Source organism: Microtus pennsylvanicus, chromosome 18 (genome assembly GCF_037038515.1).
Source record: "Microtus pennsylvanicus isolate mMicPen1 chromosome 18, mMicPen1.hap1, whole genome shotgun sequence".
Classification (NCBI taxonomy): Eukaryota; Metazoa; Chordata; class Mammalia; order Rodentia; family Cricetidae; genus Microtus; species Microtus pennsylvanicus.
This window is the reverse complement of record NC_134596.1, coordinates 5052917-5195715: the sequence shown is the minus strand read 5'-3', so window position 1 is coordinate 5195715 and position 142799 is coordinate 5052917. Positions and strand designations below refer to the sequence as shown.

At 48.0% G+C, this 142799-nt stretch overlaps 4 protein-coding genes across 10 annotated transcripts; 3 read left to right on the top strand and 1 right to left on the bottom strand.

Moving 5' to 3' along the window:
- The first annotated feature begins 9828 nt into the window (after positions 1-9828).
- LOC142837438 (mas-related G-protein coupled receptor member A) lies at positions 9829-30063 on the top strand. The gene is made up of 2 exons (XM_075952519.1): positions 9829-9909; positions 27752-30063. Exons 1-2 carry the CDS (start codon positions 9899-9901, stop codon positions 28752-28754), a joined length of 1014 nt encoding a protein of 337 aa, XP_075808634.1. The 5' UTR covers positions 9829-9898; the 3' UTR covers positions 28755-30063.
- A 26411-nt stretch (positions 30064-56474) lies between these two features.
- Ptpn5 (protein tyrosine phosphatase non-receptor type 5) lies at positions 56475-115020 on the top strand. 6 transcript variants are annotated; one of them, XM_075952248.1, is made up of 15 exons: positions 56585-57394; positions 73993-74088; positions 77840-77916; positions 101127-101320; positions 101875-101982; positions 102211-102294; positions 102693-102934; positions 104114-104303; positions 106580-106664; positions 109510-109589; positions 109776-109913; positions 110687-110797; positions 113188-113348; positions 113430-113543; positions 113868-115020. In XM_075952248.1, exons 2-15 carry the CDS (start codon positions 74069-74071, stop codon positions 113959-113961), a joined length of 1698 nt encoding a protein of 565 aa, XP_075808363.1. In that variant the 5' UTR covers positions 56585-57394; positions 73993-74068; the 3' UTR covers positions 113962-115020. The 6 variants fall into 6 exon arrangements, with proteins under 6 accessions (XP_075808365.1, XP_075808363.1, XP_075808362.1 ...); XM_075952247.1 differs by lacking the exon at positions 56585-57394 and adding an exon at positions 57811-58390; XM_075952250.1 differs by lacking the exon at positions 73993-74088 and having other exon boundaries at positions 56475-57394.
- Positions 115021-116411: 1391 nt separating this feature from the next.
- Igsf22 (immunoglobulin superfamily member 22) lies at positions 116412-133621 on the top strand. Its single transcript, XM_075953210.1, is given in 31 exon segments — positions 116412-116416; positions 117557-117585; positions 117654-117735; positions 120117-120213; positions 120215-120295; positions 122077-122217; positions 122788-122815; positions 122928-123040; positions 123868-123916; positions 123919-123972; positions 125818-125858; positions 125861-125990; positions 126444-126563; positions 126566-126647; positions 126649-126704; positions 126707-126730; positions 127754-127835; positions 128618-128718; positions 128721-128802; positions 128991-129103; positions 129905-129985; positions 129988-130160; positions 130947-130958; positions 130960-131040; positions 131042-131107; positions 132083-132264; positions 132266-132308; positions 132310-132407; positions 133170-133356; positions 133359-133401; positions 133404-133621. Coding segments are annotated over 31 exon segments (2694 nt in total).
- Positions 133622-136008: 2387 nt separating this feature from the next.
- Tmem86a (transmembrane protein 86A) lies at positions 136009-141824 on the bottom strand. Of its 2 annotated transcripts, none has more exons than XM_075952713.1 (3): positions 141620-141824; positions 137646-137910; positions 136009-137325 (listed from the first exon to the last, which is right to left on the bottom strand). In XM_075952713.1, exons 1-3 carry the CDS (start codon positions 141638-141640, stop codon positions 136889-136891), a joined length of 723 nt encoding a protein of 240 aa, XP_075808828.1. In that variant the 5' UTR covers positions 141641-141824; the 3' UTR covers positions 136009-136888. The 2 variants fall into 2 exon arrangements, with proteins under 2 accessions (XP_075808828.1, XP_075808827.1); XM_075952712.1 differs by lacking the exon at positions 141620-141824 and adding an exon at positions 139954-140466.
- Positions 141825-142799: the final 975 nt, after the last annotated feature.

The window sequence follows — 142799 nt, the reverse complement described above, 5'->3', positions numbered from 1 at the left end:
TAATAATATTGCCCAATTTAAAAAATTGAAAATCATATGCATTTTTTCTACAGAAAAAAAATGGAACCAATCATGTGTGTGTGTGTGTGTGTGTGTGTGTGTGTGTGTGTGTGAGAGAGAGAGAGAGAGAGAGAGAGAGAGAGAGAGAGAGAGAGAGAGAGAGAATCTTTTTAAGCCTTTATTTATTGAATGAGGCTCACCCATGTTGGAAGGGTAATCTATATTCACTCAAAGTCCACTGATTTCAAATGTTAATCACTTCTAGAAGTCAGCACAACAAAACTGCACAACATAACCTAACCAAGTAGACACATCAAGTCAACCAACATAGCACCTTTCTTACCGTCTATATCCAGAACACATGAAGACCATTCAAATCTCAATTTAAAAAATAAACATTTTTTGAAATGAACAAATATTTTAATGCTTTATCAATAAATATACACACATAAGATAAATCAGCACATGAAAAATGTTCAAGAATGGCACTATTTGAGAAAGAGTAGGGGTGTGACCTCAATGTAGTAGTCATGACCTTGTTGGAGGAAGTGTGTCATAAGGTAGGCTTTGAGGTTTTAAAAGCCCATGCCAGGCCCACGCTCTTTTTCCCTCTTCTGGCCTATGGAATAGAATGTGGTTCCCAGCTATTTCTTCAGCTTTATGTGAGCTGCCATGCTCCCCACCATGATGAAAATTAACTCAGCCTCTGAAACTGTAAGCAAGCCCCCAATTAAATGCTTTCTTTTACAAACTGAAAAAAAAGAAATAAAAATGTTCATTATCAAAGATTATTTTTATGATGTAAATTATCTCACAAAAGATGTTCCATATCATTAAGATACAGAAAGTAGGGTTAAGGGTGTGTCTTGGTGGCACAGTGCTTGCCTAATACCATAAGGCCTGGATTTGATTCCCACAACTACAAAGAGGAAAAGGAGGGAAGGGAAGAAGGAAGGTGGAGGGGAAAAGTAGAAGAGGTAAAAGAGGAAGAAACAAAAGAGGAAAAGAAATGGAGGAGGAGGAAGAGGAGAGGAGGACAACAAGAACTAAAGTCAAGACAAGACACCACTGCGTACCTTTATAACAAGCTAAATGAAAACATTAACACCACCAAAGGCTCCTGGAAATGCAGAATGGGTTTTTATAAAGTTTTTTCATGTGTTATTGGCAATGATGTCAAATTGTACAGCAACTATGAAAAATATCATATCCATAAAAGTCAAACATAAAGGAGCTGGAGAGATGGCTCAGTGGTTAAGAGAGTATGCCACTCTTGCAGAGGGCTCCAACACCCATGTCATGAAGCTCACAACTGACTGTAACTCCAATTTCAGGGGTATGCAATGCTTCTGGCCTCTTCGGGAACCTGCTCATATGTGTGCATACCCATATACATAATTTTAAAAATAAAAGTAATTTTAAGCTAAACATATACTCACCATATAACCTAATACTCGTAAAGTTGAGAAATTAAAGTTTATATTGGCACAATCATTGGACTAGAATGTTTAGAGTAGATTTCCTCATGAAAACTCAAAAATTCAACTTTCTCACACAGAACCAATAAAAATAGACACAAAAGATGGACTAGAACATTAGGCAGTGATTAGTATAACAAAGAGAAATAGCAAGAACAGTAAGTATGGGGCCAGCAAGTGGCAATTGCAGTAAAATCTGAGACTGAGTAGGGCAAACACAGAAAAGACATCTATTCCTCAAAGGTACTCAGAGGGTGTGAAGAGTACCCGGGAGGTCATTGTGGCTGCAGTGGTTGAGCAAGGGGACAGTGAGAAAGGACATCAGGAAGATGGTGGCACCTGACAAATGAGACCTCTCAAGATATTCTGGCTACAGGAAGTCCAGACACATTCAACTGTTGTCTTTAAGGAGCAAGGGGCCATGTTGTGAAGAGGACTGGGTTCTGAAGACAGCCAGTAAACTAAGACTAAGACCCTAAGACTAAGATGGGACACACAGCATCAGGAAATTCCTTGTCTATAGCCTTGTAAGTCCCTCGGCAGAGGTGTAGTTGGTTGGTTTGGGGGTTTTTGTTTTTGTTTTTGTTTTAACTCTTTGGCTCTTTTGTTCTTTGCTCTTTGGGGGACCTGCCACCCAGCTCCGAAATAAATCACATGGAGTCTTATGAATGCCTGGTCTTAGCTAGGCTTGTTTCTAGCCAGCTTTTCCAGACATAAATTATTCCATTTATCTTTTGCCTCTGGGCTCCATTTCTGTATATCTTTTCTTTCTTTCCTGTTGCCTGGTGTGCATCTGGGTGGCTGCCCCTTTTCTCTTTCCTTGATTCTCCTCTCCCAGATTTCTCATTCTATTTATTCTCTCTGCCTGCCAGCCCCACCTATCCTTTCTCCTGCCTTGCTATTGGTTGTTCAATTTGTTTATTAGACCATCAGGTGTTTTAGACAGGCAAAGATCACAGCTTCACAGAGTTAAACAAACGCAACATAAAGGAATTCAACACATTTTTGTATCATTCAAACAAATGTTCCACGGCATAAACAAATGTAACACATCTTAAATTAATCTTTTACAAAACAGAAGACCCAGTTAAGCTAGAGCCTGACACCTGACATGATGTAGGTGGGTCTTCTGTCTATGTGTTACTTTCATTGGTCAAATAAAGAGACTGCCGTGACCTTTGATAGGACAGCAGCTTAGATAGGTGGAGTAGACAGAACAGAATACTGGGAAGAAGGGAAGAGAGTCAGACGCCATAATTCTCCTCTCCGAGATGGACGCAGGTTAGAATCTTCCCAGTAAGCCACCACCTCATAGTGCTACACACATTAGTAGAAATGGGTTAATCAAGATGTGAGAGTTAGCCAGTAAGAGGCTAGAGCTAATGGGCCAAGCAGTGTTTAAATGAATACAGTTTGTGTGTTGCTATTTCAGGTGTAAAGCTAGCCGTGAGGGAGCTAGGTGGCAGGACGCAGCCCACCGCTCATTCTACATTGACACGTGGAAACTACAAGACAGTAACTGTGTTGTCTGAGCCTCTACATTCCTAGTAACTAACTAGTCATGAAAAAAATTGAACAGCCGGCATAACGAGGTGTCAACAAACGAGTCTGGGGCTAAAGGGTTCTGCTAGAGATATAAATTTGGAAATCATCATTATGAGTTGTCTTTGTGTTAATCATTGTCCGTTTTCTCCAATCTCACCAATATATACCCATTTCTGTCTCTCTGTGTGTCCCGGAAACTGTCATCTCCTGACCACATCCATAAACCTTCTTAGATCAGAAAATAGAAGGTAACAGCAGAAGCTGGGAAGTGAGAAGACAGATCAAATCCTAATTCTCCCACTCATCGAAGCTTCAGGTAGTATATAGCTCTTTAGTGGGGTAACAGTGACCTGTGCCAAACCAGTGATAGCCTCGCGATGAGGTTCCAGGCTCCAACGCCCTACCTTCTGACGCTATAAGACTGCCTGTAATGGAAGCAGTGATACTCCAGTTAGAGCAGCAGAAGCAAAGGCAGAAGACATAGTAAAAGATGCTACAGGAGGCTAGGGAGAGGGGTGGAGCTGGGAGAAATTTGTCTTCTCCTGACCGCTGTCTTGTCTTACTGAAGATAGCCAGTTGCAAATAGACTGATGGAAATTGGGTTGGAGATGTAAAAACAAGGTAATCATGGCGACCTGTTCAGAGGCAGGGCTGCATCCTGAGCTCTGGAGTCTGCCTCTGTTGTCTGCACCCAACCATTTGTTTCAGTTTCCTGCACTAACGTTCCTGATGGGTTCCAAATGGACCTGCTGTGTTTTAATATACACGAACTGCAATTTCTAAATCGCCAAGTGTAAAGATCTCATCATCTTCCTCTCCTGTGTCCTGTGTGGCAGACACCACCCTGGCAGACTGGCTCCAGCAATTGTGAAGCATAAGAATCCTGATGCAGACTCACAGGTTGGATCCAGACAATACCACTTGTGAGGTGAGACCGCGAACAACTTCTGAACTGTCCTGCCTCTCTACTTTCCTATACGTGAGACGGGAGCAACAGTAATAGCACTCGACTAATTACAATTAAAAGGGATCCCAAGTAGTCACTGAATCAGCAGAGATGGAGCCCCTGACCTGGGCTTGCTGAGCATCATTGCCTGGGGTGGGCTAACAGGAGCCAAAGCTGTGCTCTGGCTGCAGGGCTTCTGAAAACTCAGAAACGCCTTTTCCATCTGCACTCTGGTCTTGGCCAGGGCTGACTTCTTAACCTTGTGATTTCAAAGCATAAACTTCCTGGAGACACTTTTCAACTTCTATCGCATCCGCGTTCTGTCATTTCCACACCCATCCTCAGCACCATTCTCAGTTCTCCCTCCGCCCAGCACGAGAGCCGTGGCACTGGACACACTTCAGCAGGAGTGCCCCGCTCTGCCCCTCATCCCTGTCGCTAAACATCTTGTAGGGTAACTGTTGTGGCTTCCTACTTGAGTGCTGTGAGTTTGTTTGGTATTAACTACTTCGTTTCTTTGCAGTGGCAAGGGTGAGAATTTCATATATGTGCACACTGTGTTTTCAGTATTAAATACCTCCCTCCACTACTCCAGCTCATTATGTGTCACACACACACACACACACACACACACACACACATTCCCCCCCATTAATTCATGTCATCTTCTGTATGTGATGGTTTGAATAAGAATGGTCACTATGGACTCATATATTTTAATGCCTAGTCAATAGGGAGTGGAACTATCTGGGAGGGATCAGAAAATGTGATCTTTTGGGTGGAAGTATGTTACTTGTGAGATTTTGACATTTCAAAAGCCCTTATCCAAGTTGTGTGTGTGTGTGTGTTTGTGTGTGTGTGTGTGTGTATCTTTGTCTCTGTCTCTGTCTGACTGCCTCTCTGTGTCTGTGTTAGGTCTGTCTGTCTCTGTTTCTGTGTATGTCTGTCTCTGTGTCTCTGTCTGTCTATATGTGTATCTCTCTGTGTGTTTGTGTGTCTGTCTGTCTCTGTCTATGTATGGCTTTCTCAGTCTCTGTGTCTGTCTGTCTATCTGTCTGTCTCTCCCTCCCTACAGATCAGGACTGTAAAGCTCTCAGTTACTGCTCCAGCACCATACCTGTCTGCTTCCCATATTATAATCATGGATGAACCCTGTAATCAAGTCCCTGAGGCACACACTTTTTATTGTATTTTTTACATAAATAACCTACTGAGCCCATTAAGTGTTACTCATGTGTATTTAGGTATAAGGCTGACCACTTGAACATGTGCAATGTGTCAGGGATCCCTGTGGAAAACCTACCCCCATAACCTAGCATCATTGACTGCCTGTAGTTCTTCAACTAGGGGGTGGGTGTACCTTCCCTTACTCCTGCTGGAGCGTTGACTGGTGAAGTCTTGGGCAAGTCTTGAAGCTCTTTATTTCAGTATCAGCACATTGCTAACATTCTTACTTGAGGTTTTCCGTAGATCCAGATCTGACTGTGTTCCAAAGCATGCAACTGGCAAGGATCCATGTGACCATAATAATGTCTCTGCTCCTCATATTCCTGTAGCTCACAAAATGGTATCTAAGGCTCTAACTTACAGTTCAAACTTATTATAGCTCACCCCTCTGTAAGCTCATTGTATGTTTTTCCTGCCCTGGTGACCACTATACAGACACCACAGCTAATTTTACTGGCACTAAAATCTGAATCTGAATCGGTAGATCCTCAGCCTGTTCCCCAAAGTGCTCTGCAGGACATTCCTGGGGTGATGAACGTGGAGGAAGTCTTCCTTGGGGAATTCTGGAGATGCCAGGCTGTAGAGCAGGGCAATGACAAAGACCCTTGGCCTAGCTCTGAAGTGGGCACTGCTCTGCCACACGAGACAGGTATCTGCTGTTCTTTTGGCCTCATGTAAAATGCCTCAGGATTCCTCAACCTGGGTTTATTTTATTCTGGCTTCCCAAGATTTTCCTTGAGAAAGCATTAGTCTAAAAGTAGAACGCTTGGGTTGCTCTATTCAAAAAGAGGAAGGACCTTATGTTACGCTTTCTTTCTTTTTTTCTTTTTTTCTTTTTTTTTTTTTTTTTTGGTTTTTCGAGACAGGGTTTCTCTGTTGTTTTGGAGCCTGTCCTGGAACTAGCTCTTGTAGACCAGGCTGGTCTCAAACTCACAGAGATCCGCCTGCCTCTGCCTCCTGAGTGCTGGGATTAAAGGCGTGTGCCACCACCGCCCGGCACGTTACGCTTTCTAAACTGTTCCTTTTTCAGCACTTTTTCCATTCAACTCAATAAAAATTCCCTTACCAAACCCCAAAAGTTCTGTTTGTAGTTGTTGTATGTAGTTAGAAACTACAATTCCTTATTTTTCTCTCAGACTCTGTTTTCAGGGCAACAATCTTGGCTGTGATTGGGCGCTGCTGCAGGTAGATAGCCTGGTTCTGAGCGAATGAGTTCAGGGTCTCATTTTATCACCGCATCTTCAGAATACAGCCTACAGCATGAGTGCCCAGGAAGCTTTCGAAGGGCCTGTAGAGACTGTTCCTGCAGCCTTGAAAATTGGTATTTATTTAGTTTTCACCCAGACCAATGTGAATTCTAGAAATACTTGAGGCTAATCTCAATTTAACATTGTAATCTCAGTGTTTATTTCAAATAAAACATATCCTGGAAGCCATATTCACAGTTCGCAGATTTATTACATGGTTGAAAAAAAGATATTTCAAGACTTCATACCAATTGCCCTATGACTTTTGTTCGGTCAGCATGGTCAGTCCTCTTGAGGAATGAATTTCAAAGTAACCAATCCTTCCACAGTTGTGTTAATTATATTGCTAAAACAAAATTAGTGTCAAGAGTTCAGGACTACTTGGTTCCAGTTGTTATTCATCCCAAAAAGAACCCATGCCCACTGAAGGGGCCACTGTGAGATGCTCAAACCACACAGAATCTCTGTGGCCAGTTGTCTACATGTTAGTCTTTGGGGAGGTTAACAAGTAGACTGAATATTCAGAACACAGTTTTTTAATAGCTATGAGGATCTGGAAAGTGGTTCTGTAGTGAAGAATGCTTGGTGCCTGTCCAAAGAATTTAGTTCTCAGCACCCACATCAGGCAGCTCACAACTGCCTATAACTCCAGCTTTTGGGGGTGCGGTGCCCTGTTCTGGCCTCCACAGGTACCTGAACACATGTGCACATCCACAGACACAAGCACACACAACTACGTATAAGTAAAAATAAAAATAAAGTTTTTCTAAAATAGTTATGAAATTATACCATCCAGTTTTCAAATTTCCCAACAAAATATATTTATGGCTTTTTAATCGGTATATACTCATTAGACAGCGTAACAGATATCATAAAGACACTCAAGTACATCATATATTAAAAAATCCATATAGCCTATATATTCACCACACACACACACACACACAACACACACACACACACACACACACACCTCTGCCAGCCCCCTAATTTGATGACTCTTATAACATGGTTCAATGTTATAAATTCAGGTTCATGCAAATTCATGCAAATTCAGGTTCCTTGGCTCCAGATTCCTAGCTCTCCTCAGTACAGCGCTCTGCTGATTCCAAATCCTCTGTGATTCTATCCTGGTCTGCCTGTCTGCTGCTATGATGAAGCACTGACCAAAACAAACTTGGGAAGGCAAAGGTTTATTTGGCTTACAGTTTCTAGGGGAAGCCAAGGCAGGAACCTGGTGCCAGGAACTGTAGCGAAGACCTTGAGGAACACTCCTTATGGCTTGTTCTGCATGGCCTGCTCAGCTTGCTCTCTTATACAGCCCAGGCCCACCCAGGATTGGTACCACCCACGGTGGACTAGGCCTTCACATGTTATCACTGTTTATTAAGAGAATTCCCCATAAATGTGCCCACGGGACATTCTGATGAAGGCCCGTGCTCAGTTGAGAGTCCCTCTTCCCAGATATGTGTAGGTTTTGTGTCGAGTTAACAAGAACTAGCCAGCATATGTGTCTAGCTGCTATAGAAGAGCTTGCCCTTTAGGGCACCGCCAGCTATGAAGAAATGTTACGCAGTGCTATAAGCCAGGCCCAGGCAGGGAGTCATGATGTGATGTCATCGGCTTAGCTGATTGCAAAACTTAGGTGTTTGTGATTCTGTCAGTTACACAGCTTTTTCTAAACTTTCTCCTACCTGCAGAGACCTGATGAGTAAGCCCAAAAGGAAAGGGGTGGATGGTTCATCTTTAAGTCAAATCACATAAAATTACATGCTGAATCATCTTATATTTGAATGTTGAAGGTGTCTTAATGGCTGTGAAGGAGTCATTAACAACTTGGTTATTAAATGCTGTAAGGCATATTAAAATTCATTTCCAGTGTGTTTAATAACATCTTGCTTTTTTGATAAAGCTTGTTTTTCTAACATACTGTAACACACACTATGAATGAGGCACACCAATTTCAACATCTGAACTATCACAGAGAGAAAGATGATGTACAGTTTGGCTATTGCTTAACAACGTGGTCTTTTTTAAAAAGAAATCTGTAGAGAATAGAAAAAAATATTACATTCTTAATATCACTAGTGGGTGTATCCGTGTTTACTATCGCATCTTACGGCCTGTCTGGTTTACAGACTCAGTGAGCACCAGCCCTGCCTCACTTGCAGGCACTGCCATATCCATCTAGATGGTCAATCCTCACTTCTCTATATTCAAACCTCCTTTCACCTTGTCCTTCCCTCCACAGCACCCCCAGTTCTGCATCTAGTCATCCCCCACAACTGTAGGACGCCAAAGTCTCCACTTCCACATCATCTTCCCGATCCTCCCCTCCTCCATTAAACTGTTTTCCCAAGATCCTCTGCTCCAAATTCAATCTGGTCCCTTGCCAGCATATCAGGCTGACCATCACACCCATGCTTGCTACACTCAGGTTTCACAATGTGTTGTTATAGTCACAACCTTGCACACATTCTTGGAGCCCTTTGTTCCCGTCACGGCGGCTTACTAACCAGACACAGACTATCTGTTCAGATCTCTCACTCCGGGGCTGGGGATGAGCCATGGGTCTCTCTGGAAAGCTCTTCCCTAGCATGCACAAGTCCCTGGTTGATCCCCAGCACCACATAAAATTAGCTGAGGTGGCACTGCCTATAACCCCCATGTTGGAAGAAAAAGACAAAAAAAAAATCAGAAGTCCAAGGTCATTCTCAGGTATATAGCAAATTGAAGACCATCTTGGAATACATGAGATCCCATCCTAAAGAAAGAAAGAAGGAATCTCGGTCACTCCTCAGTATGTAACGATATTTTCACGTCTCATGGAAGGAGTTGGATTATACAGTAACTAGCGGGACAAATTCTAAAAAGTAAAAATGAATGTTTGTTAATCGAAACTATAATCTAACTAACGAAACATTCAAAATTAAACACTTTAACAAGCAATTGCTCCCAAAGAGCAATGTTTTGTAAGACATTCGCCTTTTGTTTGAGACATTTCTGTGCAGGTTGCAAGAAACTGGCAATGTGCTGACATCACTGCTTTAGCTGAGAAAAGGAGACGCTGCCTGGAGTGTGGAGCAGCTGGAGAGACTTGGCTCTGTCCTTACAGCGCGCTTGCCAGCACAGCTCACCTGGCTTGGCTTTAGGAAGCCCCAAAGCAACAATCACAAAGAAGGACACAGTGGGATTGTGATGAGTACAAGCTGAGAGATAAAAGCGTAGCAAAACCAGAGATTGAGAAACGTCTCGGGAGGAACATGACGTAACAGACCCTACACTCCCATTTGTCAATATGACTCTGAGCAGGAAACCACAGGGCTGTCTGGTGTATTGATAAACTTTAAACTTCCTTCCAGTTTGTAAATGCACTTCTCCAGAGCAGAGAAGTATCTGCTAGTGACTGTATCTTCCCCTCTACATAAGCCAGCTTGCCACATCCAGCAAGAAGAATGGGGGAAAGGTAAGATTCTACCTATAACTTATTTCCAAATCTATTGCTATATCTTTTTCTGTGTATATAGCCATATAACGCCATACGGGGGCAGAATATTCAAGTAGCCATGAGGACCATGGCAGGAAAAGATGAGAAACCTGCAACTCCCTTTTGGTGAGTTTGGCACTGGCGGGCTGGACAGTGAGGGTTAGAAGCTGCTAATTAATACTCATTGGGTTTCATCCTGATCTCCTTGCCACTAAAACTTCTGCTGCTAATCTGCTCAACAGATGAGCTCAAATCACAGAACCTGTGGCCAGATGCCACACTCAGAGCTCCCACAGACCTGAGGCAACTCTGGCACACATCCTCTTGCTCAGCCTAGTTGCGGATGCCAGCCGGGGGTCTTACCAAAGAGCAGAGCCCCGGTCAGCTGCCCCACCCACATTCAGAGCACAGGGAACTGCCCCGCCATCTAGAGAAACTGAAAGCGCGCTCCTGCAGCTTGGGGGCCAGCAGCAAGGGCCCATTCAGCACCACAGATGAGACACCTGGGGGAGGGGTCCCTGCCAGAGAACACCATGAGAGGTGATACACGACTGTCTGCACAAATGCTCAACACTAGAAAAAAAGACATAGCTTTATAAATCTCAAGAAATTATGAGCCTTCCAAAGACACAATGCTACAACAACAGATATTAAGCAAAGAGAGAAATGACAGAAAACCCAGACCAGCCCAATCCTCTTGAAAACTGTCAGCGAAGTTTAAGGATATGAAGACAAGACGTTAATTAAGGAAGGGGAGCAACACAGCAGCCAAATAAGCAATCATCTCCCCCATTCAGACACCATTTGAACCATCTTTCTCGTCATATAGTAATCATGCACGCTAATCGGTTTGTTACGACATTCCATGCAAACAGTACCTGAAGGCATTCATGCTCCCATCGCCTCAGTTTCCTTCATCTCGCTGTTCTCCACCATCCCCCAAACAGTCCCCATTCTGCTTTCTGTGCTGTTCCCTCCATTTTCCTCAATCTGATAAATTCATTGCACACACACATCATGTATACAGACACAGACACACATACACACACCACATACACACAGACACACACACCACACAAACACCACACTCACGGCACACACACGTATACACAGAGATATATACACTACACACGTATACACACACAGACACAAACACACATACACATACAGATCACACACATATACACAAGCAGACACAGACACATACCACACACCATATGCTCGATACACACCACACACAGATACATACACCACACACCACAAACACACACATACACACACCACACATACCACACACACCACACACAGACACACATCATACACACAGACACAGACACACACACACCACTCACACAGACACATACCCCACAGACATAGACACACACTACACACATCCATATACAGACACACCACACCAACACCACACACACACTAATACACATACAAACACACACCACACAGACACACATCACATACAGGTGTGTACATTAGAAGCAGAAACAAAATGTCTTAATTGATCACCTCATACTTTATTGAGTTGGGTCTTTCACTAAATCCAGAGTAAGCTAACTCCAGCCTGGATTTCAAGCTTGCTCTGGGGCTCCCCTGTATCTTAGTCAGAGCTACCATTGCTGGGATGAAATACCATGACCAAAAGCAACTTGGGGAGGACAGGGTTCATTCCACTCACAGTTCCATAGAACAACAGCTCATCCTCAAAAATAGTGAGGGCATGAACTCAAGAAGGCCAGAAACTCAAGCAAAGAAGGAACCTGGAGGCAGGAACGGATGCAGAAGCCATGGAGGGGTGCTGCTTGTTGAATTGCTTGCCACAGCTTGCTCAGCCTGCTTTCTTAGAGCACCCAGGCCCACCAGGTCAGGGATGGTACTCCTATAATGGGCTGGAACCTCCACGGTCAATCATTAATTAAGAAGATGCCCTACAACTGGATCTTATGGAGGCATTTTTAAGGTTCCTCCCTTTCAGATAACACTAGATTGTGCCAAGTTGACAGAAAATGGCCATCGTACCATTTCTGCCTCCTAAGTGCTTGGATTATAGGTGGCTACCACACCTACCCAGCTTTGAAGTGGGTTCTGGAGACCTGAACTCCAGTCCTCATGTTTGCATGACAAGGGCATTATCTCCTGAATCATCTTCCCAGCCTCAGCCTCATATTTTGAGACAGTATCTCACAGAGAATATGAAAGTCACAGATTAGCCAGACTGGCTCACCAGCAAGTCCCCGGGGGGTTGCCTGTCTTCACCTCCCAGCTCTGAGATTACAGGCACTCACAACCATGCATGAGACTGAACCCAAGCCCTTGACCCACTGAGCCATATCTCCAGCACAATTGTTTTCTCTGTAGCTGAATAAAGCTAGTGTGTATGTATGTGTATGTATGTGTGTGTGTGTATGCACATGTGTATATGGGGGATATGTTTTCTTTATCCATCCATCCATCCTTTTATGTACATATAGATTGGTTCCATAACTTGACTATTGTAAATGAAACCATGATAAACACAGATATATAATTATCTCTATTGTGTACCGACTTTGATTTCTTGGGCTAGATGCCCAAAAAAAGCAGCCTACATGGACAGAGCCTGTGGCAGTTTTAGCTCTCATCTTTTAACATCTCTACTGATGTCCTTACTGGCCGCAATCACTTCCATTCCCTCGGATAGCCAAGGGACCCCTTTCCGCCGTGTCCGCCCCAGCGTCTGTCACTGTTTACTGCCTTTCGTCCGGGGTGATCATCAGGACTGACTTTGTACAGCATGAGAGATGGGGTAGTTTCCGTCTTCTGCCTGTGGTTTCCTGTGTAACAGCGTTATTCCCTGAAGGGGCTCTCTTACCGTTGTTGAGGAGCAGACGGAGGTAGATGTGTGGGTTTTCTCTCTCTAGTCTACTACACTGGTCTCCATTACCTTTTCCCTGTTCCAGTATCACTCTTTTTTATTGTACAGGTCAGCACATCATTTGAAATCTGAGGTTGTGATGCTTCTGGCATTGCTCTTGCTCAGGAGCTCTGTCATCATTTATGGTCTTTTGTGCTTCTGTGTGAATTTGGGGCTTTTTCTATTTGTGTGAGAAGGTAATTGGAATTTTATGGGGAGGCCACTGAATCCACAGGTGACCTGGATTGACATAGCCATTTTCCTTTTTATTTTTTTCTTTGTGTCTTTCACATCTGCTATGCTACTGACGCTGGGCCCTCACTGGAGCTCCTCTTGGTTGCCCTGTGTCATGGGGATCCTGCAGCTTTGGGTCTGTAGGACCAGTCCCTTCACGCGCTCCAGCAGATCACAGATAGGCGCATGTTGGGGTGGGCCAACTCATGACCCTGGTTCTGGGCCCTGCCCAGTTGCAGGGTTGGTCAGTCCGCCAGCTCTCCTCTGTCCTCACTGCAGGGTGAGGTCTCTTGAATTGCCCTGGCTGGTTCACCCCTTGCCGAGATGAGCAAGAGTCAGGGCCAGTTCTCCTGCTTTCAGGTCCTCAGATTTGGTTCTCTTAGCTCACAACCACACCATCAGGGCCAGCTCTACTATGCTGCCCACGCATGGGTGCAGGGGCCACTCTCCTGAGTGCTGCAGCCGATGAGGAACAGGGACAGCTCTCCCACTCCTATGGCCTCAGGGCCAGCTCTTCCACCTGCCTCAGGCACTGAGAGGGGGGAGTCTTTCCCAGCTCATGCTGCCACATGACAGATGAGTCATGGGGACAGCTCTCCAGTGTTCACAGCTTCAGGGCTGGCTCGCCCACACCTCTGTCAACAGGATTGGTTCTATCGAGCTGCCTAGGAGAGGAGCAGGACCTGCTCTCCCAACTTGTGCAGCCGATGGAGGGCAGGGGCAGCTGTCCCACCGGCCTCAGGCATTTATGGGAGGGTATGGGGGCAAGGGTATCTCTCCCCTGCCCATGGACATCACTTGGCGGGTGGCTCGCCCATACCTTCACTGATGGGGTTGGCTCTACCATGTTGCCCAGGCAAGGTGCAGGGCCTGGACACAACCATTTTCATATATTATATTCAATATTCATATATTAAAGTATGGGCAATAAATAGACAAGAGTCTTTCCAAATCTTTGGGGTTTTTTTGTTTTTTGTTTGTTTGGGTTTTGGGGGGATTTTTGTTGTTTTTGTTTGTTTGTCTGTTTTTTGTTTTTGTTTTTGGCTTTTTAGGTATATCCCTGGCTGTCCTGGGACTCACTTTGTAGGCATGGCTGTCCTCAAACTCAGAGCAATCACCTGCTGTAGGTGGAGTTTTCCTGTTCCAACTGCCCATTCTCAAATAACCAGCAGCTGCTTCCCAAATAACTGACTTGGAGATTTAAAATAAATCATAAATTCTCAGCCAATAGCTCAGGCTTATTACTAACTAGCTTAACTTAACTATTTCTATTGATCTACTCATGGCTTTTACCTCTATCCCATTTTGAGTGTCTGAATCATTCTCCATCTGGCTGGTGACTCCTCTAACTTTGCCCTTCCTCATCCCATCATCTTCTGTTTGACTTTTCCACCTAACTTTATCCTGTTCAGCCATTAGCCAGCCAGCTTGTTTATTAAATCAATCATGGCTACTTATAGTCGCATACTGTACAGAAGGATTATTCTACAGCAACCTGCCTCTGCCTCCCAAGCGCTGGATTAAAGACATGCACCACCACAACCAGCTTTAGTCTTTCCAAATATTTAACTGTCTTCTTTGACTTATTTCTTTTTTTTATTAATTTATTTATTTATTAAAGATTTCTGTCTCTTCCCCGCCACTGCCTCCCATTTCCCTCCCCCTCCCCCAATTAAGTCTCCCCCCAGCCCGAAAAGCAATCAGGGTTCCCTGTCCTGTGGGAAGTCCAAGGAACCCCCACCTCCATCCAGGTCTAGTAAGTTGAGCATCCAAACTGCCTAGGCTCCCACAAAGCCAGTGCGTGCAGTAGGATCAGAAACCCATTGCCATTGTTCTTGAGTTCTCAGTAGTCCTCATTGTCCGCTATGTTCAGAGAGTCTGGTTTTATCCCAGGCTTTTCCAGACCCAGGCCAGCTGGCCTTGGTGAGTTCCCAATAGAACATCCCCTTTGTCTCAGTGTGTGGGTGCACCCCTCGCAGTCCTGAGTTCCATGCTCCTGCTCTCTCTCCTTCTGCTCCTGATTTGGACCTTGAGATTTCAGTCCTGTGCTCCAATTTGGGTCTCTGTCTCTGTCTCCTTTCATCGCTTGCTGAAGGTTAATATTCAGGAGGATGTCTATATGTTTTTCTTTGGGTTCTCCTTATTTAGCTTCTCTAGGATCACTAATTATAAGCTCAATGTCCTTGGTTTATGGCTAGAAACCAAATATGAGTGAGTACATCCCATGTTCCTCTTTTTGGGTCTGGCTTACCTCACTCAGGATAGTGTTTTCTATTTCCATCCATTTGTATGCAAAATTCAAGAAGTCCTTGTTTTTTATTGCTGAGTAGTACTCTAATATGTATAAATTCCATACTTTCTTCATCCATTCTTCCATTGAAGGGCATCTAGGTTGTTTCCAGGTTCTGGCTATCACAAACAATGCTGCTATGAACATTGTAGAGCATATACTTTTGTTGTATGATAAGGCCTCTCTTGGGTATATTCCCAAGAGTGATATTGCTGGGTCCAGGGGTAAGTTGATCCCGAATTTCCTGAGAAACCGCCATACTGCCTTCCAAAGTGGTTGCACAAGTTTGCATTCCCACCAGCAATGGATGAGTGTACCCCTTTCTCCACAACCTCTCCAACAAAGGCTATCATTGGTGTTTTTAATTTTAGCCATTCTGACCAGTGTAAGATGGTATCTTAAAGTTGTCTTGATTTGTATTTCCCTGATCGCTAAGGAAGCTGAACATGACCTTAAGTGTCTTTTGGCCATTTGAAGTTCTTCTGTTGAGAATTCTCTGTTCAGCTCAATGCCCCATTTTATAATTGGGTTGATTGGCCTTTTACGGTCTAGTTTCTTGAGTTCTTTATATATTTTGGAGATCAGACCTTTGTCAGTTGCGGGGTTGGTGAAGATCTTCTCCCAGTTGGTGGGTTGCCTTTGTGTCTTAGCAACAGTGTCCTTTGCTTTACAGAAGCTTCTCAGTCTCAGGAGGTCCCATTTATTCAATGAGGTCCTTAATGTCTGTGGTCGGAGACTTAACAGCACACCTGAAAGCTTTAGAAAAAAAAGAAGCAGACGCGCCCAGGAGGAGTAGAAGACTGGAAATAATCAAACTGAGGGCAGAAATCAACAAAATAGAAACGCAGAAAACAGTCCAAAGAATCAATGAAACGAAAAGTTGGTTCTTGGAGAAAATCAACAAGATCGACAAACCCCTGTCCAAACTAATTAAACGACAGAGAGAGAACACGCAAATAAATAAGATCAGAAATGAAAAGGGGGAAATAACCACAGACACAGAGGAAATTCAGAGACTCATTAGATCTTACTACAAAAGCCTGTATGCCACAAAACTAGAAAATGCAAAAGAAATGGACATTTTTTTAGATAAGTACCACATACCAAAGCTAAACCAAGACTTATTTCTTTTGAGCCTTACTACTTCCACTGTTCCAAGAATTTCTCAGGACTGTAACTCCTATAAAGGAAAGCAGTCGGGACTGGTGTACCGCTTCAGAGGTTTAGTCCACGATCATTATGGTGGAAAGCATGGTGGCGTACGGGCAGATGTGGTACCAGAGCAGGAGCTGAGAGTTCTACGTCTGGATCCACAGGTAGCAGGAAAAGCACTGTGTGCCACTGAGCCTGGGCTAAAGCATCTGTGACCTCAAAGCCTGTGCCCACAGTGACCCACTTCCTATAGACCAAACATTCACACACGTGCATCTACGGGAGCCATTCCTGTTCAAACCACCACAGCCACGGACGTTTTAATTCCCCTGATTTCTTTTCAGTATATTTCTTATTACATATAAGGAAACAACCACATCTTCAATATTGAATTTGTGCTACAGTGAGTCATATCTGCCTGGAAATGTATCAATTTCCTCTAGATTTCTCTAATTTATTAGATAATAACTTTTCAAAATATACCCTAGTAGTCCTCTGTCATAAAGCCCCATTTTTAATCTCTGATTTTATTTGGTCTTCTCTCTGTCACTGTTTATTAACACTGGTTAGCTTTTCGGAGAACCAGTTCGCTTTATTGGCTCAGTGCTTTGTTCCCTTTGCATCCATTTCATCGGCCCCGCCCTGATTTTCATTGCAGCCTGTAAGCTGGTCTCCTTTGACCGCACCCCTACTCCGGTCCCACTTCTGGACTCTCTCGTTTCTCATCCTGTGTTAGGGTCTATTCTTTCTTCCATAAGTCTAAAGTCCAGTATTTCCAGGTGCCTCTTTGTCTTGGTCTACTGCTTAGTGTTGTCCTTCCTGCGTCTCCATACAACCCGCTTCTCCTGGCAGCCATGTGCTTGGTCAGTGGAATGCAGGAGTGAGTATCTCTGATTCACCATCTTCCCCCATCTGCCCGCGTTCTGGAACACCTATTCATTCAGCACAGCGTCTTCACGAGAGTTGAGGAGATTGGACGGAGACTAGAGGGCCTGGCTATCTCCCAACCTCAGGTAGCATACCACTGATTAAAATTCTAGCCGCTGGAGCTAAGACGCAGAGTGTTGCGAGGCATAAAACCTGGTGCTGACCTGAGCCATACAGAGTTCCGTTCCCAGGAGAGTGACCATCGTGAAGTGGTCCCGGTTGGTAGAGTTCTATCCTGGCCTGTATCTGAGCATGCTGTTTTTAAACAGGAATTTACCACAGCAAAAGGAAGCCTGCAACAATAAAAAGCTTCTTCCTTCCAAGTGCTACGTTGGTCTCTGTGGGCTTAGGGATCTCAGTGTTTCTTACCACAATGCCCACTACGCCCTCTCCCAATCCCAGGTAGTACAAAATAGAGAGGAACTGACTGAGGAAGGAAGAATGAAATAGACGTCAAACCATTGCGTGAGAGCTAGTTACTCCGCGAGGACACGGAGCTAGAACGGCGGCCACAGTGCCTGAGCACATGGTGGAGACCAGATGAGGTGCCTGCGTCTGAGGGCGCTGTAAACAAAAGTCCCCTGTTTAGACACCCCTCTAGTTCCTTTCGCGGAATAATGTAAGCTGCGAATCTGTACAAACTTGGGCTTGGAACACCCTCTAGTGGTCAAACAGTGACAACACCCCAAGAGCTAGATACCCGCAAACCTCAGGTTTGGGAGCTCACAGTGAAGGAGCAAGCTGCTTAGAATCTCTGGGTGCACAAGGTCAGAATGTGAACACTAAACACTACGCAGATGGTGTGCTTCGCCAATTGGCCGAAGGTTTCAAGGAGGCCTGAGGGTAGCATGTGCATTTAGCATTCACAAGCCTCAGCTTCAGTTCCCAGCACCAAAAAAATAAGAGATCATGACCTTCCCTAAAGAACAAAATAAAGGAAGAGAGGTTCTGGGAAGATTGCTCAGTTGGTAATGTGCTTTCTGAATAAGTATGAGGCCCTGGATTTAAATACCGGGCAATCGCCCATAAAAGCCAGGTGTGGCACATTCCAGTAATGCTAGTACCAAGAAAGCGGAACAGGAGGGTCCTTGGGGATTGCTGAGACGCTCTGTCTTAAAAACGAATACTATTAAGCAATTGAGAAAATAGACATCAATCTCTACCCCACCTACATGCACACGTGCGTGTAAGCACACACACACACACACACAGCTGCACTCAAATTGCCACACGTACACACAAAAAGCCAAGTACAGTCATCCAAATAGATTCAGAAGTGGAATTTCTTTTTTATCTCTCATATATGGATCTTAGCTCTTAAATTTTTTTTAGTTTATTTTTTAAAAAAGAAAACAAACTACGTTTTCATTATACATACCAATCCAAGTTCCCTCCCTGCACCTTATTTCCTCCACTTACCCCACCACCACCCCACCCCCATCTACTCCTCAGAGAGGTTAAGGCACATTGCTTGGGAAAGGTCCAAGACCCTCCCTACTATATCTAGACTGAGCAAGATATCCATCTAAAGAGAATAGGATCCCAAAAAGCCAATACAAACAGTAGAGATAAATCCTGGTGCCACTGCCAGTGGCCCCTCAGTCTGCCCCAGGCATGCAACTGTCAATCACATTCAGTTTGGTGCTATGCTTGTGCCTTCCCAGTCTTGCTGGAGTTGATGAGCTCCCATTAGCTCAGGTGGACTATTTCAGTGGGTGTCCCCATCATGGTCTTGACCTCTTTGTTCATATTCTCACTCCTCCCACTCTTCAACTGGACTTTGGGAGCTCAGTTCCGATGTGGGTCTCTGCCTGTTTCCATCAGTTGCAGGAGGATGGTTCAATGTGATATTTATCAGTCTGACTACAAGGGCAAGGCCAGTTTAGGCACCCTCTCCTCTATTGCTTAGGGTCTTAGCTGGGGTCATCCTTATGGATTCCTGGGAATTTCTCTAGAGCCAGGATTCTTGCTAGCCCCCTAATGGTTCCCTCAATCAAGGTATCTCTTTCCTTGCTCTCATCTCTGTCCTTCCTCCATCTCAACTAAAATTTATTCTTTTCAAAACAAAAAAAATGAAACTCTGAAAAGATAGGTGCAGAAGGCACATGTCTCGACATAATAAATACCATACATAATAAGCCCCAGCTAACAACACAGGAAAACTTAGAAGCCTTCTCTCTGAGGTCTCAATAAAATAGAAAAAGTCAAGGATGCTCACTTTCACCATTTTACTCAACATGGTACTGAAAGTCCATGCTGGTGAATTTGGACAAGATAAAAGATTTAGAAGGAGAAAGCCAAATCCTGATTTCTGCAGGTGACAAGGTCTTATACCAACAGCTCTAACAGTCCCACCTAGAGTCACTAGAACTCATAAACAAACTCAGCAAAGCACAAAATCAAACCCCAAATTAGCAAATCAGTAGTACTGCTACAAGCCGCACTGTGTAGAAAAGACGAGATCAGTCCTCTGCCATATCCACCAGGAACACATAGGAACGTATTCAACCACAGGTGGAAGGTCTTTAAAATGGAAGATCTGACTAAATAAATTCAAAGTGACATTAAAAAAATAGAAAGGCCGGGGCTGGAGAGATGGCTCAGAGGTGAAGAGCACTGACTGCTCTTCCAAAGGTCCTGAGTTCAATTCCCAGCAACCACATGGTGGCTCACAACCATCTGTAATGAGATCTGGTGCCCTCTTCTGGCCTACAGGCATACATGGAAGGAATGTTGTATACATGATAAATAAATAAATATTTAAAAAAATAGAAAGGCCACCTGGAATAGAAAAATCAGTATTGTTTAAATGTCCATGCTAAGGACTGCATGCAGCTCAGCATTAGGGTACAAACCAAAATACCCATACTACCCAAAACGTCTGAAAATTCAGTGCAATCTTTACTAGGGTGTAGGGAATTGCAAATTATCATCAAGATACCTACTGAACACGGGGGTACAACACACAAGAGGGGCTCAGCTGCTGAGAACGCATCCTGTTCTTGCAGAGAACCCAAGTACAGTTTCTAGCACTAAAGGCAGACTGTTGAAAAGTGGCTATAACTCCAGGGTCAGGTGGTCCAGCACCACCACCTGACCTCAGTAGGCAACTGCACTCATATGCATATACCCCACACAGACACACAACATACACAGAATTAAAAACAAACATAAAATGTTAAAAAGAAGACAAGGTGTAGAGACACATAATATAATCACAATATAGAAGGCTGGGACAGAAAGATTATGGGCTCAAGGCCAATCTGGGCTACACAGTGAGTCGGCCTCAAAAAAGAAGCCAGAGGGGCTGGAGAGATGGCTCAGTAGTTAAGAGCACTATCTGCTCTTCCAGAGGTCCTGAATTCAATTCCCGGCAACCACATGGTGGCTCATAACTATCTGTAATGAGATCTGTCACCCTCTTCTGGCATGCAGGCATACATGGAGGCAGAATGTTGTATACATAATAAATAAATCTGAAGAAGAAGAAGAAGAAGAAGAAGAAGAAGAAGAAGAAGAAGAAGAAGAAGAAGAAGAAGAAGAAGAAGAAGAAGAAGAAGAAGCCAGAAAGCAAATTTAAAGAAATAATGGATTAAAAACTCCCCTGGTCAGCCAGGTGGTGGTGGCACATTCCTTTAATCCCAGCACACGGGAAGCAGAGGCAGGTGAATCTCTGTGAGTTCAGGGCCAGCCTGGTCTACAAGAGCTGGTTCCAGGACAGGCTCCAAAACTACAGAGAAACCCAGTCTTGAAAAAAACAAAAACCTCCCTTGGTCAAGTAAAATAAGAGATCGCAATGTACAGAAAGTAGAGAGGTCTCCAGTGAATTGCAACACAAAGAGGGGATTACCAAAGCATGCCCACTAGCAATCAAAGAAAAACTTCTGAGAGCATCAAAATTCTTTTAATGTATTACAGATGAAGAAATCCCAATAAAACCATCTATGGACTCCTTGGCAGAAACCCTACAGATCAGAACACAGAATAAAATACTTAAATTACTGTAGTTGAAGAATAACTGTGGAGCAAGAACACCATAGCAAGCATGTCTGTCACCCAGAAGGGCTGTAGAAACAGCAAACTTTCCTGCATAAACAAGGCAAAGTGCTAAACCTCTTGACATTTACAGGAAATGTGAGAGGATGTTTTTGAAACTGGAAAACATGGGCCATTATTAATAACATAAGACTTATTAATGACAGACTATAAACCCAACTATTGAAATAATACAGGTTGCCGCAGGGTGTTGCTCTTCATTGGCGGCTTGGCTGAATTTACAGAAGCCTAGGAGATGCATCTCTGGCTGTGTCTGTGGAGATATTTCCAGGACAGTTTAATTACGGAGGGAAGAGTCACCCCGAATGTGGTGACATCACCCCATAGTTTGGATCTTTCTCTACTTTCTGATTTAAGACACCCGTAATGAGCCACCTCATGGTCCTTCCCTGCCATGATGGGTCCTCTGAAACAATGAACCCAAATAGACCCTTCCTTTTTCGAACAGCTTTCATGAAGTGCTTTTATCACAGCTCTAAAAATATTCTATAACTAAAATGTTTGTGTTCAATGGTTTTTGTAATGATGTGCAGGGTGAGAGGGAACTACAGATCCCATGGCGGGGAACAAACAGGCCATCACACAGAGCTTACACTGGAAGGGAGGGGAGAGAGAAGAGAGAGAGACAGACAGAGACAGAGAGACAGAGACAGAGAGACAGAGTCAGAGAGACAGAGGGAGACAGAGATGGGCCTCCTCAGAGAAGCAGCAGAAAAAGAGCAGGAGTGGGCAGAGCTCGTCTCTTAAAGGGACCTTTGCACCTGCATTTAGAGTCAGGGTACTACCTGTCATGCATGCAAGGGTAGCCACTCTGTCTCTCGCAGGTCCCCAGGTCAGGTTTGCGTTTGCCTGGATGATAACAGTTTTAAGCCTAATGCAAAAGTGAAAAGACAAAATCATTGATAATGGCCACACCCGTTACTTTTCCTTGCTGTGGCTAGTACCTGACATAATGTAAGTGGAAGATTTATGTATTTTGGCTCATAATTTCAGAGGATTCAGTCCCTTTGTTTCTGGGCCCACTGTGAGCAGAACCAGCAACATAGTGGTGAAAGTTTATGGATAAAGAGATTCAAACTTTGGTGTGTGGGAAACAAAAGGAGGGACATAGAGAGAGGATGCCAGAGAAAGCTGTGACCCTAAGGAACACACTGTCACTATTTTATCCAACTATGCCCTACCTCCCACCAGCACAATCTTCATATTGAGTCCATCAATGGTTTAATAATATTTATTGTGTCAATTCTCATGAGCTCACGTCTGGAGGTGACCTCGCACCCATATTGAGAGATATGCTTCAGGAAGTTCCTAGGTGTTTCCCAACCTACTCAAGTTTACAGCCAAGATTAATAACAAAGTCCACCCCTTCCAAGCTTGGCACCCCAAAACATCACTTTAAAGCCACACTATTCCACCTCTGAGCCTTGTGTCTCTTTCATAATGAAAAAATCCAGTTGTCCACCCAACCCAATCCAACTGCAAAAGTCCCAAAGCCTTAGCAGTTCCAACATTATAAATTCAGACTCCTCTGAGACGCAAGACAAACTTTCAGCTGTGAACACCTATGAGAATATAAAAAGTGCATGAGAATGGGGGAGCTTGGTCCTGCCCCTCACTGGCTGCAGCACTCAGGAGAGCAGGCCCTGTACCTCATCCTGGGCAACACAGTCTAATGACCCTGTTTGCAGAGGCTTAGGTGAGCCAGCCCTGAGAGTGTGACAGCAGGAAAGTTGACCACTCCCCTGTCTACCTGTCGTGCGGTACCCTCCCACACCCACCCCTTGCCACTTGCAGCAGATGGAAGAGATGACCATGGAGTCAAGAAAGAAGGAAAGCTGGCCCTGCTCCTCACTAACTGCAGCAATTGGGAGAGCAAGCCCTAACCCTTGCCTGGGCAAAACAGTAGAGCTGGTGTTGTTGGTGTGGTGGAACCAGCCCCAGGGGCAGGATAGCAGGAGAACTAGCCCTGCTCCTAGGTGCCTACTGCAGTGGGTGAGCTAGCTGGGGCAGTGCTGGAGAGCCTCCCCTGGCGCTGATGTTGAGGAAAAGCTGGCAGGCTGCCCAATCCAGCTACCATCCCAGCCCAGAACCAAGGCTATGATTTGGTCCACCCCAACATCTACCTCATCTATGAACCTGCTAGAGTACTGAAGTGGCTGGACCTGCAGATCTAAAGCAGCAGGAAGTCTATGACATGGGGCAAGGACAGGATATCCAAGCGGAGTCCCAGTGAGGCTCAGTATAAATGGTGTAGTAGAAGCCAGAGCCCTCAAACCAGATCTATAACTCATTGCAATGAACACTTGCAAGTAAAGATGTACAGACTAAAGGGTGTTTTGTGTGACTCACTAGGTCTCACTACAGCTTCCATGCTGAGACTTTAGTTTGCTCGGTTTTGTTGTTATTGCTGGTTTTTGTTTATCTTTCAAATTTTATTTTATTTTGCTGGGGGAGGTTGCAAAGGCAGAGAGCAGATATGAAGGGATGGGGAAATGAATATATATATATATATATATATATATATATATATATATATATATATATTACCATTCTATAAAACTGTGACACAGAGTAATCATTTCCATACCAGCAGCAATAAATGGGGGAACAGAGAAAAAGGATCAGATCACAGGAAAAAAAAAAACTCAGCAGGTAGCGTCTTTCAAATTAGAGTATTAGTTTGCACCCTTGAACCTACAATGCAAAGAGGTGAGTCTGGCCAGTGAATAGAATCTTGAAATGCCCTCAGGAAACTTTCTATTTGTTGGGCACAGTAATTTTCTGTTGGTTTGGTTTGGTTTGGTTTTTCTCAACTTGTCTGCCTCCATCAGACTGGCCAGTAGGCAAGTCTGTAGGCATTTTCTTCATTAATGATTGATGCAACCCCTGAGGTTGAAAAATCCTTGAGTCACAAACTAGTTAACAATGGTCTCCATGGCTTGTACTTCAGTTCCTGTCTCCACATGCCTGTCTTGAGTTTCTGCCCTGACTTCCCTCAGTGATCAGTGATAAAGCTTGAGATGAGAGTTGTAAACTCGAAGCAAATCCTTTCCTCCCCAGTTACTTTTGGCCATGGGGTTTTGTCATAATAGAAACACTAACTAAGACACTATTATCCTAGTGCAGGGCTTGGCTTCTTCTTAATGGTGTTACTCTCTTTAACAACCACGCACTCACTGATCACAAATTATAACTTGACTCTATTCTAGTCAAACAACACATCTTTCGTGATGGGGTGTGTAGTGATGTAGGGCATCATGGTGGGGTGTGTAGTGATGTAGATCATCATGGTGGGGTAGGGCATCATGGTGGGGTGTGTAGTGACGTAGATCATCATGGTGGGGTATGTAGTGATATAGGGCATCATGGTGGGGTGTGTAGTGATGTAGATCATCATGGTGGGGTGTGTAGTGATGTAGGGCATCATGGTGGGGTGTGTAGTGATGTAGAACATCATGGTGGGGTGTGTAGTGATGTAGGGCATCATGGTGGGGTGTGTAGTGATGTAGATCATCATGGTGGGGTGTGTAGTGAGGTAGGGCATCATGGTGGGGTGTGTAGTGATGTAGGGCATCATGGTGGGGTGTGTAGTGATGTAGATCATCATGGTGGGGTGTATAGTGATGTAGATCATCATGGTGGGGTGTATAGTGATGTAGATCATCATGGTGGGGTATGTAGTGATGTAGATCATCATGGTGGGGTGTGTAGTGATGTAGGGCATCATGGTGGGGTGTATAGTGATGTAGATCATCATGGTGGGGTAGGGCATCATGGTGGGGTGTGTAGTGACGTAGATCATCATGGTGGGGTATGTAGTGATGTAGGGCATCATGGTGGGGTGTGTAGTGATGTAGATCATCATGGTGGGGTGTGTAGTGATGTAGGGCATCATGGTGGGGTGTGTAGTGATGTAGAACATCATGGTGGGGTGTGTAGTGATGTAGGGCATCATGGTGGGGTGTGTAGTGATGTAGATCATCATGGTGGGGTGTGTAGTGATGTAGGGCATCATGGTGGGGTGTGTAGTGATGTAGAACATCATGGTGGGGTGTGTAGTGATGTAGGGCATCATGGTGGGGTGTGTAGTGATGTAGGGCATCATGGTGGGGTGTGTAGTGATGTAGGGCATCATGGTGGGGTGTGTAGTGATGTAGAACATCATGGTGGGGTGTGTAGTGATGTAGGGCATCATGGTGGGGTGTGTAGTGATGTAGATCATCATGGTGGGGTGTGTAGTGATGTAGGGCATCATGGTGGGGTGTGTAGTGATGTAGGGCATCATGGTGGGGTGTGTAGTGATGTAGGGCATCATGGTGGGGTGTATAGTGATGTAGATCATCATGGTGGGGTGTATAGTGATGTAGATCATCATGGTGGGGTGTGTAGTGATGTAGATCATCATGGTGGGGTGTGTAGTGACGTAGGGCATCATGGTGGGGTGTGTAGTGACGTAGATCATCATGGTGGGGTGTGTAGTGATGTAGATCATCATGGTGGGGTGTGTAGTGATGTAGATCATCATGGTGGGGTGTGTAGTGATGTAGAACATCATGGTGGGGTGTGTAGTGATGTAGGGCATCATGGTGGGGTGTGTAGTGATGTAGATCATCATGGTGGGGTGTGTAGTGACGTAGATCATCATGGTGGGGTGTGTAGTGACGTAGATCATCATGGTGGGGTGTATAGTGATGTAGAACATCATGGTGGGGTGTATAGTGATGTAGATCATCATGGTGGGGTGTGTAGTGATGTAGATCATCATGGTGGGGTGTGTAGTGACGTAGATCATCATGGTGGGGTGTATAGTGATGTAGAACATCATGGTGGGGTGTATAGTGATGTAGATCATCATGGTGGGGTGTGTAGTGATGTAGGGCATCATGGTGGGGTGTGTAGTGACGTAGATCATCATGGTGGGGTGTGTAGTGATGTAGATCATCATGGTGGGGTGTGTAGTGACGTAGATCATCATGGTGGGGTGTGTAGTGATGTAGGGCATCATGGTGGGGTGTGTAGTGATGTAGATCATCATGGTGGGGTGTGTAGTGACGTAGATCATCATGGTGGGGTGTGTAGTGATGTAGGGCATCATGGTGGGGTGTGTAGTGATGTAGATCATCATGGTGGGGTGTGTAGTGACGTAGATCATCATGGTGGGGTGTGTAGTGATGTAGGGCATCATGGTGGGGTGTGTAGTGATGTAGATCATCATGGTGGGGTGTGTAGTGATGTAGGGCATCATGGTGGGGTGTGTAGTGACGTAGATCATCATGGTGGGGTGTGTAGAGACGCAGTACATCATGGTGTGTATTTGTGTGTGTGGTGATGCAGACCATCATGGTGAGAGGGCGCAGTGATGTGAGGAGAGAAAGCCTTAAGCAGCACTGCAATTCATCAGGGATGAGTAATAAAATGACTTGCATGGTATCATCAGAGGAGTATTTAGTTCTCTTCTCCCCGTCCCCCGTGTTAAATGAGGATTCTACAAACCCAAGTAGGTTAGTCAACAAACTAAGTATAAATAACTTGTTGCTATGGATTTCCTGGTTTCATGAAAAAGAAAATGCATCAGACCCTAAAACTAGCTGTGCAAACTTTTAAACTCCCTAAATGGAAATAGGGACCAAGGCAGCCAGTGTCTCTTAGACAGGGCATCGAGAATGGGGTGCATTCAGTTCCAGATGTCTGTCTGCCTCTCCAAAGAACAATGCCTCCTCCTGCCTCTGTGAATTCCTGAAATCATGACTGCTTTTGTAAGGTGGGGAAAGGGGATAAGCAAGCTTCCAGGTTCTGATTTTTCCTCTAGGTGACTATTTCATTCCATGGTGTTGGATTCTTTTCCTCACTCCTTCTGTATTTCATTTAAGCCTGGTGGTTTCTTAATCTACAATATTCACCTCCATCTTGAAACTAATTTGAACATTTTCCGGCTTGAATCCCATCTACATATAATTAATGCGCTGTGGTGATAATTCTAAAGGACTGCTCAAAGGGGACCTGGCAGGTTCCAGGGCTTTGGGGTTTTAGTAAGTTGCCTGACCTCTGCTAGCCTGTACCACCTCCCCTGAAACACAAGATGCTAAAATAGGCCTGGAAATTAGTTAGGGATCATAAAAAATTACATTATAAACATGTCTGGAAATCTCATAGTAAAACACATCATCTTATACAGTTAATATGTGCCAATAAAAATACGTCTTTAATAAAAGGTGTATACATACAGCAGGCTCACGTCTTCTCTGTGTTCCCAGCAGCACCGTGGCAGGGTTTCTGAGCCTCAACACCTCCGCCTCGGGAATGGCAGTCACAACAAATTCAATGGACAAAACCGTGCCTGGGAGTTTCAACAGCAGGACCCTGGTCCCAAACTTGATGATCGTCGTCTCAGGACTGGTTGGACTGACAGGAAACGCTATTGTGTTCTGGTTCCTGGGCTTCCGCTTGCGTAGGAACGCCTTCTCCGTCTACATCCTCAACCTGGCGGTGGCTGACTTCCTATTCCTCCTCTGTCACATCATAGACTCCACGCTGCTTCTCCTAAAGTTTTCTTATCCCAACATTATCTTCCTCCCGGCCTTTAACACCGTCATGATGGTTCCCTACATAGCAGGCCTGAGCATGCTCAGTGCCATCAGCACCGAGCGCTGCCTGTCCGTCCTGTGCCCGATCTGGTATCGCTGCCGCCGCCCGAAACACACATCAACTGTCGTGTGCGCTGCGATCTGGGTCCTGTCCATGTTGATCAGCATTCTGAACCGGTATTTCTGTGGCTTCTTAGATGCCAAATTCGAAAATGACAACCGGTGTCTGGTATCTAACTTCTTCACTGCCGCGTGCCTGATATTTTTGTTTGTGGTCCTCTTTCTGTCCAGCCTGGCGCTGCTGGCCAGGTTGTTCTGTGGTGCTGGTCGGATAAAGCTCACCAGACTGTACGCCACCATCATGCTCACGGTGCTGGTTTTTCTCCTCTGCGGCTTACCCTTTGGCATCCACTGGTTCCTGTTAATCTGGATTAAGACTGATTATGGCGTATTTGCCTATGGCCTTTATCTCACATCTCTTGTTCTGACTGCCATTAACAGCTGTGCCAACCCCGTCATTTACTTCTTCGTGGGCTCCTTCAGGCATCAGCTGAAGCATCAGACCCTCAAGATGGTTCTCCAGAGGGCTCTACAGGACGCCCCTGAGACGGGCGAAAATGGAAGCAGTGTCCCTCAGGACACCACGGAGATGTCAAACAGCAGAGTGGAGCAGTGAGGAAGAGTACTGCCTGGACCTCAGAGGTGACTTTGGAGCGATCACGGCTCTGTGCCCTTGATGGCTGGCTGCTCTCCTCTCAGCCTTGTGACCTGACATGCCTCAGTGGCTCACCAACATCTTCAACAGATCACCGTTGACTTGGTTTTTTTCTACCTTTCCTGAGTAAAACTATTTATCTGAAAGTATCGTGTCTTCATCCTCCTTGACATAAATAGAATTCTCAAGCTAACTTCTGAGGCTTTCTTGCTGTTTCTTTGCAACTTTTGTTGCCATGGAAATAGCCCCTGTCCAAAACCATCACTCTCTTGTTTGCGATTGTTCTGTACCGGACAGTAAAGACGAAGGAGCCCCATGGTTTCCTGGGAACCACGCTCACGAGACAACACCTTCAGCAACAGCAAAAGTGTTTGCGATCATAATGCTCATGGTGCTGATAGTCGCCCTCCGTCGTGAGACTACTGTACAGTTTACAGAGACAGATGCCAAGGCCCAGGCGCTGCACTGCCTTGCACACTCCCACAGCCCTGTGAGGCAGCAGAAGAATCCCGGGGCTCCAGTCAGCTGACCCCAGCAGTCACAGATCTTGAAATAACTGGGATGTGTACGCTATGAGTTCTAGATTAGGAAGAACGGTTAGGCTATGTTCTCAAGCTGGTTCCATGACCGCCTTAGAGCTTGTGTCTACCCACAGAAACACAAACAGGTAACAAAGTTAGGAAATGTCACTGGTCTGATTGATCTTATTCCCTAAGAAATCTGGGACCTGTTTTCTAAACAAGGTTGTGGGATTTGACCTTCCTGTAATCACGGCCTGAATATAAGAACCATACTGATTAAGAAAGACCCAGAAATGTATCCTCTCCACCATGCCTGTAATCAAAATGAGCAGATTCTCCTTTACATGACTGACTGCTGCCGGGATTTGGAGAGGCTGCTGTGACATGTTCTTTCTGGATGTGGAGATGGTGGGAGTCAGGCGTCAGTATTACTATGTCTCTGTTGGTCATAAAAAATAGATGTGATTGTGTGCCTAGTCTCAGTCCCTGCTCCCAGCGGTATACAAGAGGTCTCCTTGCACAGAGCTATCAAGCAGATGCAACTGCCTCTGGACCTATTCCGAATAAAACACAGATATGTCAAGAGGAGAATACCTCATCTGTAACTATGCAATTAAAGTGCGTAAATTGGAAATTTCCTGGGATGCTTGAAATCTAAACTGATGATTCTACAATTTCAACCACCGCTTAAAATTTTTGTGGCAGGGTGGGAAAATAATAAAATGGGACAGGGAGGTATTAATTGTGGCATTGTTAATAAAATAATAATAAATCTTAAGATTGTTAAAGGAATTGTTATCAGTGGAGGGCATGCACACACACACACACACACACACACACACAATCTTTACTATCCTGGCCTTTGCTGGAAAAGCTGGAGTACCGTGAGCTCTGAGCAATGTCTGCAGTAGCCCTGACAGACAACTGGCACAGACATACAAAAGCAGCCAGAGCCAGCTCCAAAACAATGTCAGCTCAGACAGAGTCCCTGCACTAGTCAAAACACAGCATCCTTTAGTCCTCCCAAGGATATCTCCACCCCTGCTGGTTCACAGGTTGTAGATTTAAAGAGACAGATAAAAATAGAATTGGGGGATTTAGGAAACAGGGGTAACAAGCAGAATGTACCCCTTGCCCACTGCAGTCTCTCCTGAGAATAGAGGAAAGAGCTCCGACCTCAGAGTAAATTTAGCCTTTCGTTCCCTGAGTAACCCTTAACTCTAAATGTTGTCATGGCTTCAGAGTTGAGAAGAAGACATCTGAAGGTCTTTGGATCTGCAGGCTAGAGACTGCTTTTTCTTTGGCACTGTAGTGAAGTGAGAACTCTGCTGCCGAGCTCTGTCCCCAGCCTTCCACTCCCTGGACATCCAGGTTGAACTCTGTAACTCCCTGCTACGGGTGTGAGCCGAACAGAGCATATGGGCTTCAGAAGCTCTGAGGACAGTGGAGAAAGATGTGCTGTGACAATGCTTCTGCTCTCCCTTTACCTTGTCCTTTACTCCTTCCCAAAAGCCACCGGAAGAAAAGATAAAAATTTAAATAGTGCTTCACTCCCATACATGCTTGGGCCATTTCCTTCCTGCCTAGGTGTCTGGGTTACAATACCTCTCCAGAAGACCAGTATCCTCATTAGCGGTGATGGACACCAATGTACTCGTGTGGGTCATCCATCTACAAACTGCCCTGCCGAATACATTGTATTCTGGTTTAATTGTAGGTGTGTGTGTGGTGTGCATGTGTGTGCACATGTGTGTGCATCCATGTGCGTGCAATCATGTAGCTTGTGTATGCACGCATGTGTGTATGTGCGTGCGTGTGTGCACATGTATGTGCTCTCACGTGTGCATGTGTATACCTGTGTGTGCGTGCGCGTGCAAGCGTGTGTGTGTGTGTGGTGCTTTTCACCTGTTGTTTGAGACACCCCACCCCCATTAGCCTTGACGTCACCACGTAGGCCAGGAGAGTTAGCCTTCAAGCTTCCAGGGATCCTATCTCCCATCCTGTCCCCCGCCTTGCGGCACTGATAACAGGTGTGTACCACCACACCCTGCTTTTCACATGGTGTGTTAGTTACTTATCCTGTTATTGCAACAAAATATCTGAACAAAGCAACTTGAGGAAGGAAGGGTCTCTTTTGAGTTATGGTTCAAGGTGAGGGCTGTCAAGACAAGACTGCCACAGCAGCCAGAGCCTGAGACTACTGCCTATATCACAGCCCTTGTCAGGAAGCAGAATAACGAATGCTCCATGCCCATCCGGTTCTCTCCTTCTTATTCCATCCTGGACCGCAGTCCATGGACTGGAGACACCCACATTCAGGATGGGACTTCCCACTTCACTTAACGTAATCTAGATAATCCCCCCACAGAGGTTCTCAGAGACTAGCCTAACCCAGATCACCCTTGTCTTCTAGGTGGCTCTAGATCCTCTCAGACAGACAATAAACATTAAGCATCACACGTGATCTTCAGACTTGGACACAAGGGCTTTCCTGGCTGAGCTATCTCCACAGAACCACTTGAGAATTCATTAGCTCAGAAGTGTTATGTGAGTGGACTCACATACTAACTTTGCTTTGTCTTTTTCTTCTCAGTATACTGTCCTTAGGAGCCATCCAAGGTGTAGTGTGCACCAATAGTCCATTGCTGACTCGCTTTAATGACAGAGCAGGATTCTAAGATAAGATCATACACGTCTTTCCACATGTCACAAGTGAGAGGGTGTTGGGATTGTTTCCAGACTAGCTATTATAAATAAAGATGAGTTCAGAGTGCCTGTACAGATTTTTAAGTGAACATCGTTTTCCATTTCCTGGGATATGTGCCACAGTGGAGCATTGGGTAGAATACGAAGTACATGTCTAATTTTCCAGGAAATGCAAAAGTACTTTCCATAATGCTAAGCTGGGCTGCTTTCCTATTGGCAGTGTGAGAAAACACAGCTTTCTCCAAACCCTTGCCAGAGTAATTTAGCCATTCTGTGAGGAACACAGCAAGCTCATCCAGTTTCTTAGGAGCCTTCTCTCTGTGGCTTGTAAATGGGACCTTCTTCACATGGACCAACTTCTGTCTCTTTGGACTAATCACGTCTTCTTTTTATTGTGCTTCTTATTTTATTCTTCCACAACTGTTGTATAGCATTTTCCTAGAGATTCAAACACTCCATCCTTCACGGAAGCTCATTAAGAAATGAAGTAGGCCAGCCTGGCGGCATAAGCCTTTAATTAATCCCAGCGCTTGGGAGATAGAAGTAGATAGATCACTGTGAGTTCAAGGCCTCCCTGGTTTCCATAACAAGTTCTAGGGCAGCCATAAAGAGGTCTTAAATCTCTGTCTCAAATCTTACTCCTAAAATAACAAACAGGTGTATGGATAAATAAATATTTTGTAAAAAGAAAGAAAGAAAGCAAAAGTTTCAAAATAGATTCAGGAAGTCCGGGAAGCTGATCAGATTCACTAGGCCCCTTGCTCCCCAAGAAGATATAAACAGTGAGGACTGCTGAGAACTACTGTCCGGCAAGCCAAGAAACAAAGAAGTCTCTGAGGCCTGACCACCTGCCTGGAAGAGGCTCAGACCACCTGGGGCACCTGGACAGGACACTCCCACCTGTGGAGCTGACTGCAGTTGTGCAGTGCATTCCAGCGCCCCAGGTTTTGTAAGCTGTCACCCATACTAGGGAGGGTTTTGGAGATGCAGCTGTCCTTGAGTCCTTTCTGCTTCTGTAAGTGACCCTTCATCCATACTCTCGTAGGGAACCCCAACAAAAGTCGCTGGTTCACCAAGCTGGACTTTGGTACTTCAGTGGTGACTGTACTTTGTTCTGCCATCTGCTCCCTACCTGGAGAGAGTAGATGTGGGTGGTTCAACTCCTCGGGAAGGATCTGTCACGCAACAACAATTTCATGCATACATTGGACTTCAATTGTATCCACTTCCCATCACCCGCTCTTATCCCCATCCCACCCTGGATACAACTCTTACTGGTTATGACCTACCCTAAGTGGTCACAGTCTGAGATCAGGGGGACTGAGATTTCCACATACAACTCCTGAAGGGACACAGTTAAGTCCATAGCAAGGTTTTTATTGTGTGTTTGCTGAATTTGTTCACTGAAGAAATCTTCTGAGTGTGGTTATTTATTTGTCAGATTTTTATTGCTTGACATGGTCTCCTGAATGAAAGAGAGATCTTAATTTAGATCACAGTTCTGGAACCTACAAGTTCAAGCATCAGTCAGGCTCTGGGATGAGCCTCACAGTGGATGATTGGGGTGCATGTGGAGGAAGGATCCCTTATCCAGCCAGAAATCCCTAAGACATGGGTGGGGCCGGGCTTCATGCTTCTGTAACTATGCTTCAAGAACTTCAGGGACTTCCTGAGAATGGGATTCCCAGAGCACCTAACAATGTCCCATTGGGCCACACTTTGTAAAGTTCCACAGAGCCTATCACCATGGGAACCAAGTGCCAGTCACATGATCTCTCAGAGGGGTAGGAGGATACAATTAAACATTAGTGTCCAAAACTAGCAATAATATTAGACTGCTTGTAGCAGGAAGAACAGAATCAAAGACTTAAAACTTTATGTATCTACACTACGTGAAAATAAATGAATTACAAATTCTCTCAAGTGGAAGAAGGAGAAAGAAGAATATGCTCTGTGTGCCTAACCCTTTATATTTCATAAGGGAAGCAAACTGATCTTCTTATTCATAGTAATAAATTAAGAACAAATAAAAGGGACTAGTTAGACATTTATGTCACACATGTGGGGTCCTAGGTTCAATCCCTACTACCACAGAAATAAGTGAATAATAAAATAAGTTTGCTATTTGGTGTTAATAAGAAGAAGAAGAATAAGAATAGATTAGAACTAGGCATGGTGGTACCTTGTCTTTAATCCCAGCACTCAGGCGGCAAAGGCAAGTGAATGTCGGAGTTCAAGGCCAGTCTGGCCTACACAACAAATTCCAGGTCAGTGAAGAATAAACAGTAAGACCCTGTCTCAAAAAAATAAAATTGGTGATGTGGAAAAGGGTAGGAAGTAACGGTCTCTAGAGTGTGGGACTCGGGGATCTCAGTCTGCACACATTTCCCTGTCATTTAGGACAAAGGTGAACGCATTCCTGCCAGGACAAGGTAAGTCTTTTTCTAGTAAGCCTTGGGTGGCTCAGTTCTTCATTCATCACTTATAAACCTCCATAGTGCAAGCTCACCTCACTTGGCACTGAGCTGAGTTGGCGATCAAAGGGAAGAATCACAGTAACTTTTGAGAAATGGAGAAAAAGCAAGAGGCTTGTGTGCAAGTGGAATTGAGGCAGATGCCAAAAAACATCTCTGTGATGCATCGTGGCTCAGTTGACTCTGCTCTCTGATTTGCTCCCACCCCTTTGCACAAGAAATCGCAAGATCCATCCAGAGTACTGATAAGCTTCAGCTAGCATCCATATCTATTCCAGGCTCAGCAGGCGTCTCACGATTTACAAAACCATGCACTCTGCTGTCACTCAGGCTGAGAGACGATCTTCCCTTTCAGTGAGGGTCAGCTCCCCACCCTTGACCGCAGAATGAGAAAAAGGTAAGGGCATCAAAAGTAAAGAATTCTTGTGACAGGCTCATCGGTAGATTCGACACACTGCAAGGAAGAAGCAGTCCGCTTTAAGACAGAGCAATAGAATCTATCCAAAAATAGCACTAAAAGATTGACGAATTAAAAAAAAAAACAGGCCACGTAAGAGCTGAGAGATAAACTTACATGAACCTGAAGTCCCATAGAAAGCAAAGGAGAATAGCCAAAATAAATAAGAATGTTCCAAAATTGGTTGAGATATCAGAGAAAATGTCTAAGAACATCAAAACCACCCCAGATCCAAATCAGAATAAACATTTTAAAATGTCTACAGATTTCATGTAGTCTTAGTCAACGAGACTGCCAAACAAATTATCACAGATTGAGTAACTTTGACAGGAGCCATTTCTTCCTCATACTTCTGGGGGCTGGGGAGTCCATGGTCACCGTGCCCGCTGTGGAGAGAAGGCTTGATGTCGCCTTCCTTTCTTTGTACACAAATCAGACTCTCCCTTAGCGACACCAATCCTACCCTTACGGCACCGTTCATCCTGAAGGACCACCCGAAAACTTTATTTCCAAAAGCGTTCGCAATTGAGGATTAAGGCCTCAACGCGTACATTCGGGGGACATGCGTCTCTCTCCTCTGCGTATGCTCTCCTGAAGGATCGAAGAGAAAGCCTGAAGGCGGCCAGAGAATCCGCAGTGATTGTGCAGAGAAACAAAAGCGAAAACACTGTGGAGATAAGAGAAATGGGGTATATTTTAAAAAGAAGAAAGGAAAAGGCCAACCCAGCTCTACAGTCTGAGACTATCATTCAAAGAAGATGACGATTCACTGCATCAAAGTCAAGTCTGAGATGTTCACTGCCCACAGATTATCTCCGCGAGAAAAGATTTGTGAAGGATATCACGGTGGCAAGCTGAAACTGTGTCCGGGTTAAGTGGGGCAACACATATCTATACATGAGATCCAACTGCACAGAGAGTTTTTCACATGCACAAGTGTGTGTAAAAGTAGTAAACGCTGAAGAACACTATTAACGCCAATTCCTGCTTTGCATATCGTACTGAATGTGTGTAAAATGTCATTGTAATAAACCGGATGACGAATGCATGGGTCATTTTTAAATGTCTGGCCGCTTCCTGTGGATCTACAATTATACAGCATTAAGAGGACTTTTGTACCATGCACAATAGTTTCAAAATCCTGAAATCAAGATAAATTTAACTAAATATGACTAATATCTGCAAGACATTAATAAGATAAAAAAAGATCGCCATAGCTGGGGAGATGTGTTTCTTTGGGATTCAAAGACTCCTTATCTTTAAAGAGTCTGTGGCCCCAAACTACATCTAAAGACTCTATGAAATAAGAAACACAAACCCCAATTCACGTTTTGCTTTGTTTTGTTTGAGGCAAGGTGTAACTGGAGGTTTTTCTTCTGCCTGCCAGCTCCCAAATTCTGAAGCTTAATATTAATTAGTACAAACTGTTTGGCCAATGACTCAAGCTTCTTACTGGCTAGCTCTGCATATAAATTAACCCACTTCTGTATATTGCCACCTGCCCCATGGCTTACGGGTAATGCTCTGACATCTTAGTCCTTTGGCAACTGCTGGCACCTCCCAGGCTCTGCCTTCTTTTTCCCTGTATCTTTGCTTGGATTTCCCACCTGGTTCTATTCTGCCTGGCTACTGGCCAAATCACCTTCTCTATTAACCAATGGTAATAAAACATATTCATAGCATACAGAAGGGCATCCCACATCAGCAAGGTTTCTCTGTTCAACCTTGGCTGTCCTGGAACTTACTCTGTAGACCAGGCTAGTCTCTAACTCACAGAGATCCACCTGCCTCTGCCTCCCAAGTGCTGGGATTAATGGCGTGCACCACCACTGCCCAGCCCAATTTATGCTTTTGTAGAACAATAGGGAGTCTAAAAATTTACATGGAAATTTAGGGGAGAAGGGAATTATTTTAAGAGTAAGTTCAGCTTTCTCTTTCTCTTCCGGTCGCAGGCGCTTCGGGAGCCGCCGATTACCGTCCAGGCATGGCGAAGTCCAAGAACCACACCACACACAACCAGTCCCGGAAATGGCACAGAAACGGCATCAAGAAACCCCGGTCACAAAGATACGAATCTCTCAAGGCGGTTGACCCCAAGTTCCTGAGGAACATGCGCTTTGCCAAGAAGCACAACAAGAAAGGCCTGAAGAAGATGCAGGCAAATAATGCAAAGGCCATGAGCACACGTGCGGAGGCCATCAAGGCCCTGGTGAAGCCCCAGGTGGTGAAGCCCAAGGTGCCAAAGGGCCCCACCCGCAAACTCACCCGTCTGGCTTTCATTGCTCACCCCAAGCTTGGGAAGCGGATTAGAAGCTACATGGCCAGGGGTCGTAGGCTCCAAAAAGCAAAGCCCAAGGTTCAAGCCAAGGCAGAGGCTTCAGCTGCAGCTCAGGCTCCCAAAGGTGCCCAGACCCCTGTGAAGGCCCCATAAAAAAGGTCGCAGTCTGCCAGTGTGAAGACAGATGGACTGGTGTGAACACCTACACAGTATTTGCAGATGTTCAGGACCTTCTGCTGTTTTTACAAATAAACTTGAGGCAAGTTCTGTTAAAAAAAAAAAAGAGTAAGTTCAAAACTATGGAATCGGCTATAAGAATAGACATATGGAACAAGACACAGCCTAGAATAAGCTCATTCATTATTCATAAACAGATAAGCAACAAAGTGTCAAAGTAAGTCAAGTAAGAACTATATAACTATATTTATATAATGGAGACTTGCATTCATTTCCCAGCTGCCCAGACCTGAAAATTTACACAGAAACTATATTAATTCTGACACTGCTTGGCCCATGATTCAGGTGTATTCCTAACTAGCTTAATCTTAAATTTGCCCATCTCTATTAATCTGTGTATCACCAGGAGACTGTGGCATACCGGTGTGGCGCACTTTCACGATGCAGGGAGCCCATAGGCAGTTCTAGATGGGGGCTGCCACCCTATTCTTCTCCTTTATCGGAGGTTAAATAAAGGATGATGTGGGGTGACATGGCATGAGCGTTACTGTAGGAAGGAATCCTGAATCTTGAAACAACCGTGGCGGCCATCTTCTCCTCTCCCATGATATACGCTGGGCCTGGAGAAGCTGTGGCATTCAGAGAAAGGTCAGTGGCAGGAGCCAAATTCTAACATTGTTGGGTGAGACCCCGAGAGTGTGCCTTGTGCAGAAACAAACATTTCTGTGAGTCAGTCCACGGCACCAAAGTGATGACGCTGCAATCACCTTGCAGTCAGTTCCCTTTCGCATTGTAGCAAACAAGGAGAGGAACATGTGGGCAGCTGTGACCCCGAGCACTGTGGAGACTTTAAACTGACTCCAGACAGTCGAATATACAAACGAGCTTGTGGAAGGCGAGCAGCTCTCTAAGGGCTCCACAGCTCCCACCAGACTGCACTAAGGGAGTGTTCCTGGTCCTTCGAGAAAGCTCCTGACATGCCACTGGGTAGCAGTCCCTTAGGCTTTTTGGAGGGGTAAGGGCTATGCCTGTCATACACCCTTCCTGCTTTGGTCAGTGTGGGCCTGTTTTGAAACAATGTAACAAACAACTGGTTTGGTTGCTTGTTTTCCCATTACTATCCTCATAGTATGGGGGTGGGGCATTGAGTTGCAGAGACAGCTCAGCAAATAAAGGTATTGGCTGCTCTTCCAGAGGACCCTGGTTTGGTTCCCAGCACCCACATAATGGCCCACAACTGTCTGTAACTCCAGTCTACTGGGATCTGACACCTTCTTCTGGCCTCTACTGGCATTACACACACATGGTGCCCAGACACACATTCAAACACTGGTACACATAACATAAAAATAAGTAAAATTTCCAAAAGTTTTCAATATTCTTATTATTTAAAAGTCCTGTCTTTTATACTATAATTCTGGTTCTATATATCATTTTATATCAGTTGTGACCAGTAATATAGACATTAGATTTTACTTTTAATCCACACGAGAAAAAAATTACTAAAAAAAAATTGGCTAGACCTTATTTTATGAATTTTAGAACATGTTTGTAGCAACAAAGATGTTTCTTTTTTCACTGAAAATGTAAATTACTTCCTCCCTTCCAACCAGCTATTAAGATTACATTTCTCTTAATCTGGTGTCGTCTTATGTTCTGTGTAAGCACTGAATGAACTTCTTGGCTTCTTTTTGAAAAAGTGACAAACAGTGCTCTGCTTTCATTTTTGTTGCTGACATAAAATATCCTGACAAAAAGCAACTTAGGAGAGAAAGGGTCTATTCAGTTGAACATTCTAGGTTCGCGGTCATCACTGCAGAGAAGTCATGAGAGCAGGAGCTTGAGACGTCACATCCACAGTCCTAAGCAGAGAGAAAAGAACGCACGCCTGCGGGCCGCCCACCCAATTGCCTAGTGGCCTGCTTGCCAGCCCGCCCACTCACCTGCCTGTGGGCTCTCCTGGCGGCTCGACTGCAGCCCGCCCACCCGCTCCCCTGCCTTCCTCCCTCCTCGTGCTCAGCTGAATTTCTGCACTCCTACACAGTTCAGGACCCCTTACTGTGTGAGTGGTGCTGCCCACAGTGGGCTGGATCGCTTAAATTAGCTAAGACTATCTATCTCCAACAGACAATCCATCACTGAGACTCTCTCCCCGGGTGATGCTGGATTGTATCAAGCTGACAGTTAAAGCTATCCATTATACATGGTTTCCTTCGGATTTAATTTTTGAAAAAGTTCTAAAATTAGATTACGGGCTAGGGAAATGGCTCGGTTGTCAAAGCGCTTGCCCCACACACTAAACAAAACCCAGGCTCAGTGGCACACGTGTGTAACTCCATCATTGGGGAGGCGGTGACAGACAGGTTGCTAAAGCTCACACTCGCCAGACAACTCAGACAAATTGAGACCCTGTCTCAAAAGGTGAAGTGATCAAGTAAAACACCCAGAGTTGACTAGGCCTACATACACACACATGTGTACACATTCGCACACGTACACACATGTGCATACACCCACATGAACATACATACACCACACAAAAGTTTAGAAATTAAATAATTAGTGTAATTAGATTGTTAAGATGTTTGCCCCATTCTGATAATACTAATCTGCTCTATTCGCTTGTATTACACAAGAATGTCCACTAGAGGGCGCACAAGGCAAATAAAGAAGGCTTGAAACGTGACTAGGATCCCAAGCCAAGTCAAGTTTGCAAGCCTGTTTATGTGATGGTTCTTATACAGGTACAGTGACATCATGGAAAAACAGCCATGGTGGCAGAGATTAGAGTCACGCACAGGCCTACAGCAATCTCACCCCGACCAGACTTGGTCTGGCTTCTAGACTGCTGTTCTGTGTCTGAATAATCCTAATGTCCCCCAAAAAAATCCGTATTCTAAGAGCTTGGTCTGAGGGCCGTGTAATTGGGAGGTGAGGGGACTGTGAGAGGTGAGGTCTAGTAGGAGATCATTGGTCATTAAATGTGTGATCCTGTAGAAAACTGTCCTCCTCCCCCGCTCGCTCCTCTGTGTGTGTATTCAGTGCCAGTATTTTGCTTCTACACACCCTTCACCAGATACAAACCAAATGACATCACCTGATCACTTGAACCCCCAAAACTGCTTAATTGTTCTTTACAAAGTCAGCAGTCTCCCCAGCATTTTATTGCGTCAATGCAAAACTAGCTAATCGACATATACATTGTAAACAACAAAGACAAGCATCTGGTTCCCTGTTATGGTACCATCCCTCAAGGACGCCAGTAGCCCTGGATAACAGCTGGAACCTTGTATCCAGAGAATGGCATCAGTTCATCCTGACTAAAATTGACAGTGACTTTTGATATAAGTCCTTGTCGCCCCTGCTCGGAGTGCCTTTGCTGGCACCATTGGCCAAGGGTTCAAAGTCAGAGTCAAAAACAAGATGTGGCAAATGAGATATGTGAACTGCAAATATTAAGTATTATCTTAACACTGATGGCCAAGGCACCTCTCTCCTTGCCCTAGTCCCACCCCTGCATGATATATATGATTCATCTCCACGAAACCACACATGGCACCATGCTGGACCAAGGGGCCTTTGAGCAACTAAAGGAGAAAACACGGGGCACATGGACCCCACTGATCAAATCATATTCCACACCATGATAGCAGCGCTGAGGTCACCTATGCAAGCTGAGGATCCAGGTATCCTCAAGGCAAGGACCACTCGAGTGGAAAGTCCTCGGTGACTGAAACACTTGACTCAAGAACTGAAAGACAGGGTCAGGCTTGGGTCCACTCAACATCTCTCAGACACCCACTGGAAGCATTTTGGCTTCCCACGCCTGCTAATCTAGACCACAGGTATCCATCCCACAAAAAGATGGTGCTTACACTGGGGAACAAAATAAGAGTTTCCCAGGCCCTGGACAAGATGGCTACCCCCTGCTCTCCTGTTCTCATGCCAACAGACCATCACAGAAAGACATGGAAGCAACAAACCCTCGTCATCATGTGAGGGGAGGGTGACCGTCAGCATCACCGAGGGGATGATTGTTGCTACAGGGTGAGGACCGTGGGGGTGAGTTTACAACCTGCTGTCTCTGTCTATTTTTATTCCAGCTTGGACTGTAAATGATAAAAATACAGCCACGGTGACCTGCCGAGGAGACAACAAAAAGGAACTAAGGCTCTCGGGAACTCTCTTCTCCGTTCTGCCAGACTAGCCAAGACGCTGGCTGAAGTGGAAAGAGTCCACAGTGGGCTACTTAGAGGAATGATGATCTCAGAGCCTGATTTAAAGGCTCCCCTGGTTTCTCTGACCATGGTGAGCTTGGAAATCAGTGGCCTGGACCACTCTCTGGTAGTGAATGGGTTAGATCTGTATCTGTACGATCTTTGTGTGATCACAAAATGAAATTTCAAGATCTCTCCCGGTATCACAAGTCTAACACCCAGCTAATTACTCATTACAAACTAATAGCCACTTAGTTTTAAAGCGCTTGATTTTCAATTAATCCTGGGATGACTATTCATTGCCAGAGGAATTGACTGTAGCCATTTGTGAAAGTGACACATTTTCTGAGTATGACGCGTGTTTTATTGATTTTACTTCATGACATGCTCATGACTCGCTCTAATGTGTGTAGGTCACTATATTAGTCAGAATAGACAAGGTGATGCTGTGGCAACAAGCTCCAGGATCTGCGATTCGGTACAGCAAGAGTCAGGAACAAAGCCGTCTCTCCAACCTGGTCCTCCAGCTCAGCGCTCAGCTTGGGCTCACTACTGCGGGACACTCTCTAGAATCGGTTGTGTTATCCCACACGAGAAGAATCCACTGAGGGCCAGTTCTGCTGTATGCTCGGAATGGGGTCCTAACTGCACACGGGAAGACCAGCAGTGCTACAATAGTTAATAGGTATAGGGTATGGGAAGGTAGGAAAGAAAATATAATGACATGTTCGTGTGTTCATATATTTGTATACAATGGGTTTTGCTTGTTTCTTTTAAATCACTGAGGATGCAAGTTATTTTGCATGATTTAAATTCTTAATTTTACATTTAGCTTGCATCCTTATGGTAAACAAAGAAAACATAAAAGCTCCCAATCTCACGCCCGAAAGGTAGCCACGTGTGTTCTTAAAGCTGGGGTCACTGTTTGCCTTTATCTCGTGTGTTTGTTCTGCTCATCAATGGAGATTTCATTCTATCACTAATAATTTTGGTTCGATTTCCAGGCAAGGTGCTTATCTCTGGGCCTTCATTATTCCATCTCTAAAATAAAGACATTTGAAGAAAGTGCACCTAAGACGCCTTTCACCTGAGGATGTGCAAGCACACAACCCTACGAAATCTATTCTCTCCTTCTCCTTTTCCCTCCATAGCTGCACCGAGGACCATTAACACCTTTCACCTGAGGATGTGCAAGCACACAACCCTACAAAATCTATTCTCTCCTTCTCCTCTTCCCTCCACAGCTGCACCGAGGACCATTAACACCTTGCAGAACAGACTTTGTGCCAGCCTCACGTCTACTTCCAAGGCCCAAGGCAGTTTGCAGTGCTCAGCCATCCTGATAGCGCCACCTAGAGTCCATGTACACTGTGATGTACAAGCATGATTATAGCCCTAAGACTCGGGCCAAAAGCCCAGAGTGCTCGGAATTCTAACTTTGGTTAGAAAACAACACTGAAGTCACTTTCCCAGTATATTCTGAAGGCTTTAGGACATTTTTATTTTATTATATGTATTCATTTAATGTTATGTGTGTTTTGTTTATATGTGTATGTGCAACTCATGTGGGGTGTGCGATGTGTGTGTGTGTGTGTGTGTGTGTGTGTGTGTTTGGTGCCCACAGAGGTCAGAAAAAAGTATCAGATACTCTAGATTCTATAGTTGCCTCCATGTGGGAGCTGGGAATCAAAGTTGGGTCCTCTGGACGAACAGCATGCTCTTAACCACAGAACCATTGCCTCATCCCTGGCTTTTTCGCTTACAGTTGTGCACCCTTTTGCTTAGGACAGCTCCTGGAACATAGTTACAGACTCAGTATTTGCCATTTCAGTAAGTGAGTCTAACCTCAACTCCACCCCCGTTTTAGAGCGTGCTTCGGAACTCACCATCTGCTTCTCTAGCAACAGAGAAACGATTACCTAATGAGATACTCCAGCCCACTGCTTCTCCCAGAGGCAGGCCTACCTGGAGAACGATGCTGCCCAACTCTATTCAAGCCGCTAACACAGCCACTGTGTTAGAGGGGCCGAGAGATGAGCAGTCAAGACAGTAAACATCAGCTCTGAGAGAGGAAACGCAAGCGCCAACGACAACCACCACTCAGGTGCAAACTGTGCTTTGCTTGACAAGACATTTATGTCCGTGCTTAAAATCCTGCCTTGCAGATTAGGCGAGGACAAGATTTTCTGAATTGGGTGTTTAATGTCTAAGGTTTTCAGCACAGAAGCCAGCAGGGGGCGTGCATGCTGCTTAATGCAGCACATCCTGCAGAAACTGAAGCTGATTCTGCGCTGGAATAAACCACTGACACATCTTAAGGCTCTGTCACTGTCTCTTTTGACAACAAAGAGACTGTTCTATAATGTAGAAAGGGACTTGGCAGCAAACAGTGTGTAGTGAGAACAGTGCATAGAAATGCCTCCTTTACTACCGTGGGACAGCAGAGACCCAAGGCATGCCTAAGACCTAAGTAAGGAGCATGGCTATAAGCCCAAAGCTAAGCCTTGCTCACCATGAACCAGAGTCCTTCAAAAGTCGCTGTCTTAGATAGGGTTTCCATTGCTGTGGTGAAACGCCATAACTAAAGAAACTTGAGGAGGAAATGGTTTATTTGGCTCACACTTCCACATCCTGTTCATCATTGAAGGAAGTCAGGACAGGAGCTCAAGCAGGGCAGTGGTGTAGGAGGTTCTTTTGTCTCTGTGTTGTCTTCATTGGTTGAATAAAGAAACTGCCTTGGCCTTTTGATAGGACAGCACTTAGGTAGGTGGAGTAGACAGAACTGAATTCTGAGAGGAAGAAAGTAGAGGGAGAGAGCTGCCATGGAGTCAACAGATCAAACATGCTAAATCTTTCCGAGTAAGCCACGACCTTGTGGTGACATACAGATTATTAGAAATGGGTTGAATCAAGGTGTGAGAGTTAGCCAATAAGAGGCTAAAACTAATGGGCCAGACATTGTTTAAATGAATACAGTTTCTGTGTGATTATTTCAGGTGTAAGCTAGCTGGGTGGCTGGGACAAACAAAGGGACTCTGTCCCTCAACAGGGCAGGAACCTGGAGACAGGAGCCATCAGATGCTTACGGTTTGTTGACCCTGCTTCCTGGCTTGCTCAGCCTGCTTTCAAACAGAACCACCAGCCCGGAAATGGTACCACCCACAATGGGCTGGACGCTCCCCCATCAATCACTGGTTAAGGAAATGCTCTACAGCATTAGCTTATGAGGCAGTTTCTCAGTCAGGATTCCCTCCTTTCAGATGACTCTAGTTCCTGTCAAGGTGACATGAAACTCTCCAGCACACTCTCTAACCCTCTGGCATTCTTCTTGTGAATGGTAAGGCTAGAAGAGACTGCAAAAGGCATCAGACAACACACATCTGTTGCCTCTAAAATTGACACGGTCCCTCCTGAATGAAGGAAGCTTGTAAGACTTAAGAAGCTGCATATGGGGCTCAGGAAATCCATGAAACTTACAAGCCTCAGGAAGCAGAGAAAGATGTAGGATGCACTCGGTCCCTCCCAAGATTTTATAAGCAGCAAAGAGTTGCTGGGAAGAGACTTCCATGGAGCCGTATGAAATGATACAGGGGGTCCTTCTGTCGCCCGTGCTCATTTAAGTTTCACCCACACTTCTGGGAGTAACCCCAACTTCATTGGTTGACCAAGCTAGACTCGGGTGAAATTGCTTCTTTGATCTGCTTGCTCACCTCTCCTCAGGAGAAATCACGTAGCACCACGCTTCGCTTTGACTGGGGCCCAGAAAAGAAAACAAGTTATTTACCCTAAATCAAACTGCTGTGTGGGTCCTGAAGGAGCAGAACAAACTCCATTTTGAGAAAGAACTCCATTTTAGACAGGACCTAACGGGGGTAGGGGTGGGGTGAATGCAGCCCGGCAAAATCATAAACGTTCCCAAGAAACTGTCCTTTTAGATACTGATTAACCTCTGTTCTGACTGTTTTGAAATTCCCCTATACCCCAGCCAATGAATTCAAACGTTGTATACTTTTACCCAATCCCGAAACGTCAAGGCTTGTGCTACCCTGCTTGTGATTTCCCCCTTTAAAATCTCTTACCCTGAAGACTCGGTGCATTCTCCCCGACCTGTGATGGTTTGCGTCCGAGTTGGTTACCTTGTAATCAATAAACCCCAGTGTGTTTGCATCAGATGCTGGCTCTGTGGTGGTCTCTGAGGGCCCTGTGACACAGGCACAACAGGTACAGAGAGTGTGGTGCTTTGGTCGGGATTTGGTTTGGACTGTGTGGGTCCCACACGGTCCCAGAAGTGTGAAGACTTGGTCCCCAGTTGGTGCTGAGGAGGCTTCCACGGTGTGGCCTTGTTGGAGAAGGTAGGACACTGAGCGTGGGCTTTGGGAGTTTAAAGACTCATCCCTTTCTAGTTCCCTCTCTCTGCTTCCTGCCTGTAGTTCAAGGTAGGAACCCTCCGTGTCTGCTCCAGCCAGCATGTCTGCTCCCTGCTGCCTCCACTCCACCATCAGGAACTCTAAACCTCTGGAACCATAAGTCCAAATAAACTCTCTCTTCTGTGGGTTGCCTTGGTCATTGTGTTTCATCACGGCAAAGAAAAGTGACTAACTCACAGAGTCTGACTTAAAACCCAGTGGGTTGTTTCATTGAGCCTTTGACTGGATGTGGGAGGTAGGTGGCTTTAAAAAAAAAATTCATTGGGGCAAGCCATGGCTTCAAATCCCAGCTCTTAGAAGCAGGAAGACCAGAAATTAAAAGGCAGACTTGGCTACATGAAACCCTGTCTTAAAAATAATAATCATAATTATCATAGGACAATCTAAACTCTTTGTGTCTAAAACGTTATAGAAAAGGTCATGCATTGTGATGCCTTTGTTTAAAAATGAGAGAAAGAAGGGGAGGATAAAAGAGTGGAGGAAGAGTAGAAAAAAGAAGGAAGGGAGGGAGAAGGAGGGAAGTAAGCAAGTGACAGCGAGGGGATTGGGATATGAATGAAGATTCCCGAGGCCTGGTCTCCAGGCAGCCTTTGGGGCTCTTCGCCTTCCTAGCAACTGAAGCTATGCTGCATTGTTTAAATGCTCATTTTGTTCCAAATCAAAGACAAAGGATGAACTCCCAAGACAATAGGCATTCTCCTCACAGGGCTCAGATAAATCAGAACTCAAGGACAGGAGAGCCAAGGGTGAGCAATCCCTCAAAAACCATCTGCAGAACAATTAAGCATTGTCAATAGCACGACTGGCTTCTGAAGGGCAGGCTGGGAGAACCTCAGCACCAGGAAGTCAGACAGGCCCTGCGAAGCAGCACAGGCAAGCATTTCACCTTGCCCTTGAAGCTTCAGTCCTGAGAGGGCCAAAAGGAGTCACGAGTCTAATGCTGGCAGATGCCAGGGACATGGAGCAAGTTGAGGTGGGTCAAGATACAGATGTGTTACAGCAGACAAGAACTTTCCCTCTTAAGAATAGCAACATAGGAAACCAACTGATGGGTGAGAAGTAACATCTGTCCTCAGTAGTGAGGCTAAGAATAAGGGCTTTGGTAAACTGAACACATCCTGTCCCTAAACACCGCTTACTACCCAGTTCTGTCATAGATGGATGGCACTGTTGCCAAATTTTCCAGCGTTTGTAATGTGTACTGGGGACTGAGGCTGTATCTCAGTTGGTAGAGACCTTGCCTACTATGCACAAAGCCCTCAGTTCATCCTCAGCACCAAGCAAGCAGGAAGGGTGGTGAATGCCTTTAATCCCAGAACTCTGGGGTGGAGACAGGAGGACCAAGGTCAAGGTCAGCCTTGACCGCGTGGCGAGCTCAAGGCCAACTTGGAATATAAAAGACTTGTCACTGAATACATAGAAAAAAAATAGTTTCATAACACGTACGAGAAAGAGAGAGAGAGAGAGAGAGAGAGAGAGAGAGAGAGAGAGAGAGAACTGAGGAGTTAAAATATGCCCAGATTTTTTTTGATGATGGCAACTAGTTAAGAATTCCCTTCTGGAGTCTGGATCCAGCCTCTTGTTTTCATTTTGCTCTCTGACCTGGGGCACCATATATAGTGAGGAAGGGCTCTCCTGGAAACCCCTGAGCTCCAGTTTTCACCCACCTGCCCTACTTTATGACATCACACACACACACAACACACACACACACACACACACACACACTTTTCTCTACTTTGTTCCTCATCTAAAATGGGAGGAGGAGAAGGGGGAAAGGAAGGAGCCTACAGAATTTCATCAGACAGTTTCTGGCTTTCTACGTCTGTACGGAAGGAAATTAGCAAGGCATCATGGGACAACTGCGATCTCTAGAAGCCAAGTGTCCAGCAGATGCCTGTATCCCCTCCCCCGACTCATGTCCCCACTGGACCAGCAAACTTGTCCACAGTGAGCAGACTGTCGCCCCTCCCTGGCATCCTTCTCCCCAGCAGATGGCACCACCTCTAACCCAACTAACCACCCAACTTTCCAGAACTCTAGCCCTCATCCTAAACTCCTCCCTCCTCCCCCTCTACCCTCATCTAACCACAAACCCTGTCTCTCCTTTTTCTTTTTAGCTCTTAGCTTTTTTCCGTCAAAGGAGCCTTCCTTCTGGTCTAGACAGCCATGTACTTCACCCGCATTACCTCAGCCTCCCTCTCTCCCTCCTTGTTCTCAGTTCTCCTCAGTCCGTCCTTCATAAGCCTCGCCAGCGTTTCCTTCATAAAACACAAGTGCTTAGCTTAAAACCCTGTGGTTGTTGGAGGCCTGGTCCACAGGAAGAAATACACGTCTGTGCTGTAAACCTGGCCAAAAGCTATGACCACGGAGGTCTTGGGCGTGTGGGAGAGTCCTCTGTTCTTGCTCCAGATGTTTTGATATGGAATCGTAGTTCAACTGCCTTCTGGCTGCTTGTATTTATCCCCACAGACTGGTGTGGCTCCTGGCCTTCGTGGGAGGAACGTCTTTCAGCCATGGGTGTAGGTCAAAGCAGAGACTCCTAACTCACCGAAAAGTTGAAACTAAGACATTGCTGAGTTCACCACTACAAAGGAGATGTCTGTGTCACTCGCTCCAAAGCCCAGGAAACATCCCAGGAGAGGAGTGGAAGGAGGGGAGGTGGAGATGCCTCCCTCTGCAGTGCACCAGAAAGCTGTGAGAGCAACATAGAACCAGGAGTTGGGCTGTACCCTTCAAAGGCATGCCCCAAGTGACCACTTCAGCCAGCTAAGTCTCACTTCCTAATGGGACATGAATGTTTAAGCCCTGAGTCAAAGGAGAATGTTAAACCAAAACACTCTTTACCCAAGATCCAGCGTGCATCAACGCTTAACCACTGACTCTTCTTTCTGCCACTAAGGACTCAATGTCCCAGGAAGTCTGAAGTCTGGTTGTGGGTTGACTCTGACTGGCCTGTGACAAGTCCACTTTAATAATCCTATCAGGACTTTATGCAAGACCTCCTCTAAAAGAGCAATGTCAGGGGCCTTTTGTCTATCTTTCTCCCTGCTATGGTGTTATCATAGTCTACCTTAAGGAAAAGAAACTAGCTGCTTCACCAATGAGTCCCGGGCACTTTACTTTGCCTGGTCCCTCACAGCCAGCGCAATGCTTGATGAATGAATGGTAGACAAACGGATGAATGAATGCAAGAATCATCCAAGGACTCTGCGAGCCACTTTCTAGCTGTGTCTGCCGTGAGCCCACTCTTGCTTTCTGCACCTGTCCTAACAGGTGGTTGTGAGGAGAAATTAAACAAGAGCTGTAAACGTGTTTCAGGACCTGTAAAGTCTGCACCTAGACATCAGTCGCTGCACATCTTTTCTGGGCTTCAGTTTCCTGGCCTGGTTCCTACTCCACAGCCTTTAAGGAAGAGTTGAGTTAGCATATGCAATGTGCTTTAAATGGTACTTTACACTGCAAGTGTTATCAGAGGGGTGTGGAGTAACTACCGCTGAGCCTTACAGCCCTTGGGGATGCTGAGTGGATGAATGTTTGCTCCTTTTGGACGAGGTCTTGTGTATGATTCTGATAGGATTGTCGATTGGGGTGGGCCCTTTGCTAGCCAGTGGAAGCCTACAACCAACTAGGCACTTATTCTCCCGGAACTCTAAGTCCTGAAAAGCAGAAAGAAGGGTTAATTGTTAGATGGTCATACATCCTAGGGGATTTTTATTAACCCTGAAAATTCTGGAATCCCCCCACTTCCACCTTTTCGAGCAGCTTCTTCAGCCTCCCTCCTGCAGTGAGCTTCGAAGCCTTGCTGGGCAATGGCCATTTCTTTGACCTGCTACTAGGGACTCTGCACTTTTTCAGACCCCCGAAGCCAGTCAAACCAAAATACTGAGATGTCACCCAAGGAATTCTCTTCCCTATACCTCAGTCTCCCCTGCAAAGTAGAGGACCCTGAGTAGGGTGCTTGTCACCAACCCTAGAGAATCAACAGAGCCTCTAGAAGCCTTTTTTATAATCAAGCCTCACCTCAATCTCAAGTTGGCCAGGTGGTGGGAGACCCTCAGAATAAGATTTGGAGACACAGCTATTTGGGAATCTCTGGCCTGGATGGTCTCAGAGTACCCTTTCAAATCAGGAAGGCCTGGGAGCCATTGCTTCTATGATGCTGCTGTCCTGTAGAAACCCACAGTTTGGGTTCACATCCCATGATTTTCCACACCTGGGGATAACTTCATATGTTAATTATTTGTCTGTTGCTGTGGTAGAACACAATGGCCAAGGCATTGACCTTGGCCAGACAAGACCTATTCTGGCTTAGTCTTCCAGGGCGGGTAAGAATCTGTCATGTGGAGGGGGAGAGCAATGAAAGAAATCTTGATGGAGGGAGCCATCATGGGGTTAGGGAGAAAGCTGGAGCTGGGGAAACTGCCAGGAATCTACAAGGCTGACCCCAGCTAAGACTCCTAACAGTAGGGGAGAGGGTGCCTGAACTGGCCTTCCCCTGTAATCAGATTGGTGACTACCCTAATTATCATCGTAGACCCTTCACACAGTAATTGATGGAAGCAGATGCAGAGATCCACAGCCAAGCACCAGGCCAAGCTCCAGGAGTCCAGTCAAAGAGAGGGAGGAAGGGTAATATGAGCAAGGGGGAGGGGTCAGGATCATGACAGGGAAATCCACAGAGCCAGCTCACCAGAGCTCGTGGGAATTCACGGACTCTAGACCAATAGCTAGGGATCCTGCATGAAACCAAACTAGGCATATGGAAGACAGTTGTATAGTGTTGGAAGAAGAGGGCCGGCTTGTCATTCCTGGCCGCCTGGCTAGCTTAGCCCCGAAATAACCACACAGAAACTGTATTAATTAAAACACTGCTTGGCCGTTAGCTCTAACTTCTTAATGTCTAACTTTTAGATCTTGATTTAGCCCATTTCTATTAATCTATGTATCTCCACATGGCTGTGGCTTATCAGCATGATTCTAACCAGAGTCCATCTGAGGCGGAAGATCCATGGCTTCTCTGACTCTGCCCTTCTTCCTCCCAGTATTCAGTTCTGTTTTTTCTGCCTACCTAAGTTCTGCCCTATCAACTAGGCCAAGGCAGTTTCTTTATTCATTAACCAATGAAAGCAACACATAAACAGAAGGAACTCCTACACCAGTATAGCTTGGTCTGTTTGAGGGGCCCCTGGAAGTAGATTCAGGATCTATCCCTGATACATGAGCTGGGTTTTTGGAACCTGTTCCCCATGATGGGATGCCTTGCTCAGCCTTGATTGGGGGGAGGGGCTTGGTCCTGCCTCAATTTAACACGCCAGGCTTGTTTGACTCCTCCTTGGGAGGCCTTACCCTTTCAGAGGAGTGAATGGGGGATGGAATGGGGCAGAGCTGGCAGGGGAGGGAATAGTAGGAAAAGGGAAGGTAGGGTGAACTCTGGTTAGTTTGTAAAATGAATAAAAATTAAAAAAAATAAAACTCCATCATGGTGGGAAGTCCTAGCAGGAGGAACAGGAAGCTAAGAGATCACACCTCACCCACAAGCACCAAGCAGAGCAAACTGGAAATCTCAAAGCCTGTTCCCAGTGACATACTTCCTCCAGCAAGGCTGTACCTCCTTACCCTCCTCCAAGCACTGCTACTGACTGGGGACCAGGCCTGAGCCTGTGGGGGACATTTTTTTTCTATTCAAACCACTCCCCTCCAGTGGCTTCCACACATTCAAATAAAATTCAAATACTTTCCAACATCCCTCCACATTCCAGCTCGTGCATTCCTCTCCTCCCGCGTCTCTCCTTCATATTCCTGGTAGAAAGAGGTCTGCCCTTTGCTCTCCGAATGCCACTTCCTCTTGCAGCTTGGATGGGCTCTCCTTAGAGACTCTTCTCTTGATACCTAGTTGAAAACTGTGCCTCTCTAGCTCCAGTCCCATCCTCTCCATGGCCAGCCTCTTTTCTCTCTCTCCTCTGCACTTGACATAGTCTGAATTAGCCTGCTATTTGTTATTTTAACCTGGCCCATTGCCAGAGCGTTCCCTCCACTGGAATGTAAGTTGTCTGAAAGCAGGTAACCTGCCTGTTCTTTAATACACACCAGGCCTGTGATGGGGAGGCCCTCAGAGTAGATCCACAATAAAGCATCTAGTAATTCTTACTAGAAACCCTAAACACAAGGCAAACAGCTTCGATTCTCACTTACTTGAGCTAGTTTTTATTTTTATTGTTTTTAGACAGGGTCTCGAATAGCCCATGGTAGCCCAGAATCTGCTGTGTAGCCAGTGCTGACCTTGAATTCCCGATGGCCCTGTCTCTACTGCCAGGGTGCTAGGATTACCCTGCCTGGCTGTGAGTAAGTATTTCTGATATTACTTTCTGAAATCAGAAGCCAAGTAACCTTACTCTTCACTTTGACAGGTTGGTGCCTGCCATCCCCAAAAGCTCTCTCTACCTAGTCTGTAGGGACCAGGGGCGGGAGATCATAACAGATGCACTTCAATTATATACACGATGATCTGTCCTCCGCTAAGGCTGCCCTATACACCATGACAATCTGTCCTCCGCTAAGGCTATCCTCTGAGAAAGTTTGAGAAGGACCTTAGTCATCTTTTCACCCTTCAGACTTGTAGCCAAGAAATACAACTCCCGGAGGATCTCCTGTCCCAGGAAACCAATTGATTCACGTAAAAAGCTGTGCTTTTTATTTCGCTGTCTCCACTCTCACAGTGCCAGGCCTAACCCCAAATCCTTGAGGTTATAGCATCAGGACATTTATGGCCCCCTCAAAGGATCACCTTTGTTGGTTTTGATGTCTGGATAACCCCTACCTATTGTCTAGAGGTACCTATTGTCCATCAAAATGAAGTGAATTTCATTCACCCATTTGCTTTGTGGGAGCTTTAAACGGTGACCTATGGGACAATGATGCTAAGGGCACTGACTACACAAACCCTCAGAAGTCTGTCTTCAGAAAGCTCCTGAAGCCCTGTTCTCAGGCTGATGGAGGAAGGTCCTTGGTTAAATAAAGAAACTGCCTTGGCTCTGATAGGAGAAAATTAGGTAGGAGGAGTAAACAGAACAGAATGCTGGGAGGAAAAGCAAGTGAGCTCAGATGCTATGTTCCCCTCTCCCAGCCAGATGTGATGAAGCAAGCCACCAGGTCAGACATGCTGAATCTTTCCCGGTAAGACTGGTGCTACACCGATTATTAGAGATGGGTTGATCGGGATATGAGAATTAGCCAGGAAGGGCTAGAGCTAATGGGCCAAGCAGTGTTTAAGAGAATACAGTTTGTGTGTTGTTATTTCGGGGTATAAGCTAGCCAGGCGACCAGGAGCTGGGGTGGCGGAATGCAACCCACAGCTCCTACAACATCAGGCCTGAGAGCTGGAGCCACCTCAAGTCCTTCACAGAAGAGAAGGGATTAATGGGAACAAGAAGGAGATACGAACTACAAATGCAGTATACATTGGCAACCAGGTCTACTGGTCTATTTCTCCCCTGGCGCCACTCAACGAAAGTTCATGAAGCACCTGTGTATGTCAGACAACCAAACACCTAGAGCATATCAATAATAAAACAGGTAAAGATGCTTGCCCACGTGAATCTTACATTCCAATGAGAGAAGACAGACATTCAGTCCTGACTTTATTGGGGGCAGGAGAGATAGTTCAACAGTTAAGGGTGAGTGCTGTTTTTGCAGAGGACCTGAGAAGTTCCAAGCAAACTCACAAGGCAACCCCAGTGGGATCCAATACCTCTGGCCTCTACAGGTAGGAGGGCAAGGTTCTCATACCCATACACATACTCACACACACACATAATTATAAATAATAAAAATTACAAAATTTAGTAGTAACAATTAAATAAATTATCTAATTCATAAATTTACTCATCTAGAACATATTATAGAATCTCATAAGAAATACATGAGATGTGTACTATTACACTATAGTTTATAAGCAAGCTATGTAGTGTGTTAGAAGGTAAAATTAACCAAAATAAAAGAAAAAAATATAGCAGATCAGAACAGCCAAAGGGAGCAGGAAGAGCTCAATAGAGAGGCAGTCACGGAGGGTCGCCTCACTGAGGAAGCGAGGCTTTAGCTACTTTAAGGAGATGAGCTGTAGCTACAAAGAGGCTGCTCTTTCTTTTTAGCTTCCAACGTGATCAAACTGAAATCCAAGCCTCATCACAGCACCCTAGAGGTCCCTGGGGATGTACTCAAGGTCCTTTTCCCTTGGAGAAGCACAGTGGCCGAGAGCAAGCGTCCCTGTACCAAACTGTCTTCAAACACTGGCTCTACCCCTTACAAGGTACACGGCTTTGTGGGTGGTGTTCCGTTCCTCTGAGCCTCAGTGCCCTGCTTCAAACTGGAGATATTAATAGTACCTACGTCACAGAGCTCTTTTCAGAATTTAGTGAGCTAACACAGGTGAATTCCTTCGCACACAGGAAGAACTCAATAAAATCAGCTGTAATTATTGAGCCTCGCTCTGGTCTCTCGACATTTTCTTTACATTTTCCTTGGTCCTGGTTCTTTATCCTTATTGACATTTTGGCATTGTTTATGGTTTCTGCTTCTGTGGTAAGCCACCTCAGACCCTTTGTGGCTTGGAGTAGGTTATAAGTAAGTAAGCAAACAAATAAAAAATCTGGACAGGAGAACATTTACAAAGAAGCAAAACGCTTCATTACCAATGGACGGAACTGCAAGTGAGGTCAAAAGCAAGAGATATTGATCCTGACTCCCAAGAGCCCATCAAAAGCCACTAAACGACATCCTGCTTTCTCTCCAACCGGCTCTGCACCCTCTGCTTCCTCTCCTCTCTCTTCCTCTTTCCCAAATCCTTCTTCCTCAGTCACGAGAGGGTAAGTGAGTCACACAAAATGATGCACTAGCCCCCTAAATCTTCCAGCCTCCTAACAGGTCAGCACCATGGGCCTCAGAGAACTGCCCTTCCTCCCCATCAGAAAAGAGAGAGAGAGACAACAGATGAGGTCACTTTCTGTGCTGGTAGAGGGTCAGGAAGGAATGTTGACTTTGCCAACTGTCGTGAATGACTGAACTCTGTGGTGACATGAAAGTCCCTGAACCCCTCAGTGCCTCTACTTCCTGATTGGCAGTAACAGTACCACCTCCCAAGGTGCTATGTAAATGAAAGTATAGAATTCAGGACAGCAACACATTATTTTCCAATCCTTCCATGAATGTGACTATACCAAAGTAACCCACAGAGGGCCATGAAAATTCAAAAGCCTTCGTAGGGGTGGATACGGCAGACACAGTACACAAGCTGGTTGAGATGTATCCCTACTCGATAGAGACCCCGGCAAGAAACAAAGGAGAAAAAGCATTTGAGCCGTGATTCCTTTTTTATCTTTATTATATTTTTAATTATGTTTATGTCAGTGTGAGTGTATGTCTTATGAGTATAAGTGCCTGTGGAAGCCAGAAGACAGTATTGGATCTCCTGGAGCTGGAGTTGAACTCAGATCCTTTGCAAGAGCACTGTATGCTCCTAGCCCCTGAGCCCCTACTACTTTTAGAGGGGTCTTCACGGGTCTTCTTTGCATCTCTCTTTGAGACAGGCATCACTAGCCACAATGACAGCTGGGAATGGGCTCTGCACACTGCAAGTTCAGGAGGCAGCTCCCTGACCTCCACCACTGGCCCTCAGAAAAGACAAGAACCAACCCCACCCCACTCCCTCCCGCGGCTGCCGCCACCACAGCATGCCATGGGCAACACTGACAGAAACCCTGCAGGTCCAGTGGGGTGCTTCTCTGTGATTCCCGGGCTTATAAACCTGGGCGTGGCTGACCTGCAGTGAGCCCTCTTTCTCTTCACTCCCATCAGCCACCGACCCCAGAGGCTTTGCTCTCTACTCTGTGAGTGTGGACTTTGGAACAAGCTTCATTTAAAGACCACACCTCTCAAGCGGCATTAATTAATCAGTTACTTATTCTTCGTGGTTCCTCCCGATATCAAAAATATCTACCTAAGTAGCCGCAAGGATTAAACACTGGGAACAAACAAGGTACTGCCGTGGACATAGTAGGCACCCAACAGCTGCTAGTCACACAGATCGTGCCTGGGGAAGCGGGTCCGGACAGTCCACCACGGTGCTGTTACACTCAGGGAGGGGCAGCAAGTCCTTTAGCGCCCCACCCACACTCCCAGGCAGCTGGGAAGATTGTCCTGAAGTATTGTCTGACACTGATTCCTTCTTCCCAACCCCATGGCCTGGAAAGAAAATCCTTAGATGGTATGCAGCTTGTCTCTGTGTCCCTCATAGGCAAAAGAAAAAAGATCAATCAAGGCCCAGTGTATGGCCTTCTGATCAATATTCTTGACCTTCAGACACAGACTGATGGGCCTTTCTGTGTGGGAATCAGGGAGAACAAAGTCACTTTCTGAAAGTCTAAAGCAGACAGGAGGTAAAGGGGCTGAGTGTCCCTGGAAACACCACTTTAGCTCTCCCTTGGATGAAACCGGGAGCAGTTGTAGGCAGCCGAACAACGGGCCAATGTAACATTTCACACAGATGGCCACCTAGAGAATGAACTGAAGATGGCCAGAGAGGGTCCAAGGAGGAGGTGATAAGTGATGTTGAAAATTGAGCAAAGTCGGAGCGGGGAACAGGCTAAAGAACAGCATGGCCAATGGCCTGTTGTTTAGTGACAGCCGCGAACCGCAGGGCAGCAGTTAAGTGGCAGCTGGCATAAGGAACTGGAGCGCCTCCAGGTACACAAAATAAAGGTTATAACAACTATAGGGAAATACGGGAGCGGGCCTGCAATTCTAAATACGATAATCACCAAAGACGTCATTGAAGCCGCACATTAAACAGGTAAAAGGAGAAAGGAAGAAACCCATGTGGTTTTGTGGAGGAGAAAGACTAATAATTCAGAGGTCCTGGTGCCTGCGTGGCTGCCATCTTGGTTATGGTCACAGATTGGGAGGAAGGAGTGAAGGGTAGGAAATGAAGTTATCCCATGAAAAGGACGCCTGCTCATGAAGACCCTCCCAGCCTATAATAAGCTTATCCCTTGGATGCAACGGGCAGCCACTGCGGGAGTTCCGACAAAGGACAGATGCAGCCTGGTACATGTTTCAAAAGGATGGCTCTGACTGCTCTGTAGAGACCCAGCTGCAGGTGGCCAAGGATGCCAGACTAGTAGGGAAGCTACCGCAGAAACTCAAGCTACAGAGACCGGTGACTGGACTCCTCTTCAGTAGCGCATGCTGCCTCTCGCTTTCGCCATGTAAAACTACTGCGTGTGCAGTCCACTGCCTCCTACCGCATCCAGTGGGGTTCTCGAGATGTCAGGAACCAGCCCCGGAGAAGGTAAGATTGGGAATATGTCGCACCAGGGCAGCCCTTGGAACCCTGGTACCCACATGAAAGCAAAGCAGATGGTGCCTGCCCCGCTGCCTAAGTCAGGAGAGCTAACCCCGGTGGAGAAAGGTGTCCACCCGCTCTGGCTCTACAAAGACAGAAAAGGAAGGAGTGGGAAGTCAGGCGTTTCCTCGGAGTCCTAGAACAGGTCCTGAGCGCCCGGGTATGTTGTGTCTCAGCCAGTGCAGGTGCCGACATCCTGCAGGGAGCCCTATAGCACCCACCCCCGTGCACGCACACCCCCATCCCAGCTCTGACCCTTTGTCTAGCTTGCCTCTACCCTCATCTATCTGTCTGTCCATCCCGCTTCAGATTCAATGTGCACAACCCTAGTGGGGTCCCTCTGGCGGTTGCCGTAGTCGCTCAGCCCCGACCTGGGGCTCCCGGGAGAAGAAAATCATGAATGAAACGGATGCGGTGCTCCCACTCCCCCGCCCTCTCAGTCCAGGCAACCTTGGCGTGGGGGCGGCGCCTGTGGGGACTCCGCGCAGAGTTGCTGCGGGTGAGGGGGCGCCGGAGATGGAATCCGAGGTTAAGGGTCTGTGGTGCGCTCCCCTGGAGCCTTAGGCGATGCCGGAGCTCCCCACCCCCACCCCGCCAAGCGGGCGAGCCCTGCGCAATTCCCGGGGAGCGGCGCAAACTCGTCCGGGGGCGGGGCGGAGCCGGGGCTGGGGGTGCCAAGCAGACCCGGCAGCTTTGCCGGCGACTCCGCAGTCTAGGCGCATTTGGTGGGGCGATTGGGCAGTGAACGCGCAAGGAGCGCGGGACTGAGGGCTCCGCGGACAGACCGACAGACGGACGCCCCCGCACACGCAGACGCACCGAGCGCCTCACGGCCCCTGTCACACACAGACAGGGACACACGCAGACACGCACACTCGCGCGCGCACATCCTCCCGCCAGCCTGCCTGTCCGCTCGCCGGTGCCTGGAGCCCGTTCTGGCCGGTAAGTGCGGCGCCTTGGTGGGTGCCTTTGTGTAGGAAGCCGGGAGGCACTGGTAAGGGGTCCCCCCTCTGGGGCGGAAACAAAACTGACACCTCCAAACCTCGGGACCCAGGAGCCCGCGCCCGCCCCCGCCACGCCCCCCGTGGGGCGCCCGGAAGACTGGAAGTGGGGTCCCCAGGCAAGGGAGGGAGGTTGGCCCTGGGGACCACGGAGGGAGCGGCCGCCACTCCCCGCGCTCTGCGCTCTTGCGTGGTTCCAGGGAGGGATCCAGATAGTGGTCCAGGTCCGAGCCTCTGCGGCCCAACCTGGTGTGCAGCTCTTGGCTGTAGCGCCTCTCCAGAGTCTGAACCCCCAAGAGGGGAGATGGAAATGGGAACTAGCCTGCTAATTACCAAACTGTACCTTCCCCCGACTCTTTAGCCATCCGCCACCCGTTTCCAAAATAGAATCCGGTTTATTCCCCTCCCCCGACATATTGCTTTTTTTCCTGGAGGAGGCCCAGGCTCCTGCAAAGCTCAGGTCAGAATCTTCACTAAGGATCAATTGAGAGAGAGGGGTAGGATCTTAGCGCCCAAGAACTCATTTGCCAGCTTCATTTTACAAACAGGGAAACTGAGGTCCAACTACGTGGCATGGCCAAGGTCACCAGAGAATTAGTAGCAAAACCTGCATCAGAATCTGGGGTGCTTGGTTTTTATACTCATTCCCCCACACAATCAGACTTAATCCCTACAAAGCCCAGAGCCCAGACATTCACATGAGTATGCCAGGTGAATCTTGGCAATGCTGGCCCTTCCCCCAACTGAAGCTGAAGATTCGAGTCATTTCCTGCTATCCTTACTATTTTGAAAAATTGGGAGTGGGTGCTTTAATTTGCTTTATTCCACCTCAAAGAGGGCCCTGTTTTGTAAACACTCCATGGTTTGAAAGGTAATTGAGGAGAATGAAGCAGAAATTAGATTCCAGGGTGTTAGTCCCAGGCCTTCCAGAAGTCACTAAGCCTGAGTTGAACTAGGTCCTCAGTTGAACTAGGTGATGTGGTATTCCAGGCTTCATCTTCTTACCCAGCTTTGAGCTGACTGTATGCCCTCCCCAGTCAGTCACTCTGCCCTCCTTAAGCATCTACCTCTTCTCATCCAACCAGGCCTTTGTGGGGGTCCCCAGGTCCCCCTGATGCCTCCTCCTTCTTCTTGCCATTTATTAAGTACGGCCACATCAGAATCTGGGGTGCTTGGTTTTTATACTCATTCCCCCTCAATGTCCTTTATTTATGGCTAGAAACCAAATATGAGTGAGTACATCCCATGTTCCTCTTTTTGGGTCTGGCTTACCTCACTCAGGATAGTGTTTTCTATTTCCATCCATTTGCATGCAAAATTCAAGAAGTCCTTGTTTTTTACTGCTGAGTAGTACTCTAATATGTATATATTCCATACTTTCTTCATCCATTCTTCCATTGAAGGGCATCTAGGTTGTTTCCAGGTTCTGGCTATTACAAACAATGCTGCTATGAACATAGTAGAGCATAAACTTCTGGGGAAGCTTGAGGTGCAGCTACATTGAGCTCCCTCAAGGACAGTTAAGTGTCCCCAGGCAGAGTAGACTGTCTGGTGACCAAGGATGCCCCGAGAGGTGGGTCCAGGGAGTACAAGCACAACTGGATGGAGACAGGGTGAAGTTGATCGCCTTGGAGAATTCAGATGGGATAGGAGAACCAAATTCAGTCTCTAGGGGCATGAGGTTGTCTCAAGATGGAGCTTCCTTGAGTGAGGTGAGCAGGCTAACATGGAACAGAGCTAAGGTGACCACAAAACAAATCCAGGAGGCCACCATTGACATTGAAGTCTATGTAGATGGCATCCTCCTTCTAAAAGGCACTGTTTATACAGACTTCATAAAGAGCAATGGCCCGTAGGTTTGGGGTGTGCAGGAAGCTGCCACCCTGAGAGTGGAAGTCCCCGGTCCCATGTCCAGCTCCTCAGCACTGTGCAGCTCCGAAGCTCCTTGTGACCCCTCTGCAAATCTTGTTCCTTGAGAAAAAATCTCCAATATTTAGGATAGCTTTCAGGGCTGAACTATGTGTTGGGAAGAGCTATGGAGGGAGGGGAAAACATTTATATAACTACTGTGGGCCTGGTTTCCTCTCCTTTTACTGTGTGAGGGAATGCTTCCTGACTTAAAAGGATAATGCATACAGGTTACTGAGTAGAGTTCCCAGGACAGAGGGACAATTCAGGAATTGATTGATACAACATTAGCGCCTTAGCTTGAGACCCTTTGAGGATGTGAGATTTTTAGGTCTTCACAACCCTCCTCCCTAGAGCTAGTTCTCTTCCCCGCTGACCTATGCCTCGATTCAGTGCTCAGCTCGTGTCAGCCGCCTGTGTCAACACCCTGCTGGAGCTGGTTTGCAGTTATCAGAGTGATTTAACAATTAGTCTTTACATGTTGTCTGCAGGCTTTCCTTACTCCTGGTCACCTGTGTTCACTCTACACAGCATACCGGGGGTGCTGATAACATCATCAACTCCATTAAGTAGGTGGGGCAGTTAAGACTGAAGACCACAAAGACTCCAGGGAGCAAAGGAAACAAAGAGCCCACTGAAAGAGTTTGGAAGGAAGTGGATTTCTTCTTCATGAGAACCAAGGTGGTTACTGGAAGCCAGGGCACCTGAGCTAGGTCTGAATGACTTCTATATTAGAACACAGGTGGGGTGTTTCCAAGAGGTGGAAAGAACCTGAGCAGAGGGCGCACATAGTCAAGGATTTAGAACATGGTCAGGAAAAAAATACATCCCTACTGAGGCAAAGACTCAAAACCAAGTCATGACAAGGAAGGGTTGGTTGAGGCAGATGCTAGGGCCCTGAGGGCCTTCCGTTGAGAAGGAGCTCAAATGGGAAAAGATGGCAGTGGCCTAGGTGGGAATTAACAAGGATCTGAACTGGTGGTGGTTTCAAGAATGGATAGAAAAGGAATCTGTCATCAACGAGGCTGCATTGTCACCAAACCTGAAAGTGACCAGATGTGGACACTGGTTTTGATTCAGAGGCTTTGAGGTTGAATGGAGGAGGAAGGAGACTTGAGAGAAGCAGGAATGACTGACAGGAGCCTTGATGACTACTGGTGCAAAGCTTGGCCTGCCAAGCACCTGATAGTGTCAAGAGCTAGCTCATCCATCCATCCATCCATCCATCCATCCATCCATCCATCCATCCATCCTCTGATACATGGAAGCATCCGTGATGTGCTGGCTTGTTTCCGGTTCCAGGAATGTGTTGTTGCAAAAGATAAACTTCCTACGTCAGCCCCATCAGGAGGGAAAGAAAATAAAACCTAAGCAAAGATAAAATACTAGAGGTGGTGAGCAGTGCTCTGGAGAAGGATAAAGCAGGGTGAGGAGTAGACTTGAGAGAGCAGGACTTTCTAGAAGAGGTTGCACGTGCAAGAGGCCTGGGATAAGAATAAATAGATATTTGTAAGGAGCTCTGCATGGCTACGAGAGATAGGCAAGGAAAAGTGTGCGAAAGGGGACAGGGCCCATCAGGAGGCTGCTTATAGGTCTGAGGAATGAGACCCATAACACAGTGGTGTTAACGAGTCCAAGAGGACCCAAGTCCTATTTGTGTTCTTAGTGCCCAGCAGAACAACCCTAGTGCTACACGGTGGCTCACTAAATATAGCCATTGAAGGCATAAATGCTGGACCTGGCCATTCATGTATCAGATTGCATATCTTAGATGTAGATGAATCCATAAATATGTTGTTTCATAGTAAGGATATAGTGAACTTGTAGTACTGTCACATTCATAAAACTTAGAGGACTTCCTGATTGCTCTTCGAGCAGATGAGGGAGGGGGACTTGATGGGGGAGGGGGAGGGAAATGGGAGGCGGTTGCGGGGAGGAGGCAGAAATCCTTAATAAATAAATAAATTTAAAAAAAAATTAAAAAAAGAGGGAAAAAAAACTTAGAGGACTTGAATGCCTGTGTCAAAGACCCGTATCTTGGGCAGCAAGATGACTCAAACCTGACATCCTTAGATTGATCCCTGGAGCCCATGTAAAGGTGGAGAGAAATAACTCCCCAAAGTTGGCCTCTGATCTCTCTATACAGACCATGGTACTCGTGCACCCACGCTCAAACATAGTAATCTTCATATCTCATTCAGTCTGGCTGAATGTTGTAAACTCTGTTAATGACTTAGACTAAATAGAAAAATATGAATGACCACAAAAACAATTATAACGGTAACATTTAAGGTCTTTTTCTTACTTCTGTTCATTTCACACTTTATCCTGTTGAACTCCTGCACCCTCCACCATGTTTCTAACAGAGATTCTGAAGACACTAAATTCTTGCACAAAGGCACAGGTTTGCAGGACATGGCATTATTATCTCCAGTAAAATGACAGATCCCCAAAAGGCAGAGAGAGCAACAGAACATAGAAATCATTTAGAGAAATATGAATACTGCAGGTACCTAATTAGTTATTTAAATGAATCTGCAAGTGTCTCAAGGGCAAGACTCTAGAAGGTAGCTAGCCATATAGAGCTTTTGTGCGTTAAACTAAACAAGGTGTGTATGGATATTTCAAATTATATAAGGTCCCATGCCAAAAACAAAAGGTCACCAGAAATGACCCAAGCACTCATATGGACTGGCACCACTGTAGGTGTGTATCGTGCTCGGACCCTAAACTTGCTCATGACTGAGTGACCTAGGTGAGGTTCTTCGGGTCTCCCAAACCTAGTCTCCCCACCTCTACTAACTTAGGGCTTGAGTTTCCAGGAGACTGCAACACTAAGCCCTTCTAGCTTGTGCAGTTGATAGTGATGCTGTGGCCCCTGTAGCCCTCGGGTGATTTCCGGGTGTGAAGCAGACAGATAATGTGTTGGCCAACTGTCAGCATGAACTGTTCCAGAACACAAGAGACCAGCTGTGAGGTGGCACCTTGCGGAGAACAAGTTGACAGGTGGTCTTGGTCTTAGAATCAAAGACTGTCTGAACCTCCTGGTCCAAACCCCATCTGAATCTAGCAGATGCTTTGGCTCCGTATCCTGGAACAGGAAGAAAACATGGGACACAAAAGCTGGATCCTGGAGAAAATGGAGAGAGGGAGAGAGCTGTGATCAAGGAGATGTAGGAGTGCTTGAGAGGGTATGCTTACGTCCCTGCTTTTAGTTCTTTGGGGGTACATCTATACCTACCGGTGAAATTGCTGGCTTATATGGTAATTCTGTGTTTAACTTTTTGAGAAGCTATGGGGTTCTTTTATTTAAAAAAGGGGGGATTTTTGTTTGCCTGGCATGAAGGAGACCTCCCATGGATGTTTTAGGAACGAAGGGTGCAGGAAGGAGCCATTAATTTCAAACAAGTAAATTTTGTGTGAGCTCTGCATGATCTTGGAGGTTAATAGAGAGGAAGAAAGAGTGTAACAGATTACAAATGGGTGCAGCCTCCATTTCTGAAGAATTACTGTGATCTGAAGGCACTGTGGGTGGAAAAGAATGCTCTCAGGAGAGACCATAGTGGGTGGAATTCATTCAAGCGTGCAGGTATTTACTGCATCGGGCATCAAGGTGGACATAGGAGCCTCGGCAAACAGCGTGACCTAGAAGACCTTGCCCTTGAATCACTGTGCTCTAGTGGGGGCCAGGAAAGCAATCTGGCAACAGCGATCCCTATTCTCACGACAGTGTGTCGTGAGAATAAGACATGCAGACTTTCAGATAGACCTGGTGGTACCGGCTTGTAAACCTCACTGCTCAGGAGGCTGAGGCAAGAAGATAGTGAGTTCAAGGCAGTCTGGGTGACATAGGGAGACTCTATTCAAAATTAAAAAGAGAAAGATAGTGAAGCCAGAGATGTGGTTGAGTCATCAGAGTGCTTGTCTGGCATACAAGAAGCCCTGGGTCCGGTTCTCAGCACTGCATAAACTGGGCGTGTAGTGCATGCCAGTAATCCCAACACTTGGGAATTGGGGTAGGAGGATCTAAAGTTCTAGGTCATCCTTTAGCAACATAGTGAGTTCAGTGCCAGCCTGAGATACATGAGACCCTATAGTTACCCTATCTTTATTAAGTATTGCTCACATATAATCTTAAAGTATCAGCCAGATGTACAATGATCTACTGAGTCTTCACAGTCCTGAGTGTTTGTATGCTTTAAGGAAGCTCTTCGTGAGTTATATACATAGTATATAGCTGCTCTTATGTTTTTGCTTTTATGGAATCAGAAGTGTAAATTTCTTCCCAAGTCTAAAACAATAAAGAGATATCGATGTAAAAAGCTGCATTGCCCTCCAACCTTCAAAGGCAATAATTAGGCCCACTTCTATCATTGTGGGAGAGTTTTCTCTTTTCTAGAGCTTCATGTAAATAGAGTCATGTCATGGGTGGTATTTTATATTAGAAAGTAGTTTTGGAGATCCACCCGTGTAATTGGACCCACACAAATGGGTCCAATGACATCGATTTGGGTATTGATTTCTAACTGCCAACTAGAATAGTATCACCTGCCTTACATCCCAAGGGGGAAAATGGTCTTTAGGTTCTAATCAATGTCTTGTCCTTATGCCCAGCCTCCAGCCACACTGAATGGTCCCTTCTAGCCCATTGGCCTCACCAAGCCATTGTGTCCTGCTTCCTCCCACCCCAAACATCTTCCCTGCTCCCTAGGGGCCCCTTGTCTTTCAGCTCTCATCTGAGCAGCCTCCTAGACTCCAGTCACACACCCTAGGCAGCCTCAGCCGTCACTTCACACATATCTGGCACCAGTCTCTAGATTGCAGGCTCATAGAGAGCAGAGACTGGGACCAGCTACGTGTCTCCAGAACGAGCTACATAGATGTGGATATGTTATACTGTGTTTCGTCTAAGATTCGTTCAGATACAAACAGATGAAGAGACCCAGAGTCAAACACCAGGAGGATCCAGGGGAATCCTGCAGAAGTGGGAGGTGAGAGGGATTACAGGAGCCAGAGGGGTTGAGGACACAGGAACACAGCCCACAGACTCAACTAAACAGGGCTTATAGGGGATCACAAAGACTGAAGTGACAACCACAGGACTTGTATGGGTCTGAGCTAGGTTCTCTGCTTATATGTTTGTAGCTGGTCTTGTGGGACTCCTAACAGTAGGAATACAAGTGTCTCAGGCTCCTTTGCCTGCTCGTGGGGCCCTTTTCCTCCTACTGGGTTGCCTCATCCAGCCTTGATATGAGGGTTTGTGCCTAGTCTTCTTGTAACTTGTTGTGCCATGTTTGGTTGATACCCCTGGGAGGCCTGCTCCTTTTTTGAAGGGAAACAGGAGAAATGGATCTGGGGAAAATGGGAGGTACTGGCGGGGGTAGGGGGAAGAGTGTAAGGAAGGGAAACTGCAGTAGGGATGAAATATATGAGAAAGAATAAAAGAAAGGGGAAAAATAACAAGTATGCAAGTCAAGCCATTTTAATCCCAGCCCTTGGAGGAGGAGGAAGTAGGAGGATCTCTATGAGTTCAAGGCCAGCCTGGTGTGTAGAGAGAGTTCCAGGACAGCCAAGGTTACACAGAGAAACTGAGTCTCAAAAAAACAAAAACAAACAAACAAAAAGTATGCAGCAGCCGATGGGATGGCTCAGTGATTAGAACACTGGCTGCACTTGCGGAGGATCTGGGTTTGATTGCCAGCACCCACATGGCAACTATAACATCTTCAGAGATCCAGCACCACCTTCTAGCTTCCATGGGCACCAGACATGCATGCAGTACACATGAATGCACACAGGCAGAACATTCCTGTACATAAAATAAAAATAAGCATTTTATGTATATACGTGTCTGTGCGCATGCATGTGCGTGCAACTGGAGATTATTATCTATTATATTTTATATTTATAGCATATATTATATTATTATATTTGAATAGCATCTAAGAGGTCCTATCAATTATCAGGACCACAAAATAAACATAAAAACACAAATTTAAGAATAACAGTGGAGGGAGACAGTGAGATGACTCACTGAATAAAAGTGCTTTGAAGACAAGGTTGACCTGAGTTCTATACCTGGAGTCCATATGGCTCCAAAACTTGTCTTCTCTGTAAGCAGACCGTGTTGTGTGTGTGCACACGCACACACACCTACACATACACACAAACAAATAAATGATCGTATGTATATAAAAATTTGTAAATAAGCTACAAATGTATCTCAGGACATTCTCTGAAGTTACTAACAGGAACGTGGTGAAAAGAAGTCTAATTTCTGAGCACGGACGAGAATCACAGCCTAGGACTTCTGGCCCAAGAAAAGCTCTGCAGCTCAGGAAGCCATAGGGAAGCAGAGACTAGTCAAGCAGAGTTGCCTGGAGGAGGTGAACTTCAAAGGTTTTCAAGAAGGAGCCTGTTTGGAGCCCTGGGTTACATAATCAGGATAATAATCTACAGAAAGCCTTAAAACATGATCTGACCAGCCATGCCAAATGCTGAGTCTCCAAAAGCCACCCTTCCCTCCTCTTTCTCTCCTTGTTCCTTCCTTCCTTCATCTTCTCCCACGTCCTTCCTTCCCATCTCCTTCTAAACCTGAGTGCACGGGGAAAGACTGAGGGCTCGTGGCGTTGCCTTTCCTCTCTTCTCTGCACCTTCTCCTACACGGAGTGAAACCCATCCCTTGTTCCTTCTTCACCTGGACAACTCATAGAAGCCGTAGTCATGGACAGAAGAGCCAGGGAATAGCCCTAGTGTGGGGTGTTACCAGGCCCCAGACCGCCAGAACACTGGAGAAAGAGTTCAGTCAGAGCTCAGGTTGCATGCAGCAGCCTCCGAGGAGGAGCCACACACTGAGGTGGGACTTGGAAGAGAGGGCTGGAGGCCACAGCTTGGAGAGCTGGTCCAAACAAGAAGCATAGGAGACAGAGGCTGAGAAGCAGGAGAGAACATGGCTGGGGAGGGACCCGTTTCTCATAGAGAATCCACTTATTTTTACCTGCTGCTCGCCAGGTCTCTGGTCTGACTGAGGGTCTGGAAACAGCCAGGGCTCTCCAGAGGAGAGAGAAGGAGTTTGGCTGGCAAGCCCTTCTCAGCCTGCAGATCTCTTCAGCTGCAAAGACCCCTGGCAGAGCCTGAGGCAAGGGAAGGCTGACTTTTGTAGCTGATGGCAACTGGAAAAAAAAAAAAACCCTAGAGGTCTGTCTCCCCTGCCTCAGAGGAAGACTGGAGGTGACCCTCTGAGCTGGGTCAATGGGAACAGCGAGGGTGTCTACCTCAGGATTACTTAGCATTCGCGTGACTTGCTTCCTGGTCTTCACCGCCGCCCTGAAGCTCCCATTACATCTGCTGAGCCTCAGAGACATTAAAACATCAGCCTAGAACTGTAAAGGGAAAAGGTGGTAAGATACAGTATTTCAGCATGTAAATCCATCCTTTTCCCATCTTTGATTTAAGGTGGGTGGCCACAGGATTGCCAGTGTGTCATGTTTGATTGAGATGTCTGTTGAAGGCCGCCCAGGGCCCCAGGAATGCAGCTGTTTCCAGAACACAATAATAAAAGAATTCACTCTCCAGAGCCCAGGACCAGGCATCTCCATGTCTTCTGTATTGGCCAGAGTGACCTCTATGTCAGATGCTAAATCTCCCAAAATTTCTTTCAGCTTCTACAAATGGATGATGGTGTCACCCGCTGTGGTGGTTTGAATGAAAATGTGTGCTCCGTTTCTAGGTTGTAGTTAAGTACAGACATAGTCAAGCTGACAAGAATAGCCCCCACAGCACAGCGGCAGCATTTACACCATGGGTATCGGCAAATGTTACAAAGAAGGGTCTTGTCACTGAAACCTGTTGCTGTGCTGGATTCAGGACTCACTTTGAATCGCCACAGAACTTGTATGGGAGGAAAAGGGGCTGTAGCCATTGGAGAACACCCCCAGCCTCACACATCAGAATAACAATTGGCATTCCCTCCTTTCACAAAGCAGTCTATATCTGCAAGCCAGTGTGATTATGACATTTCCATCGTATGTGTGCACAATGTATTCAATCATGTTCAGCCTCCTGCCATGCTCTTGTCCCTGTCCTTTCTCCTGATGTTCCTCCTCTTCCCACTTAGTCTTACTTCCATTTTTGAGTTGATTTTTGTTTGCTTGGTTTTTGGTTTGGTTTTGTTTATCCAGACAGGGTTTCTCTATTATAGTCTTGGCTGTTCTCGAACTCCCTCTGTAGACCAGTCTGGCCTCAAACTCAGAGACCCAACTACCTCTGCCTCCCAAGGTCTGGGATTAAAGGTGTGTACCACCACTGCCTGGCTGCCTTATTTATTTATTTATTTATTTATTTATTTATTTATTTATTTATTTATCTATATCCTACCTATTAGAGAAAATGTGGTATTTATCTTTCTAAGTCTGGCTCTGGTTCTATCCTTCTTCTAGCAAATGACATAAATTCATTCTTCGCAGCCAAATGAAACTCCATAGCATGCACACACCACCCTCTTTATCCATTCAGCTGCTGAAGGACAGCTGGGCTGATCCCATGATTCCATACCTGAGTATTGTGCACAGGGCCATCATAATTTGAGTGTGCCGGAGTCCCATCATCTGCCGGCTTAGATTTCTTTGGGAAAACGCCTAGGGGTGGTATAGGTAAACCGTATGGAAGCTCTATTTTTAGCCTCTTGAGGAACCGTCATACTCTCTAGGGGCTGCACTAACCTAACATCCCCAGCAGCAGTATAAAAGAGATGCTTTCCCAGCATCCTCTCCGGAGTATGCTGTTTGGTTTTCTGAAGATAGCCGTTCTGATTAGAGTGAAGTGGTACCTCCAGCTATAACTTGCATTTCTCTGTTGGCTAAAGATGTAGACATTTTTTCCCCATTATTTGTTAGTCATTTATGCAATTACCTTTGAAAATTGTTCAACAGCTGGAGTCTTTAGGGGCTGATAGAATCACATCCTGAACATTTTATGCGCATCTCATATAAAAACCTTGTATAGAACCCAAAATTCACGTAAGTTTCATATCAACCCTCTGCGTCTAAAGTGTGTAGCAGGTAAGGAAATGGGAACCTGGGAATTGGGCATCTTGGCCAAATCAGGCAGGCAGCTGGGAGCCCTAATTTGTAGAGAGATACCAGAGGCTTACATTTGCGTCTTTTGTGGTGATTTTAAAGCCACTTGTCAACACTCAAACTCTAGCTCATTTTGACTTATTTACTTTTTTAGAACTACTTTTTGAACAATTGCCTGGATAAAGATTAAAAAGGAACACCCATATCTGAGACCATAAACCAAGCGGTTCAAATAGAACCTGACTCTGGGGCTGAAACAGTTTAAAGCCTGGCTCTGCTGTTTGCCAGGTGTGTTTCCTCCCTCCCTCCCTCCCTCCCTCCCTCCCTCCCTCCCTCCCTCCCTCCCTCTCTCCCTCCCTTCCTTCCTCTCTCCCTCCCTCCCTCCTTCTTTCTCTCTTCTTCCTCTCCCCTCTCTCTCCCCTCTCTCTCCCCTCCCCTCCCCTCTCCCCTCTCTCTCCCTCTCCCTCTTCTTCTCCCTCTCCCTCTCCTTCTCCCTCTCCATCTCTCTCTCATCTCTCTCTTTTCCAGACACATATGTAGAAGGAGCATGTTGTTTTCTCCCTGGGATTAGAATGAGAAAGGAGAAAGGAGGTGATGTGTTTGGTGTGGGACCAGCACACAGTAAAACCTAGTCAAAAGGAGGCCATGATGACCCCACCATAGCCCTGGGTACAAGTCTTCCCAGTAAGGCAGGACCCTGGACATTGATCACAGAACAGAGGGAAAGACCAGGAAAGTAGATACCAGGCTCTCTGGGGGAGTCAGCAGGAATTCTTGAAAAAGTGATATTTGAACAGGGTCTTTAATTTTTATTAGCATGAAATATGTCATTTTCATAAATAGATATCTTATTTTATTCTTACCCCCCACTACCCTCCCTACTCCCCCCACACACACCTTGCTGGCCTGTTTCTTCTCCGTAAACAGTCCCCATTTCTCTTAAAGGGGAAATTCGTGCTTTCCGGGCAGAAAGATACAGGGACTTTTCCAGCAGAGAGGAAGGTGCATTTCCAAGGCTTCGGAGATGGGGTGAGAATCTAAGTAGAGGAAGCATCAGCACCCCCACGGGAGGTGTGATCACACCTTCACATTTGTGATTGCCTGTTTCCTCCTTACAAATTAAACTGTGTACCTGGGGAGGGGGGAGCAGAATGGAATGTTTTCAAAGTCTTAGAAAGCACAGGTAGATAGACCAGATGAGCTTTGAACCCTCCAGCCCTTCAATTGTCCTTAGAGTCCCTGCCTGACACGCCATTCCTAATCACAGAGGTCCATCCAGCTGTGTGGATGGTCGTACTGCCCAATGATCCCAGCTGGACTCAGATTCCACCAACAGGGGCTCAGCTTGGTTCACTCACCACACCTGGTCAGCAGCCTTTCCCCAGCCTCTCTGGACCATGGCCTGAATTCCCTGATGTTGTGAGTGTCCTCTGTTGAGCCATTGCCACTCTGCCACGGCCTCTTTTAACCTTGACAGCTGCAAAGTTGAAACCTGGGGGATAGGCCCATTCATAAACATCATCTTTTTTTTGGAGGGGGTGTTGTTGTCGTTTTACACCTTTCGTTTCTATTACAGGCTATGAATATCCAGATCCTATCACCCTGTGACTAGAGCCAAGAATTAGTAGGTTCTGGTCTGTGCGTGCCTCCGTCTATGCACAGGTGGAGCTTGGTCACCATTATCATCCAGCGCCTGCTAGAATGTGTCCTCTTCCTATCTCTGAATAAGGTTGATACCCAGGGCTAGAACATGGGAGTGAAAAGTTCGGAATGTGGGTAATGGGGACAGATCTGTAACTGTGTATGATCTTGGGCAGGTCACTTCACTTGGCAGAATCTCTATTTTCTTTTCTGGAAAAGTAAAGTAACAGTGTGTTCCTTCTAGGCCAAATGCCTCATGCCATGCTCAACAAAGGGCCTGAAACTGTGCCATTGCCACCATTCCCTCTTAGGGCATGGAGAATGGAAGAACAATACTGATTTTGCCTGCTTCTCTCCCCTCTCTGGGCAACTCCTCCTGATTTCCATTGTCATCAGCTGTGAGAAACAGAGGATCTAGATTTTGAAGATCGGGAGTAGCTCAGGGAAGGAGAGGCTAGTATCCCCAAGTGTAGTAATATTGGCGGCGGCAGCGGGGCTGCGTCCCCAACACCCCAAGCCGCCTGCCCGGCTAGCTTTACCCGAAATAATTACACGGACACTGTATTCATTTAAACACTGCTTGGCTCATCTACCTAGCATCTTCTAGGCTAACTCTCCCACCTGGACTAGCCCATTTCTTATCATCTGTATAGCACCGGTCTTACCGGGAAGATTCTAGCCTAAGTCCATCCTGGGTCGGAGCTTCATAGCGTGCGTCTTCCCTGGAGCAGGTAGCATGGCGTCTCTCCTGCGTCTGCTCCGGAGAGGAGAGCTGTGGAGTCTGACCTCACTTCCTCTTCCTCCCAGCGTTTTGTTCTGTTTACTCCTCCCACCTATCTCCTAACCAATGAGAGCCAAGCAGCTTCTTTTTATTTAACCAATGACCTTCCTCCATCACCCAAGTCCTAAGCTGGGTCCCAGGGAGGCTATGGACCCTCACGCTAAAGATGGAATCAGGACAAGATGCCTTAGCCACATCCATGAGCCTCTGGTGTCTCTTCATGTTGCTTGCACAGTTGGCCCCTGCTTCCTAGTCCTTGCGTGGTGGCCAAGGCCAGCAGAGAACCTCTGTGTGTCCACTGTTCCTATCTAACCAAGTAGGGGTTTGGGTGTCTCTCTGCAGCCCCCGAGCCTCAGATCACTGTGGAAGCAAGAAGATAGAGTTCAGCCTGAGCCACTTGGCCAAACCATAGACAACAGCAGGCTTAACAGTACTCCCTTCCATTGTCTCCAAGGATGGGCATAGTCCTTGGATATCTCATTTGTCCTGAAGCTAAACCAGGCAGCTAGTCAACATTCAGGGCTTTGAGACCTTCAGAAGCATGCCCTGGCCCGTCACACCACTGCCCTCATATTCCCCCTCCATCGTATCTTTGTTGGTCACCTACACAGTTTCTGGGCATCTGCTATTTTACTAGGTTATGTGATAGCCCCTGGGGAACTAAAAAGTAAACTAGAACTTAGGAGTCAGTGAGGCTTAGCAAGCAAGGGCACTTGCTACCAAGCCCAATGACCCGAGTTTGATACCTGGAACCCACCTGGTAGAAGGAGAGAACACTCTCTCAGTTGCACGTGCAGACATGCGTACACAGGGTTGAGAGTGGCCGTGTCACCTTTCTTGGGATGAAGACAGCTCTCCACATCCTCACCACCCACACCTCTTCCTTGTCCAGAAGATTCCATGTAGAGGGGAATCCATCTTCCTCAAGACACAAAAACCATAAAGGACAGCTTCTCAGAGAACATGGCTTTGGGAATCTACAGCCGAATCTTCAAGGTTCCTAGGACGTGTCTGTCATGTTTCCCCTGTAAGCGAGTATAAGGAGAAGGAAAATGAGGAGGAAATCGGCACCAGTACGCATCTCAGGCCATCATCCCGTCCCACTCCTCCCTCCCTTTCCATGCTTGTCTTGTCAGGCTGGTGTTCTTTCCCTCATGAATGTTCCCCGCTTTCTCTCAACTCCACGTGACCTCCTCTGCTTGGACACCACCCCCATCCCACAGCCACTCCCATCCCATAGCCACTCCCATCCCATAGCCACTCCCATCCCACAGCCACTCCCACTCACCCGTCAATCTTACGACTCCTCTACCTTGTTTGGGGCCTTGATAGTACACCAGGGAACCCTGAACGTTTCCTATCAGACATTGACGTGGGCCTGGCTTCTTTCCTACCTGCATCCTGCAAGAGAGGCTTGTGTTTGCTGTGTTTGCATGGTTGACACACAGTAGCTGTTTGAAGTAAATACACTTTAAAGAAATGGATGGGCCAGTCCTTATGTTAAGACTCAAAAGAGAGAAACCCAAGTTGCCAAGCCCCTTAGCTGAGCATGTCCAGCTCCTTCCATCCTGCCTTCCTTGGGTCTCAGCTAGTCCCGCGCTCCACAATGCCACCCACAGAATGGAATGAAAGGGAAGTCGTTCATCTGAGTACACCTCAGCCAGCGAACACTCAGGCCCCTTCTTCGGGATCCAGTGCTCTCCCAAGTTTGTGGTCTGCTCAGACGAGGGCACAGATGGCTGGACAGTGGACAGATGGGCCAGGAGGGTAGGCAGCTTGCTGGGATGGAAATAGCATGAACTAGGCATTGGGAGTCCTGGGTGCAGAGCCTGTCTGTTCCCTGAGTTTGCTGCACACGTCATTCCGGGCTCTTTGGCTGGCAACAATAGAAACACTTAGTAACCCAGGTGGCAAAACTACTTATTAGAAGCCTTGGAACGTGACACAGGCGTGATGGGCTCCTTCCTGTGACGAGGGGAAGAAAGATGAGAGGGTTGGTAGCGCCTAACAAGATTTCAGGATTTGGTGAAACTACCTGCAAACAATGGTTCCCACCCTGTGTGACCTGAGTTACTTCTCTGTGCCTTCGTTTCTCCATCTGGGTATTCTGAAGCTGGCCTCTTTCTCTTTACATAGATAGTTTGCTTTTTCCTGAGGGAAATTCCTGGCCCTGGCCCCAGATGGCACTTTTTCCTACCCGGATACCTTGGGAATGAAGTCTGAGGGAGCTAGGTGAGTGATGCTGTTTTAATCAATAACTAAATAAATAAACAGTAGATTTTAGGCTATGCAGACTTTATGACCAGATGCCACCTGCTGAATCCAATGCCCCCTCCTTCCGTCTGTGTTGCTAACCTCCCCGTCCCCTCTGCTGCAGACCTCCCAAGCCCATGCTGGCATTGGGAGGCCACGCAGCCAAATGCAAGAAAGGCACCCCACCCAAGAGGCAGAGCTCATGACTATGGTAGATGTTTTTGCTCTAGTGCCTCTGCTGACCCTTAAGCCTCACCTCCCTTCCCATCTCTCTGCCCAGCCTATTTCCAGTTGGTGCCCCAAGTGTAGCACTTGTACTGGCCAAGTCCTTACTCTGGCGACCAATCACCTACTAGAAACATCCTTTCCGAAGTAGCTCACGCCTTCCTTTTGGAGGGCACTTCCTCCTCCCACAGACTTGGGGGGAACTCTGCCCCATATACAGAAATCAGTTAAAGGAGATGCCAGAGCACAATCACGTTGGCATCTCCAACTCTTCATTCAGATGAGAAGGGCCCTGGCTTGCTCGGCATTGTATTGCCGGGACTGTCGTAAGCCTTGCTCACAGGAGTGCTTGGCAAACGCAAGTTGAAGGCACCCATCATCTCTGAGGCTCTGTGCATCTCAGAGCAGCAGTGGGAAGCCATTGAGTGAGTTGCTGCCTGTTGACACGGGAGACATTAGCCAATGTTTCCCAGGTGATAAGGGATGGAGGAGGAGAGGGTTGCCCACAGCAATCCATTCCAAGCTGCTATTTCTGCTCCTGGTGGGCAAACAGAAAGGCAATACCCAGAGACAGGGCTTCTCTTGTGCTGTGTGAATGGACCATTCCCCGCCCCCCCCCCCCCACACCTGACACCACCTAGACACACAGTTCTGAGAAGGGAAAGGGTGGGGGCTGGACTCTCTCTCCTCTCTCTCTCTCTCTCTCTCTCTCTCTCTCTCTCTCTCTCTCTCTCTCTCTCACACACACACACACACACACACACACACCTGACACCACCTAGACACACAGCTCTGAGAAGGGAAAGGGTGGGGGCTGGACTCTCTCTCCTCTCTCTCTCTCTCTCTCTCTCTCTCTCTCTCTCTCTCTCTCACACACACACACACACACACACACACACACACACACACACACCTAACACCGCCTAGACACACAGCTCTGAGATGGAGTAGGGTGAGAGCTGGAATCCACCACAGGGCACAACCACACCGTGCTCCATTTTCCTCCACAGTGTTGAGGTGCTACTCTCTGTGCTCTTCTGATTATGAAATTAGTCATTTTCTAGGAAGCTTATTTATAGCGTCCACTGCACACACGCAGTGCTGAGCTATTCTGCACGTGGCTGGGGTGTGAAAGCAGGTATGAGTCATATGTGGGTCTCCTTCCAGATGCCTTGGTTACCTTTCTGCCCCATCATGGGCCACTGTCTTGGGGTATCCTCCATCCAGGGGAGCTCTTATAGTAAAAACAAGCTCAGGACTGAGAGGGTTCTCAAACCCAAACCCTATGGCCCCCACTTTTGCATTCACCCCGCTTCAGTACCCTCCTCTGAAATGAAAGGTCTCTGAGATCCATGGTTCCCTGCCAGCTGTTGAGGACGGTTCCAGGTGGCTTAACAAAGACCCACCCATAAAGTGGCTCAGATTATGGCTGCTCATGGTAGCTGATGTTTTCTGAAGCACATTGCAGTGCCACTATCTTTTTCTACAGTTCTTTGTCTGTGGAACCTCCTCCTATAAGCCAGGCACTGAGCTGGGCTTTGAAGATACAAGCTTAGTAAAAGGAAAAGTCATTGCCCTTTTGCAGCCTGTATCCTAACAGCTGGCAATGATGTTGATCCAGCAAGCATCAATTAAAATAGACTTCCTAACTGTGCCGAGTGCTGAATAAAAAAAAAAAAATCCCAGCAAGTATAGATGAATGCACAACCCAGGCCGAGCAATGTGAATGCAGAGGTGTGTGCAGGAAGGAGCCCATCCAAAGTGCCCCAAGTAGCGGTCAAGGGCAGGAAAGACAGAAGACAATGCTGAAGGAGAAATAATCTACTTAGCTGAATTTCAGCATGTTTGTCTTTGGTCTTAGTGAAACGGGATGCTATGGGAGTATTTTTCCGAGGGAGGTTAAGTGGTGAATTTGAAGAGCTGGTGCTAGCTCAAGGCGGTCCCATCCTGTGTGCAGATTGGGAACCTCACAGCCATGTAAGTGATAGACTTTGGCACTATGTTGGAGATTGCTGTGAGGGCCGGACTGAATGGATGCCCAAGACCATTAGGTAAAGACCACACTTGCAAGCAGGGATGCCTTGAAGGAAGTGTCCCTCTGTCTCTGAGTCATCTGGTCTCTAGACTCGGGATTCTCAGAGATGCTGACAGTTAGAGTGTGGGGGGGGGGGGGGGAATAAAACAAGACAATGCAAGTTGAGAGCGAAAGATACCAGCGTGGGAAGAGCCAGCCCTATCCTGGCCTGTTTGCCCTTACTATTGAATTCTGTAATGTTTCTAAAAGAGGCTGTAGGATGAATGAGAGGCCACACTGCAGGGCTGGTGGGCAGAGAGGCTGCTGACCTTTGAGACTGCTTAGAGTTTGGGCTAGTGAGTCTGCGTTGAAGGTTATGCAGCTGCCAGTTCTCCTGGTTAAACTAAGAGGTGGGACCTAGTCTTAATGGATGTGCTCTCCATCAAGAGAGCCAGAACAGGAAGGACTAAGAAACTCTGAGGCTACTGTCCTCTGCCATCCTTCTCTCGGGGCATGGCCACAGCCATGACTCAACCACAGAAGCACAGATCCCAGACTCCCAGAATGCAGAGTAAACAAGAAGGATGATTCTCCGATAGACACAGCCTGACTTGTGTGGTCCAGCCCTGATCCAGCCAAGAGTCAGGCATGAAATGGAGCCAGAAACATTGGGGGCACACACCTGCATTGCCAGAGCAGGGGATTCTGTAAGTGCCATGGAGTTCTGCCCTCCAGATTTGCTGAGTCTGAAGACACTTTCTGTAATCTAATTGATTTCCAGCAAGCTTTTTCCAGATCACTGTGTGAAGAAAGAAAATTAGACCCTAGGGCAGTCTATTGGGGACCCTGATGGGCTAGAAATAGGGTTTTCTGGGGGCTGGATAGATGGCTGGGTGGTTCAGAGCACTTGTTCTTGCAGAGAACCAGGCTTCAATTCTCAGCACCCACATAGTGACTCATGAAACTTCCTCTCTTTATGCACACCATGGCACAAACATGCACATATCTACACCATTATCATCATCACTGTCATCGTCATCACCACTAACAAAGGAATTGGGTGCAGAATAGTACAGTATAAGTATTGAGTTTAGAGTTCTCCAGTGTAAGTTCAAACCCAGCTTCACTCTGATGAGACCTTGGACAAGTCCCATAAACCTTCTAAGCCTTGTTTGATGAGCCTTGTTTCATGAGATCATGGTGAGGTCTCTGTTTTCAGAGTCTCTAAAAGGTGAGCCAGTCTGGTGGTGACGGCGGCGGTGGCGATGGTGGTGGTGGTGGTGGCGGTGATGATGACAAAACCCTGCCTCTCTTCTACAGCTTGATGCCATAAGAGGCTTCTTGTCCCCTTTGGTCCCCTGATGAGGTGGAGGTAATCAAAAGAATACTGAGGGAATACTGAGGGAGGCAGCTTTTCGTCTTCGCTGGAGGCTGGGACTCTTGATCTTGGACCACCAGTATCCTCTGACAACAATTTCTCTCCCACTGCAGGAGTGAGAGAGAGAACCAGGCTGCTGATGACTCCACGGGAGGGGCCCTGGACATGTGCTGTGGTGAGAGGCTGTCGGGTAAGTCTCAGCACTCCTGTGACCCAGGAACTCAGAGTGGAGAAAGAGGGTACCAGCTGACACAGAATTAGAAGTCCGGTTGCCTGTGACGTTGCTGTTCTAAAGTCTCTGTATAGATGGGGCTTTGTTTCTCAAACCCTCAGTGTCTTTCTGTCCTAGGGTCATTTAGGGAAGTTCTGTGTCCTCTGAGAGTAAGGACAGACATCTGAAGGTGTGCTCAGAGGGAGAGAGGAAGAAGAAAGTTGGCAGGGAGCTTAGCATGGAGAGAGAGCAGCTGACCAGTGTCAGTGCAGGCCTCGGGAGCAATGGAAGAAATCTAAACCAGGTGATAGGGTCTGAGCTGAGGGTGGCCAACAGCCCGCAGAGCTGCCTGTCAGTCCTGCAGAGAAACCTGGCTGGGAGTCAGAACCTGAAGCTGGAGTCCAGGTGCCCACAGATGTGGGAGTCTGCCTGCCTGCACCCCTGCCATGGCTGTCACCATGGAGACAGCCAGGGCAGTGTGCCCACAGAGTGGCAGCATGGCCCACCAGTTGGAGACCATATTCCTGGTCAAAATAAACGGCATTAAAAGGAATAGAGTGGAAAAGACAGTAAAAAGGGGTTCTATTTTCTTTTTATATGTTTTAATTATTTTTTCTTATAACAAACGTCTGTTGTGGCAATATTACAAAATAAAGGCAAGTGAAACATTTGGAAATTTGCCATACCTTTGTGTGCCTACATTTTCATATCCTCCACCCAAATGTTTGTTTGAAAAATATCCTTTTGAATTCGAACTTGGAAACCTCAAACTTGTGGCGTCTGAGAAACCTCGCGATCGTTCTAGGCAAGACGCTTAAAAATGCAGTCTCCGTGTGACATTTACGGTTGACATTGAAAAGAAATAGATGAGACTCGGAAGCAGTGGCTTCAAAATAAGCAATTACAGGATCCACTGCCCACCCTTCCCGTCTCCCTGGCTCCCCCAGCAGCCTGAGCCCTTGGCGCAGTTCCCCACTCATCCAGCAGGGGCACCATTGCACACCGTGAGCCCCTGTTTTTGCTGGTGGGGAATGGATGCTCTGCTTAGGAGGCATCCTGGCAAGGACCAGGGAGCTAGTTGCAAAGAAAGAATTCTCCGAAGGTTATAAAAGCTGAGTGTCTGGAGGGCCACCGTATGCTGGGGGACAGCAGATCTGTTCTGCATATTTTTAGGAGTATGATGTAAGCCCAACACAGAGACATAAAGAAGATCTAGGCCCACGAGATGAAGAACTTACTTTCTGACTCTCACAATGGTCCAGTCATAGAGCTGATGATTCCAGAGGAGGGAAATGAGTGTTCCATCACTGGAGGCATTCAACTATTGGAAGACAAGCCATGGAGAGGAAATTTCCACAGTGGGTGGGAGGTCTCAGTGACGTCAAAGTTCCTTTCAACTATTAAACACTTCTGTGATTCAGATATGAGTCATAGGATTCAGAGATGACTCTCCAACCAGAGATGGCCCCACTGGCTAGAAAATACCCACAGAAAGTAGGATATAATGTATAGGAACCCAGGGAGGAGCATGGTGGGGAGAAAAGAGCATGGGACTTGGCATTTGAGTCTGACTAGGCTATTTCCAGCCTCTGTGTTTATGGACGAGTCATTTAACCTTTCTGGACCTGCCACCAGCCCTTCCTCTGAAAATGGAAATAATGGCAACATGAATATGACTATGAATCTTCACAAGAAGAAATGCAACCACTCATTTGTTCACCAAGTCCATTTATGGAGTACCTACCGTGTCTCGGATACTGTCCTGGGTGCTGGGGATATGCAGGGAGATGAAACACAGTCCCTGCCTTAATGAAGGTTCACAACAAGCTCTGTGCTGAGCCAATTCTGGAAAATGGGACAGAGCCACAGCAGAGAGGTTACAGTAGGAAGCACGATGTGTTTAATTCCATCTCCTCCCCTAGAGCCGGCAAACAATGTCGAATGGAAGAGGAGATTAGTCATCTCCGTTGAAGCTGGCACCTTGCCTGCCTTATGCAATACTCGGGAAGTTGGTATCATTTACTGCCCCCATCTTACAGATGACAGGACCAAGGCCCGGGGAAGTTGGGCTTCCTTCCCAAATTCCCTTAGCTAGATGATGTTTGGCAAGGGAAGGCCCAGTCAGCTAGCCATTTCTGAGCTTGTGTCCTCACCACTACCCTGTTCTTACCTCCATCGTCTCTGGAGAGTCAGTGTTGTTTGCAGAGGGGAAAAGAGTGAAGGGTGTTTGTCCCCAGAGAGGAGTAAGGCAGTGTCACTGTGTCTGTCTCCTTCTATGTCCTACTTCTTCTAGAAAGCCCTGTCTGCCAAGGGCCAGGAAAGTATACGCCTGCTAGACACCCATGCTGCCGGGCAGATGTGGTATTGTAATAATTATTTGTCTGTTTAGGACCATGCGCTCTTTAAGGCAAGCCCCTGTCTGTCTCACTTCTGTGTCCTCCTTGCCCACCGTTTATTGAGCCATGTCTTCATTTATTCCCCATTAACTGAGCGCCTGCATCTGGCTGGCACTGCAGTAGATTCAGGAGCTTCACTAGCTGAGAGAGTGCCTACCCCACAGGACTGTATTATGTATGAAGAGTGGGCTTCAAGCCTGGAGAGATGGCTCACCTTGGAGAAGCACAGAGCATCCAGGTTCAGTTCTCAGCACCCATAAATTATCTATAACTCCAGTTGCTCCGTGAATATTGCATGCATGGAGTGCATAAACTTATATGCAAACAAGCGTCCATGCACATTAAATAAATTAATTTAAAGAAGAGAAAAAGTAGGGCCCCAGGTCTTAGACCTGACTCAGTCACTAATCAGTGAGATGCTCATTTCCCCTCCCTGGACCCTGCTATCTATAAAGTGTCAGGATTGATCTTCAGTACCATACGGAATTTTTGGATGGCTCGGTGAATTAATAGAGAGCTGGGAGACTAGCCTGGCACACAGTGGTGCTACGTAAGTGTTCACTGTAAAGGGAAGACAGGCAACAAACAAGGAGAGGGGGCGTCATGGGGCAAACAGTGGGGAAGACTATAGAAGAAGATGAAAAACTAAGCCGAGGGGCGTGGGGAAGGACTGGAAGGGAGTTTAGCATTGTGACTGTGTGGACCTGAGCCCAGTGTGGAGCAGATTGCCACAAAGGCTGGTCATCCAGATCTGCTGACTTAAATGGAAACGTGGACATAAAACAAATGGAGGTATAGAGGCCAAGAGCACTGGGGTGCTGGGCCTCTAGAAGAGTCCATAGACACTGTGAGCAATCGCATAAAGATAATAATGGTATAAGAATACAGCCCTCAGTAGTTTCTCTCCCTCCCTGCTGCCTTCCCTGCTGGGCAAGACACAGGCAGAGCGAGGGCCAGCCATGCCAGGATGACTCATTCATTCCCACACAAACTTCAGAGCAGCGGGGCATGGATCACACTCAGAGCCTCGGTCACCAAGACCCGAGCTAGCATCAGCCAGGTCATACAGACCTCTTAGATAATACTTCCTGAAGTGAAGATGTCTTTAGACATCGCCAGCAACCTAGGAAGCCCACAGCTGCCTTCAGAGCGGGTAGGCTGCTCACACCCTCCAGGGTCCTCCCACGTTTCCTCACACACTTGTGTTTGTTCTCATTTGACACAGCCGCATGCTCACGTACACACATGCGCATGCCCACACAGTCACCCAAGCACGTGGCCTGCCTCAGACTCACAGGGCCCTGTGGGGGTGGACACGTACCTTCAGAGGACACACACCTGCATATCTTCTTCCTCTTGCATGCTCAGCTCGCTCGGCTCTGCAGCTCCACCAGCCTTCATGCACCATACAAGCTCCCTGGCAACTAAAAGACACACTAGCTCTTCTCTTACTCTCTTTGGGTCTCCCCTGGGACTGCACCCTGATCTCGTGAGCATGCACAAAGATCAGAAAACACACTCCCTCCTTCTGCATCCCCTGTCCTTTCCTTGGCACTTAGTCCCTCTTGGTTTTGGAAACCAGCGGGAGGCACTTGGCGTAGACCTGGCTGCCGTCACCACTCCATGCATGCACAGACTTCCCCTCGTGAACACATTCCTTTGCACACGGTCACTTTGTTCTCTTTCACTCCCCTTGCATGCTCACTTTACTTGCTTTGCAGTCATCCAAACACATGAGTACATTCAAACCCACACCCCCTGCTCTTTAGTGTGTTGGTGTTCACATTTGCATGAAAGCAAACAATGCTACGGATGCTGGGGCCTCTGTTCCTTCCCCCAGCTAGCACTGGTATGGGCCTAGCCTCAAATCCAATAGCTTCCTCAGGGTACATGGGAGGTAGAGGATATCACGGCCAGTGATGACCAGGTTGTGCAACAGAGTGACATCATTAAGTCTTGCTTTCAGTGTCTCTAATGAGCAGACTTAGGTTGCCTCCTAAGATTTGTAGGAACTGAGGCCAGATCACAAGTGTGCTGTGGGGTAATGCTCTTGTACACTATAAAGATTTGTCATTCATATTGGCTTAATAGATGCTGATTAGCCAGTAGTCAGGCAGGAAGTATAGGCAGGGCAACCAGACTAGGGGAATTGTGGGAAGAGGAAAGGCAGAGAGTCCGTTGTAAGTCAAACACGGAGGAAGCAAGATGAGAATGCCTTACTGAGAAAAGGTACCAAACCACATGGCTAAACATAGATGAGAATTATAGATGAATTTAAGTTGTAGGAGCTAATTAGCAGTAAACCTGAGTAAGAGGCTAAACAGTTTATAATTGATATAAGCCTCTGTTTATTTAGGATTGAATGGTTGTGGGACTGGGTGGGACAGAAACTTCCAGTTACACAGTGAGGCCTCTAATGATATACCACCTCCTGTTGAACCTTGTACTGCAAAGACCCTTGTGTGTATGCATGTGGGCACATCACTCTGTATAAGCAATCATGGTCCACAGTTCGCCCCAATCAGTATGGAGCCTCAGAAAGAAGCTCCTGAAGGAAAAACCTTGCAAGCATCAGGTTATGATGAAAGCAAATTCTGAAGCCCTCATTATTAGAGTAACACTTGAGAAGAGGACATGAACACTAGGTAGGTGCATGGGTACCTCTCCTGGGCATTGTGAATTATTTCCCTGTGAGAATTGGCATGGCCAAGTGAGAGGAAATTCAAGCCCCATGTCTAAGAATGTCATTGCTCTTGAGACCTGGGTACTCCAGAGGCCATTTATGTATGACTAGAGTCATGATAGTCCTGGATACCCTGAGGGTTAAGTGAGTGACATTCACCTGGGTTCATACAAGGCTTCAAGTATACACTGAAGGCCTAAAACTGGTCCTTTTGGTAAGAACAGAGATGACTTCTTGGGCTGGTGGCTATGAACCCTACTTCCATCTTTTATCTTGGTATCTTGAAGGTGGGCCCCAGTCCAGCACTAAATACAGTGCTCGGTGTGTCTGTTCACCAGTGTTCAGTGGATTCTCCCGAGCCAGGGATGAGGACACAATCTCAACAAGAAGCAATTGCTTATCCTGGGTGCTACTTTATGGAGTAAAGTAGGTGGAGGCCTGTACTAACAAAGGCTTGATTATCCTCACATCCAGTGACCCCATCTGACCAGCTGAAGGGCCATAGCTCTTGCAGCATCCCCATCACGCCTCTTAAGAGACTTTGTGCTAGAAGCCGATGGACTGTTGAAAATGCCCTTTGACCAACTCAAATTTATGGAGCATCCACTCAATCCCAACATGTCCCAGATTAGTGGTATAGTGCTGAGCAGAGCAGATGTATACTCCTCTCCTCTCAGAGAACACAGGAAACCAGGGAAGGCTTATGTGCAGGCCTAGAGACAAGAACCGAGAAAGGCTCCCTGAACCCATGCTAGAGGATGAGTAGGTCCCTACTCAAGTCTCCAGGGGCCTCTATCAAGCACTGTAAGAAGATAGGTAACCTCAGAAGGAGATTTAACTTCCATCTGCTAAACCCTGTCCTTACTGAGCATCCAAGTCCGGTGCCCGGTACTGGTGCTAACTGTCCTGGGAGCAGGTGCAGGAACCCTAGTGGGCAACCAGAGAGAAGGCGGACTAAATGTGGCATATGGCTGAGGTGTTGCTGATGCCTGTCCACAAGCACAGCACACATTCTGCATGTCTTTCTCTTTCTGTGGTACGGGGATAGAACTCGTGGCCAATGTGCACACTGGGTCAGCACTGAGCTATACATGTAGCCGCCATTCTTATTTCTTTACCAGACTGGTGCTCCTGTTTTCTTTTCTTTTTTATACATTTTTTATTGATATTTATTGAGCTCTATATTTTTCTCTGCTCCCCTCCCTGCCTCTCCTCTCCCCCTTCAACCCTCCCCCAAGGTCCCCATGCTCCCAGTTTACTCAGGAGATCTTGTCTTTTTCTACTTTCTACTTCCCATGTAGATTAGATCTATGTAACTTTTAGTGTCCTCATTGTTGTCTAAGTTTTCTGGGATTGTGGTTTGTAGGCTGGCTTTCTTTTATGTTTAAAAACCACCTGTGAGTGAGTACATGTGATAATTGTTTTTCTGTGTCTGGGTTACCTCACTCAAAAGAATGTGTTCTAGCTCCATCCATTTTCCTGCAAAATTCAAGATGTCATTATTTTTTCCTGCTGTGTAGTACTCCATTGTGTAAATATACCACTTTTTTTTTATCCATTCTTCGGTCGAGGGGCATTTAGGTTGTTTCCACATTCTGGCTATGACAAACAAAGCTGCTATGAACATAGTTGAGCACATGTCGTTGTGGCACAATTGAGCATCCTTTGGATATATACCCAAAAGTGGTATTCCTGGGTCTTGAGTAGGTTGTTTTCTAATTTCCTGAGAAATGCTCCTGTTTCATTTAGGATTATTAACGCATTTAGAGATGTTTACACTGACTGATAATTTGAGTCTTTAGACCATTATAGAGAAACAAAACACTGTTAGGAGGTACTAAGATACTAGTAGAGTAACATTTTGTGGAGAGGCCCTGGCCAGGTATCCACTAGTCAACAGTGGTAGAGTTTAACTAGTCTCTGGCACCAAGACAGAAATGCGAACAGGAACCCATGTCGCTGGGCCTAGAAGTGCTTAGGGGAGGTAGACAGACCTGGGTTTATGTTTTAGCTCTGCCACCAACTGGCACTATGGCCTTAGGTAAATCATCTGTTTTGACCTCAAAATTCTATTCTCTAAAATGCAGATGGTGGTGTAAGATCTTCACAGAGGCCATGATAATGAGTTAATAGACTGAAAGTTTTATTGCACGGCATTCAGGCAATGGTAGCCGACAATGATGGTGATCATTCCAGAGTATGGAGCATAAACAGAAAAATTCTTGCATTATTTTGAGCCTGCTCCAAGGCCCGATTGTCAAGTTCTGGGCAGTCCTTCGGCAATATAGCTATAGCTCTACCATAACTCCCCACTACAGGCCTGGGATCTCACAGAGCCAGCCGAGCCTCTGGAGAGGAGCACTGTCTGCTTGTAAAGTCAGGTAGGAAAGGGGCCAGCACTGGTGGGAAGAGAATCTCGGTCCGTTTCCCTTCACTGAGGTGGACACAGCTGTGATACTGTAGGAAGGTACCTGGATGTGCAGGGACCCTGAAAAGAGAGTCTCTGCAGCAGCTGTCTCCACAGTGGTTGATGCCAAAGGCCACTGAGATAGATGACAATGCATCACATTCCTAGACATGTGGGAACAGACACTCTCCTTTTCCTTTGCTTTGTCCATTCTCGAGCTGCCCTAGCTCTCATTATATTCTGTACACCTTCTTAAGGTATGTCCTTACAACGTCACCCTGTGCTCCCGCTCATGCTTCTCAGACCTCAGTGTCTGCTTGGTCAGCTTTATTTACCTCCTCATGAACAGTCTCGAAACTCAGGAGCTTCCAACAAAGCATCTTACCTGCTCATGAGCTACAGACCAGGCAGGGTGTTCTTCTGACTGGGCTGTGTTCACCTGCCTAAGGTCTGGGAAACAACATCCATGAAAGCTTTCCTTATGCATCTGGGGCCTCTTAGACTTCTCAGATAGCAGCTGACTTCTGACTTTCTAAGATGGGAGGGAAACAGAAGCTTCAGGCTTCCTATGCCTCAGAAAAGAAACTATAGTATTTGTTTGATTTGTTGGTCAAAGCTAACCACAGTCTCAGCCCAGATTCAAGCAGAGAAAGAAGCATGATGCCTCCTGATAGGATCCAGGAATCTGCATCGCCTTCATCTGTCATAACATCCTTTATCAGTCTCCGTTCCTCTTACATTCATTCTCTTCTACTTCTTTCTCCTATTTCATGTCCCATTGTTTTTCTAAGCCTTTCCTATTTCAGCTACTCACCTGTACATATCTCAAGTCCTTGGCTCTTCTCCCTACTTGCAAAGAGCATGGCTGAGTGCAGGCTTCTCCCCAGCATCTGTAAGGTCACTGTGTTTTAAATTATTATCAAAATAATTTAAAGTTGGAAATAAATTTTGAAATAAAATATCTTGTGCCCTTCTACCTAAACAAATATTCATCTCTAAGGAGTATGACAGCCAGGTTCATACTTAGGAGTTAAGCCAGACTAGAATTGTGACTCCTTGGCATTCTGCATGGAGATACGAGGTTTAGAGAAAACCAGTACCAGCCTACCTGGCTCCATCCAACTGCAAGGATGCTCACATGCACTTATGTGCATAGGCACTCTGCTCCACACTTCTGATCTCCAAACATACCTTCTGCAAATGACAAGTGCACGCAGCAGTGTGTTGTGCATCAGAAAACAGAAAAAGAGAACCCCATGCTGCAAACCAGGCTCAGGCCAGTATGCACAGAGAACCTTTGGATTTGTGTATAAACAGTGAAATGTCTTTTGGGGTCCATCTACTCCTCACCTCTGAGAAGGATGCCCAGTAAAAGAGTAGAGAAGAGCCCTTCAGATGTAAGTCCAGACCAAGGCCATTTTCCTGGTGTAATGACAGCGCTGAGCATGTGTGCCCTGGTGTTGGGCATCACTCTCGAGGCTAGACTAGGACAAGCCTGCATGCCATCCCAGCCCTCGGGTCACTCTCCTGCACTGGAAATGGGGAAATCAGTCTCCCCATAGCAGTCGTGAGGCCACAGTTGCTGGTCTGTGCATGGAGCTTGTAAAGCAGAATCTACTGAGTTGTCTATTTGTTTTCTAATTGTTGGATTCAGGCCTGGATTTGAACCTGAGCTCTTCCTTTTAGAGCTTGGGATTCTGCACAAATCATTTTACAACTCTAAGTGTCTGTCAGCCCCACTCAGGCTGTGGCTGACTATGACTGTTGAGAACGATTGTCTTTTTGCCAAATCCCAATTGGCTATCACCTTGATTAATGCAGACTGTTTCTGGGGCAACAAGATAGATGGACAGATAAAGGTACCTGCTGCCAAAGCTCATGACCTAAGTTCAATCCCTGGGAACTACATGGTAGAGAGACCCACCATGCAAGGTGCTATCCTCTGACTTCCACATTTATGCCATGAGGAACATACATTCCAAAAAAAAGGAATTAATTAAAAATCCAATTTTTTAAAAGACTATTTCCCCATCATAAAAAAGGCCATTTGGGAATGTGCTTCTTATGTCTACCCAACACAGTGGCACCCTCTGCCAGCATGTGCAGCCCACACTCAGCAGCAAGGTGCACCGTAGCCATGCCCAGCCTCTCAGGCCCACCATGATACAATGTGAATCCAGCCTGTTGTGGGAGCCTGCGGTCTCAGAGAGGAATAAGGCTGCTCGCGTTAGGCAAATGCTGTTGTCCAAGTTACCAAAAACTTGATAGCATCCCATTGTGTTTTTCATTCAAGAGCCCAGGGATGATTTAAAGGACTTGTGGTTCTAGCCCAGCCTCTCAGAACATCTCAAAATGTTGACCCTTGTACAAGGTCTCAAAACCTACCTGAGGCTACACATGTACTTTATCTAAGTTCACCCACAGGTTGCCAGCATGCCTCATCTCCCTGCAGCCTGATGGTCTCGGTTCCTCTCCACAGCTACCTAGTCAGAAAGCTGGTACCCCCCCCCCAATGTGGGTGATTCCAGAGAGTGTGCCATGCAGGAGGGGGCTCCCCACATGAAGTCACAATCTCTTCTAACCTGATCTTACAAGTGATATGCCTTCGCTTCTGCTATGTGCTTTTGGCCACAGAGCCTACCATGGTTACCATGTGGGAAGGCCTGCATATATGGTGATGAGTGCCAGGAGGCAGGGTCGTTGGAGGGCAACTTGGGGCTTGTCTACTGGATTGCTTAAAAGTTGAATAATTAAATTTGAAAAGCTTTTAATAAAGCTTGATATAGCTATCACCCTCCATCCAGCTTCATTTTCAGCACGCAGACTACTTCAGCATGCTTCCTCCTTAGTGTCTTTCAGTGTTCAGTTTGCAAGTTAAGTTCTATATAGTACATATGGGCTATGTGTGTCATCGTCTTAAAATTTTAATATAAAATGTCTGTGTTTTAACATAGTCAAATCCTCATAATCCACAGTCTTAGGATGTGCCAATGAGCTGTAGGGGGGAAAGCCCACTAACCAAACCAGAAAACCAGCAAAAAGGACATCATAATGAAACCAGTGCCTTTCTCACTGCGGCAGGACCATGAAAGACTTGATTTTTCTTTATTCTTTGATGGAAAGGTGGTCTCTGCATTTTCTAAATCATTTTTACGCAAAATGGTTGAGCATTCCAAAATGCTAATGAAACAGTAGCTGTAGGTGGTAGGGACACCCCTACCCCTGTTTGTTCTATGGACAGACCCTCCCAAACCTGGGCTGACCCAAACCCATGATTATTAATGGGAACTGACCAATCAATCTGTAGAGACAGATGACCACAAAACATGAAGTTCTGTTTCCTTGTAGAAAATCAACAAAATGAACCAGAGGTCACATTGATGAGGCCACCCAGGAAAAGGGAGGCTCAAAGGCTGTTTGACAATCATCTGTGCTACAACCAAAACCAGGACTCTTTCCTACTGAGGGGTGTTGATTCCCAGCGGGATCTCTCTCCAGCTCTTTCAGGAGCCAGACAAAGGGCCACAGGCATCTGTTCTGTCTTTCTCTTCAGACACTAGACAATTTCTAATTTGGGGGCTTCGTTTCTGGTTTCCTTAGAGGTGGAGAAGGCATTGAAGTTTTCAGTCATGGTCAGCCATGTTTGTCAGTGTCTGCCGTCAGCGCATCTTAGAGGTCTACACGAGGCTCCAGTCTGGCTTCCTGAACTTGCTTCCTTTTCTCTCTGCTGTGCCCTTCTATACGGAGGTCGTGTGTTTAACGTTCATTCTTGTTTCTGCTCTTGCTAAATAATGTCAAAATTTCATATTCTTTATTTTTAATAGTGTATATTTTATATTTGGTCTTTGACTTACAATGGTTGGAATTAAAGGTTGTCTTGACTTGAAGATGAAGGTGCAACAAACAGTAGAAACAGAGCTTTAAAGAAGAAAGCAAAGTGAGCAAGCCAATAAGAAGCAATAAACCAATGTCAGTCTGTCAGGATAGCCCCATAGAGCAACTGAGAACCCTGCTTCAGCTTCTGCCTCCAGGTTCCTGCCTTGGCTTCCTCCATAAAGGAGTGGAAGCTGTAAGATGAATAGACCCTTTCCTCCTCGGGTTGCTTTTGGGTGTGGCGCTTATCGCAGTACCAGAAGGCAAACCAGAATACTCGGGGACTATGTAAAAATTTCCTTGGGCTTTGCACCTTGGATCACACCCTCGGGTTTCACACCAGTTCCAGCAGAGAACCTGGAGGCAGGAGTTGCTGGTGGAGATACACGGGAGCCAGAGCTTGCCAGACCTTTCCTACTGACCGTGGCCAGGACTTTTGTTCTTTATTTCAAGATCAAAGAGAAGCCCTTGAATTAAGCTAAGCCGTGGGCTCAGGATTTCTCTTTAAGCAGAGGGATCTTAAAAGCTGAGCAGGCCCTTACAGACACTGCTCTAACTTCATGCAAGGCCTAGAGAGGCAATGGGATGCCCGGGGCCACAAGCCTGACACAGAACCCTCGACCCTACCACCTGGAGAATGTGAGAATGAGTCTCCTGGGAGCCAATGGCCATCTGATCATCTGATGGTGGCAGTTCCTGGAATTTGTCAACCCAGCTATCTGGGGTGAGGGTGGGGTGCGGCGTGGATAGTTTTTACTCCCCTCCTGCCAGCTGGACTGTCTTTAATGACTTCTGAGGTCATTAGCACAAACTGCTAAAGAACTCCAAGCTAGGACTCGGCCTACCACTGCCTTGGGCTTGGGCCCCAGTCCTTCAGGATACTCCATATCGCACTTGTGAAACCTGTCTGCTGTCTCATTCATGAGAGAGCTAATGAGAGAATTTAGGGATGACCCTCTGAACCAGGGTGTTGCGGTGCATGGGGCCGGTAACCCCAGCACTCAGGAGATAAGGCAGGAGGATCAGGAGTTCAAGGTCATTCTCAGCAATATATTGAGTTTCAAGGCCAGCCATAGGCTATCGAAGACCCTGTCTCAAAAATAAAACAAAACAGCTGTTATCCACTGAACCTCCATTTCTTCATGAGAGAAACGAGATGAAAAGAGAAGCTCTCATCCTCCACGTGTCTCCGTGCTTTGGCCTCCGGCACTGAGGGCTCCCGAGGGTCGTTGATGTCTGTTCCTTTGTTTCTCGGTGTGGTGGCTGGGGCAGAGGATGTACGACCCATCGACTCTCCTTGGTGCTTTTCACCCTTCTACTGTGGAGCCTGCACCGCAGAGAAGCACGGGGCTGTCAGCCTTTGTGAGCAGCCGCAAAGCTGTCTGCAGTTCCGCGCAGAGCAGTGCCTTTCTATCCCATCCCAGGCGTACTTGAGTTGCATTTTGTTTTGAGAGCTTGTTAGCATTCTGGATTTAATTAACTGGCAGAGACAAAGCCCCACTGTTTCCCTCACCCCGAGTCCATGTCCGTTCTACCTACCCGCTGACCCCAGTTCTCAGCTGGTGGGGTGCTCATTGTCCTCCTGGAGGCTCAGCTCTCTCATGAAAAGGAGGTCCTTGCCACCGCCTGCCTCCCCACCCCACCTCTCGCCCACCTCACCTCTTAGCTCTGGCTACGGTTTATTGGGTATTCATGATCTACCAGGCCCCGGGCTAAGCATTTGTGTGTTTTTAGATCATGGTATCCTAAAAGTCCTATGAGATAGGATTTGTAGATCCATTTCCTAGAAGAGAACTAGGTTCAAATTGTCACTTAGCCACAGCGCTTATCCAGGGTCACGTGTAGTAAATGACAAAACTGGGCCTCAAACCTCAATCTGTGTAGGATTCTAAATGGTCGGACTGCTGGCCACTCCAAAAGGCTGCCTGCCTAGAAGGCAGAACTACTTCAGGTTCCTGGAGGTCTGCCTACCCTGAGTTTCCACATACAGTTCTCCTCAGGCCCCCCTTCCAGAGAGTATACTCTCCTGTGTCTGAAAACAGCGGTCAGCTCACACACCCCCTGCAGACTAAGCAGTGGGCACCCTTGACTTCCAGAACCCTCCCCACTGCCTTGGCCCTAGCCCTCCCTTTAAAAGTCTTCCTAACCAGAAAAGCCCACCCACTGAGTGTGGCTGATTCTGTCCAGCTGCAAAGGCATAGCCCCCACCCTGCCTCTGTGTCAGGAAGGAGAGGCCAAAGCAGCAGCAGTCTAGGGTAGGCAACAGACACAGGATGGGAGGGCAGACGCACCACGCCTCCTGAGACTGTGTCCTGACCCTTCCACCCATGGTGGTGGCTTTGAGCAAGGCACTTACTCTCGAATGTCTCCCTGTCTTCTGAACTGTAAAAGAACAGTCCCGTTACCTCTGTCATGCAGTCATTCGAGGACTGGCTGAATCAGTGCTTGTAAAGAGGTCGCTGAAGCCTCTCTCCACCAGGCAGCCAAATTTCATACAAGAAGCCAGCAAACATTATGTGGGCTTTACATTCCCAGCCTGACAACCCTATGTGTGACATCCCTTCTGCCTGGGGTGGAGTCACAGGCTCCACCTATTACTGAAAGGTCTGTCGAGGGACTTAAACTCTTGTCTAAACAACCACGGAGAGGTTTCACACCTTGCCCAAGCCACTGGGGCTGAGACTGGTAAGCACTTGCATCCTAGTTCAGAACCTTCTGCCCAAATCCGTTTTCTTCTGCTACTGCGTCCTGCCTGCCTGGAGAAACAGGGAGATGAATCAGCTGTGGGTGTTGGCTGAGGAGATGGTTCACTCAGGAAAGGGCTTGTCATGTAAGCACAGAGACTCGAGTTGGGATCCCTAGCATCCAAAAAGACAATTTAAAAAAGTATGGCATCATGCGCTTGTCATCCACGCCCCCACCCAGGAGACAGCGACAGGAGGATTCACAGAGCTCACTGGCCGGCCAGTCTAGTCTAAATGGTGAGACCCTGCCTCAAAAAATAAAAGTCGGCAGTAAGTGCCTGAGGGACGCCAGAGATCGACGTCTGGCCTCTGCACGCAATGCACACACAGATGCAGGTCCCGCCGTCAGCCAGCTTACCATCCAGGATAGACTTCTCCTTCCCCAGGCTCTTTCTCTCATCCCGCTGTACCTTCTGTGACTCTCTTTGTCTTGGTGTGCACTGGCTAGCAGGACTGATGGGGCCGAGGTGTGGTGGGGAGCCAATACACATCCCCACAAAGCTACATCTACTGCCCATTGCCTTTGCAGAGAGGAGCCAAATTTTTTTTCACCAGGATCCGTGGTGCTCCTAGAACCCTGCTGGCCTGCACTGTGATACATGAGTGCATACACACACACGCACACGCACACACACACACGAGTGACTCTATTTCCCGGGTTGTTAGGAGGGTTGAGAGTCAATACTCATAAAGCTCTGGAGCTGCACCGGTGTGTGGTAAACAGTCTTTATCCAGAAGTTCAGCTTGGTGCTCTATCTGCAGTCCCAGCATTCAGGAAGTGGAGGCAGGGAGGTCAAGAGTTGCAGACCGTCCTTGGCCAGCTTGGACTATAGGAGATGCTATCTTGAGGGTGGAGGGGGACTCTGTTTGCTCATAATGCTTGGGACAGCAGCCAACCCCTATGCTCTGCGAGCTTGGGCAAGGCATGTTTCCCTCAGTCTTTTTCGTTTGTTTGTTTTGGTTTGGTTTTTCGAAACAGGGTTTCTCTGTGGCTTTGGAGCCTGTCCTGGAACTCACTCCGTAGACCAGGCCGGCCTCAAACTCACAGAGATCCACCTGCCTCTGCTTCCTGAGTGCAAGGATTAAAGTCGTGCACCACCACTGCCCAGCTCCCTCAGCCTTTTCAAAGAAATCATCAGGCTGAGCCGAATATCCCTGCCTCAAATTCTCAGGTTCTGACATTCAATGGCTTTGGAAGGCCGTGGTCAGGCAGGCATGGTCAGTAGCTGGCAGGCTTGGCCGGGAGGTCACCCTTGGCCACTCTGAGAAGGAAGAAAAGCTGAATGGAATCGTCTCCCTCCTCTCATAATCAGGAGCAGGCTAAGCCAGGCTTCAGCTCCAGTTATGGTGGGCTGAGGGGCTGAGGCTGAGAGCAGGCGGATGAGTCACCAGGGAGCCTCCGTGGTTCTGGAGCTCCAACCAGCCCCTGGGCAGAGAAACTGCAAGGCTTAATGGTGTGGTTTGAGAGCTGGGGTACAACAGAGGGATAAGCGTGTCCTCGCATGCCCTGGATGGCATCCGAAAGCCATTTGCCTCCACGTTTTACCCGGGAAGCTTTGGCCGGGGTTACTGATTCTGCCTCTCAGTCCCTCTTCCCCTCCCTCAACACCACTCAGCATCCCAGGATCCATCTGCCAGATGTCAGGTGCAGAAGCTGCACCATCAGCCCAGGACAGCTGTTTAGGATTCAAGGTCCCACATATATACCCCTCCCTCTTCAGTCTCCAGGCTCTCTGCCTGTGCTGCAGTGACCCTTTCTTAAGAAGTCATACGGCAAAAAGAAACCATCCATTGGTGTCAGGAAGCCCAGGGTTTAAATCTCAGGTCTGCATTTACTTGGGAACGATGCTTGGGTTCTCAAAGCCTACATTTCCTTACCTGGAAAAAATCCCTTTCACCCAACTCAAGAGGGAAGCCTATCAAGAGCCTTCCAGGAAACCGCCTGTAAGCAAGCAACCTCTGCATGGGGGGTTCCATGCGTGGCAAAGCAGCTACCTTACTGGGAACTACTGAAGAGCTAACTAACCCTCGACGCAAGCACCTCTGCCTCTCACCGACAAATGGGGTTCATGATGACGCCTGCGATAGGGGCCAATGCAACTACTCTAGGAACTGCGCGTCTAGCAGCCCAGTGAGGCGATGTCCTTTCCCAGAGCATGGGAGTGAGTGAAAGGGAGGGCAGGACACTAAGAAGTGACATCATTAGCCGGGCGGTGGTGGATCTCTGTGAGTTCAAGGTCAGCCTGGTCTACGTAAGAAGAAGAAGTAGCATCATCTCTAGAAGAAGGACAAGAGGATAATGGGCCAGAGCTCTGGCACCTTCACCAGCTGGACTGCTTCTTTACTGCTAAATTCCCAGAACCTGGCCCAGTGCTTGGCAAAGTAGGTACATGCAGATCCTTACTGCATGACAGGGAAGCAAATCCTGTGATCCCCGTCCTTGTCATGTACTTGGTGGTAAATAAGGGTGCACTGGGTTCACATACAAGTGAGCAGACGCCAACATCAGGGATGTGATCCAGCTCAGTTCTCCATATCTGTGATTTCTACCACTTCCTATCAGGGATCCCCATTGGAGATCAGGGCTTCTTAATTGGAGGTCATGGAACCCCCTCCAGATTATATGCGTAGTACGGTGTGTGTTCGGCAGTGTATCTAACCTGATTTTAAAAATGTCCAATTTCTGACTAGGAAATACTTTTTTAAGATTTACTTATTTTATTTTATGCGTATGGGTATTTTGCCTGTATGCACAAATATATGCACCACATGCATGTCTGGTGCAGTGGATCCTTGGAACTGGATCCAACTGGACAGTTGTGAGCTGCCATGTGAGTGCTGGGGATTGAACCTGGGTCCCCTAGAGAAGCAGCCACTGCTCTTAACCACTGAGCCATCACTCCAACTCCCACGAAACAACTCTTTAATTGTAAAAAGTTTCTGGGGGTTTTTGTTTTTTGTTTTGGTTTTGGTTTTAATTTTTTGATATGGGTTTCTCTGTATAACAAGTCTGATTATCCTGGAACTTGCCTTATAGACCATCAGGCTGGCCTCGAACTCACAGAGATCCACCTGCTTCTGCCTCCTGAGTGCTGCTACCGCCCAGGATTCGATTTTATTTTCTATTTTATGTGTGTGTATTAACATTCATTTGTGTGGTGCTTGCAGAGGCCAAAAGTAGGTATCAGATCCTCTGCAGCTAGAATTATAGGTCGTTGCTGAAATGATCTGGGGCGAGCAAGAAGAGAACACAAGAGATGAACAAACCCGCTTAGGAGTTTATTAGAAGGGGAAAGTGCACACAGGCCTGGGAATGGTTTACAGAGAGAGAACAGAGATGGTGCGTCCAGCTTTTAAAGGCTGCCTAGCACATGCGCACAGGGGGAAGATGTGACCATGTCACACGCTGATGACAGGCGACCGGGAAGTGCAGCCTTATGGGTGACTGAATAATTACAGTTGTGAGTCTCTTCATGTAGGTGCTGGGAACTGGACTCTGGTCCTCTGAAAGAGTCATGAGTGCTTTTAGTCACTGAGCCATCTTTCTGGTCCCTAATTCTTTTTAATTGTCATATTATCAGAATTATCATGTGTGTGTGTGTGTATGAGAGAGAGAGAGAGAGAGAGAGAGAGAGAGAGAGAGAGAGAGAGATTGGGAGGGTCACACATGCCATGACACACGTGAAGACCGGAGGACAACTCCATCAAATTGATTCTCTCCTTCCACCTTTATGTAGGTTCCAGGGATCAAACTCAGGTCACCAGGTTGTGTGACAAAAACATTGACCCACCGAGTCATCGAGCTGGCCAAAAAAAAAAAATGGTTTTAAATAACTCAGCTCGGGGGCTGGAGAGATGGCTCAGTGGTTAAGAGCACTGCCTGCTCTTCCAAAGGTCCTGAGTTCAATTCCCAGCAACCACATGGTGGCTCACAACCATCTGTAAAGAGGTCTGGTGCCCTCTTCTGGCCTTCAGGCATACACACAGAATATTGTATACATAATAAATAAATAACTATTAAAAAAAATACCTGTTTTAAAAAAATAAATAAATAAATAACTCAGCTCTGAAAGATGTATATCTTCCTGGCGCCTAGTGAATTTCTTCATTTGCTTCATCAGAACCCCAGAGATTTTTTTTTCTTTAAATGCAGAGAATTGGGCAGAGCTATATAGCTCAGTTCGCAGAATGCCTACCTAGACGGCACAAAGCCTTGGGCATGTTCCCCGTCGCCATGTAAAATCAGGTGCCATGGTGCATATCTACCATCCCAGCACGTGAGAGGTAGAAGCAAGAGAATTAGAAGTTCAAGTTTATCCTCAGCCACATGGTAAGTTTGCAGCCAGCCTGTAATACATGGGACCCGTCTCAAGAAAAAAAAAAATGTGTGCAAAGTTTCCACGTTTGTCTCTGAGACATTGATTCAGGGCGCCATCAGCCTGTGGTGCCCCCTCACCCACACCACATACATGCAATTAGTCTGCCATCTCCTGTGTGCAGATGTAATGTGCATAGGTTCTCAGAGGGGCTGGCTTGCCTTCTGAGCGGCTGCTACACTGGGCAGCTCTCACAGAGCTGTGTGAACTGACTACCTCTGCCTCATACCCTTCTGAGTGGGACAGGTGGAGTCAGGGCCTGAAACTTGAGAGTATCAACTAGGACTCATAACATCTGAACTCAGAGCTTTTATCTCCTTTAAAGAATATCTTTATAAGCCAGGTGGTAGCGGCGCATGCCTTTAATCCCAGCACTCGGGAGGCAGAGGCAGGCGGATCTCTGTGAGTTCGAGGCCAGCCTGGTCTATAAGAGTTAGTTCTAGGACAGGCTCCAAAGCTACAGAGAAACACTGTCTTGAAAAAAATAAACAACAACAACAAAAAGAATATCTTTATTGCTGCAAAAAATATATCAAATATACGTATATAGTGAATATGCACGTGTATGTGTGTATGTATATTTTTTCAGAAAATTTAAGATGTATAAATAAAATCACCTCTCCTCCCACCATCCCTCCCCCCACCCCATGACTGACATGGTGGCACACAGCTTTGATCTAAGTACTTAGGAGGCAGAGGCAAATGAATCTCTATGAGTTCAAGACCAGCCTAGTCTACTTACAGAGTTCTAGGCCAGCAGGGTTACACAGCGGTACCCTTTCTCAATAAATAAATAAAAGCTGCTGTTAACACCTGGCTTGCTTGATTTCCACTTAGCAGGCACGTCTATGAAACGTCCCCTGTGTGTCAGAGCCCCGCACCGCTGACTCGCTGGCACTACCACCCCCCTTTGTCTCCACCGTGCACCGTCTTCTCCTAAGCACATTTATATTTGTCTCAAACTTTAAAGCCAATAAGATCATACTCTGTCATAGCCTCGCCTTTCACACTCGAAATTTCCAAACGTTCTTTCCATGCCATTAAATATTCATCCACAGACTCACAATATAATGGTTGCATGACACTGTATCGCAGGCAGATTTCATGCTTCTCAGACTGGAGCACATGTAACCCTGAGGGCAAAGCCACAAGATAAATGTCACCCATCTTCCCGAAGCACAAATTTGATTCAAAACTTTGGGAGGGAAAAAACATTCAGTATCAAATGATTTCAGATAATCCATAGGGTAGGTTAGAGAAAACCCATAATTTTTAAAAGAAAGCAGCAAAGACCCAATCTGTGTGAACTCCATAGCTTATCTATTGAATTGCCCTCTGAGGTTACAAACAGGCAAGAACAAAATTCCAGCTCAGGTCCCCTGTGTGTATGCATAGGGAAATGCCCAGGGAAGAGAAAAGGGGACTCAAGATCTGCGGCTTAAGCTGAGGCAGAAGAGCCAGGGGCCTGGCCTGCACCCCTCTACCATCCTGACATGACACCACCTGTCAATGTGTACATGGGGGCCTTGCCCCTGAGAACACACACACACACACACCAGGGTGGAAGTCGGCTTCCCACACAGTCCAGCTTCTAGCAGCAGCTTTTCCTTTCACCCAGCATCAAGCTGAACTTAGTGCTCACTAGCTATACCATCATGATGACCTGCCCTCCTCCTTCCATCTTGCACACTCATTTCTTCTGTGCACATTTCTTCTGTGCACATTGGCTCACCTGTGCACATTCATTTGTTCTGGTATTTCCCATGAAGCTAGAAGCCCTTCGTTCCAGAGCAAGAATTATATCAGGTGTCTGTAAAGTGTCAGGAATCATACAGTGTTTTATCTGTAGTATCTAAAGCCTTCATAGCGTCTTTGCAAAGTATATATCACGCCCCCCCCCAGCCCCCACTGAATAAAAGAAGAGGAGAAGGCGTAGGCACCAGGCAGGGTGGCGCATGCCTTTAATCCCAGCACTTGAGAGGCAGAGACAGACTGATCTCTGAGTTCAGGGTCAGCCAGAGCTACACTTGTCTCAAGCATACACACAAACAAAAGGAACAGGGCAAAATAGTATCGCTGCTCATCAGGCGCTCAGCCAGTCAATATGTATCAAAACCTGCAAACCAGCAAACATGTGTTGCTCCCTAGAATACTGATACCATGCTGCTTTCAGGGACTTGTAGGTGAACAGAGACAGTGACATTCTACAAACCTTAGTGACTGTTGTATATCCAGAGTCCCATGAGACTGCCTCAGAGAGAACCCACCTGAAGAGTAGGCCACTTGGTGGGGGGGGTCACGACCTCTTAGCACTCTGTCCCTCATCTCCCCTTTGTAAATTGGAGGGAGTGATGGCTGTGCTGACTTCCTAGGGATCCTGTGAGCGATCGGTGAATTAATGTGTGTCAGCATTCAGAGCAGAGCTGTGCCAAGGTATCTTGCTGTGGATGGTAGTATGAAGGAGTGGCATGGGTAATGGGGCAGAATCTCGTTCCAGTGACATTTCTTTGGTAACTGCAGATGAATAGGGGTTTCCTTGGTGACATATACAGAGGCAGGGGTCACGGAGTGTTGTAGGTAGAGGGAATGATAGGCAAAGTACAGCATCACCTCACTTGGGAAGCTACAGGGGGTGTGGCTAAAACACAGTATCCACACGGGGAAACCATCCGGGTTCACAGCGGTCAGCAAGGGGCCCGTGATTGGGCTGGAGAGATGGCTCAGTGGTTAAGAGCATTGCCTGTTCTTCCAAAGGTCCTGAGTTCAATTCCCAGCAACCACATGGTGGCTCACAGCCATCTGTAAAGAGGTCTGTGCCCTCTTCTGGCCTGCAGACATGCACACAGGCAGAATAAATAAATAATTTAAAAAAAAAAAAAAGGGGCCCGTGATTTTAACAAGGCTTCTCCAGCTTCTTGCATAGCCTGGCTGATCGAAGTCTGGTGAGACGCTCCGTAAATGTCGAGTGAATGACTGACCATGTGCACAGCTGTGTTGGCTCCACCTGCTTCTACTGTCACCCAACCAGAAAGCAAGTCCACAGCCCCGGGCATAGTGATGTATACACATCCATTTTGTCAGGCTCTTTCTTCTGGGCGGTATACTGAGCTAAGTTTGGGTGGAAATCTCCCACACCATATCAAGAGGCTCAGATCTAAGCCAGCAAGTTAGAGGTGAAACTCAGAATCGTCACCATGGGATCAGGACTGGGACCCAGGCAGAGGCACTCGGAGACAGTGACACACAGGATGCAGGGGCTCTGGAAAGCTCAGTTAGAAAACCAGGGGTGGGCTGAAGATGTAGCTCGATTGGTAAAGCATTGTGTTGCTTGCGCCCAGCCCTGGGCTTGATCCCCAGCACCAACCACACAAGCAAAGTATGGTGATGCACACCTGTAATCACAACACTCCAGAGGTGGGGGTGGGAATTGGGAGGTCAAGATCAAGATCATCCTCAGCTACATAGTGAATTCGAGGTTTCATGATACCCTGCCTCAAAAAAAAAACAGGAAAGAAAGAAAAAGATGGGGCCAAAGGATGGATAACTTTGCAAGCCTGACAGCCTGAACCCACAGAGAAAAACTGAACGTGGTGTCTTGCATATGTAATGCCAGCATTTCTAAGGAGAGATGGGAGAAAGAAACAGAAGAACCAGCCGGCAGTTCCTGCAGCACAGCAAGCAAAACAAGAGAGACTCTGCCTCGAAAGTTAGCCTTTGACCAACACACTCACACGTACACTCTCGATAAATGATGCTTCTTTTAGAGAAAGACTGGGGGATGGAACGAGGGCTCTGAGCACTTGCTACTCTCGCAGAGGACTCGGGTTTAGTTCCCAGCACCCCTGTCGGGCAGCTCACAACCCTCTGTAACTCTAGCTCCAGGGGATCCCATGCCTCTGGCTTCGTTGGGTATCTGCACTCACATGTATGCACCCACATTCAGACACGTCCAACTAGGCAAAATTAAAAATAATCATTTTCTTAAGAGGGAAAGACTAATATTGAACCCAACCCCCATCTCTCAGATGTGGAAACTCAGGTTCAAAGAACAAGTGCCCTAGGCCGTGACAACTGCAGTCATATTAGAGCTGAACCTGATATCCATTCTTCACAACCAAAGATAGCCAATATCTATTCTTATCACCAAAATTTTCTTCCACACGGCCCCGACTTTCCTTTCCCAGTTTGTGGGGGGGTCTCACAGTGGGGAAGATGCATAGCCATAATCACCCAGGGTTCAGTCTTCCAGCCCCACTTGGGGCACTTATTACAAAAGACAAAACTCTGGAGAGCAGGCGTGGGCGGGTTGCTCAGGGTCATGGCCTGCTTATGCCGTATTCTTTTCTATTCCCCCTTGCTTTTTTAATTGAGTTTGAGGTAGTTGTTTTTGTTTCCTAAAGAAATGGAAAAGAATGAAGCTGCGTAAATACAACGGTATTAACTCTGAAAACCCCCTGCCATCTTAACTCCCTTACTGCAGAAATAAAAGAGAAATAATTTGTCCACCCACACGTAGCTCTTTCTGACGAAGGTAGGTGAATATTGCTTTGCTAATCGAGGGTGACTGCTGGAAGTGGAGCCTCGCTGCCTGAGCCGGGATTGAGAGGAAGCCACGGCAGCAGGAGAAGGTGCAGACCTTCATAGGCTAGCTGGCAGTTCTGTGCTCAGACAGCCCAGAGTTACCAACCCCTCCTGTCCCATCCTCCGCAGGTCTCCCCCAGCTGGTAGAGATGGAACCACTGGACGAGGCTGAAGGGCTCCCCAGCAAGCAGAGGGAGATGCCACCACCCCCGCCACCCTCACCGCCCTCTGAGCCAGCTCAGAAGCTGCCACCTCAAGACTCCGGGAGCCACTCCCTCACTGTCAGAAGCAGCCTGTGCCTGTTCGCTGCCTCTCAGTTCCTGGTAAGGATGTCACTGGCCTCACTAGGGCCTGAAGAGAGGGTGGGTTGAGGGACAGCCTTCTACTTCTTCCTTAGATGGCTGCCTGGGGAAGCTGAGGGACGAGGGTCTTTCTGGTGTCCCTCAGTTACTCCAAGTCTTCTGACTGGAGTGAGGGGAAGGCTGGAGTTCTGAGCTACAGTCTCAGGAACGAAGCTCCTTAGGTCCTGTCAACCCTTATCCCTAACTAAGAAGACAGGATTCCCAGTCCCTGAGCTCCTGCTCCTATGGGGTTCCTCCTGAAGACTTCTCACCTAAGGAGGCCTTCCTGGAAGATCTCTCTTCTGTGTGTGCCTCTGGGGTCTCCTGTGGGAAGGGCTCAGTCACCTATGATTAGCTTTTCTCCCGAAGAGTGCTGGGGCCTCCCCTGGGTACACGGCCCTTCCCTCCGCTGCCCAGTCTGAGAGGCTCGGGAGCTTGCTGGGGGCCCAGGCTGGGGCTGAAGGTGAGCTCTGCAGGGCAATATAGGGGCAAAGGGCCGCAGCTCTGCACTCAGTCTGCTCCCCTGACTGCCCCAGCTCGCCTGTGGGGTGCTCTGGCTCAGTGGCCATGGCCACTCCTGGCTGCAGAATACCACAGACCTCATCTCCTCCTCGCTCACCCTGTTGAACCATCTGGGACCTGTGGTGAGTAAACTCTGGGGACCCCTAGGACAGTGGGATAAAGTGGGGATAAGCTTGGGCTTCCCATCCCTCCCTCACAACATCTGGCTGGGGCATCTCTGGGTTGAAGAACCCAAAAGCCATCTGCATGCATCCCACTCAGACCCAGGATGCGTTTTCTTTTGAAATAGACAAGACCATGACTTCTCCCAACCCCTCAGGGCACTGACTAGTTTGTCTGATGTTCCCCAGGCCTGGCTGGGTTCTGGGACCTGGGGGATCCCAAGTCTGCTGCTAGCCTCTCTAACTGTGGGCCTGGTCATCATCACCACCCTGGTAAGGTACCTCCTTGTCCTGATCCTCAGGGCAGTCCTACCCTCTCTCAAAGCCTCGCTTCCCACTGGATGCACCTGACCCCCAGACAGGCTAACCTGGTATTGAATCGGACAAAAACAGGCTTCCTCCTTCAGCAGTATGCCTACTTAAAGCAAGAAGTTCCTTTCTAGAAATTATCGGGGATAAGAAAAAGGGCTGAGGCAGGAAGAACCCCCAAGCCCCACCCAGAAGAATTAAGTCCACTAGAAACTGGGGACAGAGAAGGTAGAGTGTGAGTAGAGCCTGACATCTAAGAGCCAGGAGAATGTGGTTGCTCTAGACCTTGTAGCATCAGACAGCCCAATCCCACAGGCAGCAGGCATGAGCCCAGGTCCATGATGCTGTATGCTCCCAACCAGGTGTGGCACCTCCTCAAGGTACCCCCAGAGCCACCTGCCCAGCTCCCCCCAGAGGACAGGCGCCAATCCGTGAGCCGCCAGCCCTCCTTCACCTACTCAGAGTGGATGGAGGAGAAGGTAGAAGATGACTTCCTGGACCTGGACGCGGTGCCCGAGACCCCTGTGTTTGACTGTGTGATGGACATCAAGCCCGAGACTGATCCCACCTCGTTGACTGTCAAGTCCATGGGTCTGCAGGAGAGGTGGGAGGGGCAGGGGATGGGTGGGCTGGGGATCACAAATTCTCAGCTCCTGTTAGGAAGGCAGATACCTAGCTCCTAGGTTAGAGTGCAGGGTTTGCCTCATAGCTTAGCATGTGCAATCATGTGCTTTTCCAGTAATGCATATTGATTGGGGTACTTCAAGATGAATGCCCAAAAGTGCAGTTCCTTCCCATGCACACACAGGCATGTGCAGGCATGCACATGAGCACACCCATACTCTTCTTGGATCGAGGAAGTCAGGGTTCGTTTCCTTATACAGAGCTTGTTGGAGCCTTTAACTTGACTGTGTTCCTTGTAATTTGACAAAGGGACAGTAGGTAGCATTTCCCAAAACCTCTACTTCCTGTAAGTACCCCCACAGGATTCCATGAGCAAGTTTTGAGAGGTAGTGGCATCCTGCGTTTAAGGCTGGGTAAGCCAGCTCACACATGGTTTGAATTACCCACAGGATGTCGTAGAATATACTAGACGGGAACTCAGAAAACTTAGACGATCTTTTCTTGGTTCTGCCACTTTCTCATAGTAAAAGCCTGAACAATGCTAGTATCCTCCTGAAACTCAGTGTCCCTTTCTGTGTAATGAGGATCCCTCCTGTCCCGAGGTTTTAGACACCGGGCATGATGGAGCTGGCCCAGTGCAGCTAGCTATATGGGTGGGCTGCTACTGGCTGCCTTTGAGCTCCCTCCTTCCCTGGATGCAAAGGGCCCTGGCCTCTCCCCTGAAAGGCACTGGATGCCATGACAGCCTCGTTCTAGAACTGTGATGCTGGGTTCTGAAGCTGGGCTCTCGAGCTTGAGGTTCACCTTAGCACGTGTCTCCCTGTGGGCCTCCTCCCTCAGCAGAGTCCAGGGGAGGGCCATTAGGGATTGCTTGGGTTGAACTTTCAGAACTGGGGCCTCCGCCCCACTGTGGGAAGCAGCGGACAGATGTGTGGGCAGAGCCATGTGCTCCTTAGAACAGGTTCTTGTCACATCCCTCTTCCTGAAGCCCACCCTACTCTTTTCTAGCCACCTTCTTTCTTTCTTTCTTTCTTTCTTTCTTTCTTTCTTTCTTTCTTCCTTCCTTCCTTCCTTCCTTTCTTTCTTTCTTTCTTTCTTTCTTTCTTTCTTTCTTTCTTTCATGCCTAAGGCTGGTATCTTCTTCTGTGAACCCTTGCAGGAGGGGCTCCAATGTCTCCCTGACCCTGGACATGTGTACCCCTGGCTGCAATGAGGAGGGATTTGGCTACTTGGTGTCCCCCCGGGAGGAGTCAGCCCATGAGTACCTGCTCAGTGCCTCCCGCATCCTCCGGGCAGAGGAGCTACACGAAAAGGCTCTGGACCCATTCTTGCTGCAGGCAGAATTCTTTGTGAGTTCCTTGAAGTGGCCAGCTACCTTAGCACTCCACCATGCAGCCAGTCAGTACCACAGAGAATACAGATTCATACATGGAATAGACTAGCATCCCGTTGTCATCTCTCCAAGCACCTTGGGCAATCTCTTAGCCTCTGAGACTTGATATCCTCATCTGGAAAGTCACAAATGGCAGGGTCTTTGAAGGAGTTAAGGAGGACAATACCATACATCAGGCAGACAGATTCTGGATCTGTTGGGAGAACTGGAACTGGGCTCTGGAAGCCACAGAAAGCAGCCTCCTCCTGGTGGTGTAGTTCAGTGATAGAACACGTGCCTAGTAGCATACACAAATCTGGGTCAACCCCCAGGGAAAAGCCTCGCCTACTCATTCTCCTGTCTTCCTGCCCTCCTCTGCCTGGTATCATCAAGGATGTTTATCCCCATGCTCCTGGGCCCCCCTTTTCTTCCCAGGTTTCAAGCTTAGGCTAGGGCTTAGTCCTTTCCCAACCTCTGACAAGTAACAGTCCTGATCTCCTGCCAGGAATGTTTAGCCACATAAGAGCTCAGCCATGAGCACGTGTGGCCTGTATTGTCAGCACAAGGTAAGTCTGAAGTGAGACTTCGGCAGTGTTAGACTTTTGATAATGGTCCTCAGAAATAGCAGACTCCACTGCCAGGGGGATCTTGGCCTTGCCCCATGGGTCTGCACCCATAGTTAATATAAAAAAAAAAACCAGAGGGGGAAGGGAGGACCTGATGCTCACCAGTCCACTCTCCCATCGAACTCACCAGTCAGGTAGCACACACACTGCTGCTTGGGCTCAGTGCTCCAAGACCTCCAGAGCTTGTCTCCACCTGCAGAAAGCCCAAAGTGATGGACCCCAGCCTTCTTCGTGCTCCCCCACACACATACACATACCAGCAAAAACTGTTCATTTCTGGGTCAGGTGACTGGTACCTTCCTCCCATCATTCCCACCTCCCTGTAGTCAGCCTTCCTCCACCACCCAGTTCCCACCATCATCCTCTTCCCATGAAAACAGCCTTCCATGTCCCTTCCTACTCGGCAGATACTATAGATTTTTGCCAGGGAGAAAGGAACACAACCTGCTCACCCACTCCATGGGCAGTTCTGCACATGTGTGTGGTGGTGGTGGTGAGGGGGGGTTATTGTTGTTGTTTCTTTTGATTCTCACAAGAGCCCTAGATGGTATCATCATCTACACTGGGCAAAGACCATCTAGTATATCCAGAAAGAGTGAGTAGTTAGACCAGGTGCTAAAGTGTGCAGCCTGATTAGCAGGGAGGGCATCGGGAGGCATCGTTGGGGAGAGATCCCAGAGGCCATGGGTCGGGGAATGGCGCTAAGGTGAACTGGAGAGTTAGAGCCAACTTGGGTGTGCAGAGCTGACACTAGTACTCTCAGCAAGCGTAGCACCATGAAGGCAGGCCTGAGCCTAGGCAGAGGAGGGACCGAGACATAACAGAGTAGGAAAGCAAAGAAAGCCGAGTCAGGAAGAACACAAGTTCAGGGCCCGCCTGGGCCATAGAGGGTTCGTGAGCAACCAGCTGAGACCGCCTCAGAATTTAAAAGTGGGTGGGGAAAGTTGGAATTTTAGTTCAGTGGGAGGGTACTTGTCGGGCATGCACAAGGCTCTAGGTCCAACCTCCAGTATAAGGGAGACATGGGGAATGGAACAAGAGAAGACGCACACCCAATTGCAGATGAAGGGAAGCCAGATCTGAAGAGGTGCCCATCGGACATGGAACTCATTCGAAGGCACAAAGTGGGTTCCCTTTTTACTGGGCAATCAGGGAAGATTCTTAAAGGAAGTGACTTTGGATATACAGGGGTGTGGGGGAGAGGAGGGTGGATCAAGTCTTTCCAAAAAGTGAGCACCACAAACAAAAGTCCAAGGTGAGGATGCCCACAGCGGGAACACACATCCCCAGAGCTACCTGACTGGCTGTTGCACAGAAAACAGGGAGGGAGGGGGCGATTGGCAAGGTCATTCTTTGTCTTGTTCATTTTCACTTGGCCTTTCATTGAATGTCTGTCTTAAACCAAGCTGGCCCTCAATGGACTATCGCTGTGCTATTTAGTTTGTGCCCTTGGCAAATGCCAGTAACTGTTATAAATGTGTGTGCGCGCTCACTCACTCAGTAGTAAATGTTCGTCAAATGAATGCATGAACTCAAGACAGCCCCTGCACTGGCAGGTGAAGCTGAATATGGACTTCTGGGAAGACCAGCCTGAAGCCACTTATAGACCCCTGTCTTCCTCATGTAGGAAATCCCCATGAACTTCGTGGATCCAAAGGAGTATGACATCCCAGGACTGGTGCGGAAGAATCGGTACAGAACCATCCTCCCCAGTGAGTACCTGCTACCCCAGGGTGGAGAGGAGCTTGGGTCTTGTCATCTGGGAAGACCTAAATCCGGAGCCAGGCCTCTAGGGATGGTGGGCAGTCATCACAGTAGGGGGTATGGAGACCAGGCCAATCCGGGGAGAGAAGGGATGGAGAGCAGAGACTGGCTGGCTCCTTCTCTAGCCCTGGCCCCTGCCCTTCCTGGCTAGTGATATTGAACTCTGGAGAAACACAGAAAGGGTGGCTCTGAGGCAGTGAGCAGTGACTGAAGTATTTGCATGGCCTTTCTCTTCTGGGTGGGTATATTTTGAGAAGAAAACATTAAAGGCTCAGAGAAGGTAAGTGTTTGTCCACAGCCACACAGCTAGTAAAAAAAAAAAAAAAGAAAAATCTGGTCTCTAAACCTGGGCTTCTGTGACCCCAGAATCAGGCTTTTTTGTCTGCCTATGTTCTGTATGACCTGGCTGACAGTCATCTAGCAGGCAGAGCCCCCTCCCACAGGGAATGAGGTACCTTTATCCTGTAGTGATCTGCCTATCATGAGGCATGTCCAAGTGAGGCTACACAGAGAGCCCTCTGTAAGGCCTGAGCAGGGTTCGTCTCCTTTGGAGACCCACTGTTCCCATTCCATCCCATGGTATCATCTTCAGGTAGCTTTGATCAAGGCCCTCTGGGGGCTAGCTCAGGAGGAGGGGGTGACTTGTTGTTGAAAGTGAATCCCCAAAAACCTACTCCAGCCAGTTTGTGGAGTAGCGAGCCCTTAAAAAGCAGTTTGCCATCGGCATCTCCGGCAGCATGGAAGATGTCATGACTTATTTTTAACTTTTAAAATATCGACTTGTGGTTGCTATGGTTACACAGTCTCTAGGTAGTTACGTTTAAACAAAGCACCATTTAAGGCCAGGATGCCTTAGCTGGGCTGCTCACCTCTTCTCTCAACTTACTCTTTCTGCTCCTGTTCTTCCTGCAGGCACAGGCACAGGTACCCCAGAACTTAGGGTTTTGCTGGCTCCTTAGAATGGCCACTGAAGTCACCCAGAGTCCCTGTGGTCCTGCTGGGCTGTTGACAGGCTCCCAGCTCCTCCAACCACGCCCTGAACCTCCAGACCCCCAAACCCAGCATAGAATGTTGTACAGTCAGGCAGAGCTGACCTTGAACTATAAGAGTCCTGGACTGGAGGGACAAAGGTCATAGAGGCTCAGCAGAAGCAGCCTCTGGGATCGGGGGGACACCGTGAGATTTGTTCTATCATTGATTGCACACATTTCCTGAGCCCCATCCCAGGGAATGAAAATTTGGATTCTGCACACAGAGCTTGGCGTCAAGCAAAAGCAACAGTTCTGTGGGTGAGCACTGGCCCAGCGAGGGCACAATAGCTGTCCCACTCAGCACAGCCTCAAACTCCAAAAGAGTGTGGAGCAACTGGGAGACGGTCTGGACCTTCTTGAATGAATGAGTGGATGACCCTCTCAGATCCAGACCCCTCCCTTCCATCCTTACTACCAAATGACTTCCATATTGCCTAGCTCTAATGAGCACCACTGACATTCAGTACACTGGCATAATTGTCCCTGGGCGAGGTGCCAGAGAGGGCAGCCTGTGACCTTGACACTTCTTTCCAGACTGTGGCAGACATTTTATCCTCCCTGCCCCCTCTCATAACGGAGCACAACAGAAACCTTATCATGTCCCCTTCTCCCCTAAATGTAGTCAACGTCACCCCCTCTAAGCATGTGATGCTTCCTTTCCAGCTCCCATCCTCCCGCCAAGCTAAGCCATAGCCTGTGTACCTGGTCAGACAGTGTTCCCTGTTTTTCCTCCTCGTTCTCTAACCCCTGAAAAGTCCCACATTTTCTGTGAAACACAGCCACCCTAGCCTGATCACAGTCCCCTCTGTCCCTCCAGTCCAGAGCTCTCAGGCCACGCACCCCCTTGTCTTCCTGCCCTCTTTTGTAGCAGTAACCACACACGTCTTGTTGATCTCAAAGGCTCTTCTCACAAGCACAGCACAGGGCCAGCCCAAACCGGGGGCTGTAGAATGCAATCATTAGCACCACCACAGTGACTCCCTGATCGCCAAGCTCTGATATCTGGCCAGAGAAGGCAGCACCCACGTCTGTCCTTCCAGCACCTAACATGGATAAGCAAAGCCAAGAGGTCCAGACAGAACTACCTGCTCGAGTTCTCTCTTCTTCTGGCCATGCAGAAGCCTCTCCCACCTGCTCTTACCCCTCCCCTGCACTACTTCTATGCCCTCTCTACAAGAGCTGTCCACCCCCGTATCACCTGCCATGACCCAGGCAGAGACGGGGGCTGGCAAAGGGGTGGAGATGAGAGGCTTATACCCATCACCCCTAGGTTCTTCTCCATTCCTACTGTCTGCTGGAAACTCGTGATAACCGCAACTCCCTGTTAGTTAGCATCTGCCATAAGCTGTTGCACGTGCTGCTTCTAGGACCAGGGGCTCTACTTTTTCCCATCGACTCGCTTTTAATATTAATATATAAGTATGCATGGGGCACACTTGTGGAGGTCTGAGGACAATGTGTGAGATTCAGTTCTCCCCTCCAGCGTATGGATCCTGGGGATCCAACTCACGCTGTCAGGCTTGGCAGCAAGTGGCTATACCCTCTGAGCCGTCACGCCAGCCCCCGGTAACTCTTTTGGTTATGGCTGATGGTATTGGTTTGGTTATACCTGATGGTAATGACTCATAATGGCACCCCTGCACCGTGAGAGCACATACTGGCCATGATCCCCGAGGAAATGTGGGTGCTGTGGAGAAGAACAGAGAAGTTGCACCCTGTACCAGAAGGTCCAGCTCACAGCTTCACCTGTCTCCCACCCCAGATCCTCACAGCAGGGTGTGTCTGACTTCACCAGACCCTAACGATCCTCTGAGTTCCTACATCAATGCCAACTACATCCGGGTACGTAGCTCCATCCCAAGAGCCTTCCACTAAAGGAGAGGCCTGAGCTGGTGGAATCTATCCTCCAGACTTGTCCCCAAGCTACTGTGGCTCCTACCAGCCCCAAGAGGAGCCTAAGTATGGGATGGGGCCCCGGGAGTGCCACCTCCGACCCTGACCTGACAGGCTGGACTTGGCTGACTGCAGGGCTACAGTGGGAAGGAGAAAGTATACATCGCCACACAGGGACCCATCGTCAGCACGGTGGCCGACTTCTGGCGCATGGTGTGGCAGGAACACACACCCATCATTGTCATGATCACCAACATCGAGGAGATGAACGAGGTAGGGACCCTGCGCCGTTTGCTCAGTGCCCCCTGCTTTCAGCCCCCACATGAAGCATCTCGTTTGCAGATTAATTTTTATGAGGATGTTGTGATCCTGGTATGCACTTAACTTAAGGAAGTGGAAGATGGCGAGGATTAAGATTTACATTCGGGGCCACACAGAGCAAAGCAGAGCCTGGAGCTGGCTTCTCCCTCCCCGTCCAGTGGCCATGCTTTCCACCAGGATACTTTGCTGCCTCCCAGTCTGTCAGAGATGTGAAAACTGATAATGAACAGCGTCTTTCATTGAACCCCCATAAGATAGCCTTCAGAAGGAGGCTGGGGACAGAGCTCAGTTGAGGACTTGAGTTTTAACTCTGCACCCATGTAAATTAATCCAAGCATGGTATATGCATCAGTACCACCAGTGCTATAAAGCTAGATGGGAAGACCTAGGGCTCACTGGCCAACCCGTCTTGATGAGTTGCAGGCCGATGAGAGACCCTGTCCTGAACGCCGAGGTGGACTGCACATGGGGAACAACACTTGATGTTAAACTCTGGCCTCTACACACATAGAAAGTCCTATAAAGGGGTACCATTTTCATCTTACAAATGGGGAAACTGAGGCTCAGAAATGAGTAGGTCATGGGTTATAAAGCCAAGTTTTTAATGCAACCCTCTAATAACCAAACCTGCTGTCCTTGTGTTCCCGTCTGTTGGCCCCAGCAGAGCAGGAGGGGATGTGGGAAGAGAATACGAGAGTAACACAGGCTGATCTTGGTCCTTGCAGAAGTGCACAGAGTACTGGCCAGAAGAACAGGTCATCCATGACGGCGTGGAGATCACTGTGCAGAAAGTCATCCACACTGAGGACTATCGGCTGCGACTCATCTCCCTCAGGGTGAGGCCTGGGGTCAGACAGGGCTGACTGGGAGGCTTAGCTGGGACCACCAACTGAAGAAAGTACTCAAAGGCATACCATAGGTGATGCATAGGCCTAGGTCACACCCAGGGTTTACTGGTAAGCAGGGTAAATAGACTTGGGCACTAGTGTCCAAGATGGAGCCTCAGCGGCATTTCCCAAACCTTATCTTCATGGACCATCTGGCTCTTCCTGGGCCCTGCTGCTCATGACCATTCTAGTTCTTCTCAACAACCTCTCGATGCCTGGACTGACCCAGTGAGGAAGCTTCCAGAGCTTCCAGCACTGTCCTTATCATAACGGAAGGTTCTTTATGACTTTGAGTGCCACTAACGCTGCTTCCGTTGGGATTCTGACTTCTAGTCTGATGCACCCAGTGTGTCTACCACCAGAGGGCAGGCACTCCTTGCTGCTTTAGGACACACAAGCATGCTTAGAGGAAATGGCAGGGAAAAGGAAAACACGCAGAGTGTGAGCAACACAGAGCAGCCCAGAAGACTGGCGGGAGGCGTCCTCCCACCCAAAAGTTGAGCTTCTCTCAGAACAAGCAGAAGAGGAGAGACTGCTCCTTTAGGGTATTAGAAGGTTCTGGTTTGGAAAAGCGATGAGATATGTGTTTGCAGAAGGTGGAGTCCCCTGTGATCACCCAGAAAGGTGGGAAAGTTAAGCGGGGCACCAGGAAGCGGACGCCCTCTTCAGAAACAGCCTAGAAAGGTCACTGATGCTGGCAGCCACAGGGTTCAGCCACAGAAAGGAGCTTGGGGCCTGGTGTTTGACCCTCTGAGCAGCCCTGTCTCCCAGTGGATGCAGAAAACCGGGCAAGATACCAGGGTGCCTGAGCCCCCAGAAGGCAGCGTCCACATGAGCATCTAACACCGAGACTTATTGAAAACACTGAAGGCCCCAAGGAGGGGCAGGTGCTGTGGTCTCTGTCACAGCCATGTAACACAAGAGCATGAGGAACCAGCTCCTGGGTAGAAAGAGGCTGTGTGGGTCTGCTCATCTTCTCTGTTTCTTGGGATCAGCTGGGGAAGAACGGGGGATCTTGGGGTTTGACAGTGTTGACAAGCCTCTGCTCTGGGTGTAGCTCTGACTCGGATCCTGGGGACAGAGCTGTGTTCTGGGCTCTTGGTTCAAGGAGCACCTATAAGATGACAAATATCACCTAGTGATCGGCACGGATGCAGAAAGACACCCTGCCATACAGAATGTTCTGAGGGTGCCTCCCAGAAGTGCTATATGGGGTCTTGGAGGGTTGGGGAGGCGTGGCCAGGGCGAACAAGTGGGAAAGCTTTCCTAGCGTGCAGAAGGAGCAGCTGTGTGTGCAGCACCCGTGTGTGCAGCAGAAAGGATGATGGAGTGAGGAAGCTTTCTGGGGTCTCTAAGGGCATGGATCACATTTGAAGGTGTGCACTCCTGACCCACGGGCCCCACCGTCAGCTTCCCGCACAATAGAAAGGAGGCTTCAACATATGAAACTGGGGGATAGGAAACCATGGCAGTCAGTCCGTAGTGAAGGGTTTCTTGGTTTGGTGTAGGAAGATACCCAGGTTCTCACACTAGGCCAGAACTCTCTCACTGAGCTATATATCCCCAGCGCTTTTTTATTGTCTTGTTTGTTCTGAGACAGGCTCACTAAATTTCCCACACTGACCTGGAACTTGCTCTGTAGATCATGCAGGCCTTGATCTTCCAGCCTCAGGTTTCCAAGTAGCTAGGATTACAGGCCTGCACCATCAGGCCCAGCCAGCTAAAGGTCTTAAACACCATGCAATATATCCAGATTTGTGTTGGAGAGAGACCATTTTGATGCTAAGGGTCTTTGGTAGTCAGGCAGGAAGAGGGTAGGCCCTCCCCACGGTGGGATGGTGAAGCAGAGCAGAGATGGACAACGCATAACGAGGACAGAGGGATGAGCAGGCAGAACAGAGTCCCTGTGCCTGGGTCATGTGACTAACAGGTACCTGGAACATCTGTCAGAATAAGGAACTTCCAGGTAGCAATGAACTGGATAAATATGCTCTTTGCCTTTCTTGGATGATTTTAGTGTTTAGAGGCCAATATCACACGCACGCAGGCACGCACACACACTAACCTAACTCTGATCTGTCTTGTACCATTGTGCAGTGTGGTAGATGGGGACTTGGGATCCCTCCACTCTTTGTGTCCTCTCTTTCCCCCCTCCCTTTCTCATCTCCATCTTTGGATGAATCAGGTCCTGGAACATTCACATTCATATGTATCTGGCAGGGAGTGGGAGCTCTCTCTCTCTCTCTCTCTCTCTCTCTCTCTCTCTCTCTCTCTCTCCCTCCCTCCCTCCCTTCCTCCCTCTCTCTCTTTCTCTCTCTCTCTCCCTCCCTCCTGAGCAGAGAGGGACTGAAGAGCGAGGCTTGAAGCATTACTGGTTCACATCCTGGCCCGACCAGAAGACTCCAGACCGAGCACCTCCCCTCCTGCACCTGGTACGGGAGGTGGAGGAGGCAGCCCAACAAGAGGGACCCCATTGTTCCCCAATCATCGTTCACTGCAGGTGGGTTTTCCTGTCCACCCACTGGGGCAGGGCCACCCCTATCTCTGGGCCCCTAACCCCATCTATCCTCCCGACCTCCAGTGCAGGGATTGGGAGGACTGGCTGCTTCATTGCCACCAGCATCTGCTGCCAGCAGCTGCGACGTGAGGGCGTCGTGGACATCCTAAAGACCACATGCCAGCTCCGTCAGGACAGGTCAGCCACTGGTCAGGGGAGGAGAGGGTGGCAGTGTGATGTGTGCATAAATGGAGGGACAGTTGACAAACCAGATGTAGTCTGTAAGGCAGATGGGGAACAGAAAAAAAAAATGGAAGAGAGCAGAATCCAGGCAGCTCTCTGGAGGAAGACAGAAGCCAGGCAGCTGGTGGAAAGGACAGGAGCTGAAATCAGGGTGTGTCCCCGAAATGAAGGGACAGAGAGCAATGGCCGGGAAGAGTTGATCTCTGTAAGCTACAGAATAGCTGGTACCCCTAGTGCTTGAGGACCCCTCCCGCAGCCCACTGCATCTCTACTGGCCAGGGGTGGCATGATCCAGACATGTGAACAGTACCAGTTTGTGCACCACGTCATGAGCCTCTATGAGAAGCAACTGTCCCACCAGTCCTCAGAGTGACCACGCTCTTCCTCTGAGCTCCTCTGGGCACTGCCCAGCCTGAGTCTGGGCCTTCACCCTAACCCAAGACCTGGCCTTTCCTGGGTCCTGGGTCTGCTCCCGTCCCTTCCCCCCAACTCTTCCTTTTCTTCAGTCTGCTCCCCCCTCTGTTGTCCTGGCCTGGTCCCTACCCCCAGCCTAGCTCTTCTACTGTATATACTGCAGAATTGGGGAGGGCAGGGGAGGAATGTGCCAGGCCAGGCCTGGGGCCCCTGGGCCTGACCCACACCATACAAACCTGGGGCCTCAGTTTTAACCATGGTTCCACCGCTACTTGGTCCAAAATGTTTCAATGCCACATTCCAAATGTTCTACCACTCTGTGTTCTGTCTATCCATCCATCTCTGCTATCTGTACCAGACACTGTGTCCCCTCAGCCAGGAATGGAACCCTGAACTGAGCTCCAGCCCCTCAGTCTCCCAGCCCCCGAGGCAGAGAGGTAACCGCCTCTGGCCCCGCCAGCTCCTCAGAAAAGGCAGATTATATTTTGCCATCAGAATGCAGATGGCAGGAATAGGATTCAGAAACCAGGCAGGGGAGCATGTGATGGTTGACAGAGAGATCCCAGCTAAGAAGGTTCCTGGGCAAGGGTGGGCATTACTCTAGATGCCTTCTGAGTGTTTGGTACTCTCAGGAGGCAATGGCCAGCCTGGGAGGCACTGGAGAGGAAGAGGAGAGATGCAGGTGGGGAACCCCAAAGAGCCGGGCCCTGAGGGGGGCCTCCAAGAGTAGGATGGGGACTCAACTCCAAACCTGTAAGACATCTTTCTGTGTCACTATGGGAAAGCCCAAAAGTCTCTCTGAGTGTCGCTCTGCGTGTGTTCCCTGTGTCCATGTGTGTGTTGAAAGCCCATGAGCAGGGCATGCATGATTCTTTGGCAACATGTGTTATCTTGGAGCCACGTGTTTTTATTGCTGACTTTAAATATTTATTCCACGGCAAACAGAGACATTTGGTGTCTTTTTATAATTCGCTCGTGGTCATTGGATAGAGCAATAAACAGAGCATTTTGAGCAAAACTAGTCTCCTGGGTCTGTCATTTCCAGTTCCTTCCATTCCCGGTCTCCTTGCACCCCAGGACTTTGTGCCTCTCCTCTGCCGGTGTGCATAAAGTTGCCCGTCTTGCTCGCTGGCGCCCCCTGTGGAGACTGGGAATATACATGAAGCCAAATTTAAAAAGCCAAAGTCTATTAATACCTCCGGATTCTCACTCAGCCCCAGCCCACAGAAGTACACTGCACCACAGGGAACCTCACAGATGGGTATGGGAAGTTTCCAGAAAGGCAAAGGGATTAGCAGGCCACCAGCTAGAGAGCCGAGGTAGGGAGGCCCCCAGGCCCCTCTCTGGTTGGATAGTACAGTTCTTTTCTCTGGGACCCCATCTGAGCTTCAGACATCCTTGTTTTTTTTTTTATTGTCCTTGTCATCCCCTCCATGGCTGAATCTTTGGAGGCCCCGTTGGCTGGCCATCAGCCTGTCCTGGGGTGACCTCCATTACCATCAGTGGTCGTCAGCTTCCTTTGCTTCATTTTAGGGTCAGGGGAGAAGACCAGAACAGAAGTGTCCCAGATGGCTGGGAATCTAGTTCCCTGGGGCCCTTTGGGAGGGGCTACTCTCAGCCCAGGCCTCCCAAGGGAAGCTGTTGGGTTACAACAGCTATTGGGCTCCATTGAGCCAATAGGAAGTAAGTGGGCGGGCCCAACAAGTCCAAGGCAGGGCTGCGGGCTCACAGAGCTCTCCCTCCCAGAGGAAGGTTCGTCTACCCAGATTTCAGAGACTGGGCTAAGAAATAGGAAGGAGCCTCGCTGCAGTCATTCCCCTACCCCACAAGACCACACCGTGCAGCAGAACAAACGGTGATCCCAGGATTTGTGCAAGGTGGCGCATCCACTAGACTCACCCAGCGTACCTCTTCCCAGTTCTGCCGGGCTGCACATGCTCACATACCCACGCAGGGACAGCTACCTTGGGCCCCTCAACTCAGAGAAGCCCCTGCCGGCAGCAGTGAGAAACAGAACCTCTACCATAAGACACAAGAAATGGACTCCTGGCTTGCCACCTCAGCGTCCCTCAGGCCTGGCCAGCAGTCCGTCCATTCCTGCATCCAGCTTGCTTCCCTCCCCTAACTTCCACTGCTAAGCTGTGTGTCATCAAGCTAAAAAAGAGCCTAAGAAAGGGGTTCTCCCCGCCCCCCAAGAGCGCAGCATCTAAGGAACTGGTGACAAACAATGTCCACTGTTGGAAAAAAGAAAGAAACTGACCATCCCATTGCCAGGGAAGCAACCAAGCTTCCAAGCCACAGGCACAGCTACCAAGGGTTGGAAGGCTGAGGTTAGTAAAGAAGGTAAGGCTTCCTGACTTTGCCTCTGGGAAAAGACATCAACTGGTACTTTCTGTGCCAGAGGGGGAGATGGCGTGAGACAGAGCAAGGGCTGCTCTTAGTACCTAGAGACGGAAGCAACCCAGGCGAAGACGTTTGAAGTAGAAATGGGTAGATAGCCTCAGACCATCGCTCAGAAGAAGACTTTGAATTCTCTGGAGGCCACTGGGCCAGACAGGGCTGGAGGAGCCAGAAGCTCAGATTCTGTTGTGGGTGACAATTTGGATAGACCACATCAATCAGACACGGTTCCTCATATGCAAATCAGGTTCTGAAAAAACACCACTCAGGTTAACTAAGAGGCAGGTGTGTCCAGTCACTGAAACGCGGGTGCTGCCGTCAAGAACAAGGAAATTCCTTGTAAACTGGTATACAGAGATCTCCATGGCAGAGAGAGAACAGGGACAGAACTGTGTGTGACAGGCGCCTGACATGTACAATGGGAAGACCACATGCCCCTATCCGTGTCTGAATGGAAGGGCTCCAGAGGGAACCCCAGATTGCATGTGGGTCCCTCTCTGGAGGGCTAGGAGGTGGGAAGAAAACATTTATGGCATCTTATGTGATTAATATATTAGAGTACTGGCTTTAAAAAGTGTAAGAAATAAAAGCTAAGCCTCTGCCTTTGTCCTGTGACAAATGGAAACAGCTGTAGAAACACAGTCACCTGTGTCAATGTCCCAAACACCACAAGTCCCCCAGACCCAGAACGGAAAGCTATTCAGCTTCCTCCAATGGCCTGTCTCAGAAAGGCATAGTCAGAAATCCCTCCTCTGGCCCGACTTCCAGATGAACTGCCCAGGACTGTCTTCCTCTCAGTGCCTCTCAGCAGGTCTCCCAGCTCCCTGTGAGCTCTGCTCAGTTTTCTGGGTAAGGCTAAGTCCCAAATCCTCTGTCTCCAGGGACCTGGGACTGTTTGTGCTGCTGGGCGAAGGCACAGACCCACTGGTCCTTGTAACCAGTTAGGGAAAGGAAATAAGGAGCAGAGAAAAGAGAGGCCAGAGAGTAAAAGTCCATTGCCTGACTGCTCTCCTCTGCGGTGCATTCCCTATCCCTTGTGTCTATAGACACATGTGTGCATGAACATGTGCGCATGCGTGCACACACACACACACACACACACACACACACACACTCAGCACCTCTGACTATTTCTCCTACCCCTTTATCTTCAGTGGCCTCATCCTCTCCATGGTGCACACAGGTGAGTGCCCATGCCTGCTGTCACCATGATGGCCCCTTACCACCAGCAGATGCTATAGTAATAATATGTGTCTGTGGAATTCTCCAGCTCCACCCCCCATGTGAAGACCTCTCAGACAACCAGGATGGTGGGAGGGAGGCAGTGGTACAGGTGAGGGAGTGTGAAGGGAGGTCAGGAAAGCCTTCCCTTTTCTATACCCACCCATAGGTGGCCTCAGTCTTTGCCAAGAGTTTGTCCTTCAGGAGACCCCAGGACTAACAGCTACCTCCTCCCAATCTGTGCTTCTAATCCAAGGCTTGAGCTGGATGGCCAAATCTCTGAGAAAACAGATTAGGAAAAATGTGAATCCCACGGATGTGTGTAAAAGGTTAATAAACTCTTTAATTGCTTAAGTCATTCATTCAGAGCCAGGGACAAATGGATTGCATGAATGTCCCCCTTGCAGGAAGGTACACTGAGCTATGCTAACCCTGGCCCACTTGAGAAATTGGAGAGCTGGCCGCAGGCAGAGGAGAGACAAGCACATAAACAAATGCCTGAGCAATCCAGCTCTTACTCCTTGGGGCCAGACTTGAAGCAGAGAGCATCACAGGAAAGCTGGGAAGGGGTCTCAGAGCAGGACAGGCTGTTTTGGCTGTGTCTCTGGTAAAAGAGGTTAAAAGATGGCTGGAGGCCAGGTATTATCTTTCCTCACAGCCTTCTTATCTACCTTCAAGGTCTCAGAAGGACAGAGTCTCTTTAAGTCCTCTGTGTACAAGGTCATGAGATAAAAACACCACACCACTCACGCGAGTGAGACAGAGCCTTGAAGTCAAGCAGCCAGAATTCAAGGTCTACGGTCTAGACCGAAAACTGCAAAATGGTTTACAGTCACGATTTTCAGCCCTTGTAGTGAAAGAGAGCTGTCTCAACCTAGGGGTGGGGCTGGAAAAACCAGCCACGCCCGAGTCTCTCCAGGACCATTAAATCGGGGAATGTTTTTTTAAGCTCCTCAGGGATTCTGGTGTGCAGCCAGGGTCGACAGGACTGACCAACAGAGTTCAGTCAGGGAATGGGGAAACACAAATGTGGGGGGGGCGGGGAAAGTGGGGGGACACTTGAGAGGACACCTTTCTAAAGAAGCAGCTGTGGTTCACCTCCCACTAACCAGCAGCCAACATTCACATGTAACATCTTCCCTTTTTCACGGACTGCCACTTTGTTTACGCATCGTGGCGGTCAAGAAAAGACATCTGCAGGCAAAGAGCGGCCTCCTCACCGCCTCTTTAGACCGCTAGTTGCTGTTGAAAATCAAGCCGTGAGAGCTCCTTAACAAAATGTTTTCCATCCCAGCCTGAGTGCGGGGAGCAAAAGCACCTGCTTTACTGGCTGCCCTGAGGGTTCACAAAATCACCACTGATGTGTGCCTCACGTGGCCCAGGGCACAGGGAAAGAACGGGCTTCCCTAAAGCAGCCATGAAGACCTTGTGTAGTTCATACCATAGTGACAGAGCACTGGCCTAGCCTGTGCAAGACCCTGGGCTCTCCCCAGCATCACACGAAAATAAAACAAGGGGATAGGGGTGGAATATGTTCTTTCAGTTAAGGTGAAATCCATAGGCAGCCCCTCTGGATTGGCAATGTGTCCTGCCCCTCACCCAGGAATCACCACTTCCAAGAAAACTCATCCTGAACCCACAGACTGGCTGAGAAAATCTAAGACAGCGTTCAGCTAAGTTACAGCCCTTCCAAGGAGAAGCGGGCCCAAGTTCTAGGGGACCAGAACTCCCAGGAGAGAAGCCCAAAAGAAGATAGATGATAGATAGATAGACAATAGATAGATAGATAGATAGATAGATAGATAGATAGATAGATAGATAGATAGATAGACAATAGATAGATGATAGATAGATAGATAGATAGATAGATAGATAGATAGATAGATAGATAGATAGAAAGAATAGATGATAGACAGACAGACACCCATCCTAAAAGGGAAGTCTCCTTTTATATATCTGTATGAGACTCAAGGTGACCCTATAAAGGTCTTTGATCACTGTGTGGTGGAGAGGCATTAGCGCTCCCTAGTGGCTGAAATTAGACAAAAATCTGATGACTATCAATTCCAGTCCCAGGTGGTTTCCTGTTCTCTCTGGCCCTCACTGCCCTTGCTTCCGCATGCCCCACCCACTGAAGCAAATGTAAGCCCTCAATCCCAGGATGAACTCCCACCTAGCGTCCTTCCGGACCTCTCGGTTAGCCCATAGGAAGTAGTGATGAGGAAGTTGTCCGGCACAGTGTCAATCTTGCGAACCTGGAGTTCCAGCACCCCGCCTGGAGAAGTGTCCCTGAGTTCATGAGAAACCTCGTCCCACCATCTCTCCTGAGGACATGCCTCTCTCTGTGTCTCCCCACGCCTCTTTCTCCTCCAGCCCCTTCCCCAGTGTTCCCCAATACACAAACTGAGAACTGTATTACTCCCTGGTCCAGGCTGCCCCTCCCCACCCCGTGCCAGGAGGAAGTAAGGAGTTGATATTGCTTCCAACCTGCAGGCTATGGAGTAGAACATGCTGTGTTTCCACCGCAGTGAATAACGCAGTGTTCAGAGCCCTGGTGCAGGGAAACCTCAAACCTTCCGTGTCCTGGAAATAGGGAAGGGGGAATCTCTAAGACCTTCTATAACAAAATCCACAAGAAACAAATGCTAAAGATGAAGCTGGAAACCGAGGAGGCAGAGGCCTAGACACCTCTCGCCCATCACTCACTCCACCTGACCCCTGCCAGGGCAGGCTGCAGGCCTCAGAGAGTCACCGTGCAGTTATCTGCAGGACAAGGTAACAACGAGGGCCAAGTCAGAAGGCAGAGGGAAAGCCAGAAGGAAGGGAAGAGACCAGCGGGCAAAAGCCAAAGGAGTAGTTGATCAAACCGAGGACTCAGGAAGTGAATAGCTACATAGTAAGGATGGCAAAGAGGGACCATGGTAGACGGAGTGAGACCATGCTGGGGGAAATAGGATAGGGCTGAGACCTGGAGCTCCTGGACCCTCCAGAAGAGCCTCATCAAGGACCAACCATCCTTAAGGTATCACTCTGGATCCCTTCCGGAAAAGTGTTGCCCAACTGCAAAAAAGTCTGCTTCCAGAGGCAGAGATGGGTCACTCACTGGGGGAACCCTAAATTCCTAAGATCCTTCCCCACTTCCCACTGTGAAAGGTGAAGTTCTGCCTTGCTCCCTCAACAGAACTTGGTTTCTTTTTCCCAAAACCTGGTCCTTGGATCTTCTGCCCACAGAGAAGCTGTCCCAGAGTCTCCTCCAGGGCACCCCCTGTACAAGGCCAGCCCCTCTGTGAGCACCATGCAGACAAGATCCAGGACAGTTGTATTCTCTCTTGTTCCCTCCAGGGTCCAGGCTAGTGCCTGAGATGAACAAGTAAATTGCATTAAATGAAATTTCATTAGATTTCCCACTGCAGGAAAATGAAATATAAATTTCAACTCCGGAGGTCCGTGCCCTTTAGGAGCTCGTAGCTGGGTGGGAGGGCGTGTCTGTTGGGGAAACTGACAATGTTGTTGCTATAGAACTGGATAGTAGATGCCCGTACCCACACTGCTTGCCCCATTTTTCGTGCATAACCTCAAAACTCAGCTACCTTCCCTCCTCTAAAAACTCTCTCTTCCCCTCTCACAGGAGATCTCTTGCCCAACCCCCAATGGTCTAACTCTGTCTCAGCAGAGCAGCTGACGTCAGATGATTCAGACAACAGCAGGTGCGTTGAAAGCAATGAGCACACAGATGTCATTACACCAATCCCTGCTGGTAACAGAGGACAAACCTGCATCCTCCTGGCTTTTTCTCCTAAGAACTGGGTATCTGCCTGTCAGACTGTGCCCTCTTTTTGTCCTCAGGTCAAGAAAAACTAAGTCAAGAAGCTGTGAAAGAAAATGGGGGGGGGCAGTCCCTGCCCAGGATGAGGTCTCCTCCCTCTCCAGCTGTGGTGTAGGAGGTCCTTCTGTATTTGTGTTGCTTTCATTGGTTATTGAAGAAACTGCCTTGGTCTAGTTGATAGGGCAGAACTCAGCTAGGCGGGGAAGACAAAACAAAATGCTGGGAAGAAGAACAGTGTCAGGCAGACGTCACGATTCTCCTGCCTGAGACAGATGCTGGTTAGACTCATGCCGGTAAGCCACAGTCAAGTGGTGATACACATTAATGGAAATGAATTAAATCAAGATGTGAGAGTTGGCCAAGAAGAGGATAGATATAATGGACCAGGCAGTAATTTAATTAATACAATTTCTGTGTGGTTATTTCGGGGAGTTAAGCTAGCCGGGCGGCGGGATGCAGCCCGCTGCTCCACCTACTACACAGCTGAAGCCTCTCAAAAGCTTTGTCGCAGAGTCCTGAGTTCAAGAATCCACAGAGTGTGAAGAGGTAACTCAAGGCTGGTACAGAGGGAAACAGTGAGTACAATCTTGGTCCCCCTCTAACAGTCTAGGGCTCCCCTGACCCAAAAAAAAAAGAAGCAGAGAGTGACAGAAGAGAAAGATGCTGGAGGTTTTGGCAGAGGTACCCAAGAAGGACTTTGCAAAGGTCTCTATGGACCTGACTTGGGAGAGCTGCTACAAAAGCGCAAAGGGACAGAAGAAAGTGGAAGTGGGGAGGAGGGTCAGTGCCCAGCAGGGAGCAGGGGCTTGGGGGTCAGGCCTGGGCTTCTCCCCTGCCCTGCACAACACACACACACACACACACACACACACATGCATGAACACACACGCACGCACACACACATGCACGCACACACACACACGCACACACACACACATGCACGCACACACACACACGCACGCACACACACACACACACACACTAGCACTCACACGTGAGCAAGGCAGGCTGTCCACCACAAATGCAGAGAGAGAGCCTGTCACCCTCCTATCCTTACACCACCTCCCCAGTTTTATGCATGTGGGTTCAGACAGGCCTGGGTTCAAACTACACTTCCATTGGTCTTGGGTATCTCTGAGTTTCAGTTTCTACATCAGCAAAAAATTGTACTTCTCTCTTATATTTGTTTTTCTGTTGTCATTTATTCGCTGACTTCCACTCTTTCTAAGCACTGACTATCTAACGCTAGAGTCCGTCCTGGGCCCAGGCACATCATGACTACTCTATGAACGATGGTTCCTTCTTCATCTCCTACAACCCTACACTCCTATCCTCCAGGCGATCAATGAGCCTGGTGAGGCAGGAGGTGAGATCTAATGAGCTTAGACCTTTAAGGGTTAACCTCCAGGACTGTGGGCACTGCCTAGATAGAGCCTGAGGGCCTCTGAGCCTTGTATTTTGTTGAAACAACCTCTCAGGTCAGTGGATTCTGAAGCCGCTAGAAGACATAGAGACCAAGGTTGGTACCACCACAGTCTTCGACTGTATTGTGGAGCTGAAGGACCCCAGTATTGAGATGATATGGGTCAAGGTGGGGAACTCCTAGCCAGGAACCAACTTAGCTACACCACATCTGCTGCTTTCTGCTCCTCAGAACCTCTCATTAGCAATAAGCCAGCTCCTCTCTTGTAGCTATCAACAGGACACCTTTGATAACGCTGCAAGAAGCTAGTTCCTAGACTTTTTTTCTAGTTACTCTACCATGTTCATTTCGATGTGCAATGGTTAGTCTACTCACCTTCAAACAGAAAGCCTGAAGTAAATAACCCTGAAGGTCACTGAAGTTCTGCTCCTAGGGAAAGCATCTCACGGGTTCATATGCATTAAGAATGTGGACCTTCCTCTATATACATGAGACAGTGGTGTAGCTTGGTCTATTTGTGGGACTCCTAACAATGGGATCAGAGGCTGTCTCTAATGCCTTGCCTGGCTCTTGAGAACCTGCTCCTCATACTGGATTGCCTTGCCCAGCCTAAATGCAAAGGGAGGAGCTTAGTCTTACTTGATACATCATGCTTCGCTGATACCCACGGGAGGCCCGCCCCTTTCTGAACAGAAACAGAAAAGGAATGGATGGAAGGGGAGAGAGAGGGAATGGAAGGATAAGAGGGAGAGGAAACTGCAGTCAGGATGTAAAATAAATTAATTTAATTATAAAGAAAAGACTGTGGGCCTTAAGGGAAGACAGGGACTTTGGGTCTCACCAAGCTGGATGATGAAGCTAGAGAGGTTATTTGACCTGGGTATGTTTAGAGAGATGCGCACACACTCTCTGGTCAGTCATGCTGACTCTGGGGAATGGGGAGCTCAGGAGCCTATAACCCCTTTGTCACCTTCCCTACCTGTTCTGTGAGGTAGAACACTGAGCCTTGCAGGACCCGGTACTCCATGAGCAGGTACAGTGTGAGCTGGTGAGCACCAAGTACATGCTGGTCATTACCAACATAAGCGTGAGCGATGCCAGTGCCTACGCCTGACTGTGGGGGAGAGTCAGATGGTTGCCGTGGCAGTTTGAGAATGGGAATGCCCCCATAGGCCCATATATTTGAATGCTTGGTCCCCACTTGGCAGAACTCTTTGGGGAGGATTAGGATGTGTGGTCTTATCGAAGGAGGTGTGTCACTGGGAACAGACTGAGGTTTTAGAAGCCCATGGCATCCCCAGTGAGCTCTCTCTTCCTGGTAGTTATGTTTCTAAGTGTGAGGTCTCTGCCACTGCTCCCGTGTCATGCTCCCTACCGTGAAACTGACGGTGGCTAACTCTCTGAAACTACAAGCCCCAAATAAGCACTTTTCTTCCTAAGCAATGGAAAAGTGACTAAGACGTGTGCAGAGTTCACCATGCTGGATATGGAAGTGGGCATCTAGGTCCAAAAGGCGTGTCAGGAAGAGGAATGGCCTGCAGGGGTCTACGGCCATATTGGAGAGAAGACTGTGGTCTAAGCATGAAAGGACTCCAGGGGCATGAGAGTTAGTATAAAAAAGAAGCATGAACTACAAGGTATAGCTATTCCTTAGAGATTATGAAATAATGTCACGGGGCAGTACAGCATGGTGGTTAAGAGGGAAGATTCTGGAATTTACTACCAGGGTCCAAGTCTCAGCTTCTGCTACTTACAGATGTGTGATTCACAGCAAGTTGCCTTATTTCTTATTTGGCCCCAGTTTCTCTGTCTGTAAAATAGGAAAACATAATAGAACCTACCTAGATAAGAATTAGATTTGTTGGTCCACGGGTGTCATGCAAAGATGGGGACAGACCACTGAAGTCTCATAAACCAGAAGCAAACTTTATTCCAGGAAAATAAAAATTAAAAAAATAAATCTCCCTGGGGAACAAAAAGCTTATCAGCTAACTGAGACCACAGCCAGAGTTCGCGCTTGTACCGCTATGGCAAAGGCTAGCTTTGAACCCTCCCTTTTTATATGAAGAAACAACAAGTACTAGGCAATAACAAAGGAATTTTTACAATCTTGAAGTGATAGACACAAATTGCCCTTCTTTGAAATTTCCATTAACAGAGTTTTTCAGTTAAACTAGTGTTTGTATTTAGCCCCATTGTTTTCCCCTGGCACTCCATGATGGTGTTCACCAAGGATCTGCACCTCCCTGACATTGCCAGTTTCGCATGGCAAGGAAGGGTATGGGACAATGTAAAACCAAACAGTCAAAAGTCACGTCCATCCCATCATTTAAAAGTTACCTCAGCTCACATCAGTAGCTGGTCATGAGTGGCCAGGGGGTATCTAAAAGCTGATCCTCAGTTTGCAGAGCGACCCTAAGTTTGCAGAGGGCAGCTTCAGCTTCACAAACAGAGCTATGGATTGTAAAGCGGAGTAAGCTGCTGTTAATAGTTAATCCTTAAGCTGCTGAGAAAGCCGCCGACAGTCTGCTCTCATTCTCCTGGGCTTACAGCTTTATATTTCTTTATTTCTACATTCTTATTTCTGTAATCCACATTTTCATATTCTTATTTTTGGACTCTTCAGATTAATCAATATATGAAAATTGGCTATAATAGTGCCTATCAGATCTTTAACACTATATAAGGTTTTTTTTAACTGCTGTTAATACTACTGGAAGAGGGACCATGTAAATATCATAAGATGGGACTCTAGGTCAGATGGAGGTTAGCAAGTGGTATGAAAGGAAGGGTGTTTCCCTAGCTGTGGGCCACAACTGCCCACCTCCTGCTCTCTGCCGCAGATAAGCCACCGAAGTCCACAGAAGCGAACCTAGCAATGGTAGCAATGGTGGACAGCTGTGTGTGAGATCCGCCACTCCGAGAAAGAGACTGAAGTGTGTGAATGTTCAACAAGAAGGAGCTGCCGAGGAGTGACGAATATGAGCTCTGAAACCATCTGAGGGGGGCCTGACCTCCACACTTCAGATCAAAGACGCCAGACTCAGCAAGAGTGGTGTGTTCTCTGACCAAGCAGGAACGTGGTACAGAGGCTCATCGCAATATCAGACTGTGAATGGTTCAGTGAGAGCTGGAGGGGTGGAATTCGTCCCATGGCAGCCCTCATGTGTCTGTCCATGCATCCATCTCCTCTTGGCAAGGCTCTGTGATGGGTACTGAAAATAGAAGGTTCTTCTAGTAGGGGAGGCAGGAAAGAAAATGAAATTATAATAGTTACTAACCCTGGTAACCAGGTTAAGTGTGTGTGTTAACCAGTGAGTTAACACACACTGGGCTCATATTATCAGCTGGGTAATCACAGACCAAAAATGTATACCTTTGAGCTGTGTAACATTCTCTGTGGAGATGTGAATCCACATTTATTCACCCCCAGGTAAGCCCAAGTATTCATTGGATGTAAGTTCCTCTGAAGATAGACAGGTTCAAAGATACTGGACCAATCTGTAAGCTCATAGCCCCGGCCCCATCCTGCCAGTTCCCCCCCCCCATCCCACAATGCCTTGCCCTGTAGATCTCCTTCCATTGACGCATCCATCTGGAAACACTAGCTGTCCTGAGACCATGAAAGTGGGCTACATGGCTCACATTAAGGTGCCCTTACTAGCAAGGCTATTGTCCAAAGTGACCTGGTACAAGATGGTGTGTAGGTGACCAAAGAGGAGCATGTGTCCGTGGAGCACACAGAAGATCAGCATCTACTCACCATCTCCAACTGTCCATAAAGACAGCAGCTTAGTCCTGCTCAAGCTCAAGAATAACAGTCACACAGAAACTCTACTGTGCACCTCAAGGTGCTAGGTGAGGGCACAGCCACCAGGCTGTCTGAGAGCCCCAGCTGGCCAGTAACTAGAGCGGGTGCCTGGGAATAAGGCTCTGGACAGAGTTTGAGTTTTGAGTGGGGATGGGATTGGAATGCTGGCTTGGTAGCCAGAAGCTGACTGCCTAATTTCAAGTAGACCACTCTCAGCCTCAGCTTCCCACTGGGGACGGGGTAGGGATTTACCCTAACATCTATTTCTAGTGCTTCTCAAATGCACAGCAGAGTACACAGTACACAGCTCATCTCCCAGTAGTCACTTGAGTGTTGTTGTGGACTAAACAGTGAGGATTGGGCTGGAGGGAAGGAGATGAGGTGAGGGGTGGGAATGAGGAGAGGAGGGTAGGTTGGTTGCAAAGAGCACTGAGGTGGGAAGAAAAACAATGAGCTGGAGTTGGGGTAGGAAGGGGATTTTAGATTTGGGCCATGATGAGGAGCTGGCTCTGTGGCCTTGGGCATCCATCACACACACACACACACACACACACACACACACACACACACACACACACCCCATCATTTGGACCATGAGGAGGAGCTGGCTCTGTGGCCTTGGGCGTCCATCACACACACACACACACACACACACACACACACACACACACACACACACACCATCATTTGGACCATGAGAAGGAGCTGGCTCTGTGGCCTTCAGCATCCATCACACCACAAAGCTAGGGCATGGGAAGGTTTGCATTTTCACTCCGTTTACCACCCCTGTGATCTTGATGTTGGAGACACATAGATACAGCATACCCAAATGAGTAGAACCAGTAGAGTTTTCCAGGGGCTTCAGGGCACTCATCTCTAAGGAGGCAGGAGGCTCAGACAAGCAAGGATCAAACTCCTGGGGCACATCTAGTGGTGCTGGGCACAGGACAAGCGAGGGAGCCAGAAAACTCAGAGCCCAGTTTTGCCCCAGCCTAGCCAGACCTCTGGTTAGTGAGAAACCCTTTTATCCCTTTGCTCCAAAGCCCCATGTGTGCCGCTGCTGTCTCTAGACCGCCCGAAGTCTCGCCAAGGCCAAGGGCAGTTCCTGGAGCTCTTGCATAACTGGGTGCACAGGAAACGGAAGGCCGGCCTGTGAAGCAGTTCACTGTGGAAGTCCTAGAGGAGAAGGAGAGATGGATGCCCAACTTCACCACCCAGGCAAAAGAACGGAAAGACCCAGCTGAGACTGAGAAAGTCTTTGTAGCAAATCCTATAGTTGAGAGATTGCTTAGTGTCAAGCGGGAAGGGGCACCTAGGGGTTATGATGAGGGCCTTTGGCTACTGAGGTATGCTAACCTGCAGGGAATACCACAGGCTCATCCACTTAACTGTTTGGTATGGCATTTTGATCGCAAATGAAGAGTAAATGTCATGACAGAACCAACGCCACTTCTTTCTTCATTTCCAGAAATCATTTTAGAAGCTGAAGGTCCATGACACCAACTTAGGAATAAGTCTGAAACCACTTTCCAAAGAAAACCCTTGGCAGTGTCGGTATTTTAATTATAATTCTTAGTTAATTACTGGCTGCACCTCTCCCAAATGGTTTCCTGGTGTCAGTGTGTCAAGACTGAGAACTGTGGACCAGAGTTGCAGGAACCAGTGGACTTGTATTGCCCGTATCTTACACAGTAAAACCATCTGGGCTTAGTAAATGCTCATGCATGCCTGCCCTCTACCCCAAGAAAATCCAAATAGGAAATTTTGAATTAGGACCCAGATACTAATTGCTGGTGGTGTGTTTCCATGTTTCCCATTTAAATGTATAACCAATGTTAACAATCACTGATTTAGGTGTTTCAAACAGGGGCAGAAATCAGCATGGGTCAGGGAGCTATTGACATGTTCCCCTTCCTTACTTTTTCCCTCTCCAGGTTACCCATAGCACCGCCTTGCCTTGCCGTTCAGCCTCAAGTGATTGATGTGACCAGGGAATTGGTGACCATCACATAGAATGTTCCTGTCCAGGATGGGGCAGAGCAGTACTTGGCTACTTTGTCCAGTGGAGAAAGAAAGGCAATAATCTGTGAATGCCAGTCAACAAAGGACCCCGTTTAGGGTGAGGCGCTAGGGACAGACGTTCTAGGTCAGGAGTGGGTGGGACAAAGAAAGTCTTCCTGAGTGGGTATACTCTCTCCTCAAGTTCCATTGGAGTCTTAGCATCACATTTCCCACTATTTCTTTGGTCTCATATCACAGGTGCTCCTAGCCTCATGACCTCTCCATCTCCCCACCTCAGGCACAAAGTAATCTGTGGATGGAGGACACAGAATGTAAACTCCAAGTTATAGCTGTGTATAAGGCCACCCGAGAACATTCCAGCCTACCAACCAGTTTAGTGGTGGCCGAGGATCCTGTTGGTATGAGGCCAGGTCCAACACATGAGTGGAACCAGCCCTTTCCTTTTTTTTTTTTTTTTTTTTTTTTTGGATTTTCCAGACAGGGTTTCTCTGTAGCTTTTGGTTCCTGTCCTGGAACTAGCTCTTGTAGACCAGGCTGGCCTCGAACTCACAGAGATCCGCCTGCCTCTGCCTCCCGAGTGCTGGGATTAAAGGCGTGCGCCACCACCGCCCTGCTGGAACCAGCCCTTTCAAGAGAGAATATCTCCACTGGGAAAAGTCTGACAGGAAGGACTACATTCTCCCTCTCTGGCAACTGCCAGCCTCATAGAGGAGCAGGGTTCATACTCAAGAGAAAGTCAACAAATAAAGTCTGAACATCTGGGTCAGTGAGAAGGCAGGGTAGGCAGGGCTTTTCTCAAGCTTTGTGATCTGTTGTTAGGTGAGTGAGGAGGTGTGTTGGGATGAAGTGAGGATGCTGGATAGATGCTCAGGAAGCCTTCAATTAGGATATGATGTGGGAATAAAAGAATATGATGTGGGAATAAGTGGATGTAGTGGAAATGTCTACGTTAAATCTGGGTTTTAAACGTATGAGAGTTGACTGTGTAGGGTGTGTTGAATTTTGAAGATACTGAAACTACTGAGTTAGGAAAATAGCTAAACTGGCACCTTGTTGAATAATCAAGTTATGAACTGAGGGTCCTTTCTGTGGAAGCTGCTATGAAAGTCACAAACAAGGGTCCAGGCTGAGTGTGAGAACTAGCCATGGGGTTGGAAAGGATGAGTTTTGGGAGCAACGGGATGCCTGTGCTGCCCTAGAATCTCCAGGCCTGGTACAGGGCCAATATATGACTGATTCCTCTAACTCAAGCATCTCCCTTGGCTGGTGTGAGCCCGTAGAAGGGACCCACCATCCAGCTACATCCTTGAGGTGAGAGCTGAAGGCAGCAAGGCGTGGTGCAAGTGCATGGATGAGCCCATCTCTAATACCTGCTACACAGCGGGAATCCTTACCAGGAGGCAGAAGCATTTCTTCCATAGCCAAGCTGTCAGTGAGGCTGGAGTTGGAGACCCTGTAGGAGCTATATGAGGGCCCATGCCACACCCTCACCAGACGTGGACACAGAACTATAGGTTCAGGGCTAATATCCCAACTCCAAACCTTTCCCCTGAGGCTTCATCCCACAGAGAAAGATATGGCCATGTCCTGATCAAGAAAAACTCATCCATACTTCTTATGCCTGGACAAGGCCAAGAGTAATCTTTGGAATCCCCTTGCTTGAAAAAATACAAAACAAACACTGTGCCAAATTGGTATCTCTGTGTGCCCTCGGAGGTGTAAGGAATATAGAAACAAATAAGATGTAAGACCTGCCTTCCAAGATTTTACCTGCTGGGAGATACAGATGAAAAAGTAAATGTTTCCCAGTGTTCCAGGGCAGCCAGATGTCTTACCTGTACCACAGCCACAAAGGGGGTAGGGACTGGCTCTGGAGGGAAGGCTCAAAGCTGAAGAACAATCCATGCCTTACCTGTGTTTCTTCCACCCCAGTTGCCCCCAACTTTGACCTCGGTACCTAGCTAGAGCCAGACAGTGGTGAGTGCTGGGACATCCCTCTGCACCTACACAGCCTTCTCTGGGCTGTCCCTGATTCTGCTCCCCACACTGCCCCTGCAACAAGTTGGGTGTTGTAGGCACTATTCTTCCTGACTAGTTCTGCCACTCACCAGATCCCCATCCCTGAAGCCTAGAAGAAGAATCTTTGATAATGAGAAGAGCCTTCTTCCGAATACTTCCCGGGTGATGGACTGTGCTGTCTCCTGTTACCACCAAGGCTCACTACCTGCTGTGACCTGGCAGAAAGACAACATCACCATCAAAGGCTGAGAAAACCACCACCAAGGGCAAAAACTATCCCCAGTTTCCCATTAGCAGCACCAACTGCTCCAAAATAAGGAGTGTGTTGGACCTTGCTCCAGAATGAGCTTGGAGGTGCACGCTTTGATGTCTACATGCTAGTAGTAGGTGCAGTAAGAGGCCTGGGGGACTGGTGTTCTTACATACTGGCCACATGCATGTGGTAGGTGCAGGCAGTGGGCAGAGGCCTCTAAAAGGTATCATCCTCCAAAGCCACAGGGAAACCCTGTCTCGAAAAACCAAAAAAAAAAAAAAAAAAAAAAAAAGGTATCATCACATACTTTCCGCATGCTTGTGGCAGGTCCAGGTGGTGGCAGAGGCCTTCTGCAGCTATCCTTGCACACGCTACAAAGTGTCGCTCCCCACTGCTACTTACCAACCTAAGACACAACCTTTGCGGGTAGGTGGACAGTGGGGCCTACTTTGACTCCACAAAGCAAGGCTTTATTAGTCTTAGACTGGTAGAGAGATTTGTTGTTTGTTGTTTTGTTTGGTTTGATTTGATTTGAGGGAGTGGGTTTTCCCCTTTTTATCTCAGAGTCCTGAAGCCCTGGAGACATTGACCTAGGGCACAGCCCTTGTTTCAAATTCTGTGGTTGGTCATATCTGTTGAGATATGAGGCATAAACAGAGTACAATCTGCAGGGAAAGAAGTGGAGACGGGATGAAGGGTAAGAACTACCAATGCAGAGGAATCTACTAAAAATTGGAGTGACTTCTAAACAGAGGACTGGAAGCTTTAACGGCCCCAAGAACAAAAAAAAAAAAAAAACCCAAGATGAACCTTTATTGGCTATTAACTATATGGTGGCCACCTTATCTCTTAATGCTGTGAAATAAGCAGCCATTGTTAGTCTTACTTTTGCAAATGAGGCAATGGTATTATAAAAGAGATGTCACTTGCCAAAGGTCACAAGCTAGTAAATGGCAAGGTGGCACTTCACAAACAGGCTTTTCTGACTCCAGGATATCTGTGCCTACCAGTTAAAGAAGGAAAGTGTGTGGTTCCACCTTCTAACAGGCTAGGGTGAGGGCACAACTCTCCCCAGGGTAGCTAAAAAGACCTCCAATTCTTCCAGGTTTCTCCAGACAGACCTCCTGCAAACCTGCGGCTGTTTGAAGAGGCTCCCAACACAATGACTTTGACCTGGAACCACAAGGAAGATGGTGATGCCCACTATGTCACCTGAAGAGGGATAAAGGTAGCCCCCACCTGGTTCACGGCAGCTCAGTGTGTCTTCAGCACCAAGTGCATGGTGACATGGCAAGAAATGCTCCTGCAGACTGGAGGTCCCAAATGAAATGAATGGGTGAGAGGCACCCACTGCACTCTAAGGATACCTGGCTTGTCAGTAAGGACCAGCGTGAATATTGGACTGGAGGCCTGCTCAGGAAGTCCTCATAGTGAAGAGGACTACAGATAGGGTCACTAGAGGGTACCCAAGAATTAAGGTCAGAGAATCAAGAGTTAAGATCGGTTATCACTTACAGCTCTTAGAGAAAGTCAGCAGAGATATTATCTTGTGGGTTCTTTCAGAGGTGTGGCTGGTGCGGAAGTGGGAAGGTGCCCTTAGGGGCCCAGATAAAAGTGAGGGAGAGGAAGATTACAGCGCCAATTGGAAGCCTGCTATAAGGAGAGGGCGGGGTAGAGGTGAAGGCTGGGACTCTGGAAAACGGTGGTGGAGTCCAAAGGGATCGAGATAACACCAGGAAGCTGGAACTGAGGGCAAATGGAGCAGAGGACAATCTACAAGCTCACCTGACATAGGGGAAGTGTGGAGGAAGAGTTCCATGCCAGGGTAAAGAGCTGAGAATACCAGCATCCAAGAAATGGGTACGGAGAAGGCGTCTAGACTCCCTGAGTCTGGGAAAGCATAAAAGCCTGTGAGACTGCTTTGGCTAGTCAAACCCTGGAGCAGGGAGGGGCACTGTGAGTGCACAAGAGTCCTTGAGAACTGTGCACCCGTGGTGGTACTCGCTGTCAGTTCCAGCACGTGGGAGACAGAGGCAGGCGGATGTAAGTTTGAGGCCAACCTGGTCTACACAAGATTGTATAACAGTGAGACTGTTTCGGAGAAAGAAGGGGGGGCAAAGAAGAGTACACAGTTGAGGCTCCCATCATTGCTAACATCTGAGAATATCACGTCTTCCTGGGTATCTTTTGAGCTCTAACATGAGGGTAACTCACCGCTGCCCATCCCACCTATGCAGTGAGGACCTGAGCCCCAAGCTGAAATCCTATCAGCAGGGCTGGCACAATGCATCCTGCTTTCTGCATCCACAGTGCTATGGCCAGCACTACACCATGACCGGCACCTTCCTTGGGAACCCATGGCTCACGGTGACTATCTTCCAAGGGGTGATGTCAACATCTCTGTCAATTCTAAGTTCCGGCACCACTTTCCAGCAGTGTATGCACCCTGGTGGTCCCCACCTGAAAAACAAAGGACAACTGTGGACTCTGCACACTGCTAAAGAATCCACTAGGCAAGGACCACCGCAGCTGCACGCTCACTGTCTATGGCGAGAACACCAACAGGCATGCCTGGAGGGAGGACAGATCCATCCTGTCAAAGGGCAGGGGCCCAAACCGTCAATCACTCTCTTCAGTTGGCTAGGGCTGTGTTTTATTGGACCTACCATCAAGTCGTACAAATATTCTCCCATTTTACCAATGTCATATATATTGTTCCTGGCCTCTGAGGATGTGGGGAGTTCCTGATCCCTTACCAAACTGTGACGGCACACAGTGATGGACTGAGACTCACTTTTTACAAAGATACTGGTCATCAGGTTTAAACCAGACTGACCCATTACAATTTATCAGCAGGGGTCTGGAAGAAGTCTATATGTTTACAAATCTTCTCGAGTGATTTTGATACACATCGATGGCCCAGGGTAAGGACAGATGAGAGGCTCAAACACGGGGAAGCATGAAGGGGACCACTGCTCTCACACATGCCTGTCTTGCTTTGGCTTGAGATGCACGTTTGAGACAACACTGTACTCATTCTCATCCAGTCTGCTGTCTTCACGGCTACAGGGCTAGCAGTGTGACCCCTCCAGTGTGAAGCCAAACTGCCAGGCTTTGTTATTCAAGTTCCTCCCAACTTCCCTTCAACCCCCGTGTTAACATCCCAGCAGGCCAGGTACCCCACCCCACCCCGTTCCCTATCTCTCCAGTTTCCTGTTCTGTCACTCCCTCAAATTCTCTGTGGTGATGCCCTTCCATGGTTGTGGTCTCCATGGCTACAGATCTTTATTCAGCCCATTAAAAATGTCCTTCCTTGGGGGGAAGGATGGTATCCCAGTCTCCCAAGCGCTCACCTAAGTGTCTGGCACTAAGAGAATAATGATTGCAGAAAGGCTTTTGAACAGTGTCAGAACTAAGCCAGGAGGGCATGGGTGATGGAGGCGGCGGATCCAGCTTCCATGCCACAACCAGAGACCCCTGACAGTCACTCCAGTTGGTCTTAGAACATGGATTGGGACAAGCCACCTTTCTGTTTCCTCACCTCCTGGGTTATGAGGAAGTGCCTAACACAAAGAATGACTAGATGGCAGCTTTGACCCCACACACAGCTAATCCAGCTTGGGAGACACGGGGACCAGTTCTCAGTTCCTCTGTAGCAACCCTAAATTCAGCAATGTCAGATCTCTCGTGACTACTAATAAAGCATTTGCTTTGATAAAGATGGCAAGTCAAGCCTAGCTTGGATCATGGAGCATCTTCAGATGGCGGAGCAGCTCATGCAGGCTCCCGCCTGGAGCTCACCCTCTTGCTCTTGAGTGCAGTGCAACAGGAACCCCAGGGAGGAACACAGCCAACACATGCAGTCACCTTGGGGCTTCCCTTCCTTCTTCATACACACACCCACCCTCCCCTCGGCACACAGGACAGATCCTGCTGCCTTCCTCCTCCCCATCCTGCTCCTTTCTATTTCTTTACGTCACGGGGGTCTGTGTCCAGCATTCTAGAGCGTAAATGGATCAGGGCCTTGCTCCCTTAGCATCCAAGCCACCCTCCCATCAAAGCAGGACTGAACTGCTCATGTGGTTTGCTGGCTTTAAACACGTTTTACTGTAGGAAACTTCCTTGAGGGATTTTAAAATTGAGGCTGGAAATGATGGCGCCCTGAGCCCTGCTCCTCTCGGTCCATGTTTCTCTGTTCTCCGTCCCCACGAGAGGTCTCTGTAAAAACTTTAGGTTGGGTCAGCTCATAGTAATAGACAGCCAAATGGTAGAGCATAAATTTAGCACATGGAATGCCTTGGGTGTGATCCCCAGCACCGTTCTCCACCCCCCCAAAAAAAGGTTTGGAAAGCCATAGATTTATTCAACACCCATGAGATTTGCCTCTCCTATATTACAGTCCTCCCAAAGGTACAGCAAACATATCAACGGTATATTCACCACTTCTCTTCTCTACTTCAGGACTAAGTACTGCCTGTTAAAATCCGCATGCCTCTGGAGTACAGAACAGTGTTCTGCTGAGGCTTCAGATCTAAAGGAAGAACCAGCAGATCTAATCCCATTCCTCTCTGCTGCTCAACTAAACCCAGAGTCCAAGGAGGAGATGATACAATAGAAGTCTGTGTCACCTAGAGAAGCAGTTGGTCTGGCCTGTGGACAGGAGAGAAGGCAATGCAGCAACTGCATAGCTAAGGGTTACCAAGACAACTGAGCACCTAGACCCAGGGGACTATGTCAAGGACAAGGGCAGACAATAGCAAGACACTACCCATCCCCCACCCTCTTGAACTATAACCGTGTATAGACCCACACACACACACACAGAAATGACCAGGGAAGTGAGACTCACTGAAACAAGTAGTGTCAGCACAGCCAGGGAGCCAGCTAGGTGCCAAGATGTCCAAGCCAAGCCAAGAAGACAACTGTGACCCAGGCTGTGAGGACAACCAGGACTCCTGGCACCGCGCCTTCCACTCCTGTCCAGCACAGGCACGTGCCACACAGGCAGACAAGTTAGGAAGCCAACAGCCCTTGAGTTTTCATTTAATTTTATTTTTTCATACGGGCAGTAGAGGGTGGAGTTACCCCACCCTTACTCCCCTTGCATTGACTGTGCCTCGGGTCGTGAGACCCCAAATTGTCAGAACTTACTCCCAGGGCAGGAAGAAAGCGTTGCTGATGGTGTGCTAGGGGAGGGCCCCCAGCCATGAGCCAGGTTAAGCACCCCTCAGGAGCTCTCCAAGGCCCACTCCTTTAAGCCTTTTACAGACAGCAGGACAAAGACATACAGCTGGGACCAGCCCCTTCCTTTGGCATGGTTCACCCTAGCCCTGGGGACAGAGTCTAAGGGTGATGGATGGCACGAGGCCTGAGCTCGGGAATGGCCTGTGAAGGAAGCTCCCCTTACTACCTCATAGACATCCGCTCAGCACTTGAAGACTGTGACTGGCAAAGTAACAAGGCTAGACAAAGGAAAACTAGGTCCACCTTCAACCAATCTTCCCAGTGGGGAGCCTGGGGAAGGAGTTTCAAGCTCTGGTCCTGGGTCATCTTGGGAGAGAAAAGATGGAAGAGGGTGAGCTTGGCAATTGGTCCTAGGCATAAGAGATAGTCACATTCTTCCGACTAGAAAAAAAAAAATGAGGGGTCAAAAAGCACCATCGCCTTCCAGGAGGGCTCGGACCGTCCTGATGGGACGCTGAGAGGTCTGCTCTGAATTAGGCGAGGGTATGAGGCTGCCTCTTTGAGCTCTCAGTGTTCTCCTGGACTATCAGCTTTCCTGGGAGCGCTTCCTGCTTACCCCTCGACGCCTGCCACTGTCTCAGGAGGTGCCGGCTGATCCAGCTCCTGCACACTCCCAGAGTCTGGGCTCCAGCCCCAGGAGAAAGGTGAGCAGACCCCAGCCCCTTCTTCAGTTGGCCTTGCTCAGCCTGTAGTCTTCCACCGGCTCCCGACTCTCGACAGCTGACAGGGCAATGAGCATCTGAGCAGCATAGTAAGTAGACATGATGAGTGCTCGAGAGTAGGGCACAGGGAAGCAGAACTTGTTGAGAGCGATGGTCAGGTCTGAGATGATGAAAAGCAGCGCACCGCTGCCGGCCGCCAGCTCCGTCCATCGCCACGCTGCCCCAACCAGCCGCAACCCTGCCATAGCTCTCCAGCCCATGAAGCTGATGAGGGCCACATAGACCCCTACCAAGTAGGTGAAGGCACCTGACAGTCCTGGGTAGAGCAGAGCATAGCACAACCCGGACAGCACTGCAATCACCAGACCTGTCCGGAGAGCCAGTGGCCGCATGCCAAAGGCCGAAGCATAGAGTATGTGTGTCACGGCAAACATCAGCAGACCTGGAAGAGGGAGAGGATAAAGAATGCTAAAGGCAGGCTCGGTGACCAATGAGTACTTGTGGGAAGGGAATGGGACTGGGGATAACCTAGCAGCTTTGCTCTGGGAATAAGAGGGGGGTAAGGAAGACCTATAGTTTTAAATTCACCCTCACGTGCTCCCTTAGAGAACTGGTCCTCCTCCAACAGAAGACCGAAGTCCCCAGCCTCGGAAACCCTCCAACTCCCTGTCCCTTCTTCCAAAGCCTTTCCCTACCCCAACCCCAAGACCCTCTTTCCTCCAGCCCCAGGGACCCTCCCAGGCAACTCCTCTAACTACTGACCATGCTCAAAGTAACCGTGGTCCTGCCAGATGAGGAAGGCATCACCCACAGCAGAGAAGACGAGCCCCACAAAGATGAGGGAGGCACTGGGGTGGGCCAGCAGGAATCGGAAGCCATGGGCCAGAAGGAAAAGCCAGAGGCAGAAGATGGGTAGGCACTTGATAAGGGCACTGACCCACGACGGATTGGATGAGGGCAGCCAGAGCACAAAATACACGCAGGTGGCCTTAAAGAAGGGCACCAGTTTGGGTCCCTCGCTCTTCACCTGGAAGAGACAGGACAAGGGCAACACTCAGAGGTGGGAGGCACAGAAGCTCACCGTGTAAAACCCAGCACCTTTCTCCCAGGGTACAAGGCACACACTAGCCCTTTACGGCTCAGAACAGGGAGGACTGACAGAGAAACCTAGCCTGTCAGGCTCCGACCAGTCAGCAGGATGTGAACAAAGTCATTATCATCCTGAGGCTCGATTTACCGGGACAGGCAAGGGCTTCACTGTCCCATCACTCTTGTCCACTCTTGGCCCTTGGGCTGGGCCAGAACATTCACGGGACCACCAGTGAATATTAGGGTACCCCCTTCTACAACCTAGTGCTGTTCTCTTCCTGGCTCCCACCCCACCACTCCTAGAGGGGTCCCTCAGCACCGCTCCCAGTGGTCAGTGTCAGCGTCGTCAGTTCCCAGCTGTGTGGGATTGGAGCACTGTCAGAGAGAAAGCACAGAAACACACTGACTAACTCATGATCCCAGCTTTGGAGCCAGGACTCAAGCTTAGAGCCCTGGCAACACCAGGTGAGGGCCGGGAATGTAGGACAGTGACAGTACCTCTGCCCCACACGCTTTCTGTCCTGTCCAGTCTGCCCCTCAGCTTCTACTCTACCTGCCTTAGACTAAAGGTGGCACCAAGGACAAAGAGAGGTGCTAGGGACGCTGGGAGGAGAAATAGATTTGTGTTGAGAGCAATAAACAGTGCTTGAAACACCAAAGATTTCCATGGCTAGGGAGAGGGGGTGCTGGTCATTTCTTTTCCCAGAGAATAAGAGCAACTTGAGGCACTAAAGACAGGAAGGGGGGTGGGGAGGGCTTCTTGTCCCAGCTTCTGATCTGGAGCCAGCAGACAGGCTGGGAGGAGATGGGGAACTGAGAGGGGGAAGTTGGCGCAGCTGATTGGGTCTCAGTTGGATTAGGGGGAGGGCAGCTAAAGAAAGGTTTTAGTCAAGGCCACTGCAGGCACAGTCCGAGATGGGGGAGGAGAGTCTGCAGATGTTCTGTGATCTCCTGAAGCTTCTCTTGGGTTTGCTAGTTCAGGTGAATTGGAGGGCGAATTGAGGGTGAATTGGAGCAGCTGGGGTTCCCTATAGACCCCAAACTGCACCAAAAGTGCTCTGGCTGGGTGAGCAAGCTATTCTACACAGGACTGTGAGGACACACTCAGAGTCCCAGGCAATCAGGTACCTGATGCTACTGGGAAAGGGTAGAGAAGATACATACATACAGTGGGTCCAGAGAATAATCTGCTCTTTTTCTGCCAGCAGTGAGAGACGAGAGCAGAGTTGACACTCCCTTCCCATGGAAACTTCCCTTATCAGGAATAGTCAGGGTGAGGGCACAGTTGAGGGAGGAGATCCGCAGGGATGCCCAGCTCCACCTGTCAGCCCTCGAAACATCAACTTTGCTCTTCCCTCATCGCCCAGACCCATATTTTCTAGAAGAAACTAGCAGTAGGTGGTGAAATCGTGGCAGAGAAGCCAGCTTAGAAGGGTGGGGAGACAAGACAAGGGTTAGAGTTGAAGTTTGAAAAGGAGGTCAAGCCAATAGAGAGCGGTCCACCGTCACCTAGGTCACCTAGCGCCTTAACAGCACTGCTTAGACTGAGGCGTCAGCTCCCGCGCCTACAAGATAACGTGGAAACGAACTTGGGGCAGGATTCTCAAGAAGTCTTCCCCCACACACACACCCACTCCGACACACACACCCTCTCGAACGCTTCTCTGAGGTCCCACCATGCCGAACCCAGAGGCCTGCTGCGTCCAGTCCCAGGCCAAGACCCGAGGACCCGCTCCAGACACACATGGATCAACAAAGTCACGCTTCCGAGTCACGTGCACAGTGTTTTCCTCCCTCCCGCGGGCAGACGGGGGGCGCGCGGAGGAGGGGTGCCGCGTGAGTGAGGAGCAAGGGACCGTGACAGCCGCGCTTCCCCAGGAGGGGCACCAGCTTCCTCGGCTCCCCAGACGGCCCAGCTGGCCGCTGCCTCGTCCCAGGCCCGGGGGAGCTCCGGCCGCGGCGAGCGCGCTCGCGCACTCACCACAGTGACCGGGGACACCATGGCGGCGGCGGCGGCGGCGGCGGCGGCGGCGGCTGGCACCCGCTCCGGATTGCACCGCCGGGACGCACCTAGGGCCAGGTGAGCAGACGACGGAACAAAGCGGGGTGAAGTACAATACCTCCCGCGCGCCTGGCGCTCGGAGTACTGTCTGTAAACCGTACGACGTCACCACGGATACAGCCAATGAGCGGGCCGGAGCCTCGGATGGGCGGAGTCCGGCTGGCGGCGCCGGCTGGGCTCCCCCATGTTTCTGCGCTGAAAAGGAGGTCCTCCCACCCCGGGCGCGGGCGGGGCCTCAAGGCCACGCCCTTTCGGGAGGCGTGCCAGGGCATCCCGGAACGTGACCGCGACCCCCACGGCTAAGGAGCCAGCTTGGCTAGGAAACCAGCACATCACTGCCCTGGGAGCACCGCGAGATGCATCCTCTCTTAACTCCGGAACAAAAAGCAAAGATAGATTCTCGTCAGCCTTTAAACAGGCAGTCTAGGCGGTCGCAATTCCAATAAGACACAGCTTTAATAGTGTAGTCACAGGTCCCAGCGGCCACGGGAGAGTCAACAGACACTCAACCTTCACCATGGGAAGAGATACACATTCGGGCACACAATGTACATAAACTATACAGAATCGTAGTTACATTAAGTGCGCTGAACCAGTGCAGCTATGGACGGCAGCTGTAGGGTTGACCACCATCCTTCACCTACTATTAAAGCCGCGGGTGAAAGAAAGCAGCGGCCTGTGTGTGGACCCCCCCCCCCCCCCCGTAAAGGCTACGGGCACTATGTTGCCTTGATCACACACCCCTCACAGCTGGAACAACTGGGGCAGACAAGAGCAAAGCAGGGACGGCAGCAAACCTGAGCGTGCTTAAGGACCCGAAGGAATGTGAGCTGACTGCCACAAGTCCAATGTAAATGGTTGTAAGACTGGTGGGCTGGAGCATGTTTAGAAGTATTGTTCAAAACTGGATGGATTGGCAGGGAGCCCATGGATTGCAGCGCTAGAGATCCCATGGCCTCTGCCCTCTCTAGCCTAGATTTCCTCATCTGTAAAATGAGTGGGTGACCTCTAAGGTTCTGCCCGGTCCAGACCTGTTGTATAGGATGAGGAAGGGGAAAGGTTGCTGGTGTCAGGAAATTCAAGTCTGTCTAGGAAATTTCATGGAAATAGAGCTTTCCAAATTCCGCAGGATACACACAGAGCTTTAGCTGTGGCCTTGGCTGTTGGGAAGGGGAGGAACACTGGCGGCTTCCCGAGATGCGGTTACCAGGCCCCTGCCGGCCTGGAGAAGACACAAGATGCTTCTCCAGTTATCCGTTCCCACACAGTCATTCTCTTTGTTTTCCCTCCAACCGTTCCCCAGCTATCCCTAAGCCCTAAACTACTGACCTAACCCTCTCAGAGAAGGACAGCCCTTTTTGTTTTGGTTTGGTTTTGGGTTTTTTTTTTCTGTTTTTGTTTTTGTTTTGTTGTTGTTGTTGTTGTTGGTTTTGGTTTTGGTTTTCTGAGACAGGGTTTCTCTGTAGCTTTGGAGCCTGTCCTGGAACTGGACAGCCCTCTTTTTGTAACATTGTTAACAACCTGAAATTCCAGGGAGGTTCCATGAAGGGTGACAGACAAGGTTTGGGGAAGGGGAGTCACTCACCTGATCTCTAGGCAAATTCATGGTCTGGTTTTTTCCAGTCAGGAGCTTCGAGGAGACCACCTACCTTTCAGAATGAGAGATGAGAACAGCTGTCCCCGAGGCTTTCAAACACACCATATGTTGCTGGGGAAGTGTGTGTTGCTGGGGAAGAACTCCAAACTGATCGAACATGAACATGCCCCCCCCCCGTTTGTCCCCCCTTTCCTGGGGCTCACTGAGGTTGTAGCTGGTCACACGTCACTCTGCCCTTGGAGCCTCAGTTCCCCATGAACAAGTTATAAAATCATGACATACCTTCCAATTTCGGGCCAAACGTCCCTGTCACATAGGGGAATTGTCAAGTCTAGTGTTTTTGTTCCTCTGGACCCCAGTTTGTCTAATTCTAAAAATGAAATTGTAAACTTTTAAAAGGATTTCTCTCCTGGGGGTGGGGTGGGGTGAGTGCGGTTGAGGTCAGAGTTGTCAGAACTCCCTGGAGGGGGTATTACGAGCATCTGTGAGTTGCCTGGAATGCCTGTTGGGAACAGAACTCGGGTCCTCTGCAAGAGCAGTGTGTACTGCTGCTACCCATGTGCCATCTCGCCAGCCCCTGAGAATGTGAACTTTATTAGTGGTTCACAAAACCTGCTCATTCACCGGTTTTCATAAGCTTCATATACAAATACCTAAATATACAGAAAAGCATAAAGCCTAGAAATGTCACTCACAGAATAGTACTACCAATGGGCAAAGTAATTTCATAAATAGTGGTCCACAGAACAGTGGCATCGTTCCTCCATGCTGTTTCCCAATCTATCCTCCTATCGTTATTGTTGTTTTGTTTTGAGAAGAGTTGTACTGTATAGCTCTGGCTGACCTGGAACTCTGTAGGCGAGGCTGGACTTGAATTCACAGAGACCTGCTGCCCAGATCCGTTCTTGGTCCTTCTCTCTTCCCTTTGGAGTCCAAGCCTTAGACTTAAGCACAGTGCTGGCCAGAAACACCACTTCTAGCTAGTTGAGTTCAGCTGTCAGAGGCCTATCGGAGTGGGAGGAACACGTGGACAAGGTCCATTGGACCAGCTGAGAATCCGCATTTCTAGAAGAAATGCTCCTCCCTGGCTAACTCGGGCTGTCTTCCTCAAACCTCAGTCTTTGGCAGTGTGCCTCTGGACCAACGACTGGTTTAGTTACCTAATCCT

Excerpts from the sequence above, each read along its gene's own strand:
- Ptpn5 (XM_075952248.1), top strand. The coding sequence starts at position 74,069 with ATGAAGTCTGAGGGAGCTAG. Across the intron at positions 102,935-104,113 it reads TCCATGGGTCTGCAGGAGAG|GAGGGGCTCCAATGTCTCCC; the intron begins GTGGGAGGGGCA and ends GAACCCTTGCAG. Across the intron at positions 109,914-110,686 it reads ACATCGAGGAGATGAACGAG|AAGTGCACAGAGTACTGGCC; the intron begins GTAGGGACCCTG and ends TGGTCCTTGCAG.
- Tmem86a (XM_075952713.1), bottom strand. The coding sequence starts at position 141,640 with ATGAATTTGCCTAGAGATCAG. Across the intron at positions 137,911-141,619 it reads TGAATTTGCCTAGAGATCAG|GTGAAGAGCGAGGGACCCAA; the intron begins GTGAGTGACTCC and ends TGTCTCTTCCAG. Across the intron at positions 137,326-137,645 it reads CCACGGTTACTTTGAGCATG|GTCTGCTGATGTTTGCCGTG; the intron begins GTCAGTAGTTAG and ends TCCCTCTTCCAG.